Source organism: Homo sapiens, chromosome 4 (assembly GCF_000001405.40).
Source record: "Homo sapiens chromosome 4, GRCh38.p14 Primary Assembly".
Lineage (NCBI taxonomy): Eukaryota > Metazoa > Chordata > Mammalia > Primates > Hominidae > Homo > Homo sapiens.
Genome location: NC_000004.12, coordinates 137,808,131 through 137,952,309, shown reverse-complemented (window position 1 = coordinate 137,952,309; position 144,179 = coordinate 137,808,131). Strand labels below are relative to the sequence as shown.

The following is a 144,179-nucleotide window of genomic DNA, read 5'->3' as shown; positions in this document are numbered from 1 at the left end:
CATCACGAGAGTGTTCAAGTCAGCAGAAGTGGAAGAGGACAGTCTATTAAAACCTGAGCCTGGAAAATGTTTCACAATCAGAGCCACATGTTCTATTGGTCAGTGCAGCCCAACAGACAAAGCCCACCCTGTTTCAATGGGAAGGTATACAAATGCCATCTGTCAAAGGGAGGGCTGTCAAAAAATTTGTGGCCGTTTTTATTTCACTATATACATGGATGCATGTGTGCATTTATAATTACCTAAGAACTTAAAATTTCAAAGATAGAAAGTAACAGTAGAACTTTTTTTTCTTTTCTTCTCTTTCTCCCTCTCCCTTTCCCTCTCTCTTTCTTTCTTCTCTTTTTTTTTTTTTTTTTTTTTTGACAGGGGTCTTTTACTGTCACCCAGGCTGGGATGCAGTGGTGTGATCTTGGCTCACTGCAACCTCGGTCCCAGGCTCTAATGATCCTCCCAAGTAGCTGGGGCCACAGGTGCACACCACCACACCCAGGTTTTTTTGGTATTTTTAGTAGAGACAGGGTCTCTCCACGTTGCCCTGTCTCTACCCTGTCTCATGTTGAGTTCAAACTCTTGAATTCAAGTGATCCACCTGACTTAGCCTCCCAAAGTGCTGGGATTAGTGGCATTAGCCACCACGCCCAGCCAGAACATTTGTTTTTTCCCTCCCTAAATCTCACTGTTTTATTCAAATAATATTATTAGTTGGTCATTATTTATGTGAATCTTATTCTGCTTACTAAGTATATTTCAGTTTTATTTATTTTTACTTTAATAGAACCACACGTGTATTTTTCTGAAATTACTATTTTCATTTCACAATATGTAACATGGCAAATATATATAATAGCAAATATGTAATGTGAACCCCAAAGTATCTGAGACAGGTCTCAATCAATTTAGAAAGTTTATTTTTCCAAGGTTAAAGACACACCTGTGACACAGCTTCAGGTTGTCCTGACAACATGTATTCAGGGTGGTCTGGGTAGAGCTTACTTTCATACATTTTAGGGAGAGATAATACATCAATCAATACATGTAAGATGTACATTGGTTCGATCTGAAAAGGCAGAACCACTTGAAGCAGAAGTTTCCAGGTCATAGGTAGATTTAAAGATTTTCTGATTGGCAATTGATTGAAAGAGTCAAGTTATTATATAAAGACCTGGAAGCAATAGAAAGGAATGTCTGGCTTATGATAAGGGTATATAGAGACCAAAGTTTTATAGTGCAGATGAAGCCTCCAGATAGCAGGCTTTAGAGAAAAATAGATTGTAAATGTTTCTTTATCATACTTAAGGTCTGTGTTGATGTTTTTATTATTTAGGCAAGACAAGTAGTTCAGGAAATAATTGCTATTGAAAAGACAGTTTGTTAAACTCAGAGATTCTAAGAGAAGGGGGCCTGCTAGAAACACTAGCCTTGAGAAATGAAGGTTTAAGTTAGCATGGCCATTGTTTATACTCCTAGGCTGAAACCAGGCCAGACAGATAGGTCTGCATTGACAGGGGTCAGGGAACAAAGCCCTGGGTCTTGTACCAGCTCCCCAGGATTAGAGCATGAATCCCAGGAGTGCTGGGCTGATCCTTGCCACTCTGAAAATTTTCAGAAATGAAGCCAATCACTGAATAGACCTTATACCACAGACAAACCCTCAAGGGCATCAAAGAATATAGAAGCAAAAGCCCTATCCAAAGGACAGCAGCTTCAAAGATTAAAGGAATGTCAGCCCGCACAGGTGAGAAAGAAAAAATGCAAGAACTCTGACAAATCAAAAGTGTCTTCTTACTCAACCCAGAGTGTCTTCTTACCTCCAAATGACCACACTGGTTCCCTAGCAATGGGTCTTAACCAGGCTGAAATGACAGATAAAGAATTTAGATTCTGGATAGGAACGAAGATCTTCGAGATTCAGGAGGAAGTCAAAACCCAATTGAGGAATCTAAGGAATCCACTGAAACAATATAAGAGTTGAAAGATGAAGCAGACATTTTAAGAAGAATCAAACTGATCAGATAGAGCTGAAAAACTTGCTTCAAGAACTTTAGAATATACTCACAAGTATTAACAGCAGAATCAACCAAGCTGAGGAAAGAAGCTCGAAGACCGATTCTTGAAGTCAACTCAATCTGACAAAAACAAAGAAAAAAGAAAAGAATGAACAAAACCTCTGAGAAATATGGAATTATGTAAAGAAACCAATCCTAGTTCTCACTGGCATCCCTGAAAGAGAGGGAAAGAGAACAAGCAACTTGGAAAACATATTTGAGAGCATTGTCCATGAAAATTTCCCCAATCTTGCTAGAGATATTGACATTAAAATTCAGGAAATGCAGAGAATCCCTCTGAGTTATTACACAAGAAGACCATTCCTAAGACACACAGTCATCAGATTCTCCAAGGTCAATGTGAAAGAAATAATATTAAAGGCAGCTAAAGAGAAGGGGCAGGTCACCCATAAGGCTAACAGCAGACCTTTCAGCAGAAACCCTATAAGCCAAAAGATATTGGGGGCCTGTATTTAGCAGTGCTAAAGAAAAGAAATGACAACCAAGAATTTCATATCCAGCCAAACTAAGCTTCATAAGCAAAGGAGAAAAAAGATCCTTTCCTGATAAGTAAATGCCAAGGAAATTTGTTACCACTAGACCTGCTTTACAATAGGTCCTTAAAGGGATGCTAAACATGGGAAAAAAAATCACTGTCACTGACCACCACAAAACGTAACTACTGACACACTATAAAAAAACTACACAATCTAGTCTGAATAACGACCAGTTAACATGATGACAGGATCAAATATGCACATATCAATATTAACCTTGAATGTAAATTAGCTAAATGCCCCACTTAAAAGGCACAGAGTGGTAAGTTGAATAAAGAAGAAAGACCCAACTGTATATTGTCTTCAAGAGACCCATATAACATGCAATGACACCCATATGCTCAAAGTAAAGAGATGGAGAAAAATCTACCATGCAAATGAAAAACAAAGAACAGGGGTTGCTATTCAAATTTCAGACAAAACAGACTTTAAACCAACAATGACCAAAGAAGACAAAGAAAGGCATTACATAATGATAAAGGGCTTGATTCACAAGAAGACTTAATTATCCTAAATATATATGCACCCAATATTGGAGCACCCAGATTCACTAAAGCAAGCTCTTAGAGAAGTACTAAGAGAATTAGATAAGCATGCAATAATAGTAGAAAAGTTTAACACCCCACTGACAATATTAGAGAGATCATTGAGTCAGAAAACTTACAAAGATATTCAGGAACTGAACTCCGATGCTTGAGCAAATGAACTTAACAGATATCTACAGAACTCTCCACCCAAAAACAACAGAATATATATTTTTCTCATCAGCACTTGACACATATTCTAAAACTGATCACAGAATCAGCCATAAAACAATTCTCAATGAATTTTTTAAAAACCCTGAAATTATGTCAACCACACTCTTGGACCACAGTGCAATAAAAATAAAAATCAGTACTAAGAAGATCTCTCAAAATCATATAATTACATTAAAAAATCTTCTTCTGAATGACTTTTAGGTAAACAATAAAGTGAAGACAGAAAACAAGAAATTATTTTAAACTAATGAAAACAAAGATAAAACATACCAGAATCCCTGAGACTCAGCTAAAGCAGTGTTAAGAGGAAAGTTTATAGCTAAACACCCACATCAAAAAGTTAAAGATCTCAAATTAACAACCTCACATCACACCTAGAGGGACTAGGAAAACAAGAGTAAACCAACCTGAAAGCTAGCAGAAGAAAAGAAAATCAAAATCTGAGCTGAACTGAATGAAATTGAGATACATAAAAAACATAAAAAAGATAAACAAAACCAAAACATGATTATTTGAAAGAATAAATAAGACACGATGACAGGATCATGCAAGCCAGACTGATAAAGAAAAAAGGAGAGAAGACCCAAATAAACACAATCAGAAATGACAAAGCGGACATCACCACCAACCCCACAGAATTACAACAAAACAAAACAAAAAACCTGAGACTATTATGAACACTTCTATGAACACAAACTAGAAAACCTAGAAGAAATGGATACATTCCTAGAAGTACACAGCCTCCCAAGATTGAAACAGGAAGAAACTGAAACCCTGAACCAACTAATAACAAGTTCTGAAATTGAATCATTAATGAAAAGCCTACTGACTAGAAAAGCCCTGGAAGAGATGGATGTACAGCTAAATTCTACCAGACATATAAAGAAGAGCTTTGTCGCAATATGGATGAAGCTGGAAGTCATTATCCTAAATCAATTAACAGAATACCAAATACTGCATGCTTCACTTAAAAGTGGGAGGTAAACATTGAGTACACTTAGGCATAAAGAAGAAAACAATAGACAGTGGGGCCTACTTAAGGGTGGAGGGTGGCAGGAGGGTGAGGATTAAAAAATGACCTATTGGGTACCATGCTTATTACCCGAATAACAAAATTATCTGTACACCCATCCCCCACAACATGCAATTTACCCATATAACAAACCTGCACGTATACCCTGAACCTAAAATAAAATCTGGTAAGAAAAAAAAACAAAACACACAAAAAACAAAAGCAAGGAAGATGTGGCACAGCTAATTTTTATGAATTAAATAAGCCATCATGTTCATTATACTGGCAGCAGTAAAGGCCAGGCTACTCTTTCAAAGTTTTTATTGTTTAGACAAGACCAATAGGTCAGGAAATAATTGCTATTGAAAAGACAGTTTGTTATACTCAAAAATTCCAAGAGAAGGGAGCATGCCAGAAACACTAGCCTTGAGAAGTGAAGGTTTAAGTTAGCATGGCCATTGTTTATACTCCTAGGCTGAAACCAGGCCAGACAGGTAGGTGCATTGAATGAATTCCAAGAGATGAAAAGAGAGAGATAAGTTGCATTTGTAGGTTAAACTAGCTGCAAGAGGAGTGCATTTGCTGAGAAACTTCCTCTATTAGATATTGCCCCACTGGGCCTGGTATTTTCAACTGTGTGGTTGAACATATTGAGTCTACTTTTCTGTTGAAAATCTTCCTGGTCGTAAGCCATCACCAACCTGAGACTGGCTATGCCCTCTTCATGGGATGTGGAACCATAAGAACATAATCTTGTCAGTGAGTCCTACAGAGTAAAGTTTGAAAAATAAAACTCGGGAAGCTGTCTGGTGAGAGCAGGCCAGATATTTACAACTTTATAATTGAGGACTGTGAGGTAAAACAGTCAGTCACTTCAATAGTCTTACAAGCCAAAAGAGTCCCATAATGCACAATGGAAATGTATTGCTGCCATGAAGAGTGAGAGGTTGATTGAATACAAGGGCCAACACCCATGCTCACAATCAAGGGTAGGATCTTGCAAGAATATGACCAGGCCCACTTCACCAAAACTACTCTCAGCCTTATGATGTGAGAGAAATATTGAATGTAGAAATATGCAATTTATGTTTTCCTTATATGGTGAAAAAATAGATCCTGGAGTGCTGACATGACCTTGTTCATAGTTACTTACAAGAAACCAAATGAACCATTAATTTAGACTTCCTTTTAACTGGCACATCCCTCCCTCCATGCAGGTTGCTAAGACTACAGAACTTCAAGAGCACCTCACTGAGGAACTAGGGAGGAAATGGGAAGAGATCATCTGTCTTAAGTTTAGGCTCTGCAGATAAAGAGCCTGAGTTCTTACTCATCATGGAAGATTTCTGATCATTTACTCATAGGAGACTGCCTTCAGTAGAAGAAGAGTAGAAAAGTGAGATAGGGCAGGGTAAAAATGTTAAGTAAGAATGTACCTTTATCCTGATCCCCAAGGGAACCTCCAAAGGTAAATTATACCACAGAGTTAGTCCAGCTTTGAGGCTAGTGAGGGGAAGGGAGTGAAGGAGGTGGGGCAGTCTTTTAAAAAAATCTCGCATTAGTTGAATTACTAATAAGGAGATGCTGGAGCCCGATTTATATTTCAAGGCATCTCCCTTTTGGCACAAGCCAATTCTCTAGGGAAGGCGACAGCCATCAGAAATTAGCAAACCACATCCACAGCTGGATATGCGTACATTAGCCAGGTAAAGGGCACCTGAGTGTACATTCACAGCATGTATAAATTATCTCTTCAGTTGTTTTATTAATATAATGCATATATTTTATTATGGGTTTTGCAAGATCAGTTTTTAATCAATCCTGTTCATTATCTACAATATTTGACCCAATCTAGCCTAGTTCTACCTTAATTCACCCAAATATATTAATTTTCCTGCCAATAACCTATGTAGATTTTATATAGAGTTTGGGTCCACGTGCCTTTGAGTAAATGGAAAATCGCATCTACCAATTACATTGGGAACTATCCCTTGAAACTTGTATGCCTCCATAATTCTTTTTCAATTCTTTATTTTTTCCGTTTCTTAATATAGTTAAGATCTGTCTTCTTTGTGTCTCTAAACATTCTTATACTTCTTTTTTTATAAAAGAGATAATTATGTTTATTAATAATTCTCAAAATCACTACACGGATAGACTAAGACAAGTTTTTCACTGTGAAACTAACAATAATTGATAATTTTTGCCTCTCAACATATAGACGATATAAAGATGAGGATTAAAACAATACAGCAGAGAAAAAAAGTCCCGAAAGTGAATGATAAATACAAATATTTGAGCTAGGGCTTACACATTTATATAAAAAATTAGCTTGAAAAATACTTCAATTTCAGAAAATGAACTAATAATAAAAATGCCTAAAACTTTGTGAATCTATAGTTAAAAGTAACAATTTAATCAACCTTTTTGAAAGTGCTATGAAATAAGAACATGAATGTCTTGAGGAAAATCATAGCCAACTTTTTACAATTTAAGTAAAGGAAATGAGCTTGTTTTTAAAATGTAGAGATCTAAGAATTCGTATATTTATAGTTGGTGCTTAGAGACTTTTGATTATTACTGTATAGCCTAATTAGGAACTTATGTTCTGGTAATGATATCATATCAGTAAGGAAAATAAAATGTTTCAGTAAGAAATTCTTCTCTGTGAATTGCTTTTGTTTTTAATTTAATAGTTTATATGGATTTTCTCACTTATGAAATGAAATAAAAACAACTCATTTTCTATCCATTAGGTGTACTTCTCATAGATATGGAGTAAATGTTACCTTTAAATATCACTGTAAATTATAAGTAATTTGATGCATATAAAGTGATCATGCAGTTCTCTTTTAATTAGGAAAGTGCTTAATGATGTAATACTTTTGACTGATATCTTCCTCAGTTGTGTGAATCAACACAGAGGATTTTAACCTCATGTTAAACCATAGGTTCCACAGTGGTTTATTCTTGCTCTGGTCTTTATACATATACATCAAAGGTTTTACCTTAACCTGTGTGTGTGTATGTATGTATGTATGTATATATATATATATATATATATATATATATATATATAACTTAAGAGATTGCAGACCATCAATACTAGGCAGACGAGTTTATTCAGGATTGAGTAAAATTACATTCACACGAAGCATTCAATTTTTCAGGAGAAAGTGATAAAGACTTGCTGTAACATAATGGTTCTCAACCTTGGCTGCATCTTGGAAAATCACGGTAAAATTTTAAAACGTAGGGCTTTCTGGGTCTCATCCCCAAGGATCCTGGTTTAATTGGCTGATGTGTGGCCCGATCATTAAAATTTTTTAAAACTCCCGAAGTATTTCTCTTGTATACCTAAGGGTACACACCACTGGAAAAGCTCATCTATATATGTCTAGGCTATTTTAAGGACTCAGTTTTCCAGCAGGTAGGTAATGTGTTTGAGTTGATGTACCCAACAGAAGCGTGCACCTCAGTAAGCTCCACTATGAAGACTAGCCTCTTCAGACCTCACCTCTGGGAAATGCTCTTTAGAGTGACGAACTTGTGGCATTTGTTTCATAAATGATGACATTTAGAAACAATATTGACAATATATTATTTAAAATTTTATATTAATTAAATCACTATAATGCACTAGTCTAGAATTTGCTTTTTCACTTGTTTCTAAATTTCATTCATGCTACTACGTATTTAATTTTTTGTCATTTTTAAATAGTATAATTTCATAATACAACATATTTTATTTTGCTTTGGATATATATTTTGTAATTTTTGGTTTGTTATTACAAATATTGCCATGATTAACATTTTTGTATGTATCTTGTAGCTCTTGGGTGTATATCAAAAAGTTTAATTCCTGGCTTGTAAGGCATGTATAGAATCACCTTAATAGATAAGGGCATAATTGATTTTCAAGTAGTTGTACCATTTTACATTTTATTAGCTTTATTTAAGAGTTCCAGATGCTCTACATCTTTGCCACTATTTCATCTTGTGAAAACTTGAAATCTAGCTTACTGTGTAATAATAACATTATGGTTTTAACTTGAAGGTCTTTGAAAGCTCATAATATAAGACATGTAGACATGTTTCATGTATTTATTGGTCATTTGTGTTTTCTATTCTCTGAAGTATCTATCCTTTTGCATCTTTCTGGGGAGTTATCTGTTTTTTCTTATTTATTTATAGTTATTTTTCCCCACCCGAGTGCCCCCTGCTCTATTTATAGAGTTTTAACAATTAAACTTTCTGTATCACAATCCTTTTTCATGTCACACAAGTGTCTTCCCCACGTTTGGCCTGTCTTTCATGAACATTGGTCCTAATTTTTAATGTAATGGGACTTGTAAATTTTTGTTTTACATGTTTTTACATTTATTTAACAAATATTTTCTTCCTTATATCAGATACACACATTCTATATTATCTTTAGTAACTGTATGGCTATTTTTACATTGTTTTAATCCACTCAGATTGATTTTTGTATGTTATTGTGTCTGGAATTGGTGGGTTCTTGGTCTCACTTACTTCAAGAATGAGGCCGCGCACCCTCACGGTGAGGTTTACAGCTCCTAAGGTGGCACGTCTGGAGTTTATCCCTTCTGATGTTCAAATGTGTTCGGAGTTTCTTCCTTCTGGTGGGTTCGTGGTCTCGCTGGCTCAGGAGTGAAGCTGCAGACCTTCGCGGTGAGTGTTACAGCTCTTAAGGCAGCGCGTCTGGAGCTCCTCGTTCCTCCGGGTGGGCTCGTAGTCTCGCTGGGCTCAGGTGTGAAGCTGCAGATCTTCGCCGTGAGTGTTACAGCTCATAAGAGCAGCCTGGACCCAAAGAGCGAGCAGTAGCAAGATTTACTGCAAAAAGCGAAAAAACAAAGCTTCCACAGTCTGGAAGGGGACGCGAGCGGGTTGCCAATGCTGGCTCGGGCAGCCTGCTTTTATTCTCTTATCTGGTCCCACCTACATCCTGCTGATTGGTAGAGCCCAGTGGCCTGTTTTGTCAGGGCGCTGATTGGTGCGTTTACAATCCCTGCCCTAGATACAAAGGTTCTCTACGTCCCCATCAGATTACTTAGATACAGAGTTTCCACACACAGGTTCTCCAAGGCCCCACCAGAGCAGCTAGATACAGAGTGTCGATTGGTGCACTCACAAACCTTGAGCTAAACACAGGGTGCCGATTGGTGTGTTTACAAACCTTGATCTAGATACAGAGTGCCGATTGGTGTATTTACAATCCTTGAGCTAGACATAAAGGTTCTCCACGTCCTCACCAGAGCAGCTAGATACAGAGTGTCGATTGGTGCACTCACAAACCTTGAGCTAAACACAGGGTGCTGATTGGTGTATTTACAATCCCTGAGCTAGATATAAAGACTCTCCAAGTCCCCACCAGACTCAGGAGCCCAGCTGGCTTCACCCAGTGGATCCCGCACCGGGGCTGCAGGTGGAGCTGCCTGCCGGTCCTGCGCTGTGAGCTCACATTCCTCAGCCCTTGGGTGGTCGATGGGACTGGGCGCCGTGGAGCAGGGGGTGGCGCTCGTCGGGGAGGCTCCGGCCGCACAGGAGCCCACGGAGGGGGTGGGAGGCTCAGGCATGGCGGGCTGCAGGTCCCGAGCCCTGCCCCGTGGGAAGGCAGCCAAGGCCCGGCGAGAAATCGAGCACAGCGCTGGTGGGCCGGCAGTGCTGGGGGACCCAGTACACCCTCCGCAGCAACTGGCCCGCGTGCTAAGTCCCCCATTGCCTGGGGCCAGCAGGGCTGGCTGGCTGCTCCCAGTGCGGGGCCCACCAAGCCCACGCCCACCTGGAACTCCAGTTGGCCCGCAAGTGCCGCACACAGCCCCGGTTCCCGCTCGTGTCTCTCCCTCCACACCTCCCTGCAAGCTGAGGGAGTGGGCTCCGGCCTTGGCCAGCCCAGAAAGGGGCTCCCACAGTGCAGTGGGGGACTGAAGGGCTCCTCAAATGCCACCAAAGTGGGAGCCCAGGCAGGGGAGGTGCCGAGAGCAAGGGAGGGCTCTGAAGACTGCCAGCACGCTGTTACCTCTCATTATGAAGTAGAGATTCAGCTTTCTTTTTCTTTTTTTTTGAGACGGAGTCTCGCTCTGTCCCCCAGGCTGGAGTGCATTGGCGCGATCTCAGCTCACTGCAAGCTCCGCCTCCCGGTTTCACGCCATTCTCCTGCCTCAGCCTCCCGAGTAGCTGGGACTACAGGCGCCCGCCAATACGCCCGGCTAATTTTTTGTATTTTTGGTAGAGATGGGGTTTCACCGTGTTAGCCAGGATGGTCTCGATCTCCTGACCTCGTGATCCGCCCATCTCGGCCTCCCAAAGTGCTGGGATTACAGGCATGAGCCACAGTCCCCGGCCAGCTTTATTTTTCATTAAGGGTAATTACTTGCTTGGACACCATTGATTATGTTTCCATATACATATTAGCCTTTGGGGGAGGATTATATATTCTATTGCATTAGTTTATTTGTCTAGCTCTATGCTAATAACATTTAATAAATTGGGTTAATTTCTATGGCATGGTAGATGTAGGGCTGGAAAAAATGTGATATCTTTCCTCCCCATCTTAACGGTCACAGCTGACATTCCCATAACAAAAGACAGATTAACAAGACAGAACATAACACATTTATGCAATCACAGTTTTACATGACATGGGAGCCTTCAAAATGAAGACCCAAAGACCAGGGAAAAATTTTATGCTTAGGTTCAGTGAAAATTTCATTCTGTTTTATGCCTGAATAGTAGTCCAGGCATAAAACACACACACACGCACACACATGCACATGCACACACACATGCACACACACGAGTGCCATATTTTTTTCCATTTTTCTATGTAAGGTTATTTAGTTTGATTCCATTGATTCCATATCTTGGCTATTTGTAATACTGCTACAATAAATATGAGAGTGCAGATATCTTTGCAAAATACTGATTTCATTTCCTTTGTATATATACCCAGTACTGGATTGCCAGGTAAAATGGTAGATATTTTTTTTTTTTAACTTTCTGAGGAACCTCCATACTATTCTCATAATGACTATGCTAATTTACAGTCTCACCAATAGTGCATAAGAGTTATCCTTTCTCCACCTTCTTACCAGCAATTTTTTTTTCTTTTTGATAATAGCTGTTTTAATTGTCATGAAGTGGCATCTAATTGAAGCTTTGATTTGCATTTCCCTAATAGTTATGTTACGCATTTAAAAAAATATATCTGTTTTTTCTATGCCTTTTATTGAGAAATGTCTATGCAGGTCTTTTGCCTACTTTTTAATGAAATTATTTCAATTTTTCTACTATTGAGATTTTTAATATATTTTGTATATTAGCCCTCTGTCAGATGCATACTTTGCAAATATTTTCTCCCATTTTGTAGGTTGTCTCTACTCACTTTGAAGTTTTTTAGTTTGAGATAATCTCATTTGCTTATTTTGCTTTTGTTGCCTGTGCTTTTGAGGTCTCATTAAAAAAATTTTTTGACTAGTCCTATTTCATGAAGCATTTCCTCTATATTTTCATCTGGTAGTTTCATAGTTCAAGATCTTACATTTAAGTCTTTAATCCATTTAGAGTTAATTTTTGTAAATGGTGAAATGTAGGGTTCTAGTTTCATTCTTCCATATGTGAATACCCAGTTTTCATAGCACCATTTATCAAAGAGACTGTCCCTTCTCCAAGTGTGTGTTCTTGGTGTCTTTGTCAAAAATCAATTGTTTGTAAATGCATGGATTTATTTCTGGGTACTCTATTTTGTTCCATTGGGCTTTGTGTCTGTTTTATGCCAGTACCATGCTGTTTTGATTACTATAGCTTTGTAGTATATTTTGCAATCAGGTAGTCAGCCTTCAGTTTGTTATTTTTGCTCAAGATTGCTTTGGCTATTCAGAGTCTTTTGCTTTTTCATATGAATTCTAAGTTTTTTTCTGTATCTATGAAGAGCATCATTGGGTGTCATGGGTATTTTGTATAGAGATTGCATTAAATCTATAAATTGCTTTGAGTAATACGCACATTTTAACAATATTAATTCTTTCAGTACATAAACATAGGATATCTTTCCATTTGTGTTCTCTTCAATTTCTTTCATCACTGTTTTATGATTAATGTAATAATTAATTTTATAAATAATGTAATTATAGAGCTCTTTTACTTCCTTGGTTAAATTTGTTCCTACTTATTTTTTTTGTAGCTATTGTAAATAGAATTGCTTTTTTGATTCATTTTACAGATAGTTCGCTTCTGCCATGTAGAAATGCTACTGATTTTTGGATACTGATTTAATATCCTGCAACTTTACTAAATTTACCTGTTAATTCTAACAGTTTTTAATGGAGCATTTAAGGCTACATGTATATAAATATAGAATTATAAGTTATATATAATTATGAATTATTTGTATTTATATATAATAAATAAAAATATATGCATAATATTTATCTGCAAACAGGGACAATTTGACTTTTTTTGTCCAATTTGGATGTCCTTCATTTTTTCTTCTTGCCTATAAGCTCTGGCTAGAGCTTCTAGTACCATATTGAATAAAAGTGGTTAAAGTGGGCATTTTTGTCTTTTTCTACATCTCAGAGGAAAAGCTTTCAACTTTTCCCTTTTTGGTACTTTGTTTAGCTGTGAGTTAGTCATATATGGCCTTTGTCATGCTGAGATATGTTCCTTCTACACCCAATTTGTTAAGAGTTATCATTAAGGGATGTTGAATTTTGTCAAATTCTTTTTCAACATATATTGAAATGATCATATGGTTTTTGTCCTTGATTCTGTTCATGTGATATATCACATTTTTATTTATTTATTTATTTATTTATTTGTTTATTTGAGATAGAGTCTCACACTGTCACAGAGGCTGGAGTGCAGTGGCGAAATCGCGGCTTAGTGCAAGCTCCGCCTCCTAGGTTCACACCATTCTCCTGCCTCAGCCTCCTGAGTAGCTGGAACTACAGGCAGCTGCCACCATGCCCGGCTAATTTTTTTTGTATTTTTAGTAGAGACAGGGTTTCACCGTGTTGGCCAGGATGGTCTCAATCTCCTGACCTCGTGATCCGTCCGCCTTGGCCTCCCAAAGTGCTGAGATTACAGGCATGAGCCACCGTGCCTGGCCAATATATCACATTTATTGATTTGTGTATGTTGAACCATCATTCCTTCTCTGGGATGAATTCCATTTGATCATGGTAATTCATCTTTTAAATGTGTTGTCAAAATCAGTTGGCTAGTGTTTTGTTGATAATTTTGCTTGTATGTTTATCAGGGATATTGGTCTATAGTTATCTTTTTGTGGCATCCTTGTCTGATTTTGATATCAAGGTAATACTGGCATTGTAGAATGTGTTGAGAAGCATTCCTTCCTCTTCACTTTTTTGAAATAGTTTGAGTAGAATTGGTATTATTTAAATGCTTGGTAGTGCTTGGTAGAATTCAATAGTGAAGCCATTAGGTCCTAAGCTTATCTTTGTGGGAAACATTTATTACTGCTTTGATCTTGTTACTGATGGTCTGTTCAGGTTTTCTATTTCTTCATAATTCAGTCTTAGTAAGTTGTATGTGTACAGGAATTTATACATTTCTTCCAGGTTTTCCAATTTGTTGACATACAGTTTTTCATAATATTTTCTTATGATCCATTGTATTTCCGTGCTATCAGAGTAATGTCTCCATTTTCATCTCTAATTTTATTTATTTGAGTTTTCTCTCTTTTCTTAGTCTTGCTAAATGTTTGTTGATTTTGCTTATCTTTTTAAATAACCAGCTCTTTGTTTTGTTGATCTTTTATATTGTTTTCTTAGTCTCTAGTTTGATTATTTCCATTTTTATGTTTATTACTTTTTTCTGCTTATTTAGGGTTTGGTTTGTTCTTATTTTTCATGTTCATTGAGGTATAATGTTAGGTTGTTTATTTGAGATCTTTCTACTTTTTTTGATGAAGGTTTTTATTGCTCTAAACGTCCCTCTTAAAACTGCTTTTGCTATATCCCATAGGTTTTGGTATGTTGTGTTTTTTCATTTTCATTTATCTCAAGACATTTTAAAATTTCCTCTTTAATTTCTTTATTGACCCATGGATTGTTCATGAGCATGTTAATTTCCATGCATTTCTATAATTCTAGAATTCTTCCTGTTATTTATTTCTAGTTTTATTATGGTCAGAAAAGACACTTGATATGATTTTAATTTTTTAGATTTAAGACTTGTTTATGGCTTAACAAATTATCTAATCTGGAAAATGCTTCATGTGCTGTTGAGAAGAATCTGTATTCTGCAGCTATAGGGTAAAATGTTTTCTAAATATATGTTACGTCCATTTCGTCTAGAGTGTAGTTTAACTCCAGTGTGTATTAATTTTCTCACTGAACATGTATGTGGAAATGTGTTGTTGAAGTCTCCTACTATGATTATATTGCAGTTGATCTCTTCCTTTAGAAATGTTAATATTTGCTTTATATATTTAATTGGTCCAGTGTTGGGTATATACATATATATATTTACAATTGTTACATCCTATTCCTCTCCTGAACACTTTTTCATCATATAATGGCCTTTTTTTTCTATTTTTAAAAAATAATTTTGACTTAAAGTTTATTTTGTTTAATATAAGTATAGCTACTCCTGCTTTTTTGTGTTCATTGGTTTCCACTTGCATGGAATATATTTTCCATCCTTTAGCTTTCTTTCGGTCTATGCATGTCTTTATACGTGAAGTGAGTTTCTTATAGGCAGCATATAATTGAGTCTTATTTTTTAATCTATTCAGCCACTCTGTCTTTTATTTGGAGAATTTAGTCCATTTACATTTAAGCTTATTATTGATAGGCAAAGACTTACTATTACCATTTTGTTACTTGTTTTCTGGTTGTTTCAAAACTCCTCTGATCCTTTCTTTTCTACTGTTTTCATTTGTGGTTAAATGATTTTTTTTCCTAATAATATGTTCTGTTTCTTTGCTTTTTAAGCTGTGGTGATTTTGGGGGATTGATGTATGTATTACAGATTTTTGCTTTGTGGACACTATGAAGTTTACAAAATGCTTTGTAGTTACAATAAGTTATTTTAAACTGATGACAACCTAGCTTTGATTGTAAAGAAAACAAACCAACAAAAAAACTAAAAAAAATAAAATTTCTACACTTTAGAAATCCTATTCCTATCCCATTCCACATTTTGACTTTTTGATGTCTCAGTTTACATCTTTTAATATTGCCTATCTCTTAATAAATTATTGTTATCATTATTGTTTTGATAGTTTTGTCTTTTCATACTAAAATATAAGTGGTTTACACTCCACAATTGTAGCAGGAGAGTATGTTTCTAGCAGCTGTGATTATAACAATTTTGCTTGTGTCTTCATTTTTTTATTACTCTTGTCATAGGTTTTTACATGATATTAATGTTTTTAAAAGGCAAATTGATTTTTCTTTATTAATTTTACTTTTGGTTTCTAAGTCATGTCTTTTTGCCCTATGAAAAATTATTTTTTCTTTATATTATTTTGATATATTCTGATTTTTCTTCCTTCTTGTAATAGTTAGCTCACTACTATTTAGCTCATATACATTTCTATATTCTAAAATTAGCATATGACATGTTTAAATTTAAAGTATTTTTTCTCAAAATATCTCATAAGCTAATCCTAGAATTATTTCTTTACGATTTACATCTACAATTTGTTTATTCTCAGTATCATTTCTCTTTGATCCAGGATTTACTCAGATTTGCATTCTTAAAATTTGATCTGAATGGAAAATTGTGGTTATCTTTTAAAACTTTTTAAGTTAATTTAGAGCTAGTTGTTTTATGATAATAATCATTTTCAATTTATAGAAATTTGTGTAAATTTTCATAAATGATGTGTGCTTAAAATAATTTTTAAGGAGTATATTCTTCATATGCCTATCATGTTAAGCTTATTAATTTTATAATACTTTCTGGCATTGGTTAATGAACCTATCCAAACAAGATATGTTGAAATGATAACATTGTGGTAAATTTTAGATTTCTCTTTTAATTCTATCAGTTGGTTTTCACTTTACAAAAGGCTCCATTGTTTGGTGTATAAAAGTTTATAATTAGTTTTTCTTGCTGAAAAAAATCAAATCATTTATCAATATATGATTCCTTTTATTTTTAATATTGCTTTTTACTTAAAGTTTAGCTTTCTATACTCATGAAGCAATAAATTCCTTCTTTTGGATAGAATTTATGTGATATATGTTTTTTTTTAAATTGCCGCATGACAACTTCTGTTTGTAGCATTGGGGTTTTAGCATATTTCTATTTTTAATGATAACTGATACATTTGGATTTATTCTACCATCTTCCTTTGGGCTTTATGCAAGATTTTCTAAATCCCCTGGTGTATGGTTCTAGGCTTTGTCTTTTGTTCTCCATATCCTTACTTGTCATATAAATGCAAAGCTTGGCGCTTACTTACCCAGGCTACCTGAAATTGCTGATATAAAAAAAAGCCATCAAAAGTCATCAGACGAGTAGCGTATTTCATCTTACCCCAGATTTACTTGTCAAAGTCTAAGTTCCTATAAAGCCCAATGCTGCTATTAAATGATCCAGGTTAGAATGTATAACTGGCTTAGGGTGCTGAGAACTTGGGCATGTTTATAAAATGATTGGCTATGTACTCTTGATCTGACTAATTATTTGTGCTGAAATTTTCTTAGTAGCTTTGGAAAGTGGAAACGCTGCTAGGTGGCCCTTCCCATGCTCAGTTCTCTGCCATCTGTGGGCATGCTGCTGCTACTTGGCCCAGTTTTATAGCTATTCTGCTACATGCTGCCACCTCTGTGCTTTCCTCTTCTCTTCTGTGCCAATAATCACAGCTGCTGCTGTTTGCTGCCTGCTTTCCCAGATGTTTTTTTATATTTAGGATGGCAACAGGAGTAAGAAAAAGCTGTGGTGATTTCAGGGGATTGATAAATGAACAACAGAGAGCTAGACTTGGAGTGTTTTACAAATATTTTCACCATTTTCCAGTGGCCCTTGGGGGTGATTTCTAGTTCCCCACATCCATGGAATCTTACTTCATTACTTGGCCCCTTTTCATTCACTCAGTAAACATTGTTTTAAATTTTATCGATGAGCTACAATTCAAAAACTTTGTTGTAGCAGAAGTGTGGTATTACCATTTCTCATGCTCTCTTTCTAAACACTGAGGTGCAATTTATTAAAATAGGCAAGTAAGTACACACCTGAATACATTATATATATATGCATACCTTTGTAATTACCACTCAGATCAAGATATACTAATTTTATTTCTCCACCAGATTCCTTTTTGTCCTTTTCCAGGCAATACCTATGTTTGTTTACTCACCATCAGACATAGCCACTATTCTGACTTTTATTACCACCAATTAGTTTTGTCTGGTCTTGAATTTTATATAAATGGTACACACAGCATTTTATGGTGAAAATTCTTCCTCGTATACAACCATAAACTTTATACTTTGATGGGATGTCATGGAGAAGGACAAGAACGAATAAAACTAAAATCAGGCTTACTTTAATGTGCTGGATGGAATATAATGTTATATATTTTCTAGCACAAGTATAAACTTTAGCTCTATACATCAAAGAGGCCATACACTTGTCAAAAGTTATCATTATAATAACACAACAGATGTGCTTAAGAAATAAAACAGAAACTGAATTTATGATTACCTGTAAAACCTTATCTTGAATACCTAGAATTATGCAACTGAAACAGAAAATTTCATGAATATTATCACATAACTTGAGAGCAAATTTAAAAGCAGAGGTAAAAGTGAAATATAAATATGCAAATGTATTTATGAGTTTGAGCAAATTTGTGCTAAAGAAGTCAGATTCATAACTAACCGTGAAATTTCCTAGTAAACATAGAAGTTGATGTTTGTTGATTCTATTTTTTATTAACTGTCTAAGCACTTATCTGCAGAAAGCTTATGAAAACGTAGAGAGAAAATATATGAAGACTTTACAAGAGACCTTTACTTAACCACATTTGTTAATTCTTGTGTTCAGCTAATTTAATATATCAGAGGAAAATTATTTTATTATTAAAAGCATTAAATTCTTAATGTATACAAGAAGAAAAAAGTTAAATGTGTCATAATTTTTTTCTGTGTTCTAGCATCTAGAGTTTATTATCTTTTGTTAAGTGAGTTTTAAGAGTTAAGTCAAATGGGTTAAGGAATACAGACTATGTAGATCATATTTTTATGCAATCTTAACTTCTCCATTACATTGAGAAGATATCCTTTTCTATTATCTATTATTTTTAACTCCTGCCCCATAGAAAATGTTTTTCATCATTTTCTATGCTTTAAGTAATATTCTCAGGATTAAGAAATACTTCTACCCATGCCTCAATCCTTCATTAAAATTTAATACAGACAAATGTATGAATTAATTTACATTACTAGATTGCTATTATATAACATCTGTAAACTTTAAGGGTTAATTTTATTTTTTTGAATTCAATTTGAAAATATATTAACACATTTTTAATAATCTTACACAATTTAAATGAAATTCAAAAAATGCTAATTTTATTCATTAAAATGTAATACAGACAAATGTATGAATTATTAGGGGTTAACTTTGTTTTTTTGAATTCAATTTGAAAATATATTAACACATTTTTAATAATCTTACACAATTTAAATGAAATTCAAAAAATGCTAATTTTATTCATTAAAATGTAATACAGACAAATGTATGAATTATTAGGGGTTAACTTTGTTTTTTTGAATTCAATTTGAAAATATATTAACACATTTTTAATAATCTTACACAATTTAAATGAAATTCAAAAAGAAAAAATACTAATTTTATTCCAGTATGTTATGCAATGTCCTAAGGGCTTTTAGATCACAGAATTCTTACAACAGCTCTCTGAAGCGGGTACAATTATGAATACAGATTGAATATTAATGCACAGAGACAATATGTAAAATTTCCAAGGACACATATTTGGTAAATGGAGGAACTTGGTTTCAAACTTGAGACTGTACTCTTAGCAGCTGTATAGTCTCTTAATAATAAAAGCTAGGTTTGGAAAATTTTCCTGTAGTACAGGCATCAGCACATTTTTTTTTTCCTTCTAAAGAGGCTGATAGTAAATATTTTAGGCTTTGTGGGTTAATGGTCTCTGTAACAACTATTCAACTCTGCGGTTGTAACATGAAAACAGTCATGGAAAATACAAAAATGAATTGGCATGGTTGTGTTCCAATAAAACTTTATGGTCACTGAAGTCTAAATTTTATATAATTTTTACATATCACAGAATATTATTTTTGTTTGATTTTTTTACCCAACTGATATGGTTTGGCTGTTTCCCCATTCAAAATCTCATCTTGAATTATAATCCCCATAATCCCCACGTGTCGTGGGAGGGACCTGGTGGGATGTAATTGAATCAGGGGGTGGTTCCCCCATGCTGCTCTCGTGATAGTGAGTGAGTTCTTATGAGATCTGATGATGGTTTTATAAGCATCTGACATTTCCCCTGCTGTCACTCATTCTCTCTCCTGCCGCCCTGTAAAGAGGTGCCTTCCAACATGATTGTAAGTTTCTTGAAGCCTTCCCTGCCATGCAGAAGTGTGAGTCAATTAAATTTCCTTTATAAACTACCCAGTCTTGCAGTCTTGGGCGGTTCTTTATATTAATAACAGTATGAAAAGACTAATACAGCAACGATTTGAAAATGTAAAATTCATTCTTTGCTCATGGGTCATACAAAAACAAGCAGTTGGTCAATTTGGCCTGCAGACTTTCCTTTGCCATCACTTGCTGGAGTGTAATGTAGTGACAGCAAGAAACATGAAACATGGAAGAGAAAATTACATTAGATGAGGATGAATTTAGAAGCAATTGGCATATCTCTATTGAGATCAATAATTGTTAGGATGTGGCAATTTTTACTTTATAGTCAAAATATTTGCTTGCTTAGCATTCTTATTCTAATCACTCTTGAGGCAAGTCAGATAATCTTAAAATACAAATAGCTCATTTTTCATATTGAAACATTTGTACGTTTTCATGAGTTATATCATACATTCGTATAGAGGTATGAAACAACTGCAGACACATAAGAAACTGGGTATCAAAGGTGAATCCAAAGTTTTTTATGGCCATCAAACATTTCTTAGAATAGGAAGAATAAAAGCAGTATTATCATGCACTAAATGAAAGCACAGAGTTTAAAGATTTATTACTGAAGATTTACAATTGAAAGGCAGATGTGCTTATGCAAAAATCAAATAAAATGATTGGATAATCCAAAAAGCAAAACACTACTTTGGCAAAGCTGAAAAATTAAACATTGACTCATAAAAATCAGATAGTGAGGGAATAGTTTTGTACCTCTTGCCTCTTTCAAATGATGCAAGAAAATCTTTCAGGAATCTAACAGTAAATTCGACATCATTGGTGAAAATAATATTTGGAAATTATTATGTATTTTAATTTGAATATGCCCTTCTTTTCCTGTGAAAGACATAAAACAGTAAATAGCTGCTGATTTATTTAATTATAGAGTAGCTCAGTAAAACTATGTGAATATTGCTCTTAAGATGTTTAAAAATAAATATTTTTCTTGCTTTAAAAAATTTGGAGTTAATTACTTCTTGGCTTTTTGGCTAAGTTCAAGTGTAAAAAATTAGAATTCTATTTTGAGGACTTTTCAGAACTTTGCACTGTGGTATTTGAATCACAACTGCATTTAGAATATTGTGTAAAATCATTGCAGTGACAGCAACACAGACCTTTCTCCATTGTTTGGTTAATTGATACTTCATGTTAAAGTCTAAAAAGACAAGAAATTCACTGCTAGTTTCACGAAAATACTAATTAAATCTGATATACAGAATTAAATGTGCTAGATTCAATTCATAAAGCGAAATTCAGAAGAGATAGTCAATTGTTAAAATGAGAAAAAAATGATAGTAAAGTAATAGCTCTGAAATCCATTAAAAAAGTTATCTTGGTCCTGGTGCAGTGGCTCATGCCTGTAATCCCAGCACTTTCGGAGTCCGAGGTGAGCGGATGATAAGGTCAAGAGATCAAGACCTTGCTGGCAAACATGGTGAAACCCCGTCTCAACTAAAAATACAAAAATTATCTGGGCATGGTGGCATGTGCCTGTAGTCCCAGCTACTCAGGAGGCTGAGGCAGGAGAATCACTTGAACCCGGGAGGTAGAGGTTGCAGTGAGCTGAGATTGCACCACTGCACTCCAGCCTGGTGACAGAGCGAGATTCTGTCTCAAAAAAAATCATATCGGAGAAAGAAAGGATGTTGTTGATACCTATCTCTATGTTCTCCAGTCTCTGTTTTTACCCAGGAAAAGCGTGGTAGTGGCTAATCATAATGGAGGACTGAATACGAATGGCATCCAATTTGACAACCTGGGTCCAAACTGACTCAGCAGAGAACAACACAACAAAGTATCTAAGGGCTACAAACTTCACTGAGAACCAACACCTTCTGTCTGGGTGACTGCTTGTCCTGATAGGGGAAGGTCAAAATCTGATTTCTCTGCATTTTCTTGCTGAAGTTGTGGTGATCCTACATCAATACCTATCTCCTTGCCTTAACCATTTCTGAGCAAATAGCCATACCAGATAGAAGTATCTTGTTCAAAGATGAATTGGAAGCAAAAAATTTTCAACACTGAGGATGTACACAGATACTATAGAAAAGGGAGGAGTAATCAACACAATAAACAAAATTCAGATGAATAATACACTTCAGAAAAAATGTAATTCAGCCCAGGTAACAAAGAAAATTACACAAATACAGACAAATTTAAATAAAATTTAATTTTTTAAAATAAAATTTTAAAGTAGATTAACAGGGTGATTTGTAAATAAATATAGAATCTATAGACTTTGGAAAAGGTATCTGCAGCAATAGAAAAATTGTCAAAGATTTATGGCTAACAGATTGCAGAACTGTATGATGTCTTTTGAATGTCTCCAAATAGGCCAAAACAAAACAAAAACAACCAAAATATTTTAACAGTGGCTTCCTCTGGGGTGTAGGATTAGCAGATCTGAAGTAATTCGCTTGAAACATAATTATATTGGTGTTACTTGGATTTTTCACAATGAAAATGCATGATTTTATAGTAAATTTACAGGGGAAGAACACTTGAGACATGGCAATAAATACATTTATTTGGATTGTATCTATTGTCTCTCCTTTCACGTGTCTGCATTTGAGCATAACAATGACAAAATGACTTTGGTAATCTCTACCTTTAGTTTTATTCTGTCTCAGTGCTTTGCAACTAAGAAAACTGGAAAGTTAGCTGATCTAGATGGGATCATCAGCACAGGGGCTCACCAACTCTTCTCGCTTTTTCCATGTTCATCACGGAAGTCCATTCCCCATTCAACTTCTTGGCTCTCCTTTCTGACCATTAGGCATCTGCTCTACTTCTGTTTAAGTTTTTTAAAATTATGGTGTCTTTATTTCTAGCATATTTAGAGAAGCAGCAGATAATAAATATTGTGAGCTCTACAGCCAGAATTCCTGGGTTTGAATCCTGGCTTCACCACACAGTAGATGGCTATTTTAGTACCTTAGGTTTTATCTATAAAATGTGAAGATAAGGACCATACCTACCTCATTAACCTCAAATTGTGTTGATATTGAGTGGTATATGCAAAGTGCTGGGAATAGTGTCTCATACTTTGTATTTGCTCAAAAATGCTATCTAGCCATTCTATCTTTATGTCAAGATATCATCTTTCTCTTCATCATCATTATTATTCAATGAGTTATTAGAAGAAGCAAAAATTCCTTTTTTTCTGTATGAATAACCAGTAAAATCTTCCATCATGTTTAGTGGTTGTTGAAGCAAATCTTACTGTAACTCTGAAAGAAAAAGAAATCTCTCCTTACAATCTTTTGTCAGTGTTCCCTACTTGCAACATATCTGTGAAATGTAGATTTACAGACATTGTTGTGAGCCTAACATATCTTTCTAAAGCAATACCTTTATTCAACCTATTCTAACTTAATCACTTTATTTATTAATTTACATTTTTAAATCCCAACTTTCTATGGGTGTCATAGTTTTCTTCCCAAATAATTAATACTTGATTTCTCCTGTATGTCACCTGTAAGTTCTTCCATGTTTTTAAAATTTCAGGAAAACCAAGTGAAATAGACACTAAGCTAAAATTAATCTAGCTTAATCATATTAGACAAAAAAACTTTACTAGAATATTGCACATTGGCTTCCTCTAAAAGTAAACCCCCCAAAAGAAAAAATAAAACCATAAGCTTTAGTGCTAATTCATTTATTCATCCACTGATCTGAAACTATTTATGGAGAATATTAATTATCAGAGAAAGTTGATGTGTGGTTAATTATGTAATCTTTTGTTTCCTTGTTTGTTAAAAAGTAGAGTAGTGATAATATTATCCTGAAAATTTAAAAAGTAATGTAATTCCAATTAAACTAAATGATGCAATGAGAAATCACTCAACTTGGTGCCTGAGATATATCAAATGTTCAATAATCTTCTCCCAGAGAATTGGCCCACACAACACATTCACCTAAAACAGCCACACTGCCTACAAAGTACAAAGCCAGGTGAACAACATAGCAGTCCCAAAACAAGAGTATTCAAGCCAAAAATCAACTGTGGCAATACAAAATAGTGTTGCTTATTTCCTTTCAGGTCCAAGAAATCTAGCTTGAAAATATCTACCTCCCATAGAGTAGCTTTTTGGTCTTTGCCCTATCCGGCTGCCTATCCAAATCCTATTTCCTGCCAATTTTATTTCAAGATTGACATTCTTCCAGGTGCTATTGCTGCCAATTCTGCATCTTACCTGATTTCCATCATAGGACTGTAAAGACAGTTTATAAGAAAGACACCTCTTCATTGCCTGTTGTGACAATGAATCTGCCCCTGTGATCACCTTGGTTTTCCCTTCCTGTATGTGGGATCTGACTCTACTTTCAGATTGTCCTGTCTTGTTTTTGGATATAGAGCTCCTGAGATTAATGCCATAAGACCTTCCCTCCTAAATTATGCAGGGTAGTTTTTTTTGTTATATATATGCCCATAGAATGATTGTAACTTTGCAGACCTTTAGTAAGCAAAAATTAATTTTCAAGTACTATGCTAAGTATTAGAGACATAAGAATATTAAAGATGGCTCATTGTCTTCAAAAGCTTTAGCAAATAAAATATTCTTAGTAATTTTTCTGACTATCTTTTATTGTTGTTCATATCCCTAAGAGAACAGAGATCCAGAATCTGAAACTCTAAATCTCATTTGACCAACTTGCTCTACCAAGTTTCTTAGCATAGAGGTGCAGGGGATGTTCCAGGCAAATAACTCCTACAAGGTAATAATAAAAGTGACAACCAACATTTGTTGAGTGTATAATTACCAGAGGTGTTTTACATATGCTGATTCATTTATTCCACATAGCAATCATAGATGTATTCTGCCATAATTACATCTATTTAGCAGTGAAGAAATGTAAGCACAGAAAAATTAACCCAGATCACATAGCTAGTAAATTTGAGCCATGTTTTCAACTTAACTCTTTAGTTCTGAAAAACATGTATGCATGTGTATACATATATACATACACACACATACACAGATATACGTATACAATCATGAGTGATTAATAGATATAAATATAGATAGATATGGAGATACTGCTAGACTACTGCAATGCTAGAATATTAATCTAATAGAATATTGCATTATTATTTTGACATTCAAGTGCTATAAATTGAATCACATAATACACCCATTCCAATAAATATATGAGGTTTGATTTCAAAGAATCTTTAAATTATATAGTGCAAATATTTCCTTGACACATTACTGAAAGACCAATAACATGCAAAGGCCAATACATGGCACATATATACTCACATCCACTAAATTATCTCTCTGAGTTTATACTTTTGGTGTCCAAATTATATTATTATTCCATGGCCTACTTATATTCATACTTATAATTAGACTTCTCCAATCAAATATCAGACTTCATCCAAGAATGTAGGTTTCCTAAAATGCTTGATGGTGTTGCAAATTTAAATATGATTTTGTTCATCCTGTGAGCCATACATTTTGTTGATGTGACTGATGTTATATTTTCAGGTACGTATGCCTCACCCAATAAACTGGGAGGGAAAGAATTTTATAAACACCACGGCATTGACACTGGAAGGGAATAGTTTCAGAAGATAATGGTTGGTATATTTAGTGCAGGAATTGTTTCAGAATATAAGGCACATGTAGTTATAAATAGATTACTATAATATGTGGAACAGCTTTTTATATTTTCTTTACGTTCTCTTATTACTAGAAATTTATTACATTTAAACTGCTACAGGTTCCCATTTTGGAGCAGCAATGGTTTAAACTTGATCAGTGTCAAGGTTTGTATGTTACTTCTTATAGAGTTTTTTTAGTGTTAGCCAAAGTAGTCCAACATCTATGTGCTTACACATTCTGTGTATTAGCCCTGCTAATGTAGTGCATTGATTTGAATCCTAGCTACACTGAAAGTCCTGAATTCTTGAACTTTAGAAGAAATCAGAGATACCTAACCTTCATTTTCTGTAAGCTCTAGAAAATGAGTAGTGGCAAATATATATATATTTCCTCTCAAGCAGCCATTTCTTCAGCTCATCTTTCTTCCTGTCTCCATTAATGAGCTTTCTATGCCTGGATGATTTTGAACGAGTTAAAAATCTTATTGGATATAAAGAAGCTCATCTAGCCTGAACTGTAATGTGGGAGTGCGGCACTTCGAATGTGAAAAGTACCTAGGAATAATTGGGAATTTATAAAGCTATGGGAAATAAGACCTTTTGTATATAAAAATAACTTGAGCAATTAAGGTTCAGCATCACCTATATATTGACTGCTAAATAACAATGAGTATTACAGCAATAATTACCACACCGTAGTGTGTCTATGACAATCATTCAGGATAAACAGAGATTCTTAAGGCATCAGATGATTCTGATTGACACAATTATTAGGACCCACATTTTAAGAATTAGTTTATTAGAAGACTGCTCTCCACAGGAGAAAGTCTTTAAAATCCAAAAATATGGAACATGTTAACAAATCAAGACAGAGATGGAAATCAATGTGAACTCTCTTTCTGAAAAAGTGTAATGAATGGGAGCCTTTAAATACCAGCCTTTAGTGGTACAACACTATAATATGTAGCTAATTGTGGAAATGCACTCTTTAGCTCATCCTTGTCAGAAAAAAATTGCACATAGGATTTCATTCCTGGCCTTTTAAAAATTTTACAACTGACCTGATTTCTAAATATGTGGCTAATTTTACAATTGTTACTTAGGAATAAAACTTGCTCCTTTCTTTAGACTTACTCCAATGTTGGGCAATGTGGTTAAGTTTAGTCGAGATGTTAGTTATCACTTGTTGAAGTGGAATTATCATACTGTAGGTTGGCAAAAATATGGATTTTCCTGCTTTCAATTACATATCTCATTTCTTCAATCTCAGCGAGGAAAATTGAACAGCTAGTAGATATTATAGAGGCATCAAGAAATCCACTTTGCATTCAACTTTAGCTACAAGATTTGATGATTCTTCTATTGTTACTTAACCTTAGAGTTTATAGGATATTTTCATGTGATTGGTAGGGCATGTCATAGTGACTAAAACATTTAAATAATTGCATATTTTAAGATACCTAACGCTGTAAATAGATACTTTGATATATAATTTTATGACTACTTTGTATGGCTTAAGTCCCCTTTAATAAGATAATGAGCCTTTTCTGAACATTCTTCATGTTTTATTTCTAATTTGAAAAGCTCCTGAAGCATCTGCTCTAGATATTATATCCAAGAGACTGTCCTTTACATACAGTAATGAAAAGTCATCTGTCTCAGTTTTATAATAATTAGAATTGTACTCTCCAAGAAAGAAATTTAAGATTTTCTCAGAATTAAAAAATATGATCTCTTTTACAACGAATTTTTGGATATAAGATTATCTCTGCCTACATGGGAGGAAGAAATATTTCAAAAAATTATCCTGATTTTCTTTTTAGCTATTAATGTATCTCTCCTATATTTTCTGGGTTAGAATGATAGGAAAGTTACAAGGAAGGAAACACTATTGAAAACACTCTCTTCTGAATATAATGAAGTTAACAAAAGCTCATGTTTATTATATTTTTAAACATTATTGCACTTGTCTTATGTATTGAACTTTGTAACAAGTCCCAAATCAGGAGACACATATATATGTGATTTAATAATTTATTCACATAGAAATAATAACAATACATATTAAAAACTCCTATTTTGTGGACTGTATTCAGTTATCTTATATATATGTTGAACTAATTAGTCACATAAGAATAAACCCTGGTGTTTGTGGCTGAAGATGCAGGACTCAGAGATGTTACAGAGTGAGCAGGAAGAGAAGAGCTGGATAACAGGATAAGTTCTGCTCACTGAAAAGAAGGGCAGCAATTCTATAAAAGCAACTAGCTGTCAAAATTAGACTTGATGAACATAACTGAGCAATATGAATTCCAGTGATCAAGTGGTATGGTAAACTGCTGAGGTCAATTACACAGATAGGATTTAAGGCTTAATCTGGAAGATGAAGAATAACTGTGAAGTCACTGTAAGGAAGAATGAAAACACAGGGGAGTAATTTAGTCTGAAGGTTTACCTATTAACAGAGTATGGCAGGGAGCATGGGAGAAAAGCCCAGCCTTTGAAGGAAAGAGTAATGGAGGAAAGCTCTTCCTGATTCCTGTAAGACTGGCCATTCTTTTGTAAACACATTTAAAATTTGTTTTTTTTCTTTTGATATATTTCAAAGTTACCTATCTGTTCATATTTTCGATTTGATTTTTTAGAGTCCTTTAGATGGTATTTCTATGTCCGTTTGTAGATGTGGTAAATATATTCTCCCTGTACATGGATTGACTCTCTATTTGCTTACGCTGACTTGGTTGTTCAGAGCATTTTAATTTTAACTTTAAAATAGTCAATGTGCTAGAAGAAAAAACTTAGCTGAATTAAACTTAAAAGAGATTAATTGAGGAAAGAACGATTCATGAATTGGGCAGCCTCCTGAGTCAGAGTAGGCTCAGAAACTCCAGTGCAGCCCTGTAGTGGAAGATTTATGGGCAGAAAAAGAAAGTGATGTACAAAAAACGGAAGTGAGGTACAGAAACTGCCATATTGGTTACAGCTTTGCATATGCCTTATTTGTACACAGTTTGAACATTTGGTCACCTTTGATTGGCCAAAACTTGGTGATTAGCACAAAAGTAGGCCACAGTCTGTTTACAACTCCCTTTGGGTTATAGTTCATGATGTGCAGAGAAACCTTTAGGCTGAACTTAAGATATGTAAAGAGGCCGTTTAGGCTAAACTTGATTTAACAGTTCTTCCCTTTTGGTCATCCTCTTAAGTTTTAGAGATTGACCAAGACTTTAGTTATTAATGTCACTATCACCATCTTAAATGTACTTATTTGGTTTTGAAAGCCACTGACAAATAGCAGAACAGTGGGTTTGGTAAGGTGGGAACAAGGACTTCAGGATATTTTTTTGTAAGGATTAGAGTAGAGGGTACCTCCCTATGCTGGAATGTCCTGTTTATCAGAGAAAAAACAACCCTGTTCTAGTATCTGTGTATTTCTGTAAAGTTTTAGTTTGATTATGTCACATTTAGCATAACTGATTCTGTTTTGGTTTGGTCTGGTCTACAGAGGCCTAGTACATAAGCTCAGTCCAAAACAATGGGCACCCATGTTTGTTTTAAATTTTTCCCCTTTTAGTCAGGTTCTCAGTTAGGTGAGGGTATGACCAAAACTTAGGGCCTTAGTCTCAGTTACCATCATTTTGGGTTTCTGGTCTCAGTACATCATTCATTGGTTATGGTGCCGTCATGGTCACACATTTCTTTCAGCTCATGTCATTCCAGTTGAGGAGAGACTATTTGATCATTTGATATTCTAGAGACAGCTGCATGCAAACATTTAAAACTTTTGAGAGAATACGGTGCACCAGAGAGACTACTGTTATGACTATCAGGAGGATAATACCAAGAGTTTGGAGTGTGTTCCTTAGCCAGGGTACCCATAAACCAAACCACGTAAAATCAAATAGATCAAAGAATGAGCTAGATAAACAGTCTACTCACTTTAACCAAACAGTCTATCAATTCCCTACAACTGAATCTCTAAAATACATGTTAAATTCCTCCATGAGCAACAAGAAGTGCCAGCAGCTGCACAGATAATTTCCTGTTTAGCCAGTAAGTAATCCAGGGCAATTCAATTATTTAGCACAACTTTTACAAGATAATTTAGTCTGTTGTGCAACCATAGCTTTACAGTAGAATCTGTTATACAGCATATCATGGGGAATACATTTCTAATCATTACCTCATTTACTCCAAATAATGGGAAAAAGGACCTAATAAATGATGCCCTTTTAGAAGAGTGAAGACCTCCTGGCAATGTTCTTTTTAACCCAAGGTGTAGGTTAAGAGGAGTGGACCAATGTTCTGTTCCCGACTGATTAGGAGGCAATGTATGTACCATTAAAATTTCTCTTGCACTTTGGGCTTTCATCTTTAATCTATCAAAGTGTAAGCTTATCCTTGTATAAGGCTGTCTGCAAAATCCTTCACAAATAGGCCAGGCGCAGTGGTTCATGCCTGTAATCCCAGCACTTTGGGAGGCTGAGGCAGGCGGATCACGAGGTCAGGAGTCTGAGACCAGCCTGACCAACATAGTGAAACTACGTCTCTACTAAAAATACAAAAATTAGCCAGGCATGGTGGTGCATGCCTGTAGTCCCAATTACTTAGGAGACTGAGGCAGGAGAATTGCTTGAACCCAGGAGTCAGAGGTTGTGGTGAGCTGAGATCATGCCACGCACTCCAGCCTGGGCAACAGGGTGAGACTGTCTCAAAAAAAAAAAAAAAAAATCCTGCCAGGCGCAGTGGCTCACGCCTGTAATCCCAGCACTTTGGGAGGCCGAGGCAGGTGGATCACGAGGTCAGTAGATCGAGACCTTCCTGGCTAACACAGTGAAACCCTGTCTCTACTAAAAAAAATACAAAAAATTAGCGGGGCATGGTGGCGGGCACCTGTAGTCCCAGCTACTTGGGAGGCTGAGGCAGGAGAATGGTGTGAACCCAGGAGGCGGAGCATGCAGTGAGCTGAGATTGTGCCACTGCACTCTAGCCTGGGCGACAGAGTGAGACACAGTCTCAAAAAAAAAAAATCCTTCACAAATTAAAGTATATCTCATGAGTGCACACAACAGACCTGCTTTTCACCTCTGTTGTTCGTAGAGGCATAAGCAAGGGAAAAAAATGGAAAGATAAGAGTATCATGACAGTAGAGAAGTCTTGGTCCCTACCGAAGTGTGAAACAAAAACAAAGGGGTAGAACACAAAAATAACTATGAAATTCCAAAAGCCAAATTTTACTCCTCCTGCCATATTGCCATTTACTACCAGTTTCTTTCTGAGCCAGTCATATGTGAGAGGTCTCTAACTGGATCCAAGCCAGTTAATTATCAGATCCAATCTGATCCTGGACCCAGTCCTTCTACTGTTACGACTTCCAAATCCAGTTTGGATCAGAACTTTCCTCAAAGAATCTCAGAAAGCTCAAAACACAAATCTGCAGAGCTTCAGAATCCAAGAGAGAACTTAGAGCGATCCCCATTTGGTCTGAGACTATAATGGACACAGTGAGCCCTGCAGGTACCTCAGTTGGGCACTCAGCACTCATGGGGATTGTTAGAAACCCTACCTCGGATCCCACTTCTGACACCGTCTGTTAAAAGAAAGACTTTAACCGAATTAAATTAAAAGAGTTTAATTGAGCAAAGAACGATTTGTGAATCAGGCAGCCTCCTGAGCAAGAGTAGGGTCAGAGACTCCAGCACAGCTACCTGGTAGAAGATTTATGGGCAGGAAAAGGAAAGCGATGAAAGAAAATGGAAGTAAGGTACAGAAATAGTCAGAATGGTTATAGTTCGGCATTTGCCTTATTTAAAGAGGTTTGAACAGTTGGCCACATTTGATTGGCCAAAAATTGGTGATTAGCACAAGAGTAGGCTACAGTCTGTTTACATTTCATTTATGCGCTAGTTCACAATGTCCAGAGAAACACTTAGGCTGAACTCACAGCAGCTTAAGGCTAAACTTGATTTAACAAATGTATTAAATGTTATGGCTTATCCTTTTCGATTCTTGCCTAAGAAGTTTTTCCCTGTCTTACATTCAGGAAGATTTTCTACTATATTTTCTACAGTGTGAATATTTTGCAATAATTATTTATGTAGAATTTTATTGCAATTTTTTGTGCATATGCAAGTGTGTATTTGTGTGTGTGTAGTGTATATGTCAAATTTTATTTTATTTTAAAATATTAATAAATTTTTCCAGTACAAATTCTCAAGTAACTCAATATTTTTTCAAAGATTTGTAAAATCCTTCCTATCATAAATCTACAGCTCTGTCCCTGCTGGGTCCATCTTTAATTCCTTATCCTTTTCTATTGTTTTTTTGTTTGTCCCTCTCCTGTCCAAATCCTTAGCTTCTCATGTTCATTTCCATTCTCTTTACATTCCCTATATAGAATGCCACATTTTTAAATGAATTCATTCTATTATTTTTATTTTTAAATAACTATGTAAATGTTATTTAACTGCTGATCCAAATGGGGTACTACACTAACATCGCATTTCTTACACTATCCCTTAACCCTTTCTCTGGCTGAGTACCCCATGGGTTTTCTCTTTCTTCATTTGCTTTGCAGTTGTTAAATCTCTGGCTAATTTGGGGTATTCTCTCATCTCTCTGAAAATCACCTCTCAATCAAATATATCTCATATTCTTTATTCTTTGCCCTGGAAAGTGAAGCAGTGTCTTTGTTATTTTGTCTTGAGAAAGTCAAACCAAAGAGTAGATAAATAAATCTGGAAAGTACAAGGCAAGAAGAGCAGAAGAGAATGAGGGCATAAAGTGACAATATGTGTTAGGAGGATTTTCAGCTTAAGTAAGACACTAGCCAAATAAAATTGACAGAAGTCACAGGATTATTTATTTTTTTCTTTAACTGAAATTAAGCTTTCCCTGAGATTTTTGTGCACTCATTCAACTTATTAAGGACCAGGCTCTACCTTTCTTCTCTGCCATCCTTAGTGCATTAGTCACTTCTCCAACAACATTAGCCATAGCTTTAAGCATAATTATGACACAGTAATCCTAAGCAGAGTGCAAGGGTGGAAGACAGATCAATAAAAAATATTGGGGTTTCTTGTGTGTGTATGTGCACTCTCGTTTTTATCAGGGAGTCAAGTATTCCCAGATTCCACCCTTCCCCCCAAAGTAGACTTCCCATGACATTTCATTGTCTAGAGTTATACATGTGATCTTCAACCAACTGTTGACAAAGGGGAATGTCATTCCCATGGTTGGCGAGCAAAATTGGACTCTCTCTCTCTCTAAAGCAGAAAGAAACCCTCACATTATCTGCACAAATTGTTGTCTGAATAATAATAATAATAACTGTTATTGAGCATCTACTCTAGTAGGCTCTATTATAAGCACTGCATGTGTACTTACTCATTTAATCGTCGTCAACTCTGTGATGTCATGACTATTATTTCCCCAATTTTCCAGGTAAAGACAATATCAGAATTCTGTAAACCAAGCAAGAAAGGGAAAAACAGCTGCCATACAGATGGCCAATAGTGTCTGCATCGTTGATAGAATACGAATTAGATGAGGAAATACATTATATCTATCAAATAAATTTACTTAAAGATTTTCAAGAAAGGAATTATAAATAATGAAATAACTATTTTGAAAGAATGGGGGAGGAGAAGAAGAGGGAGAGAGAAGATAAAGAAGTTTATAGTTGAGCTATAGACTCATTTTTTACATTAAAAAGTCTATAGAAAATGCTATCAATTGACTAAGAATTATCTGTAAGAGAATACATTTTTAGAGAAAATTAGGTTTCAGGAAAAGGATTTAAGAGCGTTCAGACTGTTTTTTTTCCTGCAAGGAGCAGTACAAAATATAAAAATAAATAGGAAAGAGACAGTTGATTTTTATGTCAAATAAATATGTCCCATTTTTTAAAAAAACTAATGTGCATGCATTATTTGATAAAAACTTAGAACATTTTGTTCATGTTTCCACAAGGTCTTCCATTAAGATAGAAGAATAAGCATCATTTTAATAGGTGTTTTATTTCCTACTCAGGTATATTAGAAAAGAAATCTATCCATTTTAAAATCCATTCCTTCCCATTTTAGTTTCTTTGAAGCATTTAGCAGTATCTCAGAAATTGACATGCCACATTTACATTGTAATTCAGTGAGAACTCCACTATAACTTGACTTTGAAATAAGCCCTATTATGTTCCCCAAATACTGATTCTCAAGCTAACTGTGATGTTGGCAATGAAACACTTACCTCGATTCCTCTCTCACTTTGTTATTTTCTGGCTTCCTCACTCTAGGTCTTTCTCTACACACACACACACACACACACACACACACACACACACACACACACACCACACACATACAAAAAAACCCCCACATTTTCCTAAGTGATATAATTCTTTTACTTAGTAGACCTTTCAATTTTCTAAAGTGTTTTTTAAACCTGACTTGAAAATTGAAAAGATCATTGGAGCCTCCATGTAGTACTCATACCTCTGCATTTAACCCTGCACAGCCATCTTCTAATGTTTTCAACAAAGTCACAGCCACCCATGGGTTTCATCACATCAGAGTACTTTTAAAGAAGCATACGTGTGAAACAAAACATTCAGTGGGACTTTGAAGGTGTTTCTAAATTGGCATCAAGTGCTGACCCCTGAGGACCAAGAAGCCTCAGGTGCCTCAGTTTTAAAAACACCTTCACTTTTTTGGTTGGTAGGCTATTAATTATTATCTCAATTTCAGAACCTGTTATTGGTCTATTCAGGGATTCAACTTCTTCCTGGTTTAGTCTTGGGAGGGTGTATGTGTCCAGGAATTTATCCATTTCCTCTAGATTTTCTAGTTTACTTGCGTAGAGGTGTTTATAGTATTCTCTGATGGTAGTTTGTTTTTCTGTGGGAGCAGTGGTGATATCCTGTTTATCATTTTTGATTGCATCTATTTGATTCTTCTCTCTTTTCTTCTATATCAGTCTTGCTTGTGGTCTATCAATTTTGTTGATCTTTAAAAAAAACAGCTCCTGGATTCACTGATTTTTTGAAGGGTTTTTTTGTGTCTCTATCTCCTTCAGTTCTGCTCTGATCTTAGTTACTTCTTGCCTTCTGCTAGCTTTTGAATGTGTTTGCTCTTGCTTCTCTGGTTCTTTTAATTGTGATGTTAGGGTGTCAATTTTAGATCTTTCCTGCTTTCTCTTATGGGCATTTAGTGCTATAAATTTCCTTCTACACACTGCTTTAAATGTGTCCCAGAGATTCTGGTATGTTGTGTCTTTGTTCTCATTGGTTTCAAATAACATCTTTATTTCTGCCTTCATTTCGTTATGTACCCAGTAGTCATTCAGGAGCAGGTTGTTCAGTTTCCATGTAGTTGAGCGGTTTTGAGTGAATTTCTTAATCCTGAGTTCTAGTTTGATTGCACTGTGGTCTGAGAGACAGTTTTGTTTTGTTTTGTTTTGTTTTTTGAGACGGAGTCTCACTCTTTCACCCAGGCTGGACTGCAGTGGCGCTATCTCGGCTAACTGCAAGCTCTGTCTCCCGGCTTCCCGCCATTCTCCTGCCTCAGCCTCCTGAATAGCTGGGACTACAGGTGCCCGCCACCACACCTGGCTAATTTTTTGTATTTTTAGTAGAGATGGGGTTTAACCATGTTAGCCAGATGGTCTCGGTCCCCTGACCTTGTGATCCGCCTGCCTCGGCCTCCCAAAGTGCTGGGATTACAGGCATGAGCCACTGTGCCCAGCCGAGACAGTTTGTTATAATTTCTGTTCTTTTACATTTGCTGAGGAGCGTTTTGCTTCCAACTATGTGGTCAATTTTGGAATAAAGTGCGATGTGGTGCTGAGAAGAATGTATATTCTGTTGATTTGGGGTGGAGAGTTCTGTAGATGTCTATTAGGTCTGCTTGGTGCAGAGCTGAGTTCAATTCCTGAATATCCTTGTTAACTTTCTGTCTCGTTGATCTGTCTAATGTTGAGAGTGGGGTGTTAAAGTCTCCCATTGTTATTGTGTGGGAGTCTATGTCTCTTTGTAGGTCTCTAAGGACCTCCTTTATTAATCGGGTGCTCCTGTATTGGGTGCATATATATTTAGGATAGTTAGCTCTTCCTGTTGAATTAATCCCTTTACCATTATGTAATGGCCTTCTTTGTCTCTTTTGATTTTTGTTGGTTTAAAGTCTGTTTTATCAGAGACTAGGATTGCAACCCCTGCTTTTTTTGTTTTCCATTTGCTTGGTAGATCTTCCTCCATCCCTTTATTTTAAGCCTATGTGTGTCTCTGCACGTGAGATGGGTCTCCTGAACACAGCACACTGATGGGTCTTGACTCTTTATCCAATTTGCCAGTCTGTGTCTTTTAATTGGAGCATTAGCCCATTTACATTTAAGGTTAATATTGTTATGTGTGAATTTGATCCTGTCATTATGATGTTAGCTGGTTATTTTGCTCGTTAGTTGATGCAGTTTCTTCCTAGCATTGATGGTCTTTACAATTTGGCATGTTTTTGCAGTGGCTGGTACCAGTGTTCCTTTCCATGTTTAGTGCTTCCTTCAGGAACTCTTTTAGGGCAGGCATGGTGGTGACAAAATCTCTCAGCATTTGCTTGTCTGTAAAGGATTTTATTTCTCCTTCACTTATGAAGCTTAGTTTGGCTGGATATGAAATTCTGGGTTGAAAATTCTTTTCTTTAAGAATGTTGAATATTGGCCCCCACTCTTGTCTGGCTTGTAGAGTTTCTGCCAAAAGATCCGCTGTTAGTCTGAAGGGCTTCCCTTTGTGGGTAACCCAACCTTTCTTTCTGGCTGCCCTTAACATTTTTTCCTTCATTTCAACTTTGGTGAATCTGACAATTATGTGTCTTGGAGTTGCTCTTCTTGAGGAGTATCTTTGTGGCGTTCTCTGTATTTCCTGAATTTGAATATTAGCCTGCCTTGCTAGATTGGGGAAATTCTCCTGGATAATATCCTGCAGAGTGTTTTCCAACTTGATTCCATTCTCCCTGTCACTTTCAGGTAAATCAAAAGTCCAGGACCAGACGGATTCACAGCCAAATTCTACCAGAGGTACAAGGAGGAGTTGGTACCATTCCTTCTAAAACTATTACAATCAATAGAAAAAGAGGGAATCCTCCCTAACTCATTTTATGAGGACAGCATCATCCTGATACCAAAGCCTGGCAGAGACACAACCAAAAAAGAGAATTTTAGACCAAGATCCTTGATGAACATTGATGCAAAAATCCTCAGTAAAATACTGGCAAACCGAATCCAGCAGCACATCAAAAAGCTTATCCACCATGATCAAGTGGGCTTCATCCCTGGGATGCAAGGCTGGTTCAACATACGCAAATAAATAAATGTAATCCAGCATATAAACAGAACCAAAGACAAAAACCACATGATTATCTCAATAGATGCAGAAAAGGCCTTTGACAAAATTCAACAGCCCTTCATGCTAAAAACTCTCAATAAATGGGATGTATCTCAAAATAATAAGAGCTATTCATGACAAACCCACAGCCAATATCATACTGAATGGTCAAAAACTGGAAGCATTCCCTTTGAAAACTGGCACAAGACAGGGCTGCCTTCTCTCACCACTCCTATTCAATATAGTGTTGGAGGTTCTGGCCAGGGAAATCAGGCGGGAGAAAGAAATAAAGGGTATTCAATTATGAAAAGAGGAAGTCAAATTGTCCCTGTTTGCAGATGACATGATTGTATATTTAGAAAACCCCTTTGTCTCAGCCCAAAATCTCCTTAAGCTGTTAAGCAACTTCAGCAAAGTCTCAGGATATAAAGTCAATGTGCAAAAATCACAAGCATTCCAATACACCAATAACAGACTAACAGAGAGCCAAATCATGAGTGGACTCCCATTCACAATTGCTTCAAAGGGAATAAAACACCTAGGAATCCAACTTACAAGGGATGTGAAGGACCTCTTCAAGGAGAACTACAAACCACTACTCAACGAAATAAAAGAGAACACAAACAAATGGAAGAACATTCCATGCTTATGGATAGGAAGAATCAATATCATGAAAATTGTCATACTGCCCAAGGTAATTTATAGATTCAATGCCATCCCCATCAAGCTACCAATGACTTTCTTCACAGAATTGGAAAAAACTGCTTTGAAGTTCATATGGAACCAAAAAGGAGCCCGTATTGCCAAGACAATCTTAAGTCAAAAGAACAAAGCTGGAGGCATCACGCTACCTGACTTCAAACTATACTACAAGGCTACAGTAACCAAAACAGCATGGTACTGGTACCAAAACAGAGATAGAGACCAATGGAACAGAATAGAGCCCTCAGAAATAATACTACACATCTACAACCATCTGATCTTTGGCAGACCTGACAAACACAAGAAATGGGGAAAGGATTTCCTATTTAATAAATGGTGCTGGGAAAACTGGCTAGCCATATGTAGAAAGCTGAAACTGGATCCCTTCCTTACACCTTATACAAAAATTAATTCAAGATGGATTAAAGACTTAAATGTCAGACCTAAAACCATAAAAACCCTAGAAGAAAACCTAGGCAATACCATTCAGGACATAGGCATGGGCAAGGACTCCATGTCTAAAACACCAAAAGCAATGGCAACAAAAGCCAAAATTGACAAATGGGATCTAATTAAACTAAAGAGCTTCTGCACAGCAAAAGAAACTACCATCAGAGTGAACAGGCAACCTACAGAATGGGAGAAAAGTTTTGCAATCTACTCATCTGACAAAGGGCTAATATCCACAATCTACAAAGAACTCTAACAAATTTACAAGAAAAAAACAAACAACCCCATCAAAAAGTGGGTGAAGGATATGAACAGACACTTCTCAAAAGAAGACATTAATGCAGCCAACAGACACATGAAAAAATGCTCATCATCACTGGCCGTCAGAGAAATGCAAGTCAGAACCACAATGAGATAGCATCTCACACCAGTTAGAATGGTGATCATTAAAAAGTCAGGAAACAACAGGTGCTTAGAGGATGTGGAGAAATAGGAACACTTTAACACTGTTGGTGGGATGGTAAACTAGTTCAACCATTGTGGAAGAAGACAGTGTGGCGATTCCTCAAGGATCTAGAACTAGAAATATCATTTGACCCAGCCATCCCATTACTGGGTATATACCCAAAGGATTATAAATCATGCTGCTATAAAGACACATGCACACGTATGTTTATTGCGGCACTATTCACAATAGCAAAGACTTGGAACCAACCCAAATGTCCATCTATGATAGACTGGTTTAAGAAAATGTGGCACATATACACCATGGAATACTATGCAGCCATAAAAAAGGATGAGTTCATGTCCTTTGTAGGGACATGGATGAAGCTGGAAACCATCATTCTCAGCAAACTATCTCAAGGACAAAAAACCAAACACTGCACGTTCTCACTCATAGGTGGGAATTGAAAAATGAGAACACTTGGTCACAGGAAGGGGAACATCACACACCGGGGCCTGTCATGGGGTGGGGGGAGGGGGGAGGGATGGCATTAGGAGATATACCTAAATGAAGAGTTAATGGGTACAGCACAACAACATGGCACATGTATACATATGTAACAAACCTGCACATTGTGCACATGTACCCTAGACCTTAGAGTATAATAAAAAAAACAAAAAACACACCTTCCAACAATTGGAACCAGACAACGATCAAGGCTTAATGAAAGGGCAGAACTGGGTCAACCACAGGCAGCCACACTCACAACTGCCTTAGAAGTAGAACTCTAATGTCTAGGCAGCATAGCAGGATGTTCCAAACAAGGCACAGGAATGCCTCATGATAGAGCCAGCATTATATACCTGTTACATGGAGGTTATTGATACCCAGACAGTATTAGCCAAGACAGTGGCAATCAATAGAAGCGTCTATCAATCGCCAGCTGAGTTGAGAAAGTTGCCATTTCTGCCCTATCTTCCTCCTATTTTACTACATCAATGAGTGGAAGAATTATTGTAGGACCAGCCCAGGCATCAAATTTTCTGCTTTGAGTGCCAGAGTGGAAAGAAGAGTAAATAGCAGAACACACTGGCTTGTGCAAGTCTGGATGGTACTTTCCAGAGATAGGAAAGTAGGGAAGTGGAAGGGTGCACTTCAGTTTAAACTGCTCTCACTCTTAGTAAGTGAAATAATCATAATTTAATGAAGTACCTCATAAACTGTGGGCTATATTCCAATACAGGGCACTAGCATTTAATGATATACTGTTGATCATTTCTCTAGACACAAATTGATAAAGATAAGTTCAGTGGTTCAGATTGTTTCCCGAAATTGAGACTTCAAAAGAAATACTATATTTTAAGCTGCTGTTACCAAAAGTTGGGCATTTTCCTAAAATATAGTTTTATATTTATATAGGCAATATAATTTATCTTAAGCCCCTGACCCTAAAGAAATTTACCAAAGGATTATTTTCATAAAATCACACGCAAACACACATAAGCAAAACTTAAAAAGGAGTTAGACTGCATTACAAAAGATGAAACAGAGGAAGAGACTGAAAAATGGAGTTGTGAAGAGGGAAAAATGAGAGAATTGAGAATAAATTGATAGATGTATGGATTTAAGTGAAAACAATTGAGTTTTCAGATAGTCTGCATGTTTACTTATTTATTTTGGTTTATCAGGACGAAATTCCAGTCAACAAATTTGACATCCATATTTACGGTATCCATAGTTGTGACTGTCTCTAAAATTACAAGTTTCTTTATGCCTTAACTTCTATTGTGAATATGAGGAGTCCCTAGCCTTCCACTAATGTCAGATTAAAATGTACTTATCACCCTCCCAAATGGCAAACCAATTGCTTCTGCTCCCAGAGTATTTTCTGCTTGATCATATGAGCATGTTTTATACACAGTAATTATAATTATATAATTGTAGCATAAGATTCCATGTGTTCAAATCTCAGAAGTAGTGTTGAAAATATTCAGCCCAGTATGCATATGGTAAAAATCTAAAGAAGCTAAAATATGTTTTTGAAAAATATGGAAAAAGAATATAACAATCCATTATTTGCTAGACATATGCATTATAGGAAGCAGCTGTTTTTTCACAGAACATTTCATTTCTACCAATGCTATCTTCTTAATTCAGTTCATCTGTGTTTTTTAGCAGTGCCTGAAAACTTGCATTATTTCATCAGTGTTTCACAGATTCTTTGTTAAATTTAGCTAAATTCATGGTGTGTTTCTGAAAATATAACGTTACAGGAATCAAGTTGTATGGTCATTGAGTTTTTGTCACTGGGAAAAATAATCAATTGTTTAGCTTAACAGAAACTATAATGGCAAAGTTGATATGTTCTGTCATTTAAATAATTGAAAAAGAAGACAAAAAGTTAACAGCTCAAAGTTCAAGTAAGCTTTGGTGACTTTCCCTTTAAAGCAGCATTTCTTACCCTCATTGATAAATAATGTGCTCTGCATGTAAAAGCCATATAACCCACTTCCATGCCTCACTTGATTCAAGCCCTCCACTCCTTAATTAGGCATCTGTTACACAATGAAACTTGGTTTTCCTCCACATAATATTTGTCTCTTTACAAATGTAACTTGAATAATAACAACTTCTTTCTCATTAGAGATTAATTTGATGCCTAAAATGTCAAGAAGGAAGATTTAACATTTACATTTTATTAATTGTTAGGGTGTGGATATGACATTCTTACTACACAAAGCCACATATTTCACACAAAGCTACATATTTTTAAATACAATAATGAAAACCAAAAATCCCAATAATTTTGAAAACAGGAAGTACTGCATTAACAGCATCATGTGACATCATGGAGTCGGTTTCCGTGATTTTATTTTATATGTTATCATTTTTAGATAGACCAATTGACATTTATCATTGTTGTTTGCTTTGTCTATAAGTATGGGTATACATGGCCAGAATTTCTGTATTCCTTGAAGTAAAAGGACATTTTCTCCATTAGAAAACTCTAAGTATGCAAAAATATCTATTGACACTTGGTCATTAGCTTTCCAAAAAAAAAAAAGTTGTTCAAGGGAAACTATCACGTGAAAAGTGCAGATTTATGAACCATGCCAAGGCCTTGGGTGTCAAGGTAGTCCATGAAGCCAAACTGAAAGTAACAATCAAGCCTTTATTCACTTACTGTAGTAAGAGTGAGGCACCAGCCCACCAGGGTTCCTTTTTTTTTTTTTTCATATGCAGGTGAAGGTCTAATGACATGCAGGGCAGGCAAAGGGAACTGTCTAACTGCCCAGGAGCCACAAACAAGAGGCTCCTGCCTTTTTATAAACCCCAGGGGTCTCCAGAGCAAGAAACAGAGAGAACTAAGTGTAAAAAGTACTGAGTCAGAGTGGAGAAAAGTGGCTTAGTTGGAATCCTCCACTAAGAAGGTCTTGGCAGAGTCTCCTGAAGAGTACCTCAGCTGAGTCCCTCTAATAAAGAGGCCTCCAAATGGCGGCGCCTGGGCTAGGGATACTCGTGGGAATGCTCAGCCTGAGGTACCCTGAATTGTTGACTGCGACTCTCTACAGAAAACAGTAATGACTGGCCGTGCACCAAGTCTGGTGTGGACAAGGCAGTTTTCCCCCGAGGCCTACCGGGCACAGCCCTGAGATTGCCTCTGGATCACACAGAGGATTCTGGCCTGGTGCCAGAGTCTTCAAACTAATAGTGTTAGATCAAATAAATGCATTCCAGAGTTCTGAAGACCTGTAGCTCTCACAGATAGCACAGCAGAAATTAATTTTGCAATTTTTCATTATTCAAACTAGTTATTCATCCAAAGTTTCTATTTTATAAAAAAGTCTGATTTTATGTATTGTTGAATTTGAATTTGATATGAGCAGATGAAAGCAAATATAGCTGTTATTTCAGTGTCCATAGAATGGTTGACCTTAGATACTATAGCATATGACATTTACAATGTAGATGAAATACTATCTCCACCTGTGAATGACTGTTTTCTTGGGTTAGAATTTATTGCAGCAATTGTTAGAGTTTATCTGAAAGGAAAATAGTTTTTAAAGAGGAATAATGGTGAAGCAAAAAGCGTTAGCTACAATGATGCAGTTATATAGCAGCTATAATGAGAAAAGAACTGTTGCTGAGCTAAAAGTCTTTGAAACTAATAGTTAAATAGTTATTTATTAAAGTGAACTGTATATGAAATGTAATAAAGATATAAATTTTACTGAAGTAATTTTCTCTTCATTATAGAAATGTTTCTGACAATATTGAAAAGCAATGCAAAAGAAAAATCAGTGCTGTTCAGCTTTAAAGAATCATTTGAAAAGTAACGGATAAATAGAGAAGTTGTACTACCTGCAAATGCAAATAATTATTTCCTTACCAAGAAATCAAAGCATTTAATTAAATACTTTTCTTATTTTATTTTTAAGTTAGGCCTTTTTTTAAGCAAAAAGTTATATAGCGTAGTAAGAACAAAATATGAACAGGAAAGTTAACTTAATATTTGTATATGTTGTAAATATCCACCCCACACATACACAAAAGCCCTACTCCTTGAAGAATGTTATTTATCCGCTTTTAATTGAGCAATATTTTTGCTTGACATTTTCATCTGTTTTAAATTACAGTTTTTCCTCTAACTTATTCAAAGAAATGAATAGAACCTGAGCAAAATACTGAAAGTAAGTATCACAAAAATATACATGTGCAAAACATGTGACATGAGAGGATATGGTCTATCCATTATGTATTGTTGGTAAAGCCACATGACTCAGTGAGATGATCTAGAGCCTGGAAACCAAGTATGTATAATTGCTATTTCCAAGCTGCCACTGGGTTGCCACCATTGTGATAAAGTCACTATACTAATGGGACTATCTTTAGTAGCACAAGAATATAAATGACTTGAAAATTATTTAGGAATGTTTAGATAAACCTTCAAAGTCATTACAGATTTGTCAGAAAACTGAGCCATGAAAACAATAGGTTTTTCTCAGTTAGAGCTGAAAAGAACTTATTACACACGGAACAATATAAACAGCATTCAAGTATGCTTGGACTGTCGCAAATTATATTTCTTTTTATTTCTCTTCTCAAAGTAATTTGGTGGTGTAATATAAAATTTTCCACATTCATATCTTTAAATTTGTTGCTTCACACTTTGTTGATGAAATAGTTTTGTTACTTACAGTCCTGTGAATTCAGCAAAGGTACATATTGCAAACAAGCGTAACAATAATTTAGTGCCATACAGAATTAATGCTATTCTTTCAAATGTATTTGCCTGCATGATAATTTGAATTACATTGAACACATTCATAACATCAAAGTTGCCGCTATTCAATAGAGCTAAATAGATATAATCTTATCAAACACAATATGGATGCTCAAAACAAATATTTCACTTAGAGCAAGGTAAATCACATTCTTGCCTGATTTCTGTATGTTTGCACTTAAACATTAACCATATTAAAATGAAACTGACGGTGCTGTAACAATTTTTGTTGCTCAGCTAGCACATTTTTGCTTTTCTCAATAGGCAAGTAGCATAGCAAATTACATGGGTCTTCTTAATGCTAAGTCCAAGACAATTTCTCTTTGGTGCAAAATTATCTCTGCTATTTGAATTGAGAACTCAATATAAGTAAGCATAGAGTTCCAAAAATAATTGATAAAGCCAAATTCAATTAGAGTAGTTTCAGCTCCTTTTTTGCAGCTTAATCAAATTTGTGAAACTTAGTAACTTTGCAGAGTCATAATATGTCACAAACTACTTTGAAATAAGAATACAGGTCAGAGTCAGGACTATTATCTAGAAACTAAAACTGTCGGACTACTTTAGCTATTTTGCTGTGAATATGTTTCTGTTTTATCTATCGTAGTCTTTTAGCATAATGAAAAGCTATGCACTAGAATACAGAAATGCTTTCTTGCAAGAATAAAACAAAAAGGATTCAATAGTCAAATGATAATATTATTATGGCATTATATCTTTGACTTTCCTGGACATTTTTACCTTGGCCTAAAAGTACATACAAACTATAAATTGTTCTCCAATTAAGTGGATCAAGTGACATGCATATATGTGTACCTCGGGTACAGTCATGACCCATCTTCTTATCTAATCTTGACATAGAATCTCAGGCTCGAAAATCTATTCAGAGTATTTCTGGCTTTGGTAACATAGTGGAATAGAGAAGAGTGACTCTATCCCTTGAACCAATCTCCAAAAATGAACACTGCCTTTGTAAGAAATGTGGGATAAAGTTTAAGAAACATTCTCACAAGGAAGAAAAGGAAATCTCCAAGCAAAAGAAATAACACTGGAACTTAAATGCAGATTGTAAGAAGATGAGTTGGCATCAGGGCTGCATGGAGGTCTTAATTATTGTTCTTTATGACCTGAGCAAGGATTTAGTACTGGAACTTCCATGTAGTGCTGAAAATCTCAGAGATTGCATTCATATTAACAGCATGCACAGAGAAAGTCTGCCTAAATTGCACATGGGAATAATGAGGAAGCCAGTAGGTCCTCCTGGATCTGGGGTAGGTAAACATATCTTGAGAAGTCAGAACAATGGTTCTGCATCTGCTGGGTTTCTGGTTCAGTTTGTATCAATCAAATGGTTCTGAAAACCCTAGACTGAGAAATTAAAAGAGGTGTTGGCCCAGAAGGCAGTGGTAGGTGCAGGATACTAGGAAGAAGCAAATGCAAAATCTCTCTGGCCACACAGGATCCTTATTGATAAAGCCCTTGGAAAGCAAGCTCACAATCAAAGTTTGCAAAATGCTCAAAAGAATATGTCCTATAAGAGACAGTCAAGCAAGATTAATAGAACTTCAAAACTTTAAGCAATAAAGCAAACTGGTAAACATGAAGATTTCTATTTAAAATTACTATAAACATAATATAAAATTAAACCTATAAGAAAAAAGAGGCAAATAAATTAAATACATAACTGCAAGGGATTAGGGATATTTGAAAAAGAACTAAATATACATCTTAGATATAAAAAATGGCCATTGAAATTACAAACTTGATTGACAAGTAAGCTGATTAGAAACTGGTGAATAGGAAACTGGTGACCTGGAAGATAGATAACAGCTATAGTTTATTGAGTGCTTACTAAGTATACAACTAAGTGTTATATAATACTTGTGATAACATTATTTTAAATTATTGCTTGTTGTTATTATTATTGTGTTCATTCATATGTCCTGGCTGCCTGGAGTTTGTTAGTGATAAATTGACTGTCTCTGTAATCTTTGCTCTCACACACTCTGCTCTATTGCCTTTGAAGAAATTATATAGAATTCATCATGGAGTAATAAATAGAGGGACAATACAAAAAGATTAGGAGATGTGGAGGATGAAACTAAAAAGTCTAGTATACCTCCCCAATCACCATTTCTTCCTTGACCCTCTTTTGAGATGCACACATTCCTGCATTTCTAGCTTCTTCACTAGCTGCCACATCTCCATCTCTCATGCTTGTTCTTCCTCATTTTTCTGACTTCTTAACACCGGACCACACAGGGCTCAGTCTGTGGATTATATCTCTCCTCTCCGGGTGAGTCACTCACTCAATTATCTCATCCAGCCTCTAGCTTTAAATATCCTCTCTGCACTAAGAATTCCCAATTCATATCCTATATATACATATATCTTATATACAATTGTCCAAGTATTACCGCAAATTAATATGTCCGGAATGGACCTGATTTCCCAGTCCCCAAGTCTGTCCTCTCACAGTGTTGCTCTTCTTAGTTTCTTCTAGTTTCTTCAACCGTTTATTTTCTTTATCTCATACACCACATCTAACTCATCCAAAAAAATAATTTTGGCTAAAAGGTCTAATCACTGCTGACCATCTACCCCACCAAGCAACTGTAGTCCAAGCTACCATTATTATTCTCCTGGATTATTGCAGTAGCCGCCTCACTTAATGACCTGCTTCTGTCCTGATTCCCTTCAGTCTATTCTGAATGCTAAAGCCTGTAAAATCCTACTTAAATGTAAGTCAGGTGATGTCACATCTTTGCCAAAGCTCTCTAATGGCTTCCTAATTTACCCAGAGAAGTGAAAAGTCCTTACAATGGCTTATAAAATGCTTCATAATCTGGCTGCCACTGGCCCTCTGAAAACATAGAGAGCCAGAGGCAGGGGCGGCCAGATTATGAATGATTTAATAAGTCATTAATTTTCCACTCACCATTATACTCACCATTTATACTCCAGTGAGCACTGGCGTCTTCGAAAATTCTAGGCATGTTCCTACCTCATGCAGGTTTTCTCTCGCCATGGAACCTTCTTCCCACAGATATCCACATGACTTCTTCCTTCACTTATTTTTTCTTTCACTTTACTTAAATATCACCTTCTCTGTGAGTCTCTGTGAGTCTGTAATTGTAAAATTACAACCTATAAGAACTATTCATTTCTCATACCTGCTTTCTCATTAACACTCATTACAATTGTACACAAAATACATCTTTCATATTTTGTCAGTCTACATCTCCTAGAAGATAGGTAAGCTGATAAATCACTGATGGATCCCTATGTCAAGAAGAGGAGGTGGGCCCAAGCAGATGCTGAAGGCACAAATAGGCCACATGAGCAGATCGCCTGATTCCTTATGCATGCACCTGCCCCTGTTTTATTGCTGTGTCATCTCAACCCTCATTTATGGCCTCATGGAGAGTGCCTATGACTAGGTGATTAAGAACAAAAAATGTGCTTGGCAACTAATTGGCTCTTTTTAATATCACCAAACTTAAATGGAAGTCTATGGCATTAAAACCTCATGTAGGCAGTTGGTGGGAAGAGAAATCCTGTCTGCAGGCATAATTTTGAGCAGTGCATTTGGCTGTCCACTTTATCTTTATTGATCTGTAATGATTTGTGGAGGACAGTGTCAAATGTAGAGGAACTTAGAAGAAATAAGATTGAAGGATTGGAGAAAAAGTAGAAATAGTTTGCCAGCCCCAGACTCCGTGCTCTTCAGAACTAGCTGATTGTTCTTGCCACATAGGCTATCCTGACCACTGAAATTTGTGTGCACCCTTGTGAGGATTTGGGGGAAATGGAGGAGCTGCTTCCAGTCATGTTAATTCTTTTCTCATATATCTTTCACATGGATTCTGCTGGTTCAGTGACCTTTATAATGTAGTTGGTCCTCAAAGGTCTGCCATAGGTCACTGTATGTGCTGTATGTTAGAAATATTTCACAATTAAAATATAAGTGTTATTAAAAAGAAAGAAAACCTATGATAAGACTTCAGAAAAGATACACTGCTCCAAAATAGGTGGATTCTAGGCAAAGTAGTTATGAGAATCATTTGTCATTTCTATATTTCAAATCTATCCTCAAGTCCTCACTCATTTTTATCTTATTGTTTCGTAGCGTTTACAACCCCACCATGACATCCTATCCAGGTTATCCCACCGTTACATTGTCCTGTACTATAAAATTTATTCTACAGTTTTTGTTTTCCTTCTGTGAGTCCAAACTCTTATATCCTAATATTTAACATTTCCTGATTTGAGGTCTTAACATTTAAATCCTCATGACTAAATTTGAAATTCCCATTCCTGTTTCCACTAATTCCAGTGGTTTGTGATAGAGGATACTATTAATTCTAATGGATTATTCTTGTTCTCTCTTTCAAATTCCATTTTCTAAAATGAAGGACCAAGAGAGTAAAATCAACTTTGCTGAAGGGAAAATTGAAAGTAGTTTTTTGTTTGTTTGTTTGTTTGTTTTGTTGCCCTTCCTCTTTCCTTTCTACCCTGCCCTCATCCAATTCTTGCCCCACTGTCTTATCTTCTTAAATTTTTTTATTATAAGAAAAAGCTTTCCTCACTTACAAAGATTTGATAAAGCTAGTAATTAATTTTATTTTGTATCTTTGCTTGTGTAGGATAATTATTTCTTGTCCAGACATTCAGAGCCTCTGCTTTTTAATAGAAGAAAGAAGACTTATTTCTTGTTTATACTAAATGCAGAGGATTTTAATATGCCCAAATTGTAATGCAACAATATTAAATTTCAAGACAACAAGCATGGACTGGTTGTGAAATTTTATAAGTAACTTTTTAGAATATTAGAACTTAAAACCATAACAAAAAGCAAGTTAATTTTAATTTTTTAAATATGGAAAGTTAAGGAGTAAGACTCCACCAATAAATAAGGCTAAATATTGACAATCCTTTACAAAATATACTAGTGTTTTTATGCCTCAATTGCAATCATGGATTTAAAAATAAGAAAAGCAGTAACATTGTTATAAATTTATCTCAAAAGGTTTATATTATCAAGAAAAAAGACGTAAAATGTAATAAATTTATTAACTACATTTCCCCAGCATGTTAATTTTTTATGTGTCCTTAAAACTCCATGTGTTAAGGACTTCACTTTAAAAATATTTTGAAATCAGCCGGGCGCCGTGGCTCACGCCTGTAATCCCAGTACTTGGGAGGCCGAGGCGGGCGGATCACGAGGTCAGGAGATTGAGACCATCCTGGCTAACACGGTGAAACCCCGTCTCTACTAAAAATACAAAAAAATTTAGCTGGGCGAGGTGGCGGGCCCCTGTAGTCCCAGCTACTCGGGAGGCTGAGGCAGGAGAATGGCATGAACCCGGGGGGCGGAGTGAGCTGAGATCGCGCCATTGCACTCCAGCCTGGGCGACAGCAAGACTCCGTCTCAAAAAAAAAAAAAAAAAAAAAAATACGTTGAAATCATGGAAAGAGTTTTCTATTAAGCAAATTGCTTTAATTTTATTTCAGGAGAACAAAACAAATTTTTATAATTGAAATAATTATTGTATTTTAAGAAAGTATTCATATAAAAGAAGCTGAAATGTTATAGAAAAATATCATGACTTGTTACTTTGTATTATAGTAGGATATTGGGTCCTGATTGTATAACTGGGTCTTTGAGATGTTTTAAAGGATAATCTATTGAAGATAATAATTGGTTGGCTATAGGTATTTGTATGGTGACACCTGGTGTACCAAAAGTTGGATTGTGAAGAAGAGCTTACTTATGAAAGTTATTCCAATGATCTCATTTGCTATTGTTGAATGGCAAGTAGAGCTACGTTGGCTATCTCCATTCCTAGTCCCTTCATATGTGATAACTTATCTTAATAATCAAACTGCTGGTAAGGTCTCACTTTCATGGTTCCTTGGATTTGTTACACATGTCACTACCCAGATGGATGTGAGAGTTCCATGGCTCTCCTGGAATGTGTGGACCACTTTTTCCTCTACTCCCTGTTTTGATATTGGGCTTCTGAGAAAGAAAAGAGGAGTTCTTTACTGTAATAATTTCCTAGACCTCTGAGGAGACTTTGGTAACTTTTCCATTTAACAAGTTTTTTAGTTTTTCAGAAATGTATTTGTTCAACAGTTGAATTGTGAAGAAATGTTAAAGCATTCTATGTATCTGGTTAAAATGGTACAGGTACAATGAAAGGTTACTTTGTTAGATGACAAAGTGATACATGGAGAATTTGCACAGCAAGGGTTCTTATAGAAAAGACCTTTCTATCTAGTTGGGGAGAAGATACAGATGCAGGAAAACATTAATGAATGAAGTAGCATACTGTGGTGCCAAGTATTGACGAAATGCATAAATTCAAGTGCTACAAGTGTAACATATTTAATTTATTCAGTCTGAATTAAAGCACAGATATAAATGAGGATTAAAGTTTTCAAATCTCTTTAAGTGGCTTTCAATTACATTCTATTCAGCAGAAGCTTGAGCTTCTGTTCTATATGAAGGCCCTGCAGGAACAACGTAAGTGACGCATGATGTTGTCTTTCAAGGAGTGTAGGCATGTTGGCTACAGTGATGAATCAGAGAATAAACCCATGCTGGAATAGGGTGCATATTTTTAAACAATTTTGAAGATAATAATCCAGTAATATTACCTAGGCTTATAAAAGTAGGAATCATATATATATAGCTTTTATGATATTCTAGTGATTTGTAAGAAAATGACAAACCTGTAAGAACATTTTGAAACAAATGCTGAGTGATGATATACAGTTCCTCAAAAATCATATCCATCAAACAGGCTGTCTCTCTGTTGTGGGCTAAATTGTACTCCCTCAAAAATTCAACTTGAAGTTCTAAATCCTCAGTTCCTCAGAATGTGACCTGATTTGAAGATAGGGTCTTTAAAGAGGCATTTAAGCCAAAATTAGGTCATGAGGGTGGACCTTCATATGATATGGCTGGTGTCCTTATAAGAAGAGGAGACCCGGACACAAATGTATACAGAGGGAAGATAATGTGAGGACACAGGGAGAAGATGGCCATTTACAAGCTAAGGAGTAGCCTGGAATAGATTCTTCCCTAACAGACCTCAGAAGGAGCCAACACTGCCAACACCTTGATCTTGTACTTTTAGTCTTCAGTACTGTAAACAAATAAATTTTTATTGTTTAAGCCAATGAATCTGTGGTATTTTTTTATGGCAGCTTTAGGAAACTAATGTGCTCCCTTTTTTAATTCTAATGTAGTAATCATCATAAATCTGAGATGGCCATTTATGCCATTGGGAGTGGGAAATAATATCTGTCTAATTTTAAAATTATGTTTTCTAAGAATTTCATTAGTCTAACCAAATAATAAAAAAACTGATGGCTAATGGTTTTACATGTATTAACTCATTTAATTCTTACATGAATAATCATAAAAAGTAATTTCTAAAATTATTCTCATTTTATAGATGAGAAACCTAAACACTAAGCAATTAAGTACCATGCCAAAATCCCAGCAACAGCTGGAATGCAAATCCCAAAAGTCTGACTCCAAACTTGTACTCTCAACTATTTCTCAGAAATATGCATTTTTCTTAGCATTGCTTTGAGATGTCAAGAAAGGCCATATAAGTGAATGTCAATATACTAAGTACTTTTTTTTCATGTGTGGCAGGTACAGTTTTTCAAAATCTATAACAATGCTTCCACTCTGAAAGAATAGACTATTTCTTCTCCCCTTGCACTGGGTGGGATTTTATTACTGCCTCAATGCATAGGAAATGGTGAAAGTGATGCTACATGAATTCCATGATTAGTTCAGAAAAGGTTACATGGTCTGTGCTTGCCTCTCTCATGATAGGTTCCTCCTTGAACCAAGATGGGATATATGATTTGTAAAGACCACTAAAAAAAATGCAAATGTTGACCCTTGTTGACAAATCATGAAGAAACTGAAGATGGTGACAACAGAGTATTCGACCTAGAGTGAGGCCTTTGTAATTGCAGGATCCTGTGCACCAACACAGGCTGCATGCCCATGAAGCTGGCCCCACTGGGAATACAGCCACGGTTGGCTTGATGTGCAACTTTAACAAATTAAGATATATGTATTTATGTCTAAAAATGTTGACCTTTAATTTTAATTGTGTGTTTGGAAAGAGACAGTTGAACTTAAACACACATAAATTATTCACTTCTCATCCTATTACTTATCCTATCCACCTTAGGTGAAGAGTAAGCGTAAGTATTTTTTTCTTAAATGCTAAGCACTGGATGAAAGTCCTCTGACAATCACAACACTATTTGTCAATACAGTAGTAAACATTTGTTTCAGATTTAAAAAAGTCATTTATTTCCCTTGCTTATAAAATAGGAGTCAAGAGTTATCTGGCTGTACTTTATTGAATAAAATATAAGAATCTCATTTAAAAATTCATTGATATTAATGACGTAAATTAAATTCAGATTTTACAGATTTATTTAAAAATATAATTTTCACTGGCTACTTTCCGAGAAGTTGGCATCTACTAGAAATTTTTATTTCTATGTCGTCGTGAATTACAAAATTAAGATAGGGGATTAATGCTTCTTTAGAAAATCACTTTCAGGGCCGGGCGCGGTGGCTCACGCCTGTAATCCCAGCACTTTGGGAGGCAGAGGCGGGTGGATCACGAGGTCAGGAGATGGAGACCATCCTGGCTAACACAGTGAAACCCCACCTCTACTAAAAATACAAAAAATTAGCCCGGCGTGGTGGCGGGCGCCTGTAGTCCCAGCTACTCGGGAGGCTGAGGCAGGAGAATGGCGTGAACCCGGGAGGTGGAGCTTGCAGTGAGCCGAGATCATGCCACTGCACTCCAGCCTGGGCAACAGAGCAAGACTCCGTTTCAAAAAAAAAAAAAAAAGAAAATCACTTTCAGGTGAACTGTCACTTTTTCTGTCTCATGGAAAAAACTGGCTTACAGAAGTGGAAAGTTTAAATTCATAAATAATTTAGAGAGAATATAGTAGCATAATTAACTCATGGAATAGTATATATACTGCTCCTACCAAGTTAATACACTGGTGGTGTTTATTATTAATACTAGTACTAATAGCTAAACAAAATTGAGTATGTATGATATGTCTGCTACTATTCTGAGTTTCACACAATTCTAAGCAATAAACACTATGATTATATCCACTTTACAGATGAGCCAAATGAGACATGAAGAGTATAATTTGTTCACAGTCCAAATCAGAGCTGTGATTCACACCCAGTAAATTTCCCTATACCATGCTTTTAACAAATATGTCAACAAGTTCTCAAAGTGTGTTTTGCAGAATTCCAGGGTACCATAAGAATTTTCGGGGATTTGTGGGGTCAAAATGATTTTCATAATAACACTGAGACATTATTTGCCTCATTTCACTATGTTGCATTTGCACTGATGGTGCAAAAAGCAAAGATAGGTGAAACTTCATGTACCTTAGCATGAACCAAGGCAAGGGTATCAAAGTGTGCTAGTAGTTGTTGTGTTCTTTATCACCATGCATTTGCAGGGGTAAAAATGCAGTTTGGCTGGGCACTGTGGCTCACGCCTGTAATCCCAGCACTTTGGGAGGCCGAGGCAGGCGGATCACCTGAGGTTGAGAGTTCAAGACCAGCCTGACCAACATGGAGAAACCCTGTCTCTAATAAAAATACAAAATTAGCTGTGCGTGGTGGCGCATGCCCAGCTACTCGGGAGCCTGAGGCTGGAGAATCACTTGAACACCAGAGGTGGAGGTTGCGGTCAGCCGAGATCACACCATTGCACTCCAACCTGGGCAACAAGAGCGAGATTCTGTCTCAAAAAAACAAACAAACAAACAAACAAAAAAAGCAGTTTACTTAAGATTGTGCTTCATGAAACAGTAAAACGTATTAATTAAAAATCTCTACCTGTGAGTGTACATCTTATTATTAATCTGTATGACTAAGAAGTACATATAAAATACTTCTGCTAAATATTATAGTATGATAATCGTCCAAAAGAGAGACAATTGTTTGAAATGTGAACTTTCCAAAATGACAATTTTTTAAAAAAATGAAACACTGTGTTTTACCTAAAAACAACTGCTGTACAAATTAAGTTTATCCAAATTTGGGTATTTGGCAGACACTATCTCAAAAAATATATGCAGTAAAACTATTACTTCAAGAAAAACTACTGACAATATTTGTTGGCAATAAAAACTTTGAATTTGAAGTTCAAGTTAAAAATTTAAAAATCTCATATCCAAATCTTCTTACCTTCCCAATACTACTAGATTTTTCTGATGAGAGTGGTACTACTATTAATGAATGTGGTTTATTTATACTCTCTAATAAAATGTATCAACATTTGGAAGAACTGCATTGTTGAGTGAAACAATATTTTCCAAATGACTAATGCATGATATTACGAAATTGTTTATGGGTAATCTAGCTATTGAAAAATGCAAGATAGATCAATGGATTTTGCCTTAATAGGAAACAAAAAATTAATTGATACTGTTTAAATTTCATATTGCCAATAACCTTAAATACTACCACTTATTGAGTTTTGACATAAAGGAGAATATACACAATTATCTGGAAAAGCTACTAAATATAGTCCTTTATTTTCCATCTGTGATATTGTGGGAGGTCAGATTTTCTTCATATATTTCAATCAAAACAATGAAATGTAACAGATTGAATATAGTAGCAGATATAATGATCCAGCTGTATTCCAATGAGTCAGCCATACACAGATATTTTAAAAATAAGTTTTGTCACTAACTTTTGTGTTGGAAAAATAGAGCTATATTTTGTAAAATGTTATTTGTGTTAAACATAACAGAGCTATTGTTATAGTTCATTGAATTAATACATTTACATTGTTTGCTTTAATTTTTATATGGTTAATATTGATAGCTATAATCCACATTTTAAAAAGCTCTTTGAGGTCCTGAATAGGATTTAAACATGTGAAGGGGTCCCGAGCCCTAATATTTTGAGGACTCTGAGGTTATATTAAGCTGCATTAATTATCTATAAATAGTACATCAATTATATATAAGTGGTTACTTCTAAAGTGCTTTAAAAAATATGGATATATATATATATATATCCTTTGCTATTTGCAGATTGTTTATTTGGATCTATTCTCACAAGAGTTTGCATTTTTGAAAGCTAAAATAATTGAGAATACAAAGTCTCCAGAGGCAATTTCTTTCATCTTTTGATAGCTCTGCAATGAGAAAAGTTTTGGTTATTTTGGACCCAAATCAATAATTCTGAAATTCTGCAATCTAACAAACATGGCAAGTAATTTTAATTAACATTAAAATTTAACAACTACCATTTGGTTAAGGTAGGTCAGATAGGTTAGCACATAGTACCAGTATATTATCAATTGAGATTGATACTGAGCTTAACTTTTATTCAGATCCATGTGTCCCCACTTCCCAGACATTGTTGCTAAATCAAATTACCACTTTCTTCCATCTTTTGGAAGCAAATGCAAGAGTTTATATTTGCCCACTCTGAAGTCATGTAACTAAGCTGATCACTCTGTTACATTAAAATTTATCTAGATTCTAATTACTTATGACCATTTTCTATTATTTATAAATTTTGTAAAATGTATTCAATATCTTTGTTCATATTATTGATTAAAATATAATGAACAAATGTCTCTCTAAATTTCTGTGTGTAACCTACATTTCTTTTCCTATCCATTAGGCTACATGAAAACCTTAGACAAATGCCTTGCTAAATCCATGTAAGAAAAGACAATTAGATTAGTCATAATGGCATATACTAACTGAACCCATTAATATTACTGTTAATGGGTTTATTTTCTAAGCACATAAATTTTAAATATCTAATTCAAGAACCTTGTCCAGGATCGTATAATCACATCCGTTTATGATTTGCAGAATGTGATATAGTCTTCTTTTTGAAAACAAGCTACATCTTTTCTTTTTCTCATGATTCATCCAACAGAAATGCAAACCATCTCATGGCTTTATCTGAAACTTCTTTCAGTATCTTTTTTTTTGAGACAGAGTCTCGCTCTTGTCACCCAGGGTGGAGTACAGTGGTGCGATCTCGGCTTACTGCAACCTGTGCCTCCTGGGTTCAAGTGATTCTTCTGCCTCAGCCTTCTGAGTAGTTGGGAGGATTACAGGCATGAGCCATCACGCGGGCTAAATTTTTTTTTTTTTTTTCAGTAGAGATGGGGTTTCACCTTGTTGGCCAGGCTGGTCACGAACTCCTGACCTCAGGTAATCCACCCATCTTGGCCTCCCAAAGTGCTGGGATTAGAGGCGTGAGCCACCGCACCTGGCTTCTTTCAGTATCTTGGTACACAGTATGTATCAGAGTTTGTTGTCAAATTACTCCCAGATCAGGTTCTTTCTGTATGAGAGAATTCTGTTTTCATCTACTAGCTGGAGGAGCCTTCTCTTAAACTTGAGTAACAACAGCCCAGCAGCAAGAAATGCACACAGGCTTAAGTCAAAGACTTGCCTTCAAATGCCAAGTGATACAGAAACTGAAGGCCGGTTTTTAAATTTTATTGAGGACAGCCTACCCTAGCTATATAATTGCTTAATAGAACCCACACTGCAGTGATGTAGGGAGGTTAGATATTATGTATTCAAAGCATAGGGCACAGCATAAACAAAATTTCCTTTTATGGTTATTCAGTGCTTCCTCCCTTCCTCCCTTCCTCCCTTCCCTTCCCTTCCTTTCCCTTCCCTTCCCTTCCCTTCCCTTCCCTTCCCTTCCTTTCCCTTCCCTTCCCTTCCTTTCCCTTCCCTTCCCTTCCCTTCCCTTCCCTTCCTTTCCCTTCCCTTCCTTTCCCTTCCCTTCCCTTCCTTTCCCTTCCCTTCCTTTCCCTTCCCTTCCCTTCCCTTCCTTTCCCTTCCCTTCCCTTCTTTCTTTTCCTTTTTTTTCACTTTAAGTTCTGGGATATATGTGCAGAATGTGCAGGTTTTTTACATAGGTATACATGTGCCATGGTGGTTTGCTGCACCCATCAACCCATCATCTGCATTAGATATTTCTCCTAATGCTATCCCTCCCCTAGCGCCCTAGCCCACCACCCACTGACAGGCCCCAGTGTGTGTTGCTCCCTTTTCTGTGTCCATGTGTTCTCATTGTTCAACTCGCACTTATGAGTGAGAAAATGAAGTGTTTGGTTTTCTGTTCCTGTGTTAGTTTGCTGGGAATGATGTTTTCCAGCTTCATCCATGTCCCTGCAAAGGACATGAACTTATCCTCTTTTATGGCTGCATAGTATTCCATAGTGTATATGTGCCACATTTTCTTTATCCAGTCTATCATTGATGGGCATTTAGGTTGGTTCCAAGTCTTTGCTCTTGCGAATAGTGCTGGGCATGTGTCTTTATAGTAGAATGACTTATAATCCTTTGGGTAATGGGATTGCTGGGTCAAATGGTATTTCTGGTTCTAGATCCCTGAGGAATCACCACAGTCTTCCACAATGGTTGAACTAATTTACACTCCCACCAACAGTGTAAAAGTGCTCCTATTTCTCGACATCCTCTCCAGCATCTGTTGTTTCCTGACTTTTTAATGATCGCCATTCTAACTGGCGTGAGATGGTATCTCATTGTGGTTTTGATTTGCATTTCTCTAATGAACAGTGACGATGAGCTTTTTGTTTCATGTGTCTGTTGGCTGCATAAATGTCTTCTTTTGAGAAGTGTCTGTTCATATCCTTTGCCCATTTTTTGATGTTATTTTTTTTCTTGTATATTTGTTTAAGTTCTTTGTGGATTCTAGATATTAGCCCTTTGTCAGATGGGTAGATTGCAAAAATTTTCTCCCGTTCTGTAGGTGCCTGTTCACTCTGATGATAGTTTCTTTTGCTATGTAGAAGCTCTTTAGTTTAATTAGATCCTATTTGTCAATTTTGGCTTTTGCTGCCATTGCTTTCGGTGTTTTAGTCATGAAGTCCTTGCCCATGCCTATGTCCTCAATGGTATTGCCTAGGTTTTCTTCTAGGGTTTTTATAGTTTTAGGCCTATGTTTAAGACTTTAATCCATTTTGTATAAGGTGTAAGGAAGGGGTCCAGTTTCAGTTTTCTGCATTGGCTAGCCAGTTTTCCCAACACCATTTATTAAACAGGAAATCCTTTCCCCATTGCTTGTTTTTGTCAAAGATCAGATGGTTGTAGATGTGTGGCGTTATTTCTGAGGCGTCTGTTCTGTTGCACTGGTCTGTATATCTGTTTTCTTTGTTCTTCCTCTTCTTCTTCTTCTTTTTTTTTTTTTTTTTTTTTTGAGACCGAGTCTCACTCTGTCACCCAGGCTGGAGCGCAGTGGTGTGATCTCAGCTCACTGCAACCTCCACTTCCCATGTTCAAGTGATTCTCCTGCCTCAGCCTCCTGAATAGCTGGGATTACAGGTGCACGCCATCATGCCCAGCTTAATTCTCTTCTCTGAGTCTTGTGCTCTTTCCTTTATTCTTTCTCAGCTCATCTCCATATTAACTGATCTATAGACTCTTCTAAAATCATAGATTTGTATAGACTCGTTTGTTTCGTAGAGTTGCACTGGGCATTGGTTTTTGTAATTAATGGTCCCTTTTATCTTCCTCAAGATATTTTATGGCTGGGCGCGGTGGCTCACGCCTGCAATCCCAGCACTTTGGGAGGCCGAGGCGGGCGGATCCCGAGGTCAGGAGATCGAGACCATCCCGGCTAAAACGGTGAAACCCCGTCTCTACTAAAAATACAAAAAAATTAGCCGGGCGTAGTGGCAGGCGCCTGTAGTCCCAGCTACTTGGGAGGCTGAGGCAGGAGAATGGCGTGAACCCGGGAGGCGGAGCTTGCAGTGAGCCGAGATCCCGCCACTGCACTCCAGCCTGGGCGACAGAGCGAGACTCCGTCTCAAAAAAAAAAAAAAAAAAAAAAAAAACCATATAGCTAGGAAAGTAGCATATACAGGACTGTTTGTCAATATAATGTGATATTCAACTTACTGCTGAAATAGATTGGTTTTGTAATTCTTTATTTTTAATTCTTATTTAATAGGTCTGTCATAAAATAATAATAAAATAAATAAGATGCTAAAAGGACATACATTCTCATGTCAAAGGTGGAAGACATTTTTTCATGAGTATTATACTTGCTTTACTTTATGGACTGAATATACGATTTAAACATTTACACCATTGTTTTGAGAATCACCTTTCTTAGCTATGTAAGCAATGCGCTTACACACAGTTTTATAATTCAGAATGAGGCAATTAATTCTGTAAGTGCCTTCATAACACCCTACATACTTCATGAAGCTGCTCTTACTTGATTTGCCTTGGTAATTTTTGTTTGAAGTTGTATCACAATTATTTTATTTATAATTTACCATTTCAATTGGCTCTCAACATCAATTTTCACATTTGCAATGCAGAGTAACCAAAGCATAAAATAGATTTTTTTCCTCATTAAATAATAAAAACAGCATCAAAACACTCAGCTTCTTTGTTTAAACTGAAGTAACTATGTTACCATTTTACTAATTTTCTTTTCAGCAGCCTGGAGCTAGAGCATATTCTTTTCAATGAAGAGACAAGATGTGACATTTATGTATTCATATTATATATGTTCACTACAGTAAATAAAATATGTGAAGCAATGAAAAAAGTGAAAGTTCATTTTGACATCTGACTTTACATCATAATTTTGGTCTGGCTTTTTGAGTCTAGACTTTTCTGGTTCACTCAGCTGCAATGACTTTATCATATAGCAAGTAAATATAATGTTACTGTAAGCACAAAGGATCACAGGAAACAAAATGATTGATTTTATTCTCTTAATTTCTAATCAAAACCTCTGCAACATGTACGTGCTGGCTCAGAATTTCTGAAGTTGAAAGCTGTAGAATGTGAACAATTTTCTTTCCCAAGGCTATAACTTTATTTTTCTCACCGAACTCTAGAGAGAGGTTACAGAGAAAGAGGGATAAGAAGTCAAACCTTAGCATTTTGCAATTGCTCACAGAGGCTAGTTAGTGACTCAGTTGCTCCTGTAGCAGCTGTAACAAAAGATTTTGCCCAGAGGCAAATGTCCACAGAAGGCATTTCTTTCCTAGCGTGCCTCATAGCTCTGCTTCAGGCTAAACTTACGGCTTTTGTTTACTTTTCAAATCTGCATTTTCAACAATTTTATCTGAATACTAAGTCATATTACAAGTTTTCTGTATTTAAAAAAAAATCACTAACATGCCCCTGCTGTTCCCTTTTCCCCAACCCACCGAATTCTTAAATGATTAAAAACCAATCTATTGGAGGAAACTATATTGATACAGTAGTACTATACTGTACAGATCTCATCAATATTAATGTCTGCTTATTGGGAAATTCTAGGCAGCATGGAGAAAAACAAATGTTTTATAATTTTTAGAGCTGATTTTGAGACTGACTCAAAAATTAGGTGTAAAGTAATAATTAAAGCCTCTATGATGGAGCATAGAGCTTTGTTGTGTGTTATGCAGTAAGAAATGACCTGACATTTTGATAAAGATGAATAAAATAATAAACTGGATTAACATAATTATATACTAGGAAGATAAGAATGGAAAATACCACAAGAAAATATTGAAGACTGGCCAGTGTTTACGCCAGATTCTTGTAGAGAAACTGGAAGTTAACATGAAACCTCAAAGACTACTGTATTTTAATGATTATATTTTTATATAACAAGTAAATAAATCTCATAAGTGTCTTAAAAATATCTGTTCACATCTTCATTAATTCCCATGTGATACAATGTGGCATATAGAACACAAGACTGTGCGGTTCCTTTGGGGTTAAGTCAAGGTTAAATTTCCACAATGAAGAAAATTAAGTGTATTAGTTTGTTCTCACACTGCTAATAAAGACATGCCAGAGACTGAGTAATTTATAAATAAAAGAAGTTTAATTGACTCACAGTTCCACATGGCTGGGGAGGCCTCACAATCGTGGCAGAAGGTGAATGAGGAGCAAAGTCATGTCTTACATCGAGCAGGCAAGACGGCATGTGCAGGGTAACTGCCCTCTATAAAACTATCCGATTTTTTAGACATATTCACTATCATGAGAACAGTATGGGAAAAACCTGCCCCCATGATTCAATTAACTTCCACTGGGTCCCTCCCACATTACGTGGGGATTATAAGAGCTATAATTCGAGATGAGATTTGGGTGGGAACACAGCCAAACCGTATTAGTAACCAAACTACACTCCTAAAGAATACTGTCTTAGGAGATACAGTGATGCACCTATATCACGCCTATCTCATATTCTGTGACATCAGGAAATGTATGCACTATTTTGTGGATGTTTTCACATGCAACTCAATATAAATTCCAGTGTATCCATATGCTAATTTCAAAGAGCTCTATAACTTCCTAAAGCCATTAAAACATGTCAGAGTAATTCATTTTTTGCTTGAGGGTATGTCTGATTATTCTGAAAATCTTCTGGGATTCTCATCTTGTTTTCATTATCACCATCCATTTTTTTCTTCCTTTGTGTATTCAGAAGTATATAGGCATAACTTTACATTGTAAAAGTAAAACAAAAAATGGCAACATTTTGTTAGATATATGTTGTTATATACACTGTTATATATATGTTTATAAACATATATGTGCATATACACACACATGCAAACATGTAGCACCATTTGTCTTATGAACTGAATGTTTGTGTTCTCCCCAAAATTCATACGGTAAAGCCCTAACCCCCAACGTTATGGTATTTGAAGCTGATGTCTTTGGGAAGTAATTTGCTTTAGGTAAAAAATCATGAGGGTAGGGGACTCATGATGGAATTAATGCCCTTATAAGACAAGGAAAAGACACCAGATTTCTTTCATAGCCCTATACGAGCACACGGTTAGAAGGCAGCCATCTGCAAGCCAGGAAGAGAGGCCTCACTAAAACCCAACCATGCTGGTACTCTGATATCAGAGTTTAGTCACCAGAACTGTGAAAAATAAATGTCTGTGGTGTAAGCCACCCAGTCTGTGTTTTGTGTTCTGATGGCTTGAGCTAAGACAATTTGCTAATGTTCATATGTTAAAATGTTACATTTGTCTATTTTAAATTCTAATATTCCAGTAGAAAATTAATATATGCATATGAAGAAAAAATTAAAAGACAATTAAATGTAAGTTTCTTTTCTGTACAAGATTCTACAGGGCCCTTTTTGATATGTAAATATCATCACTATTAGCTTTTGCATCCTCCCAGAATTATCCTATGAATATGCACAAACACATTTATATTTTTAACAAAAAATAGATCATGTTATATATAAATTTTAACTTATGCTGAGCTCTATTTTCAGTTAGTAAGACAGCATAAATTTTGACTCATTCCACATCATTAAATAAGATCATATTACATTACACAAATAAGATCATATTACACTAAATAAGATCATATTACATTAAACAAATGTATTATAATACATTTATTGAGTGGTATATTAATGAACATTTGACTTATTTCCAGGGATTTGCTAATACAAACAATGCTACAATGAAAATTTTTGTACCTGTCTTTGCACAATTATCACAATATGGTATGATTAAATCAATAGAATGCAGAGGATATGACATTGTGCCTCTTTTGTGCTATGGGAAGCAAACTGCCATATAAGAAGTTCAGCTATCAAAGACTACCATGCTCTCTCCAAAATGCAAAATTATGAGTAAATAATGCAATGTTTTAATTACTCATTTTTTGTGGTAAGTAGTTACACAGCAATAGATAACTGAAATAAGCTTTATTTAATATAAGACTTTTTGTTTATTAAAAGACATCATTAAAAAAATAGAAAGGAAGCCAAGGATTGGAAGAAGACATTTACAATACATACAACTGGAAAAGGACTTATAATGAGATTATATAATGCACTCCTTTGGCTGTGTCCCCACCCAAATCTCAGCTTAAATTGTAACTCCCATAATTCCCATGTGTCATGGGAGGAATCCTGTGGTAGGTGATTGAATTATGGGGGCAGGTCTTTTCTGTACTGTTCTCATGATAGTGAGTGAGTCTGTCTCACAAGATCTGATGGTTGTAAAAATGGGAGTTTCCCTGTACAAGCTCTCTTTCTTTGCCTGCTGCCATCCATATAAGACATGGCTTGCTCCTCCTTGCCTTTCACATTCTGCCATGATTGTGAGGCCTCCCCAGCCACATGGAAGTGTAAGTCCATTAAACCACTTTCTTTTTTAAATTGCCTAGTCTCAGGTATGTCTTTATCAGCACTGTGAAAACATACTAATACAAAACGAATAGTAAAAGACAGAAAATCCAAATACTAAATAGTCAGAAGACTTGAGATACATCACAAAACAATACATCAAAACAGACAATAATTATATAAAAGATTGTCAACATCATTAGTAATCATAAACATGCAAAGTAAACCACATGGAGATATCAACACAGAAACATCAATGAGTAAATAAAAAGTTTGCCAATACTGGATTGGTAACAAGGATTGTTATCAATGAGTGTACATGTTCACCAAAAGACAGATAAAAGAATGTCCATAACATGTTTACTCATAAAAGCCAACAACTGGAAGCAACCAAATGTAAAATAAGTATTATATTCAAGCTATTGTATACTATACAGCAGTAAAAAAGAATATACTATTACTATCTGCAATTACATGGTTAAATATTACTTCTCTTTTTGACTTTATAAGTGACATGTTTCTGTCTAAAATAATTATTTTGCTTTTACAGGATTTCCTCAATTAGAAATTATTTTAAAATATTGTTTTCTTCTAGCACTATTATAGATGAAAAATTTAATATTTAAATATTTGATTCATTTGCAATTAATGTTTAACATTTCTTAGTCTATATTGCAACATTGGTACAGCACTCATATTTTCTTCATTAATTCAGAATCTTAATTGATCAGATATTATATTTCTCTGTTCATGTGTATTTCTCAGTTTTCTAATGGTGTCATTAATGTTGCTACCCATTTATGTGCCAATATAAACCTATTTTAATTATTAAAGTTTTATAATATTTTTCTTTATGTGGTAAAACTATATCCCCTTAAATAATTTTTTTTTCAGAATACTCTGGCCTTTTAAATCATTTTGAATTTTTTTGTGAATAACTTTAATATTAGAACTGTTGAGTGTCAAAAACTATTTGATACTATTAAACCTCAAAATAATTTAGAGGAGAAATGACATATTTAAATATTAAGGACTTCTAATAAAATAAACAAGTTTCATGGATCTATTTAAGTTTTACTTTATGTCCTACAAAAAATTTTCATATTTCCTTTATATAGCAGTTCCCCCTTTTTCTCAGGGGATACGTTCCAAGACCCCAAGGGGATGCCTGAAACCACAGATAGTACCAAACCCTAAACATACTATGCTTTTTGCTATATATACATGCCTATAATGAAGTTTAATTTATCAGTTAGGCACAGTGAGAAATTAACAGCAATAATAATAAAATAGAACATTTATAACAATGTACTGTGATAAAGTTATATAAATGTGTTCTTTCTCTATTTTAAAATCTTATTGTACTGTACTATGGGCAATTAAAATCACAGAAGGCAATAATACAGATAAAGGGGGGACTACTGTATAATTCTGCATATGTCTTAAATACATTGCAATTATATATGTCAGCTCTTTTTCCATTCTCTTTCTTTCTCTCTTTCTTTTTCTTTCTTTCTTTCTTTCTTTCTCTTTCTTTCTTTCTTTCTTTCTTTCTTTTTTCTCCTTTATTCCTCTCATTTTTCTTCTTTCTGTTACGAATGAAGTCATTTCTCATTAGATTTGTTTGTTCTATATACAAATAATTGACATTCTTATTGATTGTATAGCTATATGTGTTAATAGAGTTTCTTACAGTTTCTGATTATATTCTGGTTGATTCCTCAGAATTTTGCAGAAATGCAATAACATCATCTGCCAAATATATTCTTATTTATATACTGTATGCATAATTAGACTACTTGTTAATACCAGAATATTTTAAATACTTAAAAAATAATTTGTGTTTTCGTGATGCTGATATTGTCGAGATTATGTTTTTAAAGTTTTTATTTACCAGCAAGTTGTTCCTTAAAAATGTCACAAACTATTGCAATATTCACCCTGATTTTAGGTAGAGTGTCTGTATGTCTGCGTTTGTTTTCATTAATGGATTTATAACAGCAACTCTCTTTTTTTTAGCACTTACTAAGTTATATACTTTTCTCCTTTGCAAACTGTAATTCTGCTAAGGGGTTAACATCCGAAATACAGAAGGAGCTCATACAACTGAATAGCAAAAAATCCAAATAACCCATATAAAAATGAGCAAAGGACCTGAAGAGACGTTTTTCAAAAGAGCATATACAAGTGGCCAATCGTTATATTAAAAAATGCTCAAAATCACTAATCATAAGGAAAATACAAATCAAAACCTTGATGAGCTATGACCTCACACGCGTTGGAATGACTGTTATTAAGAAAAGCAAAGGATGCAAACAAAGAAGAACACTTGTCCAGTGTTGGTGGGAATGTAAATGGGTATAACTGTTATAAAAAGCAATATGAAGATTCCTCGAAAAGTTAAAAATAGGGCTACCATATGACCCAGCAATCCCATTTCTGGGTTCAAATCCAAAGTCATTGAAATCAGGATACTGAATAGTTTGCTGAACTCCCATGTTTATTGAAGTATTATTCACAATATCCAAGATGTAGAAACAACCTAAATGTTTATCCATGGATGAATGAATGAAGTAATCATGGCATATACTAAATTATGGTAAAATTCTGCCATTTGTGATACCGCAGATGAACTGGAGGGCATTATATTAAGTGAAATAAAACAGACACAGAAAGATAAATACTGTATAATGTCTTTCCTATGTAGAAGTTAAAATATTCAAACTCAGAGAAGCAAAGAGTAGAAAAATGGTGGTTGCCAGGGCCTGGGAGAAGTGGAAACGGGAAGAAAATGGTTAAAGTATACAAAGTTTCAGCTATGCAAGATACATAAGTTCTGGAGCTCTGCTATACAACATAATGCCTATAGCTAACAATACTGTATTGTGTATTTAAACTTACTAGGAAAGTAGATCTTATGTTTGGTTTTCAAAAAAACGATAGTAATAATAAAAGAGGCCTGAGGAAACTCTAGAAAGTGATAGATTTGGTTATAATTTTGATGATGGTGATGGTTTCATGGGTATACTTATTCCCAGGCTCATCAAGATGTGCATATTGAGTATGTACAGTTTTCTTAATGTTAATTATATCTCAATAAAATGGTTTTAAAATGTAAAATAATAAAAAATAAGTTTTTATATTTTGCCATTTACTTTTCTAATATCATTTGTGCTTAAATTTTGTCCTTTTCCCTGATTTCCATTTTATAAATTTTTTACTTTTATTTGTCAATTATTTTCTTCTCCATTTCTTTATTTTTCTATTCTTATAATGATTTCATAAACTCAATGAACATCTTAGTTTACATATATTTTCTTGTAACTTGGGTGTAGAATCTTATTAATTTTTTGTCTGAACATTTTTATCAGTGTAAAAAAAGATCTGACTACTAGTATTTCACTCTTGTTATTTCTTTTATATTCATGTTTTTATTTTTTTATGAGCTAGAATTTTTTAACATATAGGTTTTCATTTTTTTATTTTTATTTTATTTTATTTTGAGACAGAGTTTCACTCTTGTTGCCCAGGCAATGGCACAATCTTGGCTCGCTGCAACCTCCACATTCCGGGTTCAAGTGATTCTCCTGCCTCAGCCTCCTGAGTCGCTGGGATTACAGGCATGCGCCATCATGCCCAGCTAATTTTGTATTTTAGTAGAGACAGGGTTTCTCCATGTTGGTCAGGCTGGTCTCAAACTCCCGACCTCAGGTGGTTTGGCTGCCTCGGCCTCCCAAAGTGCTGGGATTACAGGCGTGAGCCACCACACCCGGCCGACAGATAGGTTTTAAACATCTGGTTGCTGTTTTATCTATTTTTTGGTCTGTTTCCAATTTCTATTTTTGCTAAAAGTGGTTTTTATTATTTCATTAGTAAAAACTTTTAGGTAATCCTGGCAATATACATACACAAATAAAAATACTTCTTGAGCGATTGCAAAGGTTATTCTGTGTACAGTTTAAGTATTAGAAATACATAACATATATCTGTATATTTGTATCCTGCTATGCAAATGTTATTCAGCTCCTCTATATACTTAATTGTATTGGAGCTATTTTGTCTATTATTGGCTAATAGGTAAATATAATTCCCTGGTGTGTTAATTACCTCTATATTTTTCTAGAGTGTTCTTTATTAATTTTAATGCTCTTCAATTATTTAACACATGTATAATGCTCACTATGTGCTTGACTTAATTAAAAGTTCTTTATAAATAGTACTTAATTCTAGTAGTAACCATTGAAGTAAGTGCTAATATTCAATGGTTATTCAATAGGTGCTATTAGGTGCATTTTAAATTTGAGGAAATTGAGATACTCAGAACTTATGTGGCTGGCCCAAGATCACATAGCTAGTAATTGGTGGAGCTAGAATTTGAATTTAGCTATCTTCTCTGAACCATCCAATGAAGCTATAAAAGAACTTCAAAATACAGAAGTAATAAACAAATTTAGCAGAATTTCAAGATACAAGATTAACACACAAAATCAGTTTTATTCCTATACCCCAGCAGTGAACAATCTGAAAATGAAATTTAAAAATCTATTTACAATAGCATCAAAAATATTTTAGGAATACATTTATTCAATAAGATGCAAGGCTTGCACCCTGAAACTGGTAATGATTACTAAAAGAAATTAAAGAAGACCTAAATAAATGAAGACATGTGTGTTTATGAATTAAAAGACTTTGTGTTTTTAAAATGGCAATATTTCTTAAAACTATCAACATATTCAGTGCAATCTGTCTTAAAATTATAACAGTTTTTTTTTTTTGGAGAATGGAAAACCTGAGCCTAAATTTCATATGTAATTCCAAGATACCACAAACAGCCAAAACAATCTTGACAAAAAAGACTAAAGTTGGAAGATTCACACTCTCTAATTTTAAAACTTGCTACAAAATATACAATAATGAAGAAGATGTGGTACTAACATCAGGATAAAAAAGACAAAGCAATGGAACATGATTGAAATTCAAGCAATTAGATCCATACATCTATGTTCAATTGATATTCAACAAGGATGTCAACATCATTCATCAAAAAATAATAGTCTATTCAACAAATGGTGGTGGGACAACTAGATAACCACATGCAAAAGAATAAGTTTAGGCCCCTATTTCACACTGTATACAAAAATTAACTCAAATAGACCAAAGGTTTAAATATCAGAGGTAAAAATGTAAAACTCTTAGAAGATAATATAGGGGAAAATCTTCATTACCTTGGATTTTGCAATTAATATAAAATCAAAAGCATTTCAACAAAACAGAAAAATAGATAATATGGAGTTAATCAAAATTAAAAACTTTTGTGCATCAAATAACACTATCATAGACAACTTATAGAGTTGGTGGAAATATTTGCAAATCATATATATGATAAGGGTCAAGTACTTTTAATATGTGTAATACTCTTGTGATTGAGCACAAAAAGACAAATAGCCTAATTTTAAAAATGGGCAACATTCTGAGGTACACAATACTCCAAAGTAGATACAAAAAACACACATGAAAAGATGCTCAACATCAGTCATCATTTGGAAAATGAAAATAAAAAACCATAATGAGATACAACATCACATTCATTAAGATGGTAATCATCAAAAAAAAAAAAAGGAAAATTACAAGCATTGGTGAGGATGTGGAGATTTGAAGCCTATTCTGGTGGTGGGAATTTTAAATAGTGAAACCACTGGGGATAACAGTTTGGTGAGTCCTTAAACTTTGAACGGAAAATTACCATATGAATGGTCAATTCTACTTCTAGATATATAGCCCAAAAAACTAAGAACAAGTATTCAAATGCATGACGCAATGTATACAGCAGCACTAGTCAAAATAGCCAAAGGTGGAAACAACCCAAATGTACCCCAATATATTAAAGTATAAATAAAATATGGTATATCTATCTAATGAAATATTATTCAGCCATAAAAAAGGAATGATGTGATGACATGGGCTGCAACATGGATGAACCTTCAACACGTTATGCTGAGTGAAAGAAGCTCACCACAAAAGGACATGTATTATTTGATTCCACCTATTTAGAATTTCCCAAATACATAAATGCTAGAGAAATCAGGCTAGTTGGGACTAGAAGGTGACTGCATAATTGGCACGAGGTTGCCCTTGGGTGTGATGAAAATGTTTTGCAACTAGACAGATGTGATCATTGTACAACGCTGAGAATGTACTCAATGTTACTGAACTATACAGTTTAAATACATGAAAATTATGTAACGTGAATTTACCTCCATTAAAAAAATACTATGGTCCTTCCATTTTCATTAAAGATTGTACATTATAAATTACTTTTTGCAGGGCAGTTCTCTGGGTGGCCTTGGTCCAATCCAGTTTTTCCCTTTTTATTGCTTGTAGTTTTCAATAATAATTTTAAAATGTGCTGAGAATGCAACATCCTGAGATAAGGAGAGACTAGCCAAGAGAGCTCAGGCTGTGTTCTAGTTCTTCCCAGAAACAGGATGTCCTTCAATGCATTGGCCCAGCATGTCATGTTTTCCCTAGAGTACAAAGCCCACGAAGACTGCTTTCTGAATTCCCTGAGCTGGAGTGCAAATTGGGCCACACAGATGAGAGTTCATCTGCCTTGTTTAGCTTCCTGAGTCTTGGAAGTCTGGCTTACCTGAATCCCAGGTTTCTACTGTCCCTTGCTGCCTATTTGTGAATAATAAAGGTGCTTCGCTTAATTTGTATAAGTGTTATCAAAGGACTAGTGCAAGTAGTAGAAATGTCAGCCCAAGATGCAGTGAACTGAGGTGGTATCCAGTGCACAGTGAATCTGCTTAGCACTTTTTTTCTATCAATCATTCCTTTAGAACCTATTTTAACAATAATATTGTAGCCCCTGCTATGTATATATTTGCCATTCACATATATAGGCTTTCAATTTTTAATATTTCTATCTCTTTTAGCTTTCATTATATATCTGATTTTTTTTCATTTCTGATGTTGTTTCTATATAATGTATTTTTACTTTTCTAGTGGTTATATTTAAAATTCTATATTTTATACTTAAAACTGTATTTTTTGAGTTTTAAAATTTAACCCATGACATAGTTGGGATATTTGTCCCTGACAAATGTCATATTGAAATGTAATCCCCAGTGTTGGAGGTGGGACCTGGAGGGAGGTGATTGGATCATGGAGGTGGATCCCTTATGAATGGTTTAGTGCCATCCCCTTGTTGATAAGTAAGTTCCCGCTCACTTAGGTCACATAAGATCTGGTTCTTTAAAAGTCTGGGGCCTCCTCCTTCTCTTCTTTCTCTTGCTCCTGCTCTCTCCATGTGACATCCCTCCCCCGACTTTGCCTTCTGCTTCAGCAAAACTCCTCCCTAGAAGCTGAGCAGATGCTGGCACCATGTCTGTACAGTCTGCAGAACCATGAGCCAATTAAATAGCTTTTCTTATAAATTACCCAGTCTCAGGTATTCCTTTATAACAACACAAGAACGGCCTAATACAACCGGTTTAACTTGACTTCTGAATAACAAAGAGACAATAATTGGCACACACAAACCTTCTCCAGGCTACTCTTCCTCTACTTACAAATTTTCTGGTTTTATTATCATTTTAGTTATTTTAGCTGTTAAGTGGTATACTTAAGTATTTTTAACTTAAATCATAAACCTACTCACATTATACACATTGAGAAAGCCTCTTTACTTTCATTTCACCTCATTTAGGTTATCTCTAATTTTACTATAGTTTATATTTGTTTCTAATTTTTAACATTTGTGTTGTTTTCAGCAACAATCATAGTTAAACTCAGGCACTGTAGTTTTTGGAGTCATTGTTCATCACTAATTTTAACCAAAAAACCCTCAATGCATACCTTAGTTGGTTACAGTTTATTCTCTGGAAGGAGTATTGTGTACTTTACTTACTGAGTTTTGCTTATTTGATAATAGGTATCTGTTACTTGTGTACCCTGAATGCCAGGTTGGCACACACAGGGAGTCAAATATTTGCCATGTTTTCTGATACAGTCTCAAGAACACTATAAAGATTGCTCCTCAGTTTTTTGCCTGGAATGTTGTTATTGCTAAGTCTGAGTTGAACTAAAATTTTAAATCCTTTTTATAGGTGACTTAATCTTTTACTTAAATTCCCTTAGAATTCTTTGTCATTGAAGCTCAGTAACTCAGTGATCCTGATTAGCCTGAATTAATAATCCCCCTCCCTGCTGCCCATTGAGACGAGTCTCTTTAAGGTGTTAATACAGGTCTTCCTTCATTTTAATGTTTTCTCTTTGATTATATATGTAAATTTTTTCTAGGTTTATTTATTCTCTTATCTAAAACACTGGTTTGTTACATACTACTTTCTATAGCTCTAATTTTATTTCTATTTCTTTGTACTCTGCTCATTTCTAACTGGATTTTGTATATTTTCAGACCTTTGACCAATCACCCCTATTTAGGCTAATACTAATTGAATTCTCATTACATGTCTTCCTTTTCTCTTTCAGTTTTGTTCTTGAAATTGGTTTGCTCAGTTTTCATTGCCTATCATTGGTTTTTTGAGCAGCTATTTCACAGAGGCTGTAATTTTTATTGTTCTTTGTTTGCACTGTTTATCTACAAAATGTGATCTACTGTGTGATATAATTTTGTTTTTCTGTTGCTGGCCTTTTGTTTTGGGGATGTCTTGGCCTAGATGCTTTGCTTAGTTCTTTCTCAGTTTCACTCTCCCCTGAGTGGAGGCTGTTCTCCATGGATCAGCTGTTTGTGAAAGTGTTTTTAGAGAGGGGAAAATTTAATGAGCGTAAGAGCCCAGATTAAACATTATTTCAGCGGTTTCAGAATTTCTCTGCCCTTGAAGTAGTAATTAGTCCCCATAGTTCTCAGTCTTCTTTCTTAGGCTCATGGTGTGATAACGTGGCATTTTCTTCTTTTGGCAGCCAAGCCTTTAACTGAAGAGCTGCACACTCCCCGAAGTTTCTCCATCATCCTGGATGTTTCTTGCCAGGATGGTATTTTTGGGTGGGTTCCTTCCCAGTCTATTTTCCCCTGACACACTTCTATGATACATATAGTTTAAGGACATCTCTTTGCTTGTATGTTCACTCAAATATTGTAATTTCAATCAACAATACCTTGAGATGGCCCTTCAGGAAGTGATATCTAACTTGTAATTCTCTGTGTTCCTCTTATTCTGATTTAGTTATGCAGAGACAGTTTTCTCTCTTGCCTCCCTTTTTTGCTCTGGTGTAATGGTTTCTGCTATTGGCAACCTTACTGCATGTTGAATTTTGTTGAGTGTTTTTATTTTTATAAAATATTTTTTCCTATTTTTCATTTTCTCGTCTTGGAGAATTGGACTCAGGAAAAGAGGGAGCAGAGTAACCTTTGCTGTCTTTAAATGGAAGGCAAAAAAGACCTTGATGTGCCTTGCAAAATACTCAGGACACAGAGTAATTAAAAGATAAACTTGATGTTAAAGCAATGACTGAATACATTAGCATGTTTATAATCGTATTCCTTTTCAAAGCCAAGCCTGCAGTCTTATGTCTCCTCCATATATGAAATTATCATATATTCTATTCAGTATGAAATGTACCACTATACAAAATTCATCAAATTTTGTATTAAGTTAAAGTGTTAATATATAATCCTAATAACATATTAGCTTACCTGCAAAGGAAAAAAAGCACATGCTTGATACAAAGAGGGAACTATACCAGACCTTTGTAATATTCTTATTTTAAATATTTTATATTTTTAGGATATTGTCTGGGACTCTAAAATCTAAATTATAAGTGTCTTTATGCATACTATCTAGTATGCATAAAAACAGAACATTTTCTCAAAGTAGATTCTTGTTTGCAAGACAGTACAATATTTCTCAAATACTTTGATTCATGTCAAACTTATTTCCAATGGTTACTGCTCTTCCTTTGTCACCTTTATCACATTGAGGAATTTCCGGATCTATTCAACTTTATGTAATTTTTAAATTATTTTTAGTATTTATCACTGTTATTGCTCATCTCTGTATATGTTTCAGTACTTAGTCCAGTTTTATACATTAAATATGTTTTAGGCATATTTATTTAATTCTACTGAGTTGAATTTACAAACGTCAGACTAAATATTAACATTTACACTCATCAAAATAAAGATTATATGCTAGTTTTCATTATTATACAAAATTGTAAATGCTAAATATATGTATTTTAAATTATTTGCAGTTGCTATAATGTCCTTGAGATGTGATAATTTTGCTTTAAGCCTTAAAATTAATTCAGAAGCTATTTAATCCAATTTCTTTAGTTTGTTTTGAAAGAATCAGGATGCTTTTTCATGTGAAGTAAAAAACAGTGAAAGCTGTGTGCATAATGTTTAAATTGTTGACATGTATTTTGACATGAAAAAAATTGGTCTAGCTTTTGCAGCTCAAGGGTATACATTCATATACACATATATTAAAATTAACTCAAAATTACTGAGTACAACTATATGTAGTAAAGGACTTTATACAAGATTTATTTTTCAACAAAAATATCATCTTCAAATTGTGTGAGTTACTTATTTAGTCGAGGAAACTATCAAGTCTCTTAGGAAAATATAGGCTACTTTTATTTTCTGGGCAGTATGATGATTTTAGCTAATTTGGAGGATCAATACTGTTCTACATCTATACAATATGTTAGGTATTTGATAGAGAAGCATTTAATATATTGAAGAGAAATATAACTATATTTCTCTCATATAGAAATTCTCTCAAATAGAAATTATCTCATATATTTCTCTCATTCTTTTGGCAATGTAAAATATACATACAAGACAAAGAGAAAAAGTTGAATAATTACTTTAATTGACACTTATTAATTCTTAAAGTTTTCTCTTCATAAAACCATGCAAATCATTTAGAAGAGTGACTGGTACTCAATAAATAGTTTTAAATTAGTCTAAATGTTTGTTTAATTTTCTTAAAAGAGTTGAATTGTCCTTTCAACAATAATTAAAATGTGCAACAACAAAAAATAGAACAAAATGAAGAAACTAATCCTTTATATTTTAAAACTGGATCTCTTTAAATAAAAATATTAATAAAATAACATTTGCTGTAATTACAATGTGTGTGTTTGAGTATGTGCACATATGCACTTGGATTTATGTGGAGGTTTGTGAATTTAATAGCAAGGATATACATTTACTGATTGAAATACATTTTGAAAATATTTATAATAATTTGGGTTCTGAGTACTAATATTAGAGCATATTATATCATTACTACATTATAAAAATGGTAAAATTTAAAGTAAACATTCTCCTAAATGGTGTATTTTAATTCCCATCTTCCTTCTTCTTCATCCTCTTATCCTCTTTCAAATGTTCTGTGTGTTTTTCCATGTATCACTTTTTCCATAGCCATATGATACACACACACACACACAAACCATTGGTTTCTAAATCTGGTTACACATTAAATGCACTTTTCTAAATTTTTCTGTTTTCAATTAACTATGCTATGAACATTTTCTCAAAATCTTTTTCTATAATTCATGGGAATTATGGAAGTTTCTAAAAAATTTTCCCAAACTAAAGGTGTTTGATCAACACAAAGGATGAAAAGGAAAGAGAAAAAAACAAACAAAAATACAGAAGTAGTTATTCCACCAAAAAGCAAATGGTAGAGATAAAGACAACCAACCATATCAATATTACACTAAATATAAATGGGCTAAGTAATTTAAATGGAAGAAAAATATTATTAAACTTGAAAAAAGATAACTCACAAGAAGAGATGAACATTTATTACAAAGTAAAGTATCAATATTCACCAAGGTATATCAATTAGGAATATATATATATGAACCTCAGAAGAGGACTTTAAAATATACAAAGCTGGCCAGGCACGGTGGCTCACACCCATAATCCTAGTATTTTGGGAGGCTGAGGTTGGGGGATCACTGAAGGCCAGGAGTTGGAGAACAGTTTGAACAACATGGCTAGACCCTGTCTTTACTAAAAATACAAAAATTAGCTAGGTGTGTTGGTGCATGCCTGTAATCCCAGCTACTCAGGAAGCTGAAGCACAAGAATACCTTGAACCTGGGAGGTGGAGGTTGCAGTGAGCTGAGATCACTCTACTGCACTCCAGCCTGGGTGACAGAGCAAGACTGTCTCAAAAACAAAACAAATAAAATATATGGAGCAAAATTTGATAGCACTTACAGGAAAAATCAATAAAGTCATGATAATGGTTGGAGACCAATTGCCAAACCCACCAAAATAAAAAATAAAAAAAATAATTGTGCATATACATGTTATTACATTAACATGAAAATATATAAAAGGTGCTTATTTGAAATTGTGTATTATTTTCTATTCTTTACTCTTCTATTACATTAATTCTACTATTGAAACAAAACAAAAGGGACTAATTAACAGTAGCAACTAATAGTAACTAATAATAGACAAAAAGTGTGAGAAAATAGTACAACATTTTTACAATGCTTCTTCTGATACAGCAATTCATTTTTAACTTTTCAACTCTGTTGGGTATTTAAATTTTAATCTATACTATTTGTGTCTTTTTAAGATGCATAGATTTAATACTTCTTAAAAGGAGACAACAAACACCATATGTAGGGCTAATTAAGCAGGTATTAACTATATTTAATACAAAATATTAATGTCGTATATATTAGTTATCTATTGCCAAATAATGCTTAGCACAAACTTAGCAGTTTAAAACAACACACATTTATCACCTTATATTTTATGCAGGTAATAAATCTGGGCACAGACTAGCCAGGTCCTGTTCAAGACTGAAATCAAGATGGTAGTCAGAGTTGAATTCTCATCTGAAAACTCAACTGATGAAGAATCCGTTTCCATGCTCATATGGTTGTTGGTAGTGTTACAGTAGGTAGTCAGGCAGACATAAGCAGGACAGAGAGGGCTCCTCCCGCCCAGCCAAGAATGTCAGGTGATCATCAGGTGATAGTCTAAAACAATTGCTTGCAGCCAGTACCAGGGAAAGGCAGTCTCCCAATAGATAGAAAAAACTTGAAACTGGTAATCAGCAGCTTCCCAATAAGATCTCAGGAGTGGGGCAAGTGGGCTCAAGCATGCACATTAAGAGGCAAAATGGTGGAGTTTAACTGGTATATGGAACATTAGGCTGGTAAGGGAAGAATGCTTCAAGTGGGCATGTGTACAACTCTAGAAAGCCCACTGCACTTGTGCTTCCTCCCAAGTGCTAGCAGAACACTGCACATGTGGACAGCCCATCCCAAGGGAAGAATCACAGGAGAAGGGACGCACGACCCTGGAAGTATGCCATTGTATAAAACTCCAAGTCAAAGATCAAACAGGGCACTTGATTTCTCAAGTTGCCTGCTTGGGCCTCTTTCAAGTATACTTTACTTCCGTTCATTCATGCCCTAAAACTTTTTAATAAGCTCTCAATCCTGCTCTAAAAATTGCCTTGTTCTCTCACTCTGCCTTGTAACCCCTGGGTCAAATTCTTTCTTCTGAGGAGGCAAGGAGGTTGCCGTAGATCCTTACAGATTTGCTGCCTGTATCAGTAGGATTCCACTTCTTGTGAGCTGTTGGATTGAGGAACTGTTTCTTGCTGTTATTCAGAAGCTTTTCTCTTTTTTCCCTGCAAAGTAGCTTCTTCATAGGGTGGCTTACAACATGCCAGCTTGTTTCTTCAAAATGAACAGGGGAGAGAGTCATGTAGAAAAAAGAGTGCTTCAATCTTATGTATCACAATCACAAAAGTAAAATCATATCACCTTTGCCATATTCTACTGGTTGAAAGCAGTCACAAGTACTTCCCACACTCACGGGTAGGGGGTCACAAAGTGAGAAGTGGGAATCATAGCAGCCACCTTAGAATGTGTCAGGCCAATATGTTTCTTTCTGTCCCATAATACAGTAGGAAAATTTTACTCTTTACATGTTTCTTTTTAAAGTCTATGTCTCTGAACTTCCTACATCCTTTAGTATATCATTTTTTTTAATGTAGCAAATCACACTTTTCAGTCATGTATACAAGGTGAGAAGAGAGGGCATTTAGCAAGTAAAATCTTTCCGTTTTGTTTTAAAATAAACTTATAGTAGTGGTAAACAGAAACAAATGCACGTGGAAATGGAATACTCAGGATTGTACTTACCAGCAACAGGTTTTTAGACTTAGAAATTAGTGTTTAGCACCAATTTCTAAATTAGGGATTTGTGTCATATCCATAGGCTTGTTTTGTTAGATCACCTGCTGTCTGCCAATCAGACAGATGGACTTTACGTCAAAAACTGTCATAAGAGACAAATAAGGTCATTATATAGTAAGAAGCCAGTTTATCAAGTGGATATAACAATTGTAACTATATATGTGCCCAGTAAATTGTAGAACCTAAATATATAAAGGAAGTATCAACAGAGCTGAAAAGTTAAATCAACAGTAATATAATAACAGTAGAAAGAACAAAAGAACTACAAAACACTCAGAAAACAATTTTACAAAGTGGCAAAGACATTAACATGTCAAAGACACCAATATCAAAGATATTGATAGGTAAATATAGTAAGTCCTCACCTATCAATAATTACTTTAAATGTACATAGATTAACTTTTCCATGAAAATACGGAGTGGCTAAATGGGAAAACAAGATCTAAGTATACGCTGCCTATATGAGACTCACTTTAACTTTGAGAACCCACATAGACTAAAAGTGAAGGATAGAAAAGGATATCCCATGCAGATGGTAATCAAAAGAGATCTTTCGTGACTATACTTACATCAGAAAAAAAATAGAATTTAAGTAAAAAAAAATTGCCACAAGGGACAAAGAAGGACATTATATCATAAACAGTGGTAAATTTATCAAATGTCAAATGGACATAGCAATTATTAAAATATGCACACCCAACACTGGAATGCTTAATTAAATAAAGCAAATATTAACAGAACTGAAGAAAGGCAGAAATATAATCAAATACAATAATGGAAAAATATCTTGAGTCAAAAATAGAAACACAACGTACCAAAACTTATGGGATGCAGCAAAAATAATTCTAATAAGGAATTCTTTAATGATAAATACCTACCATGAGAAAAAGATCTGAAAAAACAATATAACTTTATACTTCAAGGAAATAAAAGAAAGAAGAAAAATAGAAAACATACCAAGCCCAAAGTTAGAAGACAGAAGGAAAAAATAAAGATCAGAGCAGAAATACATATCATAGAGATTAGAAAATCAATAGAAAATATAAACCTTTAGATGGCCTAATAAAAAAAGACTCAACTTATAAATGAAAGAGGAGATATTATAACTATTACAGAAATACAAAGGATTATAAGAAACTACTTGGAATAGTTATAAGTCAACAAATTAAATAACCAGAATAAATAGATAAATTCTTAGAAACATACAACTTACCAAGTCTGAAAATAAAAAAAATAGAAAATTAAAGCAGACCAGTAGTGAATAAGATAGTAGGAACAGTAATGAAAATCTTCCAACAACAACAACAAAAATGCCTGGGACCTGATGGCCAATCCTTCTCAAACTCTTCCAAAAAATTAGAGAGGAGAGAATACTTTCAATCTCATTTTATGAGGGTAGCAATACTTTGATATTAAAGGCAGACCAAAGACACTTCCAGAAAAAAAAAATTATAGGCCAATATCCCTGATGAACACAGATGCAAAAATTCTTCACAAAATACTAGCAAACTAAATTCAACAGCACATTATAAGTATAATATAGCATGATCAAATAGGATTTATCCTTGGGATGCAAGATGGTTCAAGATACACAAATCAATAAATATAATACACCACATTAACAGAATGAAGGATAAAAATTGTATGGTCACCTCAATACTTCTAATAAAAGTATGAAACAAAATCCAACATCTCTTTATAATAAGAACTCTTAAATTAGATTTAGAAAGCCAGGTGGATGGGAGAAACTGCAATCATAAATAAAGAGATCAGGGTAAAATCAAATGAGAAGGGGAGTTTAATCGAAGTTGTAAAAAGGGAACAACAGCAAGCATGTAGATCTAGGGGGGACAACATTCCAAGCACAGGAAGCAATCAATTCAAAGACTCTAAGCAGAAGAATGCAGAAATATTCAAGAAAAATGAGGAAAGTCAATGCGCTTGAGCATGGTGAGCAAGAGTAGTATTATAAAAAGATGAAGACAATAAGAGATGTGCATGAGGATGATTATCAGTAATTTAAGAGCTCATTCTGTATACTTCTAAATGAAATAAATTTGAAGGGACAGTATAGGAAAAGCATAGGACCCCCTTCCCTCTCTTCTTTGTTCATATATGTTCAACTCCTATAAAGCAGGAACTTGAAAAATGCCTCCTGAAGAGAGTAGTCGAATTGTTATAGTTTATAATGTTTGGAGAAATAATGGCAATATACAACTGAAATATATTACAGATAATGCTGATGCTTCTATACATGGTTGAGTTGTAAAAGCTGTGCTAATTAAAATAAGAGTCATGCACACTTTCACACTAAATCTGTTTTTGGTAATTATTTTTCTGTGAGAACATAGTTTATTTTTGCATATTTGTGCATTCAGATTCACATGATCTGCCCCAGATCCAGTGTGAAAGGAAAATGCATTGTAAACTAATATTGACCTAAGAAAAAATAAAGAGTTGGTCCAAAATCCTATTAGACAAAGGATGCACACATCCTAAATAGAAGAACCATTTGTACAACAAAATGTCATTAAGGACTGAGACTGAAAATCCGACCCCATTAAGAAGAAAACAAACAATAGTATTAACACCAGAGAATTATATATATGTGACATTTTCTGAAGATATGTACAAATGCTTGGCAGAAATCCATCATATCCACATCTCATTGTGTTTTATATTCTACACGAGAACATAATGTATTATATTCTAAATATTCTATTTTTTTGTGACGCACATCAAAACAAGGTTCACAGCAGATGTTTAAAGATATTTTTAGTGACTCTCCTGATACAAAACACTCAATGAATAAATTTAATTATATTTTACAATTATAGTCAATGGCACTGGTGAGGTATACCATATACTTATATATATTTTAAAATCTAAATGTATGTTTACTCAGTGAAGCCCCTTATGATTGATGTCATTGAATTCAGGTAGCTGGGGAGAATGTTTGCACAGATGTATGTATCAAGAATTTTTTCTTATTATTCACATTGGTATGCCAGCTAACGTGTTCCCTGTCTTCAGGAAGGGATTCTGAACAGCAGCAGTAACCTAAGCAAAGTGGGATATAAAGCAATTTAATAAAGACATGGAAGTGGGGATGAAACTTGTTTTTGCAGAATATTATCCAACATTATCTTATTTGCTGTTTGTAGGCATTTTGAAATGTAACTAAAGAATTTAAGTTGTAATTACTGTTTTAACCCACTTAGCTATGGCAAGTTTGCTTTGAAAGTTTTCTAAGATATCTAAAACATTGAATATTATTATTAAAACATATGCCATATTTTTATTAGGAAATCATAGGCACTCTTCTTATATATTATTTCTGTTCAATATCACAATTTATGCATTAGTTTCCCTGTGGCAATAGTTATAAATAATGCTAACTTAGAACTAGGAGCCATTTACAGAGTAAACAGGACCGACCACAGATGTTTTCTATGGTAAGTTAAAGCCCTTAGCCATTATGATAAATTATGGAATAATCTTGTTGTGTATGTGGCCCACATATCCTGATACTGTATTATTGGTAATTGGGTTTTTGTTGCTTTTGTTGATCAACATTGCTAAGAATTTATTCATTTTATTATCTTTTGAAAGAACTGGCATTCCTCTTTTTATACTTTATTATTTCTCTATTTATAATTTCTTAAAAAATTATTTTGCTCTTATTTTATTTGGTTCTACTTATTTTAGATTTAGTTTGATCTTTTTCTAGCTTCTTAAATTGGAAACTTAAAAATTAACATTAAAGCCATATTTTATCTAACATAAACATTTACATATAAATTACCCTGAAGCTCTGCTTTATATGCATTCCACATATTTACATATGTTAGATTTTCACTATCTTTCGGCTTTATGATGTTTTCTTGTTCTGTGTTTTCTTTATTAAGGCAGTGGATTATTTAGAAGTATGATGTTTAATTTTTATATATTCGAGATTTTCTATTACTAAATTTTAATTTAATTCTATTATAACCAGAGAACATGCCCTATGTGACTTAAATCATCTTAAACTTAATAAGATTCGTTTCATGGTCCAGCCTTTGGCCTGAATTAGTGAATGTTCCATGTGCTCTTGAAAATAACGCATATTATACAGTTGTTGGAAGTAGTGTCCTAGAAGTGTCAAGTAGGTATTTGGTATTGTTCAAATCTTCCTTATGCTTACTAGTTTTTTTGGTCTGGTTTTTTGATCACTTATAAAAATGAAGTTGACTCACACCTGTAATCCCAGCAGTTTGGGAGGCCGAGGCGGGCGGATCACCAGGTCAAGGGATGGAGACCATTCTGCCTAACACGGTGAAACCCCGTCCCTACTAAAAATACAAAAAAATTAGCCGGGTATGGTGGTGCATGCCTGTAGTCCCAGCTATCCAGGAGGCTGAGGCAGGACAATCATTTGAACCCAGGGCGCGGAGGTTATAGTGAGCCAAGATCACACCACTGCACTCCAGCCTGGGCAACAGAGCAAGACTCCGTCTCAAAAAAAAAAAAAAAATGAAGTTGAAATATCTAGCCATAAATAAGTATTGTTTAAATTTCCTGCTTTAGTTATATCAATTTTTCCTTCATATATGTTGAATCTCTGTTATCAGATAGATATTTATAATTTTTTGAATTGACCCTTTTATTATTATAAAACATCAAACCTTTTCCTCTGGTAATTTTTCTTATCTTGACATCTACTTTGTCTGATATTAATATAGCAAAGCAAACTTTCTTGTGATTAGTGTTTTTGTGGTGTATCTTTTCCATTCTTTTGCTTTTAACGTATCATAATATTTAATGTAGCTTTGTGAAGAGCATATAGTTTTTTTAATCCAGATATAAAACTTTTGCCTTTGAATGGAAGTTTTTAAGCCCTTCAACATTTAATATAATAATTAATATGGCTGAATTTAAGGCTAAGATCTTGCGATTTTTTTCTTTTTATTTCATCCATTGTTTGTTTACTTGTTTTTTGGTTCTTCCTTTTCTGATTTCTTTTGGTTTGATGAAACAATTTTAGTACTCATATCACATATTGTAATACATTTTAATTCTACATATGTTATCGGCCCTACTATAATATTTTTTGTTTTCATAATAGAGTTTAAACAACTTAAACTGTTTTTTAAAAACATAAACTTTTATATTTAACCACATATTTGCTGTATCTAGTACTTTGTATTCTTTTCTATAGATCTAAGTTTATCTGTGGTATAATTTTCCTTCAGCCTGAAGAACTACTTTTGTATATCTTGTAGTATGGATCTTGTAGTATAAATTTTTTTTTTATTGAAAATGTCTTTGCTTTAATTCTTGAAGGATACTTATGCTGCATATATAATTGTAGTTTGAAAATTTTTGTTTCTGTTTTCTGTCTTAACACTTTAAAGATGTTCTCTCTGTCTTCTGGCTCTTATTTTATCTGATGAGAATTAAGCCATAATTCTTATCATTGTTGTACTGTACTTAAAGTTTTTTTTTACCTATAGCTTATTTTTTTTTTGGTATTATCCATGGCTTTAAGTAATTTAACTATAGTATACCTCGTTATCAATTTTTAATTTATTCAGTTGATTTTATTAAATTTTCTGGCTCAATAGAGCTGAAATTGTTTATTAAATTTGGAAAAATAATTGACCATTTTTTCTTCTAATTTTTTATGCCTGAATATTTCTCTGTATCTGTCTTCTTTATTCTCTCTCTCACTCTCCTCTTTTTTCTGACTTCATTTGCTAGCATATCGAATGAATCGTATTTTAGTTTAAATTTACTTCTTGAAACACCCAAAATCTTCATCTTTTCCTGTAAATTATTTAACTTAATCATAATAGTTACTTTTAATTTTTTTTGTTGACTCATTGCAAACACTTGTTCATCAATAGATCTGTTTTTATTAACACTATTTTGTCCTACAATGGTATATAAATACAATGGAATACTAATCAGCCATAAAAAGGAATGCATTAATGGCATTCACAGCAACCTGAATGAGATTGGAGACTATTATTCTAAATGAAGTGACTCAGGAATGGAAAACCAAACATTGTATGTTCTCACTCCTAAGTGTGAGTTGAGCTATGAGGATGCAAAGGCACAAGAATGACACAAGGGACTCTGGGGACTCAAGGAAATGGTGGGAAGGGGGTGAGGGATAAAACACTACAAATTGGGTGCTGTGTATACTGCTCGGGTGATGGGTGCACCAAAATCTCACAAATCACCACTAAATAATTTACTCATGTAACTAAATGCAATAACCTATGGAAATAAAAAAATTAAAAAAATTTTTTTCTCTTTATTATTCTTTTTTTTATGGATGGTGTTAGGAAGAGTTTTTTTTTAATTATTATACTTTAAGTTTTAGGGTACATGTGCACAACGTGCAGGTCTGTTACATACGTATACATGTGCCATGTTGGTGTGCTGCACCCATTAACTAGTCATTTAACATTAGGTATATCTCCTAATGCTATCCCTCCCCCCACCCCACAACAGGCCCCAGTGTGTGATGTTCCCCTTCCTGTGTCCATGTGTTCTCATTGTTCAATTCCCACCTATGAGTGAGAACATGCGGTGTTTGGTTTTTTTGTCCTTGTGATAGTTTGCTGAGAATGATGGTTTCTAGCTTCATCCATGTCCCTACAAAGGAAATGAACTCATCCTTTTTCATGGCTGCATAGTATTCCATGGTGTATATGTGCCACATTTTCTTAATCCAGTCTATCGTTGTTGGACATTTGGCTTGGTTCCAAGTCTTTGCTATTATGAATAGTGCCACAATAAACATACATGTGCATGTGTCTTTATAGCAGCATGTTTTATAATCCTTTGGGTATATACCCAGTAATGGGATGGCTGGGTCAAATGGTATTTCTAGTTCTAGATCCCTGAGGAATCGCCACACTGACTTCCACAATGGTTGAACTAGTTTACAGTCCCACCAACAGTGTAAAAGTGTTCCTATTTCTCCACATCCTCTCCAGCACCTGTTGTTTCCTGACTTTTTAATGATTGCCATTCTAACTGGTGTGAGATGGTATCTCATTGTGGTTTTGATTTGCATTTCTCTGATGGCCAGTGATGATGAGCATTTTTTCATGTGTCTTTTGGCTGCATAGATGTCTTCTTTTGAGAAACGTCTGTTCATATCCTTTGCCCACTTTTCGGTGGGGTTGTTTGTTTTTTTCTTGTAAATTTGTTGGAGTTCATTGTAGATTCTGGATATTATCCCTTTGTCAGATGAGTAGATTGCAAAAATTTTCTCCCATTCTGTAGGTTGCCTGTTCACTCTGATGGTAGTTTCTTTTGCTGTGCAGAAGCTCTTTAGTTTAATTAGATCCCATTTGTCCATTTTGGCTTCTGTTGCCATTGCTTTTGGTGTTTTAGACATGAAGTCCTTGCCCATGCCTATGTCCTGAATGGTATTGCCTAGGTTTTCTTCCAGGGTTTTTATGGTTTTAGGTCTGACATTTAAGTCTTTAATCCATCTTGAATTAATTTTTGTATAAGGTGTAAGAAGGAATCCAATTTCAGCTTTCTACATATGGCTAGCCAGTTTTCCCAGCACCATTTATTAAATAGTGAATCCTTTCCCCATTTCTTGTTTTTGTCAGGTTTGTCAAAGCTCAGATAGTTGTAGATATGTGGCATTATTTCTGAGGGCTCTGTTCTGTTCCATTGGTCTATATCTCTGTTTTGGTACCAGTACCATGCTGTTTTGGTTTTTATTGTTCTTATATTTTCTGCTTCTTTATGTTTCTGGACTTTTTTTATTGTAGCATGCACATTGTATAAAAACTGATGTATAAAATATTTTAAAATTTATTTATATTTTTGTTTATTTAAACTCTTTTCTCTGACAAGTTGTTAAGAGTGCCAGGCTGATTATTCAGAAATTTACTTAAATCAATTTGAGTAAATTGATTTACTCAAAGGTGACAGCTTTAATTAGAATGAGTTCACTTGTGAATGGACAACTTAAACCTCCCAAGCTGCTGCCTTTTTAGCTGGGAAGGGGATGGTTGCAGTTTAATATACTTTCACTTCCGTTAGGGACTGAAAACACATGAATAGCACTATGGTGGTACGTGATTTTTCTCTGTTGATGTTTGCTGATGCTTTCTTGGCAAAAACTGAGGGAAAGGAACTGCTTTCCCTAATGATCCATCCTTGTGTTTATAACTGTTTGAAATTCTTATTTGTTCTGCCTACCCACACTGTATTCCAAGGACTCTGGTTGATTTTCCCTCATTCCCATAAAATATTTCTATGACAAGCCCCTAACATTCCCACGCTAGAGGCCCATCTCCAGGTCTGGAAGGTTATAGTTGCTCTCTGAGCTTCTCTCTCTAGACTTCAGTTCACAAGAAATCTCTTACTCACCACTTTTCACTGGCCGCGTTTTTTTAAAAAAGTATGATTGGCCGGGTGCGGTAGCTTAGGCCTGTAATCCCAGCATTTTGGGAGGCCAAGTTGGGTGGATCGATTGAAGTCAGGAGTTCGAGACCAGCCTGGCCAACACTGTGAAACCCCGTCTCTAATAAAAAAAAATGCAAAAATTAGCCGGATGTGGTGGCTCATGCCTGTAATCCCAACTACTTGGGAGGCTGAGGCAGCAGAATCACTTGAACCCGGGAGGCGGAGGTTGCAGTAAGCCAAGGTCGCGCCACTGCACTCTATCCAGCTTGGGAGACAGAGCAAGACTCCGTCTCAAAACATAAAAATAAAAAAATAAAAAATAAAAGAAGTATTATTTGTATTTTCCCAGATTTAACTTGTTTTCACCACAAGAGAAAGGTCTTTTTCTGCCTTCCTATCTCCTAACTCCAAATGAAAGTTCTTCACTCCCTGTATGCCAAAAAAAAATCAGCTTAGAATTGAGATTCATTTTACTCCTAAAGAATGGGAACAGTGTCTTATTTATCTTTATGTTCCCAATACATAGAATTGTTCTTTAAAAAGTTTGAAAAAATAAAAAATGATTCTTATACCACCCAAATAGTGGGAAGAGTTGTTATGTGTTTAAAGTTGAAATACTGACAACGACTCAGGATATTTTTAGAGATTTTCTTAGAATAGTCAATGAGTAAAATTCCACACATAGACTTGACTGTATAGAAAACTAACAAAACTTAATCAAGGAAACCTGAAAGAAAATAGTGGTTTAGACAAGACTCATTTTCACGTTGATATGCACTATCATTATCATTTTATTATTATCTTCAACATCACAACTGGCGTTTATTGAGTTTGTTATGAACCCATCTTTATGTTGAGATTTTTATGAGCTGTCTCATTTAATATTCATAAAAATGTTATAGGAAAATTACTATTATAAAAAGCAACTTAAATGAAAGAGTAAAAAATTGCAATGAATCTTTAATTTTTAATTCAACATTTCTCAATATTTATACAGAGATATCCAATGGGAAATAAACTCGAGCACATTGATATATTTTTAGCTGTGATTCTCAACTGGTGATTGTAATATATTAAATTTAAATAATGCATAAAACTTGGCAAATATAAATGTGAGTTTTTCTGCAACCCACCTTCTAGTCTGCATTCCATTGAAAAAAATTGTGTCTTATATAAATATAAATAATTATGTGAGTGGCATTTTCAGAGAAGGATTCCTTCTTTAATGTATTAATAGAATCGATGTAGAAGTGATTGTATCGGCATACACACAATAATACATAACATGATATTTAATTTTCTTTTGTACTAACCCATGGAGTGTCTTCTTGACATGAGAAATATGGGGGAAAATTAGTGAAACAGAGAGCTTATGTAAAAATAAAATTTCATGTCAGTATTCCTTATAAAAATAAATGAATTAAGAATATCCTGCCACTTTCAACTATATGCTTCTGTCATGAGGTTTTATACTATATTGCATAACTTAATCATTAAATGTGCCATATATAAAAATATATATCCACATATAAAAATATATAAAATTATATATATATATATATATATATATATATTTTGGTTGTAAGCCTCAGAAACCACTTTAGCTAATTTAACAAATTGAAATTTACCAAAAACCAGAATTCACTTGAAGGATAAAGTGTTTTGTAGAGTCAAAGGGGTATTCATTAATCAAACTCAGAAAGTTTCAGGAATCAGGGAATATCAAGATTTCCAGATAGTAGGAGCTAATTTCTTCAAGCACCTCCACTGATATAATGTGGCCTAAGAGGAAAATCTCAGGGCGAGAGAGTCCACTTGGCTTAATCTGGGTTAAGTGTCAACTTCTTGGAGGGTAGAGGGCAGAGCACCTTGAATTACAGAATTTATCAAAGGCAAATTTTACTACTGTGAACAGAACAAAGGGGTTGTCGGTACATGTGGCTTAAGGCGTCAAATGTCTGATATCACTTAGAAGAAGAGTATATGCAGAAGTAGCATACGAGTGGAGAAATATTAAATGAGTAATTTAGCAGGTTATAGTCTACTAATTTATAGTAGAGGAGAATATTACCATTATTAAATACCTTTCCATATTTATTTTGTATTTGCAAAATATTCAAAGGTATTGGGAACTTAGCTTCCAAGTAAGGAAGTAAAGTGGTACATTTAGAAGTCAGTAATAAAAGGTAGTGGTTTGCATTTTTGAAGGCTAAACTTCATATTTCTGAGGTAGGAAAGATTTTTAAAAATGGCATTCTTCCTTGTTTAACTTTAGTCTATTATATTTCTTGGTGTTAGCACACTTTCAGCAGCTTTCCATCATTATGTCAGGGTAGTACTTCATAATATTTTTCACATTTTCTGCCTCATATATCAAACTATAGAATTTTCTCCATAAGGCAGAGCTGTCTTTCTGTAAAATTTTTAGCGAAGTTCTCATTTTTATCTGACATCTAGAAATACCTAAAGTAATAAAAAATCATTCTTACCTCATATTTGCTTTGGTTTTCATTCTGTCCCTGTCAGTCTATATACAGTATAGCAAGAGAAGAGTTATATAACATCCTTTTGGGTGTTCTAGAATCAGACAAAGAATCCTAACCTTAGCTGGTTTTTTTCCCACAGAATTTTATATAAAAGTATAACATCTATACTTAAAATAATACCCTCGTCATGAAACTTTACTTTTTTGCCATGAATAATTTTTCTCCATTAAATAGAAGTTTACATATATAAACCTGTGTATCTATATATGTACTGTATATGTATGTACACATATGCACATACATATACATATATACACATACAGTTTATATATAAAAATCCACAACCACAAGGATAAAAAGACTTCATTTCTTTAAGAATGTTACTATTTTGAGCAATTTAATGAACATATAAGGAAATTACATTTATGTTGCTTAGTGTTATCTCATAATAGCTTTCAACTAGCTATCAAGATATTTGTAAAATATGATTTTACCAAACATCCAAGTTTCAGCTGAATTCTGAGAATGCAAACTAAGCACTAAAATGAATCCTTATTTTCAAACAACTTTTTCCCAAAGTGGTTTCATTAAAAATATACATCTAATACTAACATTTTTAACTTCAGGGCATAAGACTTTGAAATGATTAGTTGTAAAAGCAAGCGGTAATACCTGAAATTAATTCAGGTAATTAATAATTACCTGAATATCTAAAATGTTATATAATCTTTATAAATACAATTATGTTTTTTTAATAGTTTTATTATGAACAATAAACATATTTTATGGCGTACTTACCATGTGCCAAACACCATGTAAATGCATTAACTCAGTGGATCCCCAAATAAAGCTGGGTATGGCTGATATTCTTACTTAATATTGAGGAGATTGAGGCTTAGAGATGTTATCCAATTTTTCCAAGTCCATAAGGCTTGGAATAGTACAGCTGCCATTTGAACTTCAGCAGTCAAACTTCAACTCTCTGTCTCAATCACTCAGCAATATTACATCACATAAAGAAGTAACTTCATTGCACAGAAACCAAAGAACACCGCGCTGAAAATATTCCAATATGTTTTAATCAAATTTATAATTTTCCTAGCCTTGACTTCATAACAGGGCCAAAAGGATAGTATAGATGATATATTTCATTATTCCAATCAATAATCTGTTTTGACATAAAAATAAACTCCAAAACAGAGTTATAAAAGTAATCAATACACACCATAAGAAAATACACCTTTTAGTATATTTCCAGTTGGTGCACCTGAGAGGACTAGTTTTGTGTTCTAAGATGGAGACCAGAATGATCCGTGGAGCTTGAGAAGTGATACATGCTCTTACCTTCTCAATATACCTTATCATGTTAATAATAGAATGCTGAAGTCAGCTTACTTTTATTTATTTTAGTGTTTTCAAATTTATTTAAAATAATCAGTGAGTAAGTACATAATTTGGAAAATGTCACTGAAGAGAAAGTGAAAAATCTAATTTCTATGATACAATGTGAGAAGTTTGGTTTGAATGTTCTGACTAGGAGATATTAGATCTTCTAAAAGCAGTCATAGACATAAAATCAGATAAAGTGACTAGCTGTCATGAAGAATTGCTAGAGAGTATAAGTGATTATTTCTGAATGCCAAGGATATAATTGAGCTGACTAGGATTTGCAAAAATACATTAATGCATTATCAATTTATAAAGATGTTTTATAATTGTTGTATTTCACTGTTTGTTTTGCATGTGAAATTAGATGAACAGACAAAACCAAAGTAGTTTATAGTATTTCCAAAAGTTTCTTTTACTAAAGATTCTAGTTATCATACTTATTTAAATGGATGACAACATCAGGTTTTTTTGCGTTAAATAATAGCAATACAGAGGTTACCTTCACTCATAGCATAAGATGAAGGTTTTTTTTTACGTTTGATTTAGTCTTTCATTATAAAGATACAAACCAAAAAGTGCATTCAAATTTTATTTTTAATGATTATAATATTGAATAGTTTTCTGCATTTCTAAATAATTTTATTCATCACAGCTTGGTTTTGTAATAATGTCTACATTTTGCTTCAAAATTAATTTTAATATACACAGGATACATAGAAATATTTTTCTTTAAATAATTGAATTTTTAAAATGTTTTTGCATTTCCAGATGTGATTCTGTAATTTAGATAATATGACACCAGGTGGCAGGAGTGTGTCCATAACCAAATTGAAACAGCCATTTTTTTCTAGCAGTTGACAAAACACTACATTTTGCATTTATTTATAAAAATATAACTATTAGATGACCAATACAGTAGCAATGAATATATATTCTCTTGAAACTTGATGCTTTTAGTCATATGTTTTTAAAGGTAAAGAAGAAAAAGAAATGATCTTTTGTCCAGATGAACTTGCAAATGGAATTTCAGATTTTCATTATGTAGATTTTTTCATTTTTAATTAAAATAACTGAATGACCAAGAAAGTGCTCCACTTTTATTATTCTACCATTGAGACATTGGGCTTTGGTAACTCCTAAAGTGATGGATTTGATATACGAATCTTTCCCACAAAAAAACAGTGCAATTTCTTCATGCTTTGTCCATTTTACCTTATCCACTAATACTGAATCCCAGGTGAGAGTTAAATTATGCATCTCCATTTTCAGATGTCAGCCTCTTAAATAATCATCTTCCCATGGCTGTTTGGGCACATTATCACTTCCTAAAGTAATGACATCCACTCAGAGGTTGTTGGAAGAATTTCTCATACTGTGTTTGTCTTTACTCTCTGTTGGTTGTCACTTGCCTGTTCTTTTCCAATGATATCTACCTTTTAAATTAGTGAAAATTTTGTGTTTTCCTGGCCAATTATCCTGATTCTTGAAACTTAAGGGCTAATGGAGCATCATGGAAAAATCACTACAATATAGGAATCTGAGTCAAACTCCAGTTTCTGCCACATTCTAGCCATTTCTTCACATCTTTGGGTTTCTGGGCTATATATGTACATATACGTACAAAATTCTGAACTTGAACTGGATAGTAATGTTTCATTCTACTTTTAATATTCTCTAATTCTAGTTGTCACTGGCTATAACACTGATGAATTAGATGTGGTTAATTTACTTTGATAATAATACATGTTTTATGATAATCATTACAATCAATATGTCTGGCATGATTTTTAACAATGTAATTCTTTATGTATTTCATTAGGCAATGTTTCTTAGCCCTCATGGTCTGTAAATATATTGAAATAAATTTCAATCACAGTGAATTGTACCAACATTAAATGAGAAGATGCAGGGCATTTCAAATTGGCATAGGTCAATTTTGGGGTGGGAGCAACACTTTGCTAGAGTCCATATGAGCAATTAGAGAGACCAAAAGTACATTATCTACCATGCTCACTGGCAAAACAGCAGGCCTAGATAAATACTTTTCTATTCAAATATGAGTAAGATAAAAACATTTTTTAAAGCATAACCTCCTTCAAGAAAAACAATTAGGAGAAAAGCAGACACAAAGCATATCCGTACAAATAATTTCTAAAATTAAAATATGAAAGTATCATATTATATGCTTGGTGTTATCAAATATATCAAAGAAGAAATGACCTCTAAGAAACAAGAGCTTGAACCCATAATAGAAAAGAAAAATTGGGATGAAGACAAAAATGCAAAGAAAATAAACTGATGTTAAAAAATAAAAAAGCTTAAAAATACAAACTATCCTAGTGGGGAAGGCCATATCTGAAATTTATGGAAAATTTAATCAATGATTTGATTCATAAACTTAAACATAAAAGACTTACCAATAATGCAGTGGGAGAAGATTGAAATTGATTTCAATGAAACAGTTGGTTTGGATATTGAAGAACAGAGAATGGTAATCTAATCTAACATTACAGTTCCTGCAGAAAGGCAACCAACAAGAAATGGGAGATTTTCTAAAACTTTTGCATTTATTAACATATTTAATTTTTATAATTACTTGGTGAAATAGGTGCTATTATTGTCCCCCTGTTATGGATAAAGAAACTAAGAAACAGTGTTTAAGATATTTACAGAGGGTAACATAGACAATAAGGGGAGAGTCAGGATTAAAACCCAGCTGGTCTGACTCCAGAGCATGTTCTTTTACCTAGTATTTCATTATATTATAATAAAAATGAAAAAGGAAGAAAAAACTTTGCTACTAATGTGATAAACGTTTTATATTATTATGTACACAATTCTTAAATACATATAGGAGAAACATCATTAAAAATACAAAATATAAGGCCAGTGCAGTGGCTTACACCTAAACTTCAGCACTTTGGGAGTCCGAGCCAGGTGGATCACTTGAGGCCAGGAGTTCAAGACCAGCCTGGTCAACATGGAGAAATGCTGTTTCTACTAAAAATACAAAAATTAGCTGGGTGTGGTAGTGGACGCCTGTAATCCCAGCTACTAGGGAGGCTGAGGGAGGACAATTTCTTGAACCCTGGAGGCGGAAGTTGCAGTGAGCCGAGATTGTGCAACTGCACTCCAGCCTGGGCAACAGAGCAAGATTCTGTCTCAAAAAAGAAAACAACAGCAACAACAAAAACCTCAAAATATAGAGATTCCATTTTTTAAATCAAACATAAATCTAAAAAATAATTAATTCATCCTAGGGAAGACAGTTGTTTTCATATAAAATATCAGATTTCTGAGAATTTTCTAGAAAGCAATTTGACTATATGCATCAGAAACTTTACAAAACTTTTAGATTTGGCCTTTGGTCCAGGGATTTTGAATCTAATGGGTTCCCTAAGAAAATACATAGCAATGAAGAATCCAAAATATTGCATTATTTGTTACACAACTTGGAATTTGGGAATAACTAAATGTATTATAATGGGAAAACATTTATCAGCCTTGACTGTTCATCACAATTTTCTGCAGAGATTCTACCAAAATTATAAACTCAGAATTTGTAAAAAGACCCACAGGTAATTAGTTTGAGTTAATGCTAAATAAATTATGGTGCCTATTAGTAATATATATGTACATTTATATAATTTTATATTTAAAAATTAAAATATAACAAAATATATAATTTTATTATTTTTATTTTCATTTTTTTTGAGACATAGTCTTGTTCTGTCACCCAGGTGGGAGTGCAATGGCACAATCTCAGCTCACTGCAACCTCCGCTTCCTGGGTTCAAGCAATCCTCCCACCTCAGCCTCCCAAGTAGCTGGGATTACAATCATGCAGCACCACACCTGGCTCATTTTTGTATTTTTAGTATAGACGGGGTTTCACCATTTGGCCAGGCTGGTCATGAACTGCTGACCTCAAGTGATCCACCAACCTCGGCCTCCCAAAGTGGTGGGATTACAGACATGAGCCACTGTGCCCGGCCAGAAATATTTTATTTAAATCACATTTAAAAATTATTTAATAATACCATACAATAAAATATTTATATTTTTCAAATACATGTAATTAAAATATGTTACTTTTACAGTGTAATAAGATAAAGAATAGAGTTAATATATTGTTACATGTTGAACAAATGTGCCACAAATATGTCACTCTGGTCTACACTTCACTAGGAGAAAAAGTATACATAGATCCTATGCATCTATTCTAAGATTTAGTTAATTTCACTGTTAATTTCATGACCAAGAAACATACATTTGGTTAAGGACAGTGTTTTTACTTGGTTATCCTCAAATCTTTAGATACTAACAGACTATCTTGAAGAGACTTGACACTACAAGAATGAATGAATGAATAGAAGATGAGAGAACAACTAAATGAATTAATGAGCAAATATAAAATCATTTACAGAAAATCTTATATATTAATATATCTTTGGGAGGATTATGTATGTTTTCTCATTTATTTTCCAATCTGAATTTATTTCACTCTTGTGGTTTGGAGTAGCACTTTACATAAAAACATTAATATCCTAAAAATATATAATATTTCTTTCCTGAATTCTTAATTGCCATATAACTTTTTTTTAGGATGGTAGACTTGAGTTTATGGTCAGAATTCTGCATCAAATATTAGAATTGCAAATAAGGCACTCTTGCTTTGTATTAAAAGAACAAGAGCTGCCAGTGTCTGAAAAGTTAATTAGACAAAACAATTAGTTACATCTTATTAACATGTAAAAGATCTGTGACAAATTGCACTAATTGAGTGCTCTTATACATCTGAAGAGGTCAAGCTACTTTAAAAGTATGTTGTTAATGGAAGACAAATGTATCTTTATGTGCTTGATAAGAATATTATAAACTGCATTATTTACGACTCCATTGGAATACTTAATTTTAAGCTTTAAATTAAACTGCTCGTTAAACAAGAGAGCTAGTACTAAGTTCTTAAAATAGGCCATAAAAGCTTGCTTCAGTGTAAGATACATTTGAAGGTCCAGCATTTCCTTAGAATGTCTTCATCGTTTCAATTTTTTTAAGTGACTAAGCCCTGGAAATGTTAAGCTTGTCTTGATGTGCCCTCGGTAAAGGGAGAATCCATTCATTAACAAGGTTAACCCCAAATAAATATTTATTTCTTTTTAAAGAGCTTATAATTGCTGAAACTCAGATCCATTCAGTTGAATAGTTTCATTAGCTCTTAAACTTTATTTCTAAACCAAAGGAAAAAAAAAAAAAAGAAAAGAAAAAGAAAAAAAAGGAAAGGGAAAACAAAAGGAGGAAAAAAGTGATGGGTGTTCTTTGTTCATAGGGACTAAGGGAAGTTTAGGGAATAGGAGTGATTAAAGGCAAAGCAATAGTAGTGGTAAGAGTATATGTTAGAAAAATGGACAAAACACCCAACAGAAGCTTAGAGAGACAAAAAGAAGTAGATGGAAACAGTTTAAAATGAGGAATGAGTCAGAGTCGCTGTTACAGGTAAGTAACTACAAAAAGGTGCTTTGAGATTCTCTCGCTGAGAACCTGTCTACAGGAGGGAACACTAGCAATTCTGAGGGAAATTGTTTCTATTTCAGTTAAAACCAGATGCTCACTCAGGGCTTGTAGGAAGGTTTTGCAAATAATGTAGATTATATTTCTCCAGTATAATATAATGTAGATTATATTTCCTTAGAACCAAAGGCCTTTTAGTATGAGCCTATCACCACATTTTATATGTTTATAGTTGATGAGCTTAGTTCATCAAAGCACCGTGTTAATGAAATCATCTCATCGTTCTAAGATGAACTCTATCAGGAGTTTGGAAACTGCACATAGGCTTATAAAGGGGGGAAATTAAAGGGGGAGAGGGTAAAACATAAACTTATTCCTTCCACTCTCTCTGTATACTTATCCTAGAAGTTTCATGTTGTCTTAATGAACAGTTACATCAGGGTACGCCCGAGACCTCGTCCCTGTATTTAAAAACTCAAGTAATGTAATCTAAAAATCTGAACATTGATAATTATTGTAATTTAATGTCTATAGAATTTATTTTTTTAGCTCTTTTTCTAGCAGCTGTTCATAGATCAGACTCATGTCAAATGATGAAGATTTACAAAATGTCTACTACAATAAGATACTTTTTAAGCTAATGCATGTAAAAAATCCTAATATGTAATGATCACTAAGATACTAACTATTGAACCTAAATCTGAATCATGGGATGATCAATTCTAGAAATTTTAATCTAGAAATATTGCTAGGATATGATGAGATTTATTAAATAATAAATAGACATATGGCCTCTAAAATTAGGAAGGTAATTCTTAAAAGGGAGAATGCATCACATTCATGGGTATTATCATTGTAATATTTCAGCTGAACAATTTTTGGATTACTAAGAAATGTAACATTATAAGAGCATAAATTAAATTATCTAAATGTATAGAAAATAATGTAAAATGACCTAATTATAATCATGGTTCCTTGAGAAATTCTTGGCATATCATCTGTACAAAGCATTTTTTGAAAGTTAGTTTCTAATGTGACTATCTTGTCACATATATTTATACTAACTTTTCATTTAGTGTAAATTTGACATTATTGTGGTAATTGATTTTCAGCATATTATTTAGGTAAATAAACTAAATTTCAGAAAGAATAAAATTATGCATTTTGGAGAGAAAAATTCATACACAAAATGTTGATTCTAAATTTTATGTGAGCATTTCTGTTGAAAAGACTGTGGTTTATACAGGGCACTCTTGTCTCCTTTCTTTGGGGATAGGGAAGCTGAAATCAAGGTTGAATACAAAGTCAAGAACAAAGGTCATAGAAGGCAATTTAATATTGTCACTAGCCAGAATATGAAGCCAATTGTTCAAGCACCAAAGGGATGAAATGAGTCAAATTATTAAATGGTAGTAGAGGTAGCACAGTGATGGATAAGTAACCAGCATCCACGTTGACCCTGTTAAATTTTGTGTATTTGTGCTAAAAAGAATTGAATTGCCCACTGCATTTAAAGAGTAATAGATGAAGCACACATAAATGGTAATGCTTTTAATTATAAACTCATTTTATATTATAAAATAATATAACCAGATTATAAATATCGAGAAAATATACAAGAGAAATGACATTCATAATCTTATGCCTTTGGTTACATCTCTGTAAACATTTGGTCATCTTTTGAACAAACTTAGACTCTTCTGTCCCTGCTGTTCCAAATGATTACTATGTATGTTCATGCTCATTTCACATTGAAGTTGTAACAAGTTACCACAAATTGAGTGGCTTATAGGAAAGCAAAGTTTTATTTCATATATATGGAGGTCAAAGTCTAAAAAAGAGTGGCAGGGCTGCATTCCTTCTGGAGGCCTTAGGAGGCAATCCATTTCCTTGCATTTTCTAGATTCTAGAGAATGCCAGCATTCCTCAGCTTATGTCCCCTTCCTTCATCTTTAAAGCAGTAGTGTAGCATGCTCTAATCTTTCTTTCTGTTCCTTTGCTTCTGTCGTCACTTCATCTTCTGTCTGATTCTAATCCTGTCCCACTCTTAAAAGGACCCTTGTGATTATCCAGGCCAACCTGGATAATTCCGGATAATCTCTCCATCACAAAATCCTCAAATTAATTACATCTGCAAAATTTCCTTGACCATGTAAAGTAACATATTCCCAGGTTTTGAGGATTGAGACATGGACATTGCTGTGGGAGAGGGAGTCATCATTCAGTCTATCACACCATGGTTTCTTCTGGAACCAACGAGCAGAAAAGCTAATGACAAATAATATATCAGTAACCCTAAATTTACAAATTATCAGAATTTGAAAATAATTTCTTTTATTTGCTGCAGATTGACTTCTCTAAGGAACTACCTCAGAACTATGTATGTGTGAAGTATACTGGGGAAGGCTCTAAGAAACACCTGTGAGAGTAAAGGAAGCAGCATTAGTCAGAAGTTTAACTGGGATGCAACAGAGACCTCATCCAATCTCAGAGACAGCTCTGAAGCTGAAATGCATGTGGGCTTTGCCTTTGTGTTCTTCATTGGTGCCGCTGTTGGGGAGTGTGAAGCAAAATCTTGAGAAAAGCAACTTCTTTTTGCACAATTATGAGGTGTCAGCAGCCAACAATGCTGGCAGCTAGGGACTGGGTATCTTGGACTTGAAAGTGTATCTGGTTAGCTTGCCACAGCAAACACTATGCTGATCCTCTAGCAAAGGTGTGTCAGGAATTGGTGGGTTCTTGGTCTCGCTGACTTCAAGAATGAAGCCGTGGACCCTCGCGGTGAGTGTTACAGTTCTTAAAGACGGTGTGTCCAGAGTTTGTTCCTTCAGATGTACAGATGTGTCCAGAGTTTCTTCCTTCTGGTGGGTTCGTGGTCTCGCTGACTTCAGGAGTGAAGCTGTGGACCCTCATGGTGAGTGTTACAGCTCTTAAAGTCAGCACGGACCCAAAGAGTGAGCAGCAGCAAGATTTATTGCGAAGAGCGAGAGAACAAAGCTTCCACAGTGTAGAAAGGGACCCCAGCAGGTTGCCACTGCTGGCTTGGGTGGCCTGCTTTTATTCCCATATCTGGCCCTACCCACATTCTGCTGATTGGTCCATTTTACAGACAGCTAATGGGTCCGTTTTATAGACAGCTTATTGGTCTGTTTTGACAGAGTGCTGACTGGTGCGTTTACAATCCTTTAGCTAGACACAAAAGTTATCCAAGTCCTCACCAGATTAGTTAGACACAGAGCGCTGATTGGTGTGTTTACAAACCTTTAGCTAGACAGAGAGTGTTGATTGGTGCGTTTACAAACCTTTAGCTAGACAGAAAAGTTCTCCAAGTCCCCACCCGACCTAGAAGCCCAGCTGGCTTCACCTCTTAATGGGACTCACGAGGGGCTTTGCAGCACCTAGCCAAGGCACTCTGGCAGCCCAGAGGGAGCTCCTCCCCTGATCAAGTCCAGCAGGCGTGGCCTGCCGGCCAGAGGGCGGGGCCTGAGGAACCCGCGCCCATCCGGAACCCGCGCCGGCCTGCAAGCGCCGCGCGCCTCTCCCTCCACACCTCCCCGCGAGCAGAGGGAGCCGGCTCCGACCTCGACCAGCCCCAGAGAGGAGCCCCCACAGTGCAGCGGCAGGCTGAAGGGCTCCTCAAGCGCGGCCAGAGCGGACGCCGAGGCCGAGGAGGCACCGAGAGCGAGGGCTGCTGGCACGTTGTCACCTCTCAAAGGTATAATCTACAATTAATGAAAGCATATAAATAGCTAACCATCCCACCACCTTTCTTCATCTAGGGTATGAATTTTCTCTTTCACCTTCCTCACAAGGTATTGAGTCCCATAAGGAGGATTCAATTCTCTTTACCAGTCTGTTCGACAAGCAGTTGCCTGGTCTTTCTCTTGATCTTTCAAGCTCCATTTTTTAGGAGCTAGTTCTTTTTTTTTTTTTAATTGTTTTCGTACATGAATCTTGTAAATGGCATGGTTCTATATCTGACATGACTATTCTACTGAATTACTACAAGCTCTCATATTTGCTGTACTTTTAAGTTCCTACTATGCAACTCCACACAACTCTATACAGCTCATTCATTTACTTGTTTTATTTGTTCATTTCTTCATTGCTTTACTCAACAAATATGATACCAAATAAGGGTCAGGCTTAGTAAATAAAAAAGGTATCCCCACTCTCCTTATAGGGATTGTAATGTTCAAAGGAAGATTCATAACAATAATGAAAACAAGAAGTTAATTGGGCTTCCTTCAGGGTGTGAAAGGCGAAGAAGAGAAGTTTTTCTATCCTGAATACAATATAGTACGATCTAGAAAATCTACAAAATCACAACTTTTCTTGAATTGATCAGCGACCTGTGGTTGTAGGGCAACCAACAAAGCCAATATCTAAGGAAAGGCAGACACCTCCAAGGAGAGACATGATGCTAGCTCTTGTTTGCTTACAGTAGACAAAGAACACCAGGCAGGCAGGTAAGAACTCAGTTAAAATTTTTAATAAATTGCTAAATGTTGAGCATAGGAGAATGTGAGCATATAGAAGTATTAGAAGCCACACATACAAAGGGAATTTGGAGAGATTCACAGGTTCTTCCCCACAGGCCTCACTGTGAGCTCATGATGAAAAGTGAAACAAAAACCCTCAGAAAAACTCCTCTCTGAAGCTTGCCTGGGAAAGACGTACAGCAGCATCTAGGCCCCTATCTTCCCTATGAAACCAAAGCTTTAACCTAGTAGGGTTAGGGAAACCAATCATATCACTTTTAGGACAAGGGTAAAGACCCATTCCAGCTGGGGAAAAAGAAAAGAAAAAATATTCTATTCTTAGAGAAGTGCCGGAAATACATTTATGGCCTAGACAATTAGAGGTATGGACAAGGGCACTGAAAAGGCACCAAATCCAGAACCCAGGGACACAGCACTTACCTAAGTTAGAGGCTGAGCCCCAACAATAGAGAATCACTCCCCTCCCCTCTGCTAGCAGGTTAGTAAGTTTTGAGCTATAAATAATAGCAATTCACTGCTGGAAGAAGGTGTAGAAAATTAAGAGAGACATACTCTGAAGAAGGACAAATGAAGGGAAAGACTTGAAGCTATAGATGGAACAGACACTGAAAGGAGACTCTGCCAAATAAATCCCAGGCTCAAGCACAAGATAGTACTAGAGAAATGTGAAAGCTTTAGTGCACTGTGGGTAAACATAGAGTGGTATGCAGAATCCCAAGATGGCCCCAATATCCTGAAGTAAAACAGATTTTCACATCGGCCTTGAAGGAGGAAACTGCCATTTAAGTTTTCACGTTAGTGCAGGAAATAACAGGTGTTTTTATGCTCTGAGAATGGCCCCCAGTTAACAGACAGCAAGAAAGTGAGAACCTTAGTCTTACAATCATAAAAAATTGCATTCCTTTAACAAACCAAATGAGTATGAAATGGAACCCAGAGTCTCAGATAAAATTGCAATCCAGGCCAACAACTTGATTCTAGCTTCATGATTCTGAACAGGGAACTGAGCCATACTGTACTTGGACTTCTATTCACAGGAAATATGAGATAACAAATGGGTGGTTTTTGTTTTGTTTTCATATTCATTTTTATCATCTCCAGCTTAACAGACTCTAATCAGTTCGTAACAGAATAAAAAACTCAGTTATAGCCCCAATAGCTCCAATAGATGGTATTTTCTTGAGGTATTCTTGTAACATAAAATTAACTATTTTAAATTATATAACGTAGTGGCATTCAGTACATTCAAAAGATTGTAAAATCATCACCTGTAACTAGTTCCCCCACCACAAAAAAAGAGTGCAGTTTTAAGTCACAAATTTCTGATTACCTGTCACACAGCAATAGAAAACTAATACAGATATTAGGGCCCAATATTCATCAACTCAAATAAATGAGGGGCATTGGACGGGTCATAGCTTAATGTAAATATAAAATTCAGTTTCTTAACACAAAAACAGAAAACTAAACACCGCATGTTCTCACTCATAAGTTGGAGTTGAACAATGAGAACACATGGACACAGGGAGGGGAACATCACACACAGGGGCCTGTTGGGGGTGAGGGAGCTAGGGGAGGGATAGCATTAGGAGAAATACCTAAAGTTGATGACAGGTTGATGGGTGCAGCAAACCACCATGGCACGTGTATACCTATGTAACAAACCTGCACGTTCTGCACACGTACCCCAGAACTTAAAGTATAATAAAACTCAGTTGCTAATTTTAATTGCTGTGGATTATTACTGTCTAAAACAAAAGTATTAGCAATGAATATAACAACAATATTGTGAGTAGAAAAGGAATTGGGAATGTATTGTGTAAGATCTTTACAGTACAATGTGAAACATTAATTTTCTATTGTTGTGTGATAGTTTACTGGTCTACCTTCAATTTACTAAATATATATATTGTAAACCCTAGGGAAAGAGCTGTTTTTAATAAAATGTATAAATAACAAGTCATTAGTAGAAAAATAAAATGATAATTCATCAATCCAAAAGAAGAAAGAAAGATGGGAAAAAGAAACCATAAAACAGAAAACAGTTAGGACATTTTAATAAAACCATATCAATAACTACATTAAATATAAATGGCCTAAACACAAATAAAAGACAGAGATCCAAGTAGATACTATCTACAAGTAGGCTACTTTAAATTCAATTGGAAAAAAAATCATTTTTAAAAAATCCCATGTAAACATTAATAAAAAAAAATCTAGTGGCTATATCGATATCAGAAAAAATAGACTTCACAAAAAAGACTATTAGCAGAATAAAAAGGACATTATATAATAATAAAGGGGACTTCACAAAAAAGACTATTAGCAGAATAGAAAGGACATTATGTAACGATAAATGGGTCAATTCACTAAGGAGACACAATAATCCTAAATGGTAATGCACCTAAGAGCATAGCTTTGAAATATATAAGGCAAAAAACATATAAAAGAGAACAGAGAGAAGAAATAGATAAATCCATAATTGTATTTGGAAATGTAAACACTTCTTTCTTAATAACTGATTAAATAAGTAGGCAAAAAATCATTATATTTATTAGAAAATTCAACTGACATTTATGGAACACTCTACTCAGCAACAGTAGAAGATACAGTCTCTCCACTTGTATGTAAGCTACATGTTAACCAGACAATATTTTGAGCTGTAAAACAAACTATAACACATTTAGAAGAATTGAGATGCAAAGTATGTACTCTAACCATACTGGAATTAAACTAAACATCAATAGCAGAAAGATATCTTGAAAATCCCTAAATGTTTAGAAATTAAACAACGTACTTCTGTGTATTCCCTGGGTCAAATAGAACATCATAAGCAAGGCTAGAAAATATTTTTTATTAAGTGAAAATACAATACAACCTACTAAAATTTGTAGGCTGCAACTTAAACACTGTGTAGAGGGTAATTATGAAATTAAAGGCTTACAATAAAAAAGTCTCTAATTAATTATCTAAACTTCTACTTTAAGAAAGTAGAAAAAGAAATGCAAATTAGATTCAAGACATGAAGAAATAAATAATAAAAACAAATGCAGCAGTCAATAGAATTGAGAATAGAGAAACAGCAGAATCATTTAAGCCAAATATTGTTCTTTTTTAAATTTTTATTTCATTATTATTATACTTTAAGTTTTAGGGTACATGTGCATGATGTGCCGGTTTGTTACATATGTATACATGTGCCATGTTGGTGTGCTGCACCCATTAACTCGTCATTTAGCATTAGGTATATCTCCTAATGCTATCCCTCCCCCCTCCCCCCACCCCACAACAGTCCCCAGAGTGTGATGTTCCCCTTCCTGTGTCCATGTGTTCTCGTTGTTCAATTCCCACCGATGAGTGAGAACATGCGATGTTTGGTTTTCTGTCCTTATGATAGTTTACTGATAATGATGGTTTCCAGTTTCATCCATGTCCCTACAAAGGACACTAACTCTTCATTTTTTATGGCTGCATAGTATTCCATGGTGTATATGTGCCACATTTTCTTAATCCAGTCTATCGTTTTTGGCCATTTGGGTTGGTTCCAAGTCTTTCCTATTGTGAATAGTGCTGCAATAAACATACATGTGCATGAGTCTTTATAGCAGCATGATTTATAATCCTTTGGGTATATACCCAGTAATGGGATGGCTGGGTCAAATGGTATTTCTAGTTCTAGATCCCTGAGGAATTGCCACACTGTCTTCCACAATGGTTGAACTAGTTTACAGTCCCACCAACAGTGTAAAAGTGTTCCTAGTTCTCCACATCCTCTCAGCACCTGTTGTTTCCTGACTTTTGAATGATCACCATTCTAACTGGTGTGAGATGGTATCTCATTGTGGTTTTGATTTGCATTTCTCTGATGGCCAGTGATGCTGAGCATTTTTTCATGTGTTTTTTTGGCTGCATAAATGTCTTCTTTTGAGAAGTGTCTGTTCATATCCTTCACCCACTTTTTGATGGGGTTGTTTGTTTTTTTCTTGTAAATTTGTTTGAGTTCATTGTAGATTCTGGATATTAGCCCTTTGTCAGATGAGTAGGTTGCGAAAATTTTCTCCCATTTTGTAGGTTGCCTGTTCACTCAATATCGTGAAAATGGCCATACTGCCCAAGGTAATTTATAGATTCAATGCCATCCCCATCAAGCTACAAATGACTTTCTTCACAGAATTGGAAAAAACTACTTTAAAGTTCATATGGAACCAAAAAAGAGCCCGCATCACCAAGTCAATCCTGAGCCAAAAGAACAAAGCCAGAGGCATCACGCTACCTGACTTCAAACTATACTACAAGGCTACAGTAACCAAAACAGCATGATACTGGTACCAAAACAGAGATATAGATCAATGGAACAGAACAGAGCCCTCAGAAATAATGCCGCATATCTACAACCATCTGATCTTTGACAAACCTGACAAAAACAAGCAATGGGGAAAGGATTCACTATTTAATAAATGGTGCTGGGAAAACTGGCTAGCCATATGTAGAAAGCTGAAACTGGATCCCTTCCTTACACCTTATACAAAAATTAATTCAAGATGGATTAAAGACTTACATGTTAGACCTAAAACCATAAAAACCCTAGGAGAAAACCTAGGCAATACCATTCAGGACATAGGCATGGGCAAAACACCCATGCCTAAACACTTCATGTCTAAAACACCAAAAGCAATGGCAACAGAAGCTAAAATTGACAAATGGGATCTAATTAAACTAAAGAGCTTCTGCACAGCAAAAGAAACTACCAAATATTGTTCTTTAAAGAAATTAGTAAAATTTATAAATCCCCATTCAGACAGACCAAGAAGTTAGATTTTATTATAAGTGTAACAGGAGTCTATTGAAAAGTTGTAATGAGGAAAGTGAATTAATAATATTTGCATTTTCAAATGATTTATTTTTTGGCTGCTCTGTGAAAAATAAATTAGATGTGGGTAGGAGTTAAAACCTAGAAATTAGTAAATTAGTAAAGACAGACAAACAAACAAAGTTATGTATTATACTAGTGCAGTGGCAGCAAAGTTCTGGAGATTTCATGCATAGTGTGTAGTAGAAATTAAAAGACTTGCTCAGGTACTGGGTGTGGAGAGAAAGACAGAGCCTTGACCAGTGGAATTCTGAGTTAAAGAAGACTAAGAAATTAGCAGATCTGTGGGAGGAAAACAAGAATTCAGCCATTGACAAGTGATGACTTACTTCACAGAGGAACAAAAGGGTAATAAAAGAGAATCATTAAAGACTTACAGGAATAGCCAAACACATTTGAAAAGATCCAGCAAACCATACTGATATAGAAGCCAGATAAGGAAAGTATTTCAAGAATGGAGTAGTCAACTGTGTAAAATATCACTATAAGATAGATTTAGAAGAGGACCTACCACATGGAAATAACGAATAAACTTTACTATTATATTTTCAGTGAAAATGTATGGGTAGAAGCCAGGTTGAAATATGTTAAAGAATGAACATATAGTAAAAACTAGATGCAACTTGAGTAGACAACTCTTGCAAGAGCCTCAAAACAGATAAATAAGGAAGCATACACAGTGTCATAAGTGTATACCAGGTAAATGGATAGTATTATAGGATGAGAGACGCAGACATGTTTGTAAAAATAGAAATGGATACTGTAAGGGGAGTGAATAAAAGAAGAAAATTGTGACACAAGCAAGATTTAAATATGGAGCATGCCTAAGGCTATCTCAGACCAATATCTTCTTAGTAATAAAGTTTACCTCTTTTTAAGTCACAGGGGAAAAGCCATTTTCTTGTGGTCTCTGGCTCTGCACACAATATTATTTCATGTTTTCTCAGTCAGAGAACTTGTGCTCTGTTCTCTCTGTAGATATTTATGGGAATCCATGATTGAAAGCCCTCCTTAACCTTCTAAGTTTCTTGCGGCGTGACTCATATCTCAAGAAACATTATTTTAAATAGTGTATTCTTATAAACACCACCAATGATTAGAAGTATTAAAAATGCAAATAGATCCTAAGGCTCCCTATATTACACATTCCTCAGGCTCTCTTTACCCATATTTATCACATTGTACTCAAGACAAATAGTTTCTTCCAGTACTAATGGAAATCAGGGGACTCCCAAAAGGATGATGAATCAAAAATTCATCAGAAAACTCATCTCGGATACACTACAACTGTCTTTGAATTAATGGAATCTCAATTTCTGAATGGGCATTAAGATTCTTATACTCATAAAAAGTTGAATCAAAGTTATTTATTATGTTTTATGCCAAGTCTACCATGATGCTAGATAGTTCTTAGTTTTTTCTTATACCAGTTCTTCTCAAATTTTTCATCTCAAACCAACTTATACTCTTAAAAACTGTTAAGAACTCCAAGCCCCAAATAACTTATGTTATGAAGTTATAGCTATTGCTATTTAACAAATTATAAATAATTGAGAAAATTTAAAATATTAATAAACTTTAAAATTATAGCAAACCCATTTACCTTAATATAAAAATTATATTTTTATGAAAGTAACTCTACTTTCCCCAACAAAAATTTACTTTTAGTAAGTAAAGTGGCATTGTTTTATGTTTTTGCAAATCTCTTTAAAGGCTGACTTGAACGAAGAAAGCTGGATTCCCAGAGCTGTTTATGCATTCAACTTATTGGACTATGTTGCTTTGATTGAGGTATATGAAAGGAAATCTAGTCTAACACAGGTAATATGCCATTGAAAAACAGAGGAATATTTTAACAGACTTTTCAGATATTTGTGGCTACTCTTCTTTGACAAGCAGTGGTTTCATAAAGATTAGCTGCATTGTGACATCTGAAACTATATCAGTGAATTTTAGTGCTCTGTTACATTAAAATCCTTTCATTGGCTATACATTTCAAATGGATCTTTTGCCCATATATAATGTTATAATATTATGAATTTGCCATTTGGAAAATTGATTCCTTATGCTATGTAGATATTCCAAATGTAGATATCTTTCTTATGCAATTGTAAAAAAAAATCACATTTGTTATCACCAATCTCATCAGAGAGCCTTTAAATACTGGGAAATTATCAAGGTCATAGTGGCAGCTTCAAGCTTTCTATGATTTAAATTTCCAATTAAAGCCTCAGTTTTCATCCCTGGTAATAAATATTGTCAGTTATTTTCCTTGAAGTGACAGGCTCACTAAGTTCAATTTCCAGAAAATATCTGCCAGATACCAAAGTCTTAACCATTAGACTGGGAGTTATTCTTTCAAATAAAAAAGGTGCTTTATGAAAAAAGTGACTAGTTCATCTTATTAATCAGATAACCACACAAATGCTTTTTCTTGAGTTAACCAACATATTAACCTACAGAATGCTTTATGTGTGTTTTTCATTTTGTAAAACAGAATAGATATATACTCAAGGATTGAGATTAGATATATACTCAAGGTATATATCTATATATTGAGAATATATAGATATCTATATATTGAGGTATATTGAGATATATTGAGAATGTGTATATATATATATTGAGAATAGATATATACTCAAGGATTGAGATTTAACAACATTAGCAATTTTAGTACTTCATTGGAGCATTCTTAGGCAAAACTATCCTCTTTTTTCTTTTTTTATCTGCAAGTGCATGATGGTAAAGAATACAATGATGATTTGGTACCACTGCCTGGATTTATGCTAAGGCACTAGCAGTTTTACCCACTATTAGTTTTTTACTATCTTTGCTAATATCAAATAAACTCTTTTTTTAAATATTAAGTTTGATATTACAGATTCCCTAAAAATAACTTGGGTCCCTTAAGCATCCACTGGACTACACATTGAGAATAACTTCCTTACTTCTTAGATATACTGGTAAAAATAAAGTTTAGGGATTAATTTATCTATAGCTACTATGGGAAAAGGATGACAGTTATTAATTTTGTGATTTGAGGCCCTATTTAATATATTTTGCTAGTCACTGAGGCCCTAGGCTATCACCTAAAACCTTTCATAATTAGTAACTTCAATATATGGCTCTGTCAAAGTTGGAGTATCATGCTACAAATAAAAGTGATGGCATACATTTTAATACTAAAGGTGAAACAGGAGAAGTGTTTGTTTCTCCACCCAGTCATTCCCTCTCAATCCCATTCTAATTTTCAATGAAGATTTAGCTGCAACACACAGCATTCTTGATAAAATTAGAAGCCTTGAGTTACAGTGTCCTTGAATTATAACAACACAGGGAGTTCAATGAAGTAAGTCACTTACAAATAAGTATACAAAACTATCTCCCATGTATACTAAATACAAGCACTGAGAAAATGAGAAAAAACTAATGCTTTGACAACCCAATAAAAATGTAAAATTTCTAGCAATAAACTGAGCAAGAATATGCAAGACCTCTCTGAAGAAAACTCCATGAATTTACAGAGGACATAAAAGGAGACTTGACAATTGGTAAATGCACACCATGCCAGTAAGTAGAAAGAATAAACAATTGTAAACACTTTGAATCTTGGGCTAATTAACTCATATATTTAACCCAATCACAAATAAAATCAGAATGACTTTTTCTCTTGAATTTGAAAATATTGAGTTTATGTTTCTCCAATAAAATAAATACGTGAGATGTCAGAATAATTTTGACAAAATAAGGAATTTCTTTTTTTTTTTATTATACTTTAAGTTTTAGGGTACATGTGCACATTGTGCAGGTTAGTTACATATGTATACATGTGCCATGCTGGTGCGCTGCACCCACTAACTCGTCATCTAGCATTAGGTATATCTCCCAGTGCTATCCCTCCCCCCTCCCCCCACCCCACCACAGTCCCCAGAGTGTGATATTCCCCTTCCTGTGTCCATGTGATCTCATTGTTCAATTCCCACCTATGAGTGAGAATATGCGGTGTTTGGTTTTTTGTTCTTGCGATAGTTTACTGAGAATGATGGTTTCCAGTTTCATCCATGTCCCTACAAAGGACATGAACTCATCATTTTTTATGGCTGCATAGTATTCCATGGTGTATATGTGCCACATTTTCTTAATCCAGTCTATCATTGTTGGACATTTGGGTTGGTTCCAAGTCTTTGCTATTGTGAATAATGCCACAATAAACATATGTGTGCATGTGTCTTTATAGCAGCACGATTTATAGTCATTTGTGTATATACCCAGTAATGGGATGGCTGGGTCAAATGGTATTTCTAGTTCTAGATCCCTGAGGAATCGCCACACTGACTTCCACAATGGTTGAACTAGTTTACAGTCCCACCAACAGTGTAAAAGTGTTCCTATTTCTCCACATCCTCTCCAGCACCTGTTGTTTCCTGACTTTTTAATGATTGCCATTCTAACTGGTGTGAGATGATATCTCATAGTGGTTTTGATTTGCATTTCTCTGATGGCCAGTGATGATGAGCATTTTTACATGTGTTTTTTGGCTAATATCCAGAATCTACAATGAACTCAAACAAATTTACAAGAAAAAAACAAACAACCCCATCAAAAAGTGGGCAAAGGACATGAACAGACACTTCTCAAAAGGAATTTCTAATTATTAAAGATACGCATGTCAAAATATACCCACTGAAACAATGAGAAACTGAGACAAGGTTAAACAAGGTGTCCAGTGCCATAGAACACAAAATCAAGAAATAGACTGAAGTTATATAATAAATATGATCCATAATCATTATGATCATAATAATAGCAATAATATGCTAAATATTGATTGTGTGCCATGTACTATTGTAAGTGCTTAATATACTTTAACTATTTAGTCCACTCTGAAATTGTGTGAGGTAGGCGCCATTATTTCCTCACTTTGGAGATGAGTTTTCTGAGTCTGGTAAATTGAGGACAATTAAGTAACTGATTTTGGAAAACTGATTTGCCATCAGAGAGAAATAAAGTTAGGGATTTGTTTCTAATACCTGCTCTAAAATATAGATATATTAAATATAAAATACAAGGAAAACAAAACTTTCAAAACATGGCAAACTATTTACATAAACTATGGGCAGAAAATACCTCTCTTAGCATGATACCAAAGACAAAGACATAATGTAAAAGCTTGATAAAATACACAAATTATATATTTTTTTCTACCTTCAGGCAAATATTTGAGAAAAATAGATAATATCCAGAATGGTGAAGTTATAGGAAAATGGGCAATCTCATTTACTTCTGGCTGGATGATGCAACAAGAGCCTTGAACACATGCATACTCTGTAAGCCAGGAATTATATTTCTAGAATATTTTCACAAGGAATCAGACAAGTTTACAAGAAGGTACATATAAAAATATTCATAAGGATTTTTACAAGTTTAATAAATTGGATATAATGTAAATATCTCAAAACAGTGGCCTACTAGGATAGAAATTGTAGTGTATATCCATATAGTAAAGTAATTGAGAGGCATCACAATTATGAGGGAGATGTGCATTTGTGGGCATGGAAAGATGTTCTATACAGACAAAATGAGCACTACTTATCAAATTAACTATATTAAGAGTTTGGCCCCACATTTATTACACCTCCCACCTACACACACACCATCTGAAACAGGGATTTTTAAACTTCGCTATATGTTATAGTCAACTGGGGAGATTATAAAATTCTCATTGCTTAGATAACAATCCAGACCAATTCAATAAGATTTTATTTTTTTTGAGATAGAGTTTCACTCTTGTTGCCTAGGCTGGAGTGCATTGGTGCGATCTCAGCTCACTGCAACCACCACCTCCCAGGTTGCAGTGATTCTCCTGCCTCAGCCTCCCAACTAGCTTGGATTACAGGCATGTGCCACCACACCCGGCTAATTTTTGTATTTTTAATAGTGACAGGGTTTCACCATGTTGGTCAGGCTGGTCTCCAACTCCTGACCTCAGGTGATCCAACTATTTTGACCTCCCAAAGTGCTGGGATTACAGGCTTGAGCCACTGCACCTGGCCTCAACAAGACTTTCTAGAGGTAGGACACAAATATCAATAATACTTTAATTGTTCTAAAATTAATCCAATATGCAACAAAGTTTTTTGCATACAGAATCATGTGATACAGAATCATATGCTGATTCAGAATCATGCAGATACTACATCATATGCTGTTACAGAATTATATGTATCAATAGTACATAAGAATGATAAGTTATTAGTTGTGATTGTCTTTGATGGGTAGAATTATTATATATTTTGTCTGTTTTTTCTTATATCTGCTTGCAGTTTTAACATATGGATTATTTGAATGATGATAATAGTATTGTGGGTATTAGTATATGTAATGAGGAATCTGCCTCTATTTCTTGATATCTTATTACTGACAGCTATTAAGGCATGCTCCCTCTTTCCCCTGTTCCCCACATCTGGATAGTGTGCCATGTAGGCTGATAATAAAGCTCGGATGCTCCCTTCTTTGGCACAGGTGGGAGATTCGAACCTTTAAGCCTCTTCTTGCATATGAACCTTCACCTTGGCCCCACCCCTAACCACAATAAAAATCCAGACCAGTATCCTTCCCTTGCCATTTTGGACAGTGAGAGAACTATCATACTCTCCCCCAAAGACCCCAATTATGAAGTACTAAACTTTTCATACTTATGACATGCGTGTTGTCATCAGTTTTAACATCTAACCAAACTTTGAGTGGGGGTTCCATCTGACTTTGCAGGAGACAATGACAGCATGGAAAACACCCACCTTTGAAAATGGTCATTGTAATTTCTCATAAGGCCACATGCCTTCATTTACAACCAAATATCCTCTTTCCCTTATGGTACCAGGGCTTTTTTTGTCCTCAGCTGCTAAAGACTCCTGCTCAGTCCTCTGGAAACAGGTGTGTTTATGTCTCTATTTTCCTATCAGAGCAATTTCTGGGAGATTTGGAATCTATTCCTTATTTCAGCTGAATTTGCAGGGTATTTGGAGTAGAATCTGCCTATTGTGGCATGGCTTTGTTCTATTTTCATGTGACACATCAACATTATTCCTTGATTCAGATTCTTCTTGGGTTGTGATGCCATGCCAGGAAATGGACTAAACATTCAACACTTCAGTTTTAGAGCCTCAAAGTTAATCTCTTATTTTAATTTTATTTTTTAAAGTTGACACATAATAATTGGGCATAGTTATGGAATAGTGAATTTCCATACACACAATGCATAGTGATCAAATAAAGATAATTAGCGTATTCATCACCTCAAAAATTTATCTTTTGTGTTGAGAACATTTAAAAGTCTCTTCTCTAGATATTTGAAAATATATAATAAATTGTTGTTGACTATAATCACACTACAATGCTATAGAACAATATAACTTATTTCTCCTATCTAGCTGTAATTTTTCCTACTTTAACAAATCCCTCCCCATTTCTCCACTTCCTTACCCTTTCCAGCTTCTAGTAACCACTATTCTACTATTATAGTCTATGAGTTCAATCTTTTTAGTTTCCACATATGAGTGAAAATATGCAATATTTATTTTTCTTTTCCAGGGTTATTTCACTTAATGTCCTCCAGGCTCATACATGTTGCTTCAAATAATAGGATTTTATTCTTTTTATGGCTGAATATTATTTCATTGTGTATATATACCACATTTTCTTTATCCAGTCATCTATTGATGAACACACAGGCTGATTGAATAGCTTGTCTTTTGTGAAGAAGGCTGCAATCAACATGGGGATGTCAATACCTTTTTGATATACTGATTTCCTTTCTATAGTGAAATTGCTGGGTCATATGGTAATTCATTTTTAGTCTTTTGAGGAACCTCAATACTGTTCTCCATAATGGTGGCACTAGTTTACATTCCCCAGAACAATGTATAAGAGTTCCCTTTCTTTCACCTTTACCAGCAGGTTATTTTCGATTTTTTGATTATGGCCACTTTATCTGGGGTGAGGGAATATCTGATTGTGGTTTTGATTTACATTTCCTTCATGGATAATGATGTTGAGCATTTTTTTTCACACTCTTAGGCTATTTGCATATTTTTTGAGAAATGTTTATTCAGATCGGTTATACATTTTTAAATTTGGTATTTGTTAAGGTTTTTTTTTGTTGTTAGGTTGTTTGAGTTCCTTGTATGTTTTGGATATTACTGTCTTGTCAGATGAATAGTTTGCAAATGTTTTCTTCCATTCCTTAGGTTGTCCTTTCACTCCATTGATTGTTTCCTTTGCTGTGCAGAGATTTTTAGATTGATACAATTCCATTTTGTCTATTTTTGCTTTTGTTGCCAGTGCTTTTGAGGTCTCATTAATAAAATCTTTTCCTAGACCAATGTTCTGAAGCATCTCCCTTATATTTTCTTCTAGTAGTTTTATAGTTTCAGGTTTTACATTTAAGTTGTTAGGATTTTGAGTTGAATTTTTAATATGATGAGAGATAGGGGTCCAGTTTCATTCTCCTGCATATCCTTATTTAGTTTTTCCAACATCACTTATTGAAGAGTCAATTCTTTCCTCAATAGATGTTCTTTGTGCCTTTGTTGAAAATGAGCTGACTGTAAATAAATGGATTTATTTCTGATAGCTCTATTTTGTTCCACTGGTCTGTGTGTCCATTTTCATGCCAGTACTGTGTTGTTTTGGTTATTATACTTTTGTAGCATATTTCAAAATCTGTTAGTGTAATGACCCCAGCTTTGTTCATTTTGCTCAGGATTGCTTTCAATATTTGGGGTCTTTTGTGGTTTCATACATATTTTATGATTTTTTTTTCTATGTTTGTGATGAGTGTCATTGATGTTTTGGTAGAGACTGCATTGAATCTGTAGATCACTTTGGATAGTGTGGTCATTTAAAAAATATAAATTCTTTTTGTCCATGAACCTAGGATACCTTTTAATTTTTTGTGTTTTCTTCAATGTCTTTCATCAATGTTCCACAGTATTCCTTGTATATATCTTTCACCTCCTTGGTTAAATTTAATCCTATGTATTTTATTTTATTTTATTTTAGTTATTGTAGCTATTGTAAATGGAATTGATTTTCTGATTCTTTTTCAGCTAGTTCATTGTTGGAGTACATAAATGCTACTAATTTTTGTATGTTGATTTTATATTGTGCAAATTTACTGAATTTCTTTATTTCTACAAGGTTTTTGGTGGAATCTTCAGGTTTTGTCATATGTAAGATTATATCTTCGGCAAACAGGGACGTTTTCACTTTCTTGTTTCCAACACAGATGTCCTTCCTTATACTTGCCTAATTGCGCTGGCTAGGACTTAAAGTACTATGTTGAATAAGAGTGGTGAGAGTAGTCATCTTTGTCTTTCATTTTGGTTGTGCACAGTAGTGTAATCTCTGTATGGCTTCTTTGTCTGCAAACAGGGTTAGTAATTTCCTCTGAGAGTGAGGGTGTAGTTATTTGTGAAGGCTATAGTGAAGTTGTACTGGGGACTAAGAAGCCAGATGGGCCAGTCTTCAAGCCCAGTGGTGGCAGCAGTGGGCTGATGTGCCTGTCTTTTTGTCCCCAGGTGATATACACTGGTACCTGTGTTGGCAGTTACCAGTGGGCCAATTCTTGGGCCTCCAGGTGCCTTGCTTAGATGCCAGTAGTGGTAGTGGTGGGCTGAGTGGTTGAGTGGTTCTCAGGTCCATGGCCAGCTGACATGTGTGGTCAATGGCAGTAGTTGTGGTGGGACCACCTTCTGGGTCCAAAATGGTACAGGGTAGTGTTGGTAGTGGCTGCAGCCCCAGATAAACTGCTCTCAGGCTCTTCTGCCACAGAGAATGTGGCAGGAATGCTATAATGCCACATGGAGGAGGGGAGGGTGCCCACTTTTACATACAAGTCCAGATAAGGGGGCCATGCTGCCGGTGGGGTTGCAGATGCCACTCATCACCACAGACTGGTAGCCCTTCACTTTTGCAGCAGCAGGAGTGAATGTGCAGAAGGGTAGGAAGGGTCCTATTCTTTATGCAAGAGCTTGAGCCACAGATGCCTGTCTGCTGGTGGGAGAGTAATTCACTCTTTGCTTGCAAAGCCAAGCACAGATTTTGTTTCACTACTGGGGCAAAGTCACTTCTCATAGCCACAGACAGAGAGCTCTCATGCTCTGGAAAGCATGAACTTTGGTTTACTTTATCCTAAGGACTGCCTTTTGGTTTGCTGCACCACCCTGTGTGCTAAAGTACTGGGGACCTTGCAGTACCTCTGGGTCCAGCCAGTGCTGTGTTGCTGCCATTTGCTTAGCGGATGCTGGGGAATATCAGGCGGTGCTCCAGGGGATGTGGAAATATGGGGGCTAATGTTTCCAGGGCAAGCGCAATCCTGTGACAGCTCTGTTCCCAAAATGGTGCCCTGCTTCAGCCATTCAGTCTTATCAGGGAACTGAGTGACCCAACATGAGTTCCCTGTCTATTGCAATACCCTGTGGAGTCTTCACATCATCACCCACCCTGGTGTCAGGGTTCATGTGGGTACAGAAGTTCTCCCACGATTTGGAATATAGCAGTCTTTCTGGGTCAGAAATGTGGACTATTGAAGCTATTCCACTTAGGTTTTCTCCACAATTTTGAGTCCCTCTAGGCTCCTGGCTGATGTCATCTGTGCTGGCCATTTGCTTGCTTCACGTTCTGTGCCTCAGTTGTTTCCAGTGAGTTCTCTGCCAGATTCTAGTGTTCTCTCCGAGATATTCTATTGGAGTATAATTGTTTATGTATCAATTTGGTTCTTCTTTCTGGAGAGATTGAGTGTCTGATGTCTCCAGTCAGCCATCTTGATCCCTCTCTTCAATATGTTTTTTAAAATATAAAATCGTGGTTCTCTAAGAAATATAAACACATGTCAAATTTTTATTTAACTTAATTAATGAGAGAACTTGTAAGATGTTATTACTGATTGAGAGGAGCATTTAAATAGCCAACTTTTTATGCAGTAATGAAATGCTAAAATGAATTTATAAACAGATGCATATAATTTGTCTAGTCACAGGTAATAATCAATTCATTTACTGAACACAAAAAAATGTATATTTTTAAGGACAGAAAGCTTTTCCATTATTATTAGCTTTCTACAACATACAGTATTGTAATATAGGTCAAGAATAATGAAAAGCAGAGATAACTGAGATGGAGCAAGCTAGATGAGGGAATCAATCATAAATCCCAAAGACAGAATTTCAAATGTCAAAATCCCAAAAGTGAAAATCTTGAAAGATCAAAATCCCAACAATGTAATTCTAGAAAAATAAATAAAACATAATGTATTAGTCAGAGTTCTCTAGAGGTACAGAAGTAATAGTATATATGTATATATGAAAGGGAGTTTATTAAGGAGAATTGACTCACAAGATCACATCCAGCACAGGAGAAAGATGAAGGCCAGAAGACTCAGAAAATCTAGTCCTTTTATGTTCTTCTGCCTGCTTTTTATCCTAGGTGCACTGGCAGCTGATTAGATGGTGCCCACCCAGATTGAGGGTAGGTCTGGCCTCTCCCAGTTCACTGACTTAAATGTTAATCTCCTTCGGCAACATCCTCACAGACACACCCCAGAACAAGACTTTGCATCCTTTAATCCAATCAAGTTGGCACTCAGTATTAACCATCACACATGAAAAGTAAGTTATTTAAAAGATATCTATTTAAACATTTTTAAAGGGGATTTGTTTAAGAAAAAACACATAAAACATGACAGAACAATTCATGGGCCAACTTACACAATAAAATAAGCAATAGTAGCATACATGTTTTTGCAAGCATAAACACTCCTGTATACTAAGGACAGTTACATGGGTACCACAGTTATAAACTTAAAAATCATATTAATAAAAAATAGGTTATACAGCAAAATGTATAAGCACATATCTCTATGGTGGTAATTGTGTGCACCCAGTTTTATAACTACACTTATCTGAAATATCATGATGGACAACGGAAGTCTTTTGATGAGATTGATCAAAAATCACAGTGAGTTGCCACTGCATATGCAGTTGCCCGAAGAACTAAAATCTTGAAAAATTTTCTATTTCATGAAAGCAGATGTATAAAAAGAAAATTTCTTTATTTGTTGAGGAAGTTTCAGCATTTTATGTTGATAATTGGGAAGCTGATAGTATAACTTTCAGTCTGAGGCTGAAAGCCTCAAGACCTGGGGGCTGCTGCTTTAAGTTTGGGAGTCCACAGTCCAGTGATCCTGGAGTTCTGATGTTCAAGGCAGCAGAAAAAAGGGCTGATCAATTGCCTTCTGTATTTGTTTTCTCTATGCCCTGGCGAATTGGATGGTGCCTGCCAGCATTGAGAGAAGATCTTCATCTAGTCCAGTCATACTCACAAACTAATCTCCTCTGGAAACACCATCACAGACACATCCAAAATAATGTTTTGTTAAGTTCCTAGGTATTTCTTAATACAATAAAATTGACACCTAAAATTTAGTCCAGATGTCCATCCTTTGTCAATTTGCCACCCATATGCATCTCTTTAAACCATACTTAATTTCCATATAAAGATAATAACAAGGCAATAGCTCCACCCAACATGATGGAAGTATCCTGTCATTGTAACTTTGGGGATTTTGAACATTAATGATTTTGAACATTATGTCAGGGTTTGTTGATCTTCAGAAATTTCAACATTTGGGATTATGACATTCAGTATTATGTCTTTTGGTATTATTACTCTAACCCCTAGAAAGGACTACCATTACTGTTTTTTGGCCTATCTCAAAGTCATCACATAAGTTTTTGTGACAGCTCCAATTGTTTACTTCTTCTCTTTTTGCCTGTTTTATTACCAATATGAAAATCTGCCTTTTTATATTTTCTCTTGCAACATTGCTGTTTTCAGAAAGGACGTACAGCACTTTGGGGCCAATACTAAGGTAATTACATAATTAATGCACAAAAATAGGGAAAATTTAACATTTAGTATTAGATATTGCTATCCAAAGAGCTAGGGCACTCTTTTCTCTTTAGAGTTAATATTTCCAAAATTTCAACTTCTGTATCTAGTCTCAGCCACCTCTCTACTTCTATAGCCTGTAACATTCAAATTTTTAATTTATCATGGAAAGAAATTTAGCATCTTCTTTATCTCATATTCAGACCTCACTAATGCCCAAGAGATACAGTGGTTTCAATAGAAAAATTTTATTAAGGTCAATCAGTGTGTTTTCCTAAATCAATGAACCAAAGAACAAACCTCTATGGAATAAAATTATGTTACTTCTCTGGACAGTGAAAGTATTTTAGTCAGATTTTGTTTTCAATTTAATAGCAAATTCTTTTTCAGAAATAATAGATGTTTTAAAATGTAGGGTAAGGAGTATGAAAAATATTAAGTGCAGAGATGGGGTTGCAATTTTTTTTTTTAGTTGCTAGGGAAGCCCTCCCTAGTAAAAGATTTAGATGTAAGGAAGGAGAGCCTGGTGAAAGATAATTCTAGACAAAGGAACAACAACTGTGTAGTCCTTAATTGTCAGTGTCCTTGAGGAAGAGCAAAGAAGCCAGTGTGCTTGAGCAGAATGAGGAGGCAAGTATTAGGAGACATAAGAAAATATATTGGAAGCCAGATCATGTAATGCTTGTCTGGTGGATGTCTATAAGTCATAGTTTGTTCGAAAGAGTTTCAGTGTGCCTTTTTTTTTCCAGCATAATTGTCTGTTGCCTTCTTTTACTCTCAAAAGTGTTTTGGCTTAAATAATAAATGATATGGTCACTCTACTTATGATTTGTGATGTTTAATTTTATTTGTCAACATGATTGGGTTGACAGAGGCTCAGATAGCTGGAAAAATGTTATTTCTGGTTCAGTCTGTATTTCTAGAGGAGATTAGCATTTGAATTGGTAGACTGAGTAAAGAAGATCCACCCTCACTAATGTGGGTGAGAATTATCCATTCCATGTGGACCCAAATAGAATAAAAAGGTGGAGAAAGGGTGAATTCTCTCTTTCTCTCTCTTGTTGGGCTAGGACATACATTTCTCCTTCCTTCCTTCCTTCCTTCCTTCCTTCCTTCCTTCCTTCCTTCCTCCCTCCCTCCCTCTTTCCTTTCCTTTCCTTTTCCTTTCCTTTCTCTTTTCTTTTCTTTCTTTCTTTCTCTCTCTCTCTCTACCTTTCTTTCTTTCTTTCTCTCTCTCTCTCTCTCTTTCTTCCTTCCTTTGTGTTTCTTTCTCTCTCTCCCTCTCTTTCTCTCTCTCTTTCTTTCTGTCTCATTCTGTTGCCCAGGCTGGAGAGCAGTGATGTGATCTCAGATCACTGCAACCTCTGACTCCTAGATTCAAGTCATTCTCATGCCTCAGCCTCCCAAGTAGCTGGGATTACAGACACCTGCCACCATATCTGGCTAATTTTTATATTTTTAGTAGAGACACAGTTTTGCCATATTGGCCAGGCTGGTCTCGAACTGCTGACCTCAAGTGATCCCCCAACCTCAGCCTCCCAAAGGGCTGAAACTACAAGCATGAGCCACCATACTGGGTCTTCCATCTCTCTTTTCATAGACTAGGACATCCATCTTCTCCTGCTTTTGGACTTTGGTTCTTGAGCCTTCAGGCTAGGACTGGTAGTTACACCACTGGCTCCCCTGGTTCTCAGGCCTTTAGACTCAGACTGAATTACACCACTGTCTTTCCTGGTTCTTCAGCTTGTAGATGGCAAATGATGAAACTTCTCAGCCTTCAAAATGATGGAACTTCTCAGCCTTCATAATCATGTGAGCCAATCCCATGATAATGTAAATTAATGTTTACATCAATATATATAGCCTACTAGTTCTGTTTCTCTGGAGAACCCTTGGTTCTGTTTCTCTGAAGAACCTTTGGTTTGTTTCTCTGGAGAATCATTGTAAAAACTTTAGCTGATTTTTAAGTGAAATCAGAAGCCACTGTAGAATTTTGAGTAGAAGCATGACATGAATACATACATTTCAAAAGACAGAAATTAATAAATTAGAAAAATATTGGGAACTTCTTCACACATATGAAAATTATCAACATGAATGTCAGGAGTGAGAGCTGCATTGAGCCAAATGTTTCAGTGATTTGGAGAATGAACATACTTCAGTTACAGCAAGAAGCTGAAAAGAAAGTTACATTTTCTCAAGGTACTTACTATACAGTACCTGCGATGTAGACAGTAGGAGTAATGTCACAGAGCACAGATACAGGAGCCAGATGGACTTGAGATTGAATTTGACTACCAAATATGTGAACCCGGGGGAAGATGCTTAAACTTTGTAAGACTCGTTTCTTCTCTTCTGCAAAATGAGACTAATATATTTACCTAATTTTTGTAAGAATGAGTGGGAATAGCAAGAATCAAGAATCTAGCATGGAATCTGACATATCAGTGTCAAATAATGGTGACTTGTAGCCAGGTGCTAAGGCAAGTAATTAACTGTATTACATTATTACTATTATCAAAAAACATTACTGAGCACATTCTGTGCAGAGGCTGCAGAGATAAATGGACTTATTCCTTAATTTTTTCCTCTTAAAATCAACATGTTGTCATGTTATTTCTTTGCTCAAAATTCTATAACACTTCTTGATTTCACTTAAGATAAAAGCTGAAGTTTTACAAAGCTAGAGTAAAGGATTTTTCTGTGCAAATATATTAGGTTGGTGCTTGCTCTCTTCAAATCAAGGCAAAATTGAGACTTCCACTTCAAGGCAAAATGAAATAATATAGACCACATTTACATCCTCCTTAAAATAAGAAACACAGAACAAACAAATTGGCAATGATTTTCAAGATACTGAATATCAAATAGCAAAAACCCAATATTCTTTGAAAGAGGAGAAACAATATGGTGTTTTGGGGGTTTGGGGAGGAGTCTTCCAATCAACCTAATTTACTGCCTTGAGAGTGTTTCCAGACTCAGTGAGGAGAATACTGGTTGCAGCCTGGCAGACTCTGCCAGGAAGGGACAGAGCTGATAGTTCAGGAAGAACAAGGCCACTAGCATTTACAAGACAGAGTACAAGAGAGAAGAAAGAGAACCCTGAGATTTGCAGAGAGCTCCTCATGCTATGTTCAGCTGAGTACTAATCAGCCAGAATGAAAGACACATGAAGAAGAGAGAGAAACGTTTTCACCAGTTGATTTTACACAGGTTGTTTCAGAGCTATCATACTGCTGCGTTTTCTGCTAAAGGTCTTAGGAGGGTTGTTGCAGGAAGTCAGGGACCCTGAACCGAGGGACCAGCTGAAGCCATGGCAGAAGACCATAAATTGTGAAGATTTCATGGACATTTATCAGTTCCCAAAATTAATACTTTTATAATTTCTTACACCTGTCTTTACTGCAATCTCTGAACATAAATTGTGAAGATTTCATGGGCATTTATTAGTTCCCCAAATTAATACTTTTATAATTTCTTATGCCTGTCTTACTTTAATCTCTTAATTCCGTCATCTTTGTAAGCTGAGGAGGTATGTCACCTCAGGACCCTGTGATGATTGTGTTAACTGTACAAATTGTTTGTAAAACATATGTGTTTGAACAATATGAAATCAGTGCACCCTGAAAAAGAACAGAATAACAGCAATTTTCAGGGAACAAGGAAAGATAACCATAAGGTCTGACTGCCTGCGGGGTCGGGCAGAATAGAGCCACATTTTTCTTCCTGCAGGGAGCCTATAAATGGACGTGTGAGTAAGAGAAATATCACTGAATTCTTTTCCCAGCAAGGAATATTAATAATTGATACCCTGGGGAAGGAATGCATTCCTGGGGGGAGGTCTATGAACAGCTGCTCTGGGAGTGTCTGTCTTATGTGGTTGAGATAAGGACTGAAATACTCCCTGGTCTCCTGCAGTACCCTCAGGCTTACTAGGATTGGGAAATTCCAGCCTGATAAATTCTAGTCAGACTGGTTGTCTGCTCTCGAACCCTGTTTCCTGTTAAGATGTTTATCAAGACAATGCATGCACGGCAGGACATAGACCCTCATCAGTAATTCTAATTTTGCCTTGCCTTGTGATCTTTATTGCCCTTTGAAGCAATAAAGGTGATCCTGATGTAGGTGATCCTGATGACCTATTCCCTGTTCGTACACCCCCTCCCCTTTTAAAATCCCTAATAAAAACTTGCTGGATTTGCGACTCGGGGTCACCATGATGATCCTACCAATATGTGATGACACCCCTGGGGGCCCAGCTGTAAAATTTCTCTCTTTGTACTCTTTCTCTTTATTTCTCAGACTGGCTGATACTTAGGGAAAATAGAAACGACCTACGTTGAAATATTGGAGGCTGGTTCCCCTGATAGAAGGTAGTGCCAAAATAAGATCTTAAAGAAAAAAAAACAAGTAGTGGTGTCTTTGGAGGAACTGCTAAAACTAGAGGTACATGAAATGAGAATACTAATAAGTGGTTTCCACAAGATGATGATTGGGGTCCAGAGGAAGCTATTGATTCCAAGCAATATGACAAGGCATCAGGAAGCCTCCCTACTTGGAGATCAATATTTTGTCTTGCCAAAAACATGTATTTTAAAGGGAGAAGGAGTATGCTTGCCTTCCTCTGGTGGAACAGGCTTTGATATAAAATGTCTAAAGCAGTGTTTCTCAAATGTGAATCTATTATAAATAAGATTCATCTGGGAAATCTTGTTAAAATGCAAATATTCATCCTCAGTAGATCCAGGATGGGACCAAAGATTCTACCTTTCTAAGTTCCTATGTGGAGCCTCTGTTGCTGATACATAGTTCACACTTCCACTAGTAAGGGTCCAAAGTTTTAAAATGCTCTATGTGCTCTAAGTATATTAGGGGTCTTACAAATCAGTTAGTGAGGTTTATGTTTTCCTCCTATCTAGGTATATACACTGTATCTACTATACTAATTAGTATGTATTCTCAAGAAAGGAAGTCCCCTAATGGAAACACTGTATGAAGGATATCAGAGTAGTAAACCTTTTCCATAAAAAGAAGTTAAGTAGGTAGCTTTATAAATTATCATGATACAACACACACACATATATATAGGCTTAATATTGGATATCCCTTGCCTTAAGTATGTAAATCAGTTTCATCTTGATTTACTGATAGAACCTAATAAGAAAAGAATCATAATAAGATTATCAGCTGTTTACACTCTACTCAAAAATAGAAATGGTGTAATAGAAAAGTGAAAATTGTGAAAGTTAATCTTTTGACAATAGAATGTCATTTATGTGTTTCTACATTGTATGCTAACTCAGTTCTAAATAAAGCAATAGAAACTATAGATAAACATCAACCTCAACCATTTCTTGTATTGCACACCTTGACAACTGCCTACACAAAACTTTTCTGAAGATACTCAGACAATTTGAACCAAAGTAAAAAAAAAGTAATTTTTAAAAAATCATCACAGATCACAAGTGTCCAGTAGGACACTGATCTTAGAAATCTACTGATATCACTTGGTGTCCAAGCAAGATGCTATAATACTGCTATTATCTTAGAAAACTGAAGGAAGCCAAGGAAGTGATGAAGTATAGAATGGTGTCATTTCTTCAAGGCACTCTTCAATAGTAGAATGGGAGTTTTATAATCACTAAAACACAGAGAGGCTGGAGAGAAACAGCTTATTGTTAAGGAGGGCACTGAATCAGTAACAGGTGTTTTAAATCTTTCTGAGTCATTGGTACACCTAAGAGCCAGACTGGTAAGGTATTGGAATTCTGTGACTTACAAGAAAAAAAAAAAACTATGATGTTTACAAGACTGGCCTGATTGAAGTAAATTTTATGTAGCTTATTTCATGATGGGATTTGTGGAATAGTGACGTACCTGTTGTTTACATGTATTCGTATTCTGATTTGAGTTAAGCTCCTATTCCAGTAACTTTAGTAGGTACTAAAAGTGGTGAGTTTTTCCCCTATTCTGTCACTGCCTCCCACTTTGCACGCCTCTGCCAGCTGTGAAATTTGCTGGGGATTTGGCATGGCCACTGGAGGTCATTATTCAGTACCAGATCTTAGAAAGGCCATTTTCCATTTATTTTCTATGGAATGTAATTAAAAGACCAGTGTTTCTTAAAATTTACTGGGAAAGGTTCCCATAGACTTTGGAGGGCATTTTGTCTTTTTTATTAGGTGCAGCTCATCTCACTGAAAAATAAAAAGAAAATATGTCATATTGGAACCAAATTACCCCATTGATAGGGTTTGGCTATTCTGACTTTTTAAAGAAGCAAAGGAAAGAATAGTCTCTATTGAGTTAGCCAACTGAATTCTGCCTAATTTTCAAGTCATCTGGGCAATACAACTTAAAGCACCAAAGGAAGTAACGCATATGTGTTGTGCATTCAGTGTCAGACAATTACAAAGATACAATTTTAAGAAATCGATTTTATTTATTATACTATGGGAGCAATAAAAGCTTTCTGGCTTGAATTTTTTCCTCCCTTCCTCCCTCCTTCCCTCCTTCCCCACTTCCTCTCTGTCCCTTCCTTCCCTTCCTTCCCTTCCCTCCCTTCCCTTCCCCTTCCTTCCTTTTCTTCCTTTCCTTCCCTTCCTTCCCCTTCCTTCCTTTTCTTCCCCTTCCTTCCCTTCCTTCCCCTTCCTTCCTTTTCTTCCCCTTCCTTCCCCTTCCTTCCCTTCCTTCCCCTTCCTTCCCTTTCTTCCCCTTCCTTCCCCTTCCTTCCCTTCCTTCCCCTTCCTTCCCTTCCTTCCCTTCCCTTCCCCTTCCTTCCTTTCCCTTCCTTCCCCTTCCTTCCCTTCCTTCCCCTCCCTTCCCCTTTCTTCCCTTCCTTCCCCTTCCTTCCCCTTCCTTCCCTTCCTTCCCCTCCCTTCCCCTTTCTTCCCTTCCTTCCCCTTCCTTCCCCTTCCTTCCCTTCCTTCCCCTCCCTTCCCCTTTCTTCCCTTCCTTCCCCTCCCTTCCCCTTCCTTCCCTTCCTTCCCTTCCCTTCCCTTCCCCTTCCTTCCCCTTTCTTCCCTTCCTTCCCCTCCCTTCCCCTTCCTTCCCTTCCTTCCCTTCCCTTCCCTTCCCCTTCCTTCCCCTTCCTTCCCTTTCCTTCCCCTTCCTTCCCCTTCCTCCCTTCCTTCCTTCCTTCCTTTCATCTACCTTTAAAGTTAACAGCACCACCCATAACAACCAAGATGCCAGGATATTCCCTAGGTGGAGTTGATCTTTGGATTTAATTTTATTATTTTATTGATAGTATATGGCCTTTCAAGATTCAGCCTCTAAAATATGCCACTATTAAGAAATTCTGGCTGGGCGCGGTGGCTCACTCCTGTAATGCCAGCACTTTGGGAGGCCGAGGTGGGTGGATCACCTGAGGTCAGGAGTTCGAGACCAGCCTGGCCAATATGGCGAAGCCCTATTTCTACTAAAAGTACAAAAATTAGCCTGGCGTAGTGGCAGGCGTCTGTAATCCCAGCTAATCGGGAGGCTGAGGCAGGAGAATCGGTTGAACCCGGGAGGCGGAGGTTGCAGTGAGCTGAGATCATGCCATTGCACTCCAGCCTGGGTAACGAGAGCAAAACTCCGTCTTAAAAAAGAAGAAAGAAAGAAATTTCAAGCCCATCTTGTAATCTGGATGATTGGTAAATGTCTGTCTACATATTCTGTTGCCTCTTTTTTTTTGTAATGTTACATTTTTTCAATTCAATTGAGAAAATACTTATTGAGTGCCAAGAATTTGCACAGCATTTTGCAATGAATGATTGGTGATGCCAAAATGATGAGAGATGTTCTCTGCTAATTTATGGAGCAGATAATTATTTCCCCAAAACCCCAAAATTTATAAGACAAATTCTGAAATGCACAGTAATTATTTATTTCTACATTTGCTAAATTCATGCTATATGAAAGGCATTTTGAAAAGCAATGATCATATTAGACAAAAAGACCCAGGCCTTATCTTTAAATATCACATAATCAAAATTTAGACACACAAAGAAGCACGGAATTAGAGACTATAACAATTGCTATAAAGAACATAGGCACATATACAGTGTGCCTCTGAGCCATATATATATGTGCCTATGTTCTTTATATATATTATCTATATCTATATCTATCTATCTATCATCTATCTATCTATCTATATATAACATGTATTGGGTCTACACATATGTGGCACCATTTCCATGGCAGACAAAAATATCAGATTATAACACTGCTAAGCCTGGACAGAGCTCTTTTACCAGCAGTACTCCAAGCAGTCACTACAGTTTGAGTGACATTGACAGAACAAAGCTATTATCCATTTTTATCTGTATCTATCTATATATCTATCTAGATATGTATCATTCAATCATACAGTGAGTAGATATTAAATCATACCTATCTATTCTGTTGCACACCTTGACAATTGTCTACACAAAACTTCTCTGAGGATACTAAGACAATTTGAATCAATGTAGAAAAAAGTAGTTTCTTTTAAATCATCTCAAATCACACGTGTCCAGTAGGACACTGATCTTAGAAATCTACCAAATATCAATTGGTATAATTCAATATACATATTAATTAAACATGTATAGTACATATTTAAGTATTAAATATATATAATATATATCTAGGTTAATTCACGTGTATATTTAATGATAATTTAACTCTGGTTTAGTTTGCAATGGGACATCTTTACAATTTTTTATCCATATTTTAAAGAAGTGTTGTATTTGTTTCTCTGCACAATCATAGGGCTATATTTTTGCTCCTATTCCCTGTCGAATCAATTGCCAATTCTTATGAATGCTTTTCTTTGTAACACATTAGTTGCCATTCTGTCTGTGAAGTTCTTGATTCCTCATCAATCTAGATCCTCTTATTTTCCCTACTTTATTTCTATGGTGGCCTTCAAATTTTACTCCTTGATTTAATTCCTTTAGTTCTATAATAAATGTCTATTCTACCTCATACATTACTTTCAAATTGAGAAACAAAAGTATCTTTCTATCTCCATAAATTTTAATCTTAACTCTTTAATCTAGCTATTAAGGCCCACCCCAATCACTATAATTTTAACTAACAGCACAGCCAACATGAATTGACTGTAAAGTTTACAAAACACCTTCATATTGTGATCATGATGTCAATCTAGGTAACATGCATTACTTTTCTCTGAAAGATAATGGCTTTCCCTAGGTAACAGGGCAATTGATGACATCTCAAGATAAATTTACGTCTTCTGTTTTCAAGTGTAGATTTTATACAACTAATGTAACACTCATTTAATCAAAATATTAAGCATGCTTTTATGGGAAATCTACTAAAATTTTCCATTAAGGCAGGTGAAGATTTTATTTCTATTCAGCTTAAATTTTCTGCAAAGGTTTTCATGTGTATGTGTGAACTGATTATTAAATAGTCTGTAACTAAATGTCAGCTAAATGTAAACCACCGTGGCATAGCCCTTGCTAACCTCTTCAACTGCATCTCTCATCATTATTCTCCTCTTACTCAAGATACCACCCATACTGAACTACTTTTCGGTTCTAAAAAAGCTTAGCTCCCTCATAAGTGTTTCTCATTTTTTCCACCACCTTCCATACACTTAGGTTTCAAAACTCCATTTGGGCCTCACTTTCCTGCGAATCTTGTCTCCAGTCTGAACTAGGGGGTCCTTTTGTTTCTGTTTACTTTTGCCCACTACACATATCTTTAACACACCTATTATTTTGCTATAGTTTAGTTGCCTTTTAACATCTTAGTTTAGTTTTGTTTTTTTACAAACAGGGTCTCACTGTGTTGCACAGGCTGGGGTGCAGTGGCTATTCACAGCCTGGATCATGGTGCACTGCTGTCTCAAACTCCTGGCTTCAAGCAATCTTCCCCCCCTCAGCCTTCTAAGTAGCTGCGACTATAGATGTGTGCCACTGCACCTGGCTTTTTCTCAATAGGTTTTAACTTGAAAGCAGGAACTGTGCAGCAATGGACACAGTAGTTACTCAATAAAATGTTGTGCAGTGAGTAGATGAACTGCCTCTGTATCGAACCTCTCAAACTTCATATTTTCAAGTTGTGTTCTGCATTAAATTCTTTCATGTTGCTCATGCTTCCTTTGCTGACATTTAAAATGTCTCCTTTTCCCAATTTCATGTATTAATTTCCCTTCTTCCTTTATCACCAGTTCCTAACGTGTGTGACCTACACCTGTGCTATAGCTTCTACTCATTTCTGTTTTAATCCTCTGGAAATCTGGCTTTGAAAACCACCTGGCTGGTGAAATTATTCTCCTAATATCACCACCTGCCTACCCAAATTCAATAACCTTTTCTCAATTCATGTTTTATTAAATCTCTCAAATTCTTTAGACTCTTTGATTGATAAGCCTCTTTATGATTCTTGTTCTTCAGCTCTTCCCTGCTGGTTTCTCTTTCTCCGCAGCTGGCACATTTCCTCCTGATTTATAACTGTGGTTTATACTTGAACATTGGTCCTGTGTCTCCTGCTCTTCTCCTTAAGTATTCACATGATATGGCCCATTTCTCCTCATGGTTTCAAGTACCACTTCTCACATGACTCCCCGACTTCTCACCTTTGCTTCAGTCCCATATGTGCAACTGCTAAACGGCAATATGAGTTTGTCACCCTGACGTTATTTGAAACTCAATGTTTCCTAAGGAAATATTATATTATCTGAAAGCAGTTACCCTTCTGAATATGCCCATTACTGCCAATATAATGTCTTTAGTTTTAGTTTCTTGTACTTGAAAACTTGGAAATGCATAAATTTCTGTTTTTTTTCTTTTACCAATTAGATTCAATTATTCCTAGAGTTTTCTTATATTGATAATAAAATTGTTAATGTTTACTTTTTTGGCCCTTTAATAATTGTTCAGTGACTTATCATTTTCTACTTACTACATTTAAATCATATATGATTTGAATAAAAATCTTGGCTCCTTGTCTAGCTGTATAGCCAAGGGGAGTTGTTTAACTACTCTAAGCCTTGGTTATCTCAATTTGTCAAAATTGACTATAATAGTACCTAGTCATACAAATAATAGTTTATAGAAATATTTTGAGAATTAATACATATAAAATACTTAGCACAATTCCTAACAAGTAAAATCACTCACCAAGTAATAGACATTACCGTATTTCATCTTTTAAATGATACATTTTTTCACATTTTAATGCCTCAATAATCAGATTGTGTTTTATAGCGAATAGTATGTCATAGACTATGTGACAGAGTTCATTTACTCCTGATTGTAAAATAATTGATACACAATAGTGTATCTTTCAATCGATGTTTCTACAATTCAATGAAATAAGGTAATATTATTATTAGTGTTATTATTGCACCAAAAATGAGTACAGTATTAAGTGGATTTTATTACTTTCAACTTAAAAATAATAATATATTGCTGTACACCTACATTTCCTAAACATCACTTTTATCCTTTTACTAGCTGGATAAGGTTTTATGTGGTCCTTTCTCCATGCCTTCAGTTTTTAATATTCTCTAGCACTTAAATTTCCATTAAATATTAGTAGGTTCATTGCTACCTACTATTGCCCCTAGTCTTCATTAATTTGTACAAATTGTTCTCCTTACTCACAGCCCTCTGAAAATTCTCACACCCATTTCCTCTTCCATTCATTTGACCCTGTGACTCCTCTCTATATGAGTCTTCCTTCCCTACCTATTTAAATATTACTCATCCTCATGGATCCGATTTAGTTTCAATAATTTTTCTATTGAAATATTATTGTTAGTTTGAGAAAAGTTTCCAAAAAAGTTAAACTGCTCCACATGTACGTTTTAACATTTTACATACACACACACAGCAGGGTTAAACAATTTCAGAATGTTTTTCTTGTCCCATTGATAGTGTGTGTATTTAATCTTTTTTTCACCTAATGTTACAGCATTGTTATGCCATAGGATAGTTCCCTTCATGAATTTATCTGAAATAATTTTTCTCCCTCCTTGAATCAGAAAAAGGCAGTATCATTGCCTTCTTGCTGCAGTGATTATTCAGACATTTTGCCATTTTTCCAGATACTGTCGTGGTAGGTACCCCTTATCTTTAACATTTCTTTCTGAGGGCCATATAAGGAAGGGCTCAAGCCAAGTGCGAAGGAGACTATCAACCTCTGGTGCACAGCTAACATATCCAGATAGAACTACAGGCTTGGCAGCGGGCAGAAAGCTGGCAGAGGGAACGGAGAGGACACCTGCTCCCTGAGTGATGTTTGTTCCCTAATGAGAACAGAAGAATGGCTACATGTCCTAATTTTGACATTCTGAGTGTCCATGATAAGATGATAGTCAAGCTTTTGGAAAGATAAAACTTAAATATTTTATCTTCAAATATATGTGCAATATGTTTCTAAATGAAATAAATAATGCAAATATCAGGAATTAACTTAAAATTAAGCTATTTGTAGGATTTATTTTAAGAAAAAATATACCTTTGTCTGATTGATATAGACTATTAATTGACTTGGTTTAAAATACTACTGTCCCTCTGAAGATAGGGTTAAATTTTAGCTGGATACAAAATAGATGAAACACTGTGGAAAGTTATTTTGAACAACCAGCCTATATTTATGCATGATAATTATTTATACACTTGATATTTAGTAATGCAAAATAATAAGAAATCGAATGCCAGTGCTTTAGATTGATGTCAACTGTATTGTGTACCCTTAAAAAAGTCAGACTTACTAGAAGCATATTTTAAATGTGTTGTTTTTAAGTAAATATATGCACATTTCTTTATTCACTAAGCTTGCCTAGTCTTATTAATTCAAAACTATGTAAATTATTGTTAAATAATTTAATATCTTCATATTTGATTTATTTTCTTTATATTGCATCCACCCTGTCTTTGATGGGATATAGCTTACCTTGCTAAAACTGACAAAATTCAATCATTTTAATTAACTTCTCTTATTTTTATTTTCCCTCAATCACAGAAATCCTTGAAAATGGCTTTAGGAATATATTGAAATTGTTCTTTAAAAACTCAGTTAGGTCTATCTGTTGTATACATGTATACAGGTTGCCAAAAGGAATTTACTACAATGTAACTGAAAGTTGGTATAATTTGTCCGTTCTTCTTTTAACTCAATATTTCTGATTTTGTGCCTGCAGTATAATTTTGTAGATTAAAACATCAAAATCCTCGTTTTAATTACTTCAAACAGATAAAAGTAGCACAATTTATTTATTATTAAGGAAAAATACATTTTCCTTAAAAATAATTAGAATGCTATATTTATTCTGAGTCTGAGTCTAAAAATGAATCATAGCTATTAGCATGAGCATTGAAGAAAATTAGGAATAAACTATTTTGGAAAAGCCTCTATAAACAGGATATGCTTTCTGCTATGCTCTATATACTCTGTTTCTTTAAGGATCCATTTCACCCCACATGTACATACTCCCTGAAGCTATAATTTATGATGGAGGGTGAATATAAGACCAATGAGCAGTTTGATTATGATGAGAGAGGAGTAAGAGGGAAGAGTACATGCATGGGCACTGAGCTCAGCGTTCCTAATGAGAAGGAGAGAGAAGGGATCAGACTCACCAACAAAAATGAGCACAATAAAAAGATTTGGTATAATCCAAGAATCAGTTTCCTTTACTTCATGATTTTGCTGAGGGAAAAGCATGAGAAAGTCCTATTTACCACTCTTATTAATTGAATTGTATTCCTTTCAAATGATATGCTGAAGCCCTAAACCCCAGAACCTGAGTATGTGACCTTATTTGGAAACAGTGTCATTGCAGATTTAACCAAGTTAAGATGAGGTCACTAAGGTGGCTTTTAATCCAATATGACTATTGTCCTTATACAAAGAGAAAATTCGGACCCAGAGGCAAAAATGCACAGGGAAAAGATGATATGAAGACACAGAGAAAAAATAGCCATGCGATTGGAGTGATACATCTATCTACAAGCGGATAAACTCTAAAGATTGCTGATAAACCAGAAGCTAGAGGTAAGGAAGTATTCTTTTCAGTCACAGAGCAGTTATGGCCCTGCTGATACCTCAATTTTAGGCGTTAGTCTTTAGAACTGTAAGGCATTAAATTTTTGTTTTTTAAAACCACTGTTTTGGCACAGATCTAGCAAACTAATATTTTTTAGTTTCTAAATCATCTTCATGATGACTTACATATTTTTCAGTTTTCACTGGGCTTTTACTCTATGCCTCAGCTCTTAACAGATAACCATGCATTCACTAGTTTTCAAAAAGCCCATTTCATTTGTATCACCATCAATTCAAAGGATAGGAATTTATATTACATCAATGTAAAGAAAAACATGTTAGGGTAAAAATAAAATTATTTCTAATGAAAATAAATTATTTTTATACACATGTTTAGTTAAGATAGCTATGTATTAAAAACTAAAATACACTCAGCTTCCTCACTATCCTGGGTCTCTTCACAGGAAACTCTCTTTTGCCTTGACCTACAGGAGTGCCTGTAGTGAGTGCCTGCAGCGCTAAAGCACTTGAGACCAGCTAGAGACAAAGAATGGGGATGGGGCTAGCAGTAGCCAGAATGTCAGTATGGCTGCTCTCCATTCTCACCAGAGGAAACACAAAATCAGAGAGGCTGTTGAGCAATGCCATGTTTCAGGAAGAATGGTCTATGGGTTGTGTAGGCATGATTCCCTAGCTGGTGTTTCCACATAGCTCAGGTAACTTTCTTGGGTCTCCTCTAGGCCTATCCAAGTTAAATGCTATGCCAACCTCAGAGCCCACAGTAGACTTGCAGCAAACCTGGGTTTAGGGCTCCATCTAGTGCTGAAGAAAAGGCAGTAATCTCAAACTAAGAAACACTGTATCAATCAGCACAGTATGTCTAGACAGAATATAATAAAAAGTTGGACACAAAGCCTATAGCAAAGACTGGAACAAATAGTTTTTAAATTTTTAAATCCATAGACATTGATATATATCCATAAGCGTCAAGAGCAATCAGGAAAATATGACCTCATCAAATGGACAAAACAGGATACCAATGACCATAAAGAAGTGGAAATATGTGAACACTCAGACTAGGAATTCAAAATAGCCGTTTAAAGGAAAGTCAATAAACTCCAAGAAAACACAGAAATAATTCAGAACTTTAAAAATTTAAAAAAGTAATTGAAATTATTAAAAAATCAAATAGACATCAAATAGCTGAAAGATACATTGAACAAACTGAAAAATGCAACAGAGAACATCAACAGCAGAATTGATCAAGCAGAAGAATCCATGAATGCAAAGACAGCCTATTTGAAAACACAGAAGAGGAAAAAGAAAAAAATAATAAAGAGGAATTAAATCTTAAGATATCTATGGGACAACATCTAAAGAGAAAATGTACTAGTCACTGGTATTCAAGAATAAGTGAGGATGACAAAGGGGTAGAAGGAATATTCAAAGAAATAACAAGCAGGAAACTTTCCAAATGTGGAGAAATAAATATCCAGGTATAGATAGGTCAAAGATCACCAGTCAGATTCAACCCAAATAACCCTACTTCAAAGCATAAAATAATCAAACTCTCAAAAGTCACAGACGATGAGTAGATCCTAATACTAGCAAAAGAAAATAATCAAATAACATAAAAGGAAGTTTGAATATTCTTGGAAGCAGACTTCTCAGCAGATACCTTAGAGGACAGGAGGAAGTAAGATGGTATTTTCAAAGTGCTGAAGAAAAAACAAACAAACAAGTAAACAAACAAACAAAACCTCCTAATCAAGAATACTGTACCCAGCAAAGCTATTCCTCAAACATGAAGGAGAAGTAAAGACTTCCCCAGACAAACAAAGCTAATGGAATTCATCACCACCCAACCTGTCTTACAAGAAATTCTAAAGGGAGTTCTTCAACCTGAAACAAATGGATGCTAACCTATAACACAAAAGCAGCTGAAAGTATGAAGATCGCTGGTAAAAGTCAGTACACAGATAAATTCAGAATTTTTTAATATTACAATCATGGCATGTAAACTATATATATAGTTTATATATGGTATATATATATAGTATATATATTTCACTCATACACTATATTTACACATATGAAGATAAGACAAAACTTAAAACTAATAACTATAATAACTTATTAAGAATAGACAACATTAAAAGATATAAATTCTGACATCCAAAATTCAAAATGGGGGAGAATGGAGTAAAAATGCAGATTTTTGCACTTTGGGAGGCCGAGGTGGGCGAATCATCTGAAGTCAGGAGTTTGAGACCAGCCTGGCCAACATGGTGAAACCCCGTCCCCAATAAAAATACAAAAAATTAGCTGGGCGTGGTGGCAGCACCTGTAATCCCAACTACTTGGGAGGCTGAGGCAGGAGAATCACTTGAACCCGGGAGGCCGAGATGGCACCACTGAACTCCAGCCTGGGCAACAGAGCAAGACTCTGTCTTAAAAAAAAAAAAAAGTAGATTTTTTTGTTAATTGTTTTTTGTTTAAAATAGTCTTTTATAACGTTAAGATGTTTTTTGTAAGTCTCATGGTAACCATAAAGTAAAAACTTATAATAGATGCATTTAAAATAAAAAGCAAAAATTTGAAACGTACTACTAGAGAAAATTACTCTACCCCTTTGAATGAAAATGGACTGAATTTTCCAATTAAAAGGCATACAGTGACTGAATGAATAAAAAAAGGTTCACCTATATGTTGCCTACAGGAGGGTCACTTCACCTTAAGAACTTGCATAGACTGAAAGTGAATGGATAGAAAAAGATACTCCATGCAAATGGAAACTGAAAAAGAGCAAGAGTAGCTATACATATATTAGATATAGTAGACTCAAAGACAGTAAAAAAAAAAGACAAGTCCACTATATAAAAAAACACAAAACTAAGACAGTCTATCCTGAGATAATTTTAAAGAGAAAACCTATTCACTAGGCTTAAATGTAAAAATACAACATGGAGAGAAATATGTGATTTTGGACAATTTTTGTAAGCTGCAATTCATTATCTATAAAAAAATTCCTATAACATAAGTGTGTTGTGAGAATTAAATTAGATGATGAAAGTGAACACACTTAGCATGAGGTGATATATGGAATAATTACATAATGTAATTTTATCATTAGTATTCTTATATTTTTCACAACTATGGTGCATTAGGGTTTTGAACTCAGTACTTCTAGGTTTTTGTTTAAAGAAAAACTAAAAGAAAATTCACAAGTCTCTTCAGTTTTTCAATTCTAACGTTTCTAGTTTTATGAAGGTTATTTTCTTATAGAACAATGATTATACTTATGATGAAGTGTCTCTTCCATTGAACCGAGTTCCTTTAAGTGAGTTTATGTACACACCCACACACACATCCATCTTTATCTCCATATGCTATAAAGTGGTTATTAAATCAATGTTAAATAAATGAATGGGGAGATAAAAGCACAAATGAATAGGGATGTGATGGGAACATATTTTTTTAAATAACAATAAAACAAATATTATTGAGGTGTATTAGTTTTAGAGAACTGACATAACAAAGTACCACAGATTGAGTGACTCAAGCAACAGAAATTTATTTTCTCACAGTTCTGGAGGCTAAAAGTGTAAGATCAAGGTGAAGGCAGGTTTGGTTTCTTCTAAGGCCTCTCTCCTAAGCTTGTAGATGGCTGCCTTGTCATTGTCCTCACATGGCCTTTTCTCTGTGTAGCGATCCCTGATGTCTCTCCACCTTCTTATCTCTCCACCTTCTTATAAGGACACCAGTCATATTGTATTAAGACCCACCCATATTATCTCATATAACCTTATTTACCTCTATAAAAGACCTCTATCCAAATACAGTCACTTTCTGAAGTACACTAGGGATTAGGATTTCAATGTATAAATTTAGGGGGATAGGACTGGGCACAATTCAGTCCATACATGAGGGAATTTGTAGAACAATTTATAGTTGATTATACTAATAATATTTTCTCTCTGATTTAGCCATGATACTCTTCACTGCTACAGGTTAAAATAAAGGACAATATTCTCTGGGCCTGTAAATTTTTAATGAACAACTTAGGTGAAATTTACGTAAACTTAGACATCTAACAAGCACGACCTTGAAGGAATGACATATCCAACAATATTTTCTGGAGAAGAGGGTCGAGAAAACTCTGGAGCATAGATGCTAAACGTGAAATGTGAGTCCTAGATGGGACTGACATTTTAGAAGAACGCTATCAGCTATCAAGATATAGAAAATGGTACTGGGCATCTAAGAAAGGAGAGGTTCCTCAGAAGATACTGAGGTCGCACCAAGGTTAGCTCTAATGATATAAGCTCCCAGAAGAAGGAAGAGTTTGTACACTTAGCCCTTTGATCCATCAATTCAACCTGGCTCTCTCTACCTGCTTATATTACTTTTAGCTATAGGCTGAATATATGCAAAAACGATATTCCAAAATACTTTGATCCAAATAGTCTAGGAGTTTATTTCTCCCATAGTTGTTCAGGTAAGGACGACTAGAAAGTTCTGTGTGTTCTTCCAGCTACTGAGGTTCTTCTTAATTATCTTTTTGACCTGCCATCCTGCAGTATTTACAAATATTTAACAACCAGCTTTCCAAGTGTACTTCCAACATGATGAAGTTTTATTTTTCCTTTACATTAAGACAAAAAGTAAAACAATTAAAATACATATTAGACTTTCACTCATTGGTTAATATCATGAGTGGTTTCTTTGTTAAATGAGACAGTATTAGAATGCTGGAAGGCTACTTATTCAATTTTTTGTGCTATTTACAATAGAATGTCTATAGACACAACACATTATAATGTTTAATCTGGATTATTAACATTTTCTTCATTATTATCTTAACTCTAGGAAATCAACAAAACAAGCCTTGATATGTAGCATTTGCTGATTTCTAATTTCTGTGATATAAAGTGCTCCAACCTGGTTGAATTCAAGCTACCAAAGTGACATCATTGAATGTAGAGTTGGGAAGATGTCCTAATAGCATACAATTTATTATCTATTTACAATAGACAGATAATAACATACCATGATATAGTTTTTCCCCATATATAAATAATAAACATTGGTGCACTTTTGAGCACAAAATAATTATGCATTATGTTATATGCAAGGAATATATAAACATATAAGTTAGTTCTCCAGGATTTCACACTCTAGCAAAGTATAATGGTAAGAGATTGTACTTGATAATAAAATGAGCACTGGTGTGAATCTTGATTTTCTACTACCAGCTCTGTGATCTAATAGAATGTAATTAATCCTTCTAAGCCATAATTAATTTCTACATCTGCAAAATGGGAATAATTGTAGAAGTAATTGTAGTTAGGAACTAGCAATCTTCTTTGTGAAGCATTAAGCACAATGTCTGGCATATAGGAAGTGTTATAAACATTAAATTGTATAATTTTTGTTGGATATATGAATTATTCATATATAAGGCCTCCTTGTATACCACTTAAAAGGTAAGGTTACATTAAATATCAGTAAGATCTCATTATAGCTGACAAAGTTTCCATATTTATTTCTATAATCATCCTATAATACATGAAATTCTAATGGTTAATACCAGCCATATTGTTACTTTATTTATTATTGTTGGATATATTATTTCTAGAGGAAAAGAAATTTTACAGACTGAGTTAATAATAGCGGTGGACAACTGTTTTGTAATTGGTAGGACCTCTATAATAATATAGAAACAAGGCTGATAAGGTGGCTGATGTGTTGGGCTACCATATCAGTAACTTATATTCTGATCTTGACTTTACATTTTTTGTCTTATCTTAATGCACGTTCATAAGTTATGAGCATTTCGCTTTTTCCTTCTCATAAAGCATTTTTTTTTCATGGGTGTTATAAGTGTTGTGAGGGCTACCAAATGAGTAAAAATCATTGCTATATATCTTTAAAGCATCTCAAGGAATGGACGAAGCTTCTATCTTAGGGGTCAGAAATTGTAAGGAATACAGATTAAATAATATTTTTCTTGTAGAGTTAACCTCACAGTGATCCTTAAACAGAGCTCATTTAACTCTGAACAAAATTTTCATTACCAGTTTAAATACAGTGATGCTAACCTATTTGTGAACCCTGGTCAGGGCTACTAATCTCATTGTCATTGCTTGTTAAGAACTTACTTTATTCCTATTACTTAGCATGATGACACAAGCTATTTTAATCCATTCACATTTTAACTTAGCAGAGCATACAAGCAAAGCTAACTTGAATTCCAGAAAAAGATCCCAAGTACCTTATTAATGTATTTTTCTCTTAATTGTACAAAAATAAAAAAGTCATGGAAATCAAAAGTAGGACCTTTTTACCTTCGAGGTATTTACTGTAGTTTCAGCATGTATTAGGCATCAATACAGAAAGATTCCTGGACAATACTTGATGAAGTCTACCCCCTCCCATTCCCCATGTTCATAGGAGCATGACCAGCAGACTAACGCAGCAAGCAGATGATGCTCCTGATGAAAAGGGCAGACCCAGTTGAGCCTGGGCTACGCTGACACAGACTTTGTTGCTCTTCATTTGGCAAAGGTAAATCTGAGTTGAGACTTTTCTTTGAAATGGTTGTGTGGCCATAGAGATGAAAAAAAATTATGTTAGCAAAAGTAAAGTAATTTTTTCTTTCTGAATCGTTTATAAAAATCTTCACAGTTAATCAATTTGATTCAGGGAAAAATCATGTATTGTGTATGATTTCCATGTATTTCATCAAATGTTTCATGACCTCTGTTGCCTAAAGGAAAAAAAATAAAGATTTTTCTCTCCACAATGTTTTAAAAATAACTTTCCAGGTTTTATAATATGTAAGAACTCTAATAATTACAAATCAAGTCACTGGATAAAGATGGCATTTGCTAACTTCTCATTCAAACCTACATATGCTGTTTCTAAGGAAAACACTTTGTTGATGTACTCAGACTGCCCAAGTTTCTGAGAAGTCCAAATCTAAAAATATGTGGTTCGATTAGGGTCTTTAATAACTGGTGTGTTTGTGTGTGGGTGCATGCTAATTTTAATGGCTGTCATCTAATTTGTTTTTAAATGTATATTTGACAGGAGTGATTGAATTAGAACAAGGATGCCATGTAAGGATAAAATATATATCCCATATGCTATTTAAGTTGTCTAGTTACAGGATGATGTTAATATCTATTTGTTTCTGAACAAGCTACTTTATTTTATTTAATAGCCTTTGTAATGACTCTATGCCTCTCTTTCTAAATTTGTGAAGTGGCACTTCCTGATGAAGAGCAATTTGTACCCAGTACATATGGAGAGTTATCTGCCTAACACAGATGCCTGAATAGGAATGAAGGAGAATAAGAATAGAAATAGTGGGAAAAATAAGGTCTAATATTTCCAAACAGGAAAACCCAGAAACTATACATGAAAATATAAAAAGTAAAATGCATGCGGCTAAATCTCACATGGCAAAAATGTATAAAACAACATAAGGACTCAAATTTATTTTCATTTTTACTTGAAAATATACATGCACTGGAGTCATGTGGTTACAGGAGCCCAAGGTCTCTCCAGGTGACTTCAAGCTTTCCTTTAAAACAGAATCTAATATTTTGAGAAATCGAAATAAGGATAGTTCCTCATATTTATTTAAAAAATAACAAAAATTAAATCACCTTGAACATCATTATAGATAGCACTTATTCAAAGTTTAATATGTCCTAAACACTTTGCTAGACATTTCAAATCTCTCCCTCATTTGATCCTTACTATCAGGTAGAAACCATGATTATCTCTATGTTACAGCTGAGAAAACTCTTTGAGAGGCAAATAATTTGTGCAGGATCATTTTGGTGTGCAACAGTAAATATGTATCAGTTATCGATTGCAGCAAAGCTTAGTTACATACAACAGACTGGAGGATTTACGTGCTAGGTGGCTGTCTCACAAGGCTTCCAAAATAGTGTTGACTAATGGCTGAGGGCTTGGTTTTTCTCTTTCATGGGTCTCTCCATGGGGTGCCTCCATTTTCTCTACTCACACTATGGTGGTTCGTTCCCAGAAGCAATACCACAAGACACAGGAAGTGGAAGCCTCCACTTTTTAAGCCCTGGCCCCAGAAAATGGCACAGAATCATTTTAGCCATATACTGCTGGTCAACCTGTCACAGAACCTGGGTTTATGGGGAAGAACATAAACCCTAGTATTCAATGGGAGGAATGGCAAAGCATTCGGGGCTCATATTCTTAAACTGCCACGGTATGACATCTTGCCACAAGTTATTTACATTCTCTTCACATGTAAAATACATTTAACCTTTTTCAAACTCCTAAAACATCCTATCTCATTATGAAATTGGTTTCAAGTTCAAAGTCCAGGGTTTCATCACCTAAATCAGATCCATGTGCAGGTGAAGCTCTTGGAATTTGGCTCCTACGGGACAGCCCGTTGAGTATGGTTCTCCTAATCTAAAGATCTGGGAACTAAAGAAACAAGTTATCTTCTCCCCAACACACATGAAGGAGAAAAAATGGCTGATTTTGTGAGTTTAAACAAAAAAGGAGAAATATCTTGGTATAAACATGCTAGAGGAAAAGCTCTAAAAGCATAGTGAATTTTAAAGTAAATTTCACTGAAAGTTTTAAAGTATAAGAGGAAGGAAGGAGAGAATGGGAAAGCAGGGTGGAAAGGGTTTTATTCTTATCCCAAATGAGGCAGAGAGATTATGGGTTAGAATAGAACAGGGGAACAGGCATAAGATAATTTCCATAAACATTCTCATTAAAAGGGAATAACAGGAGGTACACAGCAGTCACTGGTACATGTCCATTGTGAAATCCACTGGGTCCATTTTGATGACTTAGGCCTTTGATAATCAGGCCTCACTGCTGCTCTCAGGGCATTATTCTCTGTGGTTCTTGTTTCCATGCTCATGGCTCACGGATCTGCCCTCTGTATCCTTGACAGCCAGTTTCCTGCCCAAGAAAGCTTAGATATCCCAAAGTCTTTTTTTCCATTTTTGTCTAAGCTGGAGCTATTTTGACCAAAATAATTCTCTTAAAAATTGTGTGGGTTCTCCATGAATATACTTAGGGTTATCTTTTACACAGAAGTCACAACCATACATCATAAAGGTAAGTCCTTCTCTATCTAGGTTCCCTGTGAAGCTTCTGTGACATAACTTGCTTTAAGACTTTCAAAAACCCCACTGTTTAGTTAAGGAGATTTGTAAGACATGCCTTCTTGATTCGTACAGGACTTCCTGTTTGACTGAAAGGGTTTCTGTATTATCACCTCAGTTCTTTCTTAAATATCAACAAGAAATCTTATAATCTCACCCAGAATTAGATTTTAGGCATTAGAGTATTTATTATTTTAAGAATTTTTCGTCGTATGGAAAGATTTGGAAGAAGAAAGAGTTTTTTTTTTTTTTAAGTTTAGCAAGTTCTGGCTCCTTTAGACTTAACATTGCATTCCCTCACCTTGTACCCTCTATCCTCTTGCATTTTATCATAGCTGGCAAGAAGCTGTTATGTAGGATTTTCAGTATTCTCCTAGATCATTAAGTTCATTAAATTCATTTCCTGTTTTTCACATTTACAGGAGACATATTGCCAACATTTCCACCACTACATAGTAAGAGTCCCCTTTCCTCCTGCTCCCAATAACATTTCCCTCACTTTCCTTGAAACCCTCACTAACAGCTTTCTCATTGCTTTTTGGGCTTTTTCATTAATACTCTCTTCAAGGCCCTTCTAGTTTTCACCTGCTGCCCAGCCCCAAACCAATAATACATATTAATTTTTGTTATGGAATCACTTATCTTTCGGGTAACACAATCTGTGTCAATTATCTATTGTGAGCCATCTTAAAAATTTGTGACTTAAAGCAATAACAACCTTTCATTTTGCTCACAAATCTGCAATTTGCACAGGGCTTAGCAGGAATAGTTTATCTCTGCTCTTGAATAGGACGAGTGTCAAAAATTTTGGAACCCTGTTTTAAGACCTCAAAAATCTCCAAATTAAAAATATGAAAAAAAGAAGGCTATTTCCTTTAGAACAATGGCATGATGCTTTTGAACAACACAGCATAGTGGTTAGTATATTATTAGAATTTTCCCATGAGAAATAATTTGCTCAAGGGGAATACCTTTTGAGAAATTTATAAATAATTAACAAACACTTGTATCAAAAAGTATTAAAATAATTGATTTATCATTTAAATGAAGGGATATAGTTTTTGATGAATAGGGAGTCAGATTCAAGACAAAAACCACACTGAGATAAATTCCAATATCTCCTTTTGGAACAGCATATATTGTAGATTTCCTTTTGCTATTTTATCTAATAATTACCTTCCCATTCACGTAATTCAATATCCTTATCTCATCAACTCAATTTTTCCTCTATTTTCCCATTCTATTAACTCACATGAAATCCTCTTTATTTGTTGCTTGGTTAGTTGGTTTTAACTAAGTCATCTTTGCTTATGATATTGCTTATATTCTTTTTATTTTTTTCTAGGACTTTGGTTATATTTCTCTATTATCAATCTTGTTATTGTTTTGCTTTTATTTTGTTTGTTTTCTATTGAATCTACTCTTACATCTACAGAATTACTCAAGTTAAAAAGTTTATTGAACAAGTGAGGGCAACTAGCCATCCAGGTTCTGATATAAATTAAGACGTGTTTCATTAGAAAAGCAGAGTGTTATACAACCCACGGCAATTACACTGTTTACTTAGGTGGTCAGAACATTTATATTCAAGATCCAAATTATTCTTCTGAAGGTAACCAAAAAGTCTCAGAGGTGTTAGTTGTATGACCAAATGAACAGACTATGAAATTCCAATCTTACTTTAAAGGATAACCTCCCCATCCTAATTTCATTTGTGGCTTGCCGTCAAAGGAGAAAGAAAAAGCTGATGTTGTGAGTTAAAATAAAAAAGGAGAAATATCTTGGTATAAACATGCTACAGGAAAAGCTCTAAAAGCATAGTGAATTTTAAAGTAAATTTCACTGAAAGCTTTAACGTATAAGAGGAAGGAAGGAGAGAACGGGAAAGCAAGGAGGAAAGGGTTTTATTCTCATCCCAAATGAGGCAGAGAGACTATGGGTTTGATTGTGGAGAAGAATTTAAAAATGAGAAATTATATCTTACTTTTTTACAAGCACATATACTTTCCCAAATTAGACATTTATGATTAAGTAGGACCTAAAAATTAGAAATTCTCTATTCTGTAAAATGATCACAGAGGATTAAATTTCCAAAGGGAAGTCTAACTATAATTGCTTATGGGAATTTTGCTGAAGATTTTTAGGAATTTTACTAAGGATTTCAAACACTACATAAGTAATTTACAAACATTCTTATTTCTGCTAATATAGTAATTATTAAAATAATTTGAAAAGATAAATTTAAAAGTTTTCTGAGCTTTATAGAAATGTTAACTTTAACTTACCAGTAAATATTAAACCAGCTTCCAGAACAAAAAAAAAGAGATATTTTTCAGTAACTCATTCAGAATGAATTACCTAAGAAATCTTTAATATTTCAAGATTTTCTTTAATATTTAGATGTGTTATAATCCTAACCTCACCAGACTTGTCCCTGAGGCTATATCAGACACAATGTTGACCTGTATTAATGGTTTTTACCTCAAATGGAAATTATTAGAAAGGTCTATCACATTATATCTTAGACAAAAACAAATTGAGCAGCATCCAAACATTTTTTTTTTAAAATAAATTATTTTATAAATATCACAGGCTTTCATTTACAAAAGAAAGCTTCTCACCACTCCTAATCTTTCTTTCTTTATATATGTCGTCCCCATGAATACACTAAGCTCCATTGCTTTTTGTTGTTTTTGAGACGGAGTTTCACTCTTGTTGCCCAGGCTGGAGTGCAATGGTGTGATCTCGGCTCACCGCAACCTCTGACTCCTGGGTGCAAGCGATTCTCTTGCCTCAGCCTGTCAAGTAGCTGGGATTACAGGCCTGCACCACCACACCCGGCTAATTTTTGTATTTTTAGTGGAGACCGGAGTCTCTCCATTTTGGTCAAGGTGGTCTCGAACTCCCAACCTCAGGAGATCCGCCTGCCATGGCCTCCCAAAGTGTTGAGATTACAGGCTTAAGCCACCGCGCCCAGCCCACTGAGCTCCACTGTAAATTTTCATTGGCATAAGAACAAAACATAAAAGGAAATTTGATTTTTTAAAGAAAAGCCTATGAAGTGTTAATCACCTGTCACTTTGCTAGGAATTCATTTATAAACAATGCAGATACTTCAGCTTGCATTGGGTTATGTAACAGTTCATTTTTATTTACTTTTAATTATCACTTTGGAAATATGTGACTAAGTGCAAATTTAGAAAAGGTTTCAGTAAAGGGATCAATGATAAGAGTAATACTGAAGCCATTTCTCTCCTTGCACACATCTGCAAGTCATTACCTAAGCTTTCTGAAATTCATAAAATTACATCTATCTAGCCAAATGGGCAATATTTATCTAAAACATTCATTTTCACCATTGATACATTATTTAACATGTATATGTAATGTGTAGTATTACAGTGATGAACATCATAGTGCCCTTTAACAACCTCAGAAGGCAAAACATCCATGTTACAGCCAGTTAATAAAATGAGGGAAGACATGAAGCAAGTTTGCTTGGTGTTTCTGTCCTGCCTGTCTCTGTTCCAAATGGATACAATTAC

At 35.0% G+C, this 144,179-nt stretch overlaps 1 long non-coding RNA gene across 1 annotated transcript in view, besides 1 other annotated feature; it reads right to left on the bottom strand.

Moving 5' to 3' along the window:
• The window catches only part of LOC107986315 (uncharacterized), a 10,033-nt gene extending 745 nt beyond the window's left edge, over window positions 1–9,288 (bottom strand). The window contains exons 1-2 of the long non-coding RNA XR_001741843.2: window positions 8,909–9,288; window positions 2,060–2,129 (exon numbers count right to left, since the gene is read on the bottom strand). This is a non-coding gene — a long non-coding RNA (uncharacterized LOC107986315). The remainder of the gene's footprint in view (window positions 1–2,059; window positions 2,130–8,908) is intronic.
• Window positions 132,317–132,366: a silencer, noted in NCBI's record as "silent region_15692". NCBI's record gives its function as "represses an Ori minimal core promoter by ATAC-STARR-seq in GM12878 lymphoblastoid cells {active_cell/tissue: GM12878}" and the evidence as "EXISTENCE:reporter gene assay evidence [ECO:0000049][PMID:35858748]".